The 144,179-nt window shown below is 34.2% G+C and overlaps 7 protein-coding genes and 2 long non-coding RNA genes across 14 annotated transcripts in view; 4 read left to right on the top strand and 5 right to left on the bottom strand.

Moving 5' to 3' along the window:
* Positions 1-619, bottom strand: part of LOC110822924 (uncharacterized) — a 1,484-nt gene extending 865 nt beyond the window's left edge. Inside the window, exon 1 of the mRNA XM_022053147.2 lies at positions 1-619. This exon is cut by the window's left edge and continues 865 nt beyond it. Coding sequence (XP_021908839.2) covers positions 1-350 — 350 coding nt within the window. The 5' untranslated portion in view covers positions 351-619.
* Positions 620-18,027: 17,408 nt separating this feature from the next.
* Positions 18,028-18,877, top strand: LOC148239798 (uncharacterized). The gene is made up of 3 exons (XR_015816408.1): positions 18,028-18,081; positions 18,373-18,442; positions 18,809-18,877. It is a non-coding gene; the product is annotated as an uncharacterized LOC148239798 (long non-coding RNA).
* Positions 18,878-20,801: 1,924 nt separating this feature from the next.
* On the bottom strand, positions 20,802-23,125 carry MLS (malate synthase). The gene is made up of 4 exons (XM_022053331.2): positions 22,484-23,125; positions 22,074-22,399; positions 21,675-22,005; positions 20,802-21,580 (listed from the first exon to the last, which is right to left on the bottom strand). Exons 1-4 carry the CDS (start codon positions 22,946-22,948, stop codon positions 20,924-20,926), a joined length of 1,779 nt encoding a protein of 592 aa, XP_021909023.2. The 5' UTR covers positions 22,949-23,125; the 3' UTR covers positions 20,802-20,923.
* Positions 23,126-40,452: 17,327 nt separating this feature from the next.
* LOC148239797 (uncharacterized) lies at positions 40,453-41,195 on the top strand. Its single transcript, XR_015816553.1, has 2 exons — positions 40,453-40,641; positions 40,851-41,195. It is a non-coding gene; the product is annotated as an uncharacterized LOC148239797 (long non-coding RNA).
* Positions 41,196-45,739: 4,544 nt separating this feature from the next.
* Positions 45,740-51,443, top strand: ARF2 (auxin response factor 2). The gene is made up of 15 exons (XM_088210722.1): positions 45,740-46,545; positions 46,664-46,779; positions 46,971-47,066; positions 47,215-47,271; positions 47,363-47,518; positions 47,616-47,700; positions 47,942-48,032; positions 48,126-48,290; positions 48,531-48,650; positions 48,882-48,957; positions 49,039-49,210; positions 49,324-50,273; positions 50,352-50,542; positions 50,695-50,919; positions 51,033-51,443. The coding sequence occupies exons 1-14, from the start codon at positions 46,401-46,403 to the stop codon at positions 50,873-50,875; spliced, it is 2,601 nt and encodes an 866-aa protein (XP_088066848.1). The 5' UTR covers positions 45,740-46,400; the 3' UTR covers positions 50,876-50,919; positions 51,033-51,443.
* Positions 51,444-54,429: 2,986 nt separating this feature from the next.
* LOC110814115 (transcription factor ICE1-like) lies at positions 54,430-62,510 on the bottom strand. The gene is made up of 4 exons (XM_022041474.2): positions 61,113-62,510; positions 59,286-59,516; positions 58,881-59,051; positions 54,430-54,903 (listed from the first exon to the last, which is right to left on the bottom strand). The coding sequence occupies exons 1-4, from the start codon at positions 62,241-62,243 to the stop codon at positions 54,829-54,831; spliced, it is 1,608 nt and encodes a 535-aa protein (XP_021897166.1). The 5' UTR covers positions 62,244-62,510; the 3' UTR covers positions 54,430-54,828.
* Positions 62,511-70,732: 8,222 nt separating this feature from the next.
* LOC110814123 (chaperone protein ClpC1, chloroplastic) lies at positions 70,733-79,424 on the top strand. Of its 2 annotated transcripts, none has more exons than XM_088211903.1 (10): positions 70,733-71,018; positions 72,010-72,587; positions 72,907-73,022; positions 73,134-73,253; positions 73,346-73,531; positions 75,733-75,948; positions 76,345-76,562; positions 77,225-77,300; positions 77,381-77,470; positions 77,854-79,424. In XM_088211903.1, the coding sequence occupies exons 2-10, from the start codon at positions 72,026-72,028 to the stop codon at positions 79,033-79,035; spliced, it is 2,766 nt and encodes a 921-aa protein (XP_088068029.1). In that variant the 5' UTR covers positions 70,733-71,018; positions 72,010-72,025; the 3' UTR covers positions 79,036-79,424. The 2 variants fall into 2 exon arrangements, with proteins under 2 accessions (XP_088068029.1, XP_088068028.1); XM_088211902.1 differs by having other exon boundaries at positions 70,734-70,905.
* Positions 79,425-79,602: 178 nt separating this feature from the next.
* LOC110822969 (dual specificity protein phosphatase family protein) lies at positions 79,603-86,656 on the bottom strand. 3 transcript variants are annotated; one of them, XM_088211899.1, is made up of 11 exons: positions 86,301-86,653; positions 85,980-86,057; positions 85,754-85,896; positions 85,269-85,473; positions 84,543-84,719; positions 84,242-84,402; positions 82,068-83,160; positions 81,114-81,260; positions 80,762-80,989; positions 80,208-80,365; positions 79,603-80,111 (listed from the first exon to the last, which is right to left on the bottom strand). In XM_088211899.1, exons 1-11 carry the CDS (start codon positions 86,352-86,354, stop codon positions 79,751-79,753), a joined length of 2,805 nt encoding a protein of 934 aa, XP_088068025.1. In that variant the 5' UTR covers positions 86,355-86,653; the 3' UTR covers positions 79,603-79,750. The 3 variants fall into 3 exon arrangements, with proteins under 3 accessions (XP_088068025.1, XP_088068026.1, XP_088068027.1); XM_088211901.1 differs by lacking the exon at positions 79,603-80,111 and having other exon boundaries at positions 80,225-80,365; positions 80,796-80,989; positions 86,301-86,656; XM_088211900.1 differs by lacking the exons at positions 85,980-86,057; positions 86,301-86,653 and having other exon boundaries at positions 85,269-85,468; positions 85,754-85,892.
* A 2,221-nt stretch (positions 86,657-88,877) lies between these two features.
* On the bottom strand, positions 88,878-121,410 carry LOC110822943 (coiled-coil protein). 3 transcript variants are annotated; one of them, XM_088211927.1, is made up of 17 exons: positions 120,794-121,410; positions 120,413-120,588; positions 105,118-105,211; positions 104,772-104,813; positions 104,574-104,636; positions 94,462-94,511; positions 94,360-94,387; positions 94,096-94,170; positions 93,891-94,001; positions 93,752-93,812; positions 93,272-93,388; positions 93,049-93,167; positions 92,158-92,227; positions 91,812-91,853; positions 91,583-91,623; positions 90,235-90,361; positions 88,878-89,289 (listed from the first exon to the last, which is right to left on the bottom strand). In XM_088211927.1, exons 1-17 carry the CDS (start codon positions 121,175-121,177, stop codon positions 89,162-89,164), a joined length of 1,728 nt encoding a protein of 575 aa, XP_088068053.1. In that variant the 5' UTR covers positions 121,178-121,410; the 3' UTR covers positions 88,878-89,161. The 3 variants fall into 3 exon arrangements, with proteins under 3 accessions (XP_088068053.1, XP_088068054.1, XP_088068055.1); XM_088211928.1 differs by having other exon boundaries at positions 105,118-105,193; positions 120,794-121,405; XM_088211929.1 differs by having other exon boundaries at positions 120,413-120,584; positions 120,794-120,933.
* Positions 121,411-144,179: the final 22,769 nt, after the last annotated feature.

The following is a 144,179-nucleotide window of genomic DNA, read 5'->3' as shown; positions in this document are numbered from 1 at the left end:
CGGTCCGGAGTCTCCGGCAACAAGGGCAGTGTCACCACTGTATCTCCGTTGTACCCATTTCGTTTCTCTTCCCGATTCGACACCCTTCTCTTCCTATTGCACCTCTTGCTGTTGTTTGTGTTTTCGTTGCTGCTGACGTTGTTCTTGTTTTCTTTCGAGTACTTTCTCTTGCCTCTTCCACAATTAGAGTACACTTCACTGTTACACTCCAGCGGCGGAACGGATCCGCCGGTTGCCGGTTTCGGGGCAATCGGTCGGAACCGGAGCATTATCTGATCCACTTGGGAAATATGGTAGACCCCACCATCACCAGCATACCTCGCTATGCAGCATCCACCCCTACCGTCCATTGTTCTTCTTAATTTTATTTTCTCTCACCCTCTACAATTCCCTCACTCTCTCTCACTGCAACTCAGTTTTTCTTCACAGTTTCCTGAGTTCACCGGAGTCGGTTGATTTTTTTGCGCAGATTTGGAGGGGAGCAATCTGGACGCATTAAAGAAGATTGCTGGCGTATGAGGAGGAGAAAGTATGGGAGACGTGACTGGTGTTTATAAGAACTCCGCCGCGACACGTGTGGAGGCTGACACGTGTGAAAAGGTAGGTTTAACAGCGCAGAGAGGGGATTGGTTGGGAAGTGCAACGTGGCGTTTTCATGTGGTGGGGTCCACGTGGAGGAAAGAGTTGAGATTGGGCCCCACAAAGGACGAATGATAGATGGATATGTGTCGAGTCTGGCCCCAAGGGAGGGGCACGTAGGTCATCGGGCTGCGCAGCATTGTGGGTGACGGGTGTTCGAGAAGGTGGAAACGTGGGCTAATAGGATTTGGAGAGAGAATGTTAAGGGTCTCTGGTCCACTAGTGGGAAAACATTGCGCCACATGGAAGGTCTGTGAGCGAGACTTGATCTCTCTCTTTGATTTTTTCCGTCATGTCCGTTTTGGCGAGAAATTATTTTCTTTATTTATTTATTTTTATATAAAATTATATATTGAAATTTAATTATATTTTTATATGTATTTTTATTATGACGTTGATTATAAAAAAAATTAATATTTTTATTATTTATGTATAAAAAATTAAGAATATATGTATTTATACCAGAAAAATTATGCAACGTAATCTTCAAAGAAAGGGATAGATATGTTGAAGTGTATGTATCATAGTAACTAAATATAAAATTATGATGGATTAAAGTATAGGTCTGTACTCCTCTACAAATCAATATTGAGTTTATTGTCTGAAATACAATTAGTATTGAAAAATATTTTTTTTATTTATAAAGCTTGTTTTATATATTTAAGAATTGGAATACTTAGTTAAAATATTTAATTTTAATATAATATTTTTATTTTGTATTTTGAGTTTAAGTTCCTTAAGTGCTTATAGTTAATATGAATAATCAAGTTAAATAACTTATTATTTTGTCATGCAAATTAAATGGTATCTCACTTAGAAAATGTTTAGTATAGCATTTCACCATAAGTAAAAAGTTTTCTTCGGATCCAATTAATATAGGATAGAATTTTTTGCACCAACAACATGGAAATTGTAAAATATTAAAATATCTATAATAGTGTTATGAAATTCATATAAATTAGTTAAAAATTAAATTTAAAATATTGATAAATACAATTTTAACTACCTTACTTTCTAAATTCATAGATACATATAGGCTTAAGGATGAACAACATATGACAAGTGCCAACATAGTTTCGATAGTGCAGGCGACTTTGTTAAGATTGTGATAACTATGGTATTTTGAAATGTTGTAGAGATTTAATAAAATTTCATATTCAATAAAGTTTCAAGCGTCAATGTGAACCGTTGTCAAACACTAAAAAAGAAATGTATTATAGAATTTAAGGATAACATCTTGCATTCACCTGCTTAATTAAACTTGTTTAGGACTAATATAAAACAATTGTTTTCTCTAAAGTACAAGTTCAAATCGAATTCGTTTTGTAATTACCAGACCTAAGGGAGAGAAGGGAGCCTAGGCCCAGGCCAAGAAAAAAAAAAGGAAGGGAGACAAGTAGACCCTAACAGAAGAAGAAGGAAGAGGAGCAAAAGAAAGAGGAAGAAAGGGGCATGGTGCGCGGCGCCTACGGCCAGGAAAGAGGATGTCGGGCGCATAGTGTTGGGCGCGTGGCGTGCGCTGCCGAAGAAGAAGAAGAAGAAGATGATGATGATGATGATGATGATGATGATGATGATGATGATGACGATGATGAAAAAAAGAAGAATAAAAGAAGAAAAAAAAAAGAGGAGGGAGAAGGAGAAATAGGAAGGAAGTAGGGCATGCGGTGCGCGCGGCCAGAAAGGAAAAATCGCACAAGGTACTGAGCACACAGCGCGCGGTGCGAAAATCGCGGCACGCGATGCTAGGTGCACGATGTTGGGCGCACAGCGCACGACACGCGGTGCTTAGTGCGTTGTGTCGGGTGCGCGATGCATGCTGCTGAGGAAGAAGAAGCGAAGTGCGTGTTAGGTGGACTTGATCCGCGTGAAGCAGACCACGATGCGACGTTCTAGATCCGTTTAAAGATCTGCGCGATGCCAAAAATTCAGAAACCGAAGAGAGAGATTGAAACCGCACTATTTCGGATAAAAAGCCCGAATTCGACACTAATGTTGGTAAATTTTCTTCCACCTTACATTTAGTTATTACTTTAAATTAGATTCTTAATAATGTGTATGAAAATTTTAGAAAAATTTAGAATATGAAACTAAAAAAGAAGGTGACTATATGGAACTAAAGTCGTGCGAAAGCTTTGCTATTTCTTCTTTCGTTAGAGATCCTGGTAAGAATTAAGTTAGTTTCCATTCGAGGATTTCATGTTTTCGTAAAATGATTTATTGATTTCAAAATGATTAATTTAAAAGTTTGATGGATGATTTAAGTGTTGTCCTAAAAGGTGTTTTGCAAAGTTTCATATGTATGTAAGTGAGTGTGTATTGAGCGTCAGTAACGTATAAGGTATATGTATAACAATATAGATACAGACATGTCGTGCATGAATGAATTGGTAAAGATGTAGTATACATAGGTTGTTGTTTGTTTAACGTATAGGATTCCATGTATAAAAAGTAGATGGATTATAGGGCATGTTTACATATGTAGCTATATATATATATATGAGTATGTAATATGTTGATACATATAAAACTATATGAAAATATAAATAGATATATATATATATATATATATGTATGTTGGTATGAGCGTAAATAATCCTACGCATTAAATCCGTACGTGTGTAGGTGCAAAATAATTTAGTAGTTACATAGGTGTAGAAACTGCTTATATGCATATTTGAAGTGGGAATATAGATGTATGTATTTTGTATGAGTATAAGTGGTTTATGTATGTTAATTCATAATTACATGAAATATGTATATTGTAAGAAAGTATATATATGTACATAATTAGAATAAGTTTATGGTTAAATATAATGGTAACAAGATAAATTTAAGTGAGCAATGTATGTTGATATGGATTGCAGTTGCTTGTTGTTTACGTAGTACGTTGGATATATGTTTAATACGATATAAACTGTATATGTTGGACATACATGTGTGCATGTGATTGCTTGCTCAAAGGAATTTGTGTGAGTAGCTTTTTGTTATGTATACTCGTTATGAGTGGAATGAGTGCGCATTTCAGTTGTGTAAATAGGTGCGTGAGAGTGATGAGATTAGTTGTTGGCTGTGTGAGTGAGAATATAAATTGATACCATTGTTGAATGTGAATTTTTCTTCAAAAATATAAATATAATATTTGGATAGAAAAAGAATAAAATATCAAAAATGTTTGAGTTTTTGAAATTGGAATATGGAATAGAATAATCTTTAAAAAAGAAAAAGCTTACCAGGTATCATAGAAGAGAGTGTACAGACTTGGTACATAGGGTGAACCCTACCATGGATGAGTCCTTAATCGTACGAGCTGAGAAGTCCCATATCGGACGGGGTTGGGAATAAATTTAATTACACTCATACCGAACAGGGTATTGAGACAGTCTATAATTGTGGTACCCATTAGCGGACGGGATATGGGGACGGTCAATGAACTGTAAAAGAAATATTTGTACATCAACGTGTAACGGGGATCATTATGGGCCCCCAGTGATACCGGTAAGGAAAATGATAATATGTAATGGAAATAGAGATGATTTGGATACGTATCTGGTTGGTTGATGGTATTTGTGAACGAAACGAAATTATCTGAATATAAATCCAATACAATATGATGATATTTATAAATGAGAATAATATGTACAGTACCTATATATAAATATGTTGGAATTGGTAATGAAAAAGATATGGTTCTTGATTATTTCTTTTTTTATACTTGTGATAATGATGATGAGTAAGGTTGTCTTGCAAATTGGATTTTTATGAATATGAAATTTTCATTGGTTTTATCAAGTCTGTACGAATATGTATTTGCATATCTCTACTTTGAACATTACTTTATTCTTACTGAGTAGTTAAAGCTCACTCTAATTCACACCTCCCTCCCAGCGCAAATTAATTCAAGTCAGGAGGGAGTTCAAGATCAAAGGAAGACTTCAAAGAATCCTTTAACTACCTTGGATGCTTATTGTAAAGTAGATCTGAATGTATTATTATTATGAAATTTCGAAAGATTGTTATGAGCCTCATGAATTATGATTCTGTATAAGGGATATATTATTGATTTATGAAGATCAACATAATATTGCATAAAAATTTATCAAGTTCACATATGAGGTGATGCTCTTTTCTCTCTAGAGAATTCGAGTCGTTACACATTTCATATTGGCAAAAAAAAAGGAGGGGTAGATCGAGGCAAGTTTGGGTTTAGACTAAAGCCAATTCGAACCTAACCCAATATATATATATATATATATATTAATTTTTTATTGATATAATTATATTTATATTAATAGATAAAAAATTAACTATGTTGTTTTTACTTTGCAACATGTAATTTCTATGTTTTGATATTTATTGTTTTGGGTGTGTTATATAGTTTTCTTTGAAATCTTATCTTGTCAAAGGACTTATTTAAAAAGCCCACTTACCTACGCCCATGGGTAGTGAAATAATGAGTTGTTTGATCAAAATTGAAGGCATGTGTGCCATGTGTATATGTGTGTATATCGGCAAATTAGGTTTTATTTTAGCATTGATTGTGTGTATAAGGGATGTATGTGTACCATACTTTTAGTGGAGGTATAAATATCTAACAGTGACTTTCGAACTCTCGAGAATCATTTTGAAAAAAAGAACCCTATTCAGGTTTCTCTCTAACTGCTCTCACTTTCTTGAAATCTCTATAACGACCATGTATATTCTTGCTTTATTTTCCTCTCTTTTTTATATATATCTTTATATGTAACAACTGATCATATGATTTTAAATAAGATAAGTTGATCATGAGTTGAACCATTTTAGATCCATTTAATTCAAATAGTACGAACTATATTGGTGTGAATGAGAGCTCTGGTGCTCTTCTAGTCATTCAGCCACTAGAAGCAAACAAGTACACACACATAAATATTATTGAACTAAAAAAAGGTGTCACTTGCTAACACATAAATATTTAACTACTAATAGTGTCAACTTTTATTAATGAGATGAACTAAATTGAAAAGTTTTCAAAAAAAATGAAAATTAATTTAATCGAAAATTAAAACATGAGCTAATTTAAACAAAAGTAAACAGTACATAAATTAAATTATTATTTTAGCCTAACAAAATTTGTCATTTTGTTGAATATTGATAAATATTTATCAGGTTTTTCTTGTTGGTTTTCTTGTTTTGGTGAGCTCTAGTTTTTTTCCCCAAACATAATTATATTATGTCTAATTTGGAATATCAAATTAACACCTCCAAATATGGAAATGGGAGAATTTAAATTTAATAAAAAAAATATCAAGTTAAAAACAATACAAGTTATTTTTGCGTGTTTTGACAAATCATATTTCTTCAAACTGATCCAACGGGTTGAGGATTTAGGACACATAAATAGTCAAAATGTAAAAGTCCATACCCCTACTAGGGATTTCAAAAATATAACCCAAAAATAACAGAATAAAACAATACCAAAATTTATAAATTAGCGGAAGTAATTTAGAATATAGGGCTATACTGCTTACACAGTTTGCTTAAAACGCTCAATAAGGCTATGGGAATGCCCTTAAAGAACATAAATGAAAAAGAGTAATAAAGAAAACAAATGTGATCAACCTCTGTTCGGAACTGGAAAAGCTGAGAGGTAATCTTCTAACTAGTTTTCTTACTATTCAGGATCCGAATCTTGGTCGTTTTGATATGAAATTATTAATAATAAAAGAGTGAGGTACACTGACTCAGTAAAAATATCAACGTCTTATCGCTAATACAAAAAATTAAAGGTTTATAGAAAATGTAAAACAACCAATAGAGCTCATTTTTAATAAAATTCGAATGTTATTGTATTCACTATTCGTTTAACTGAAAATATTGATATTTTTCTAACTCACCTATAAAGTGTTAAATATCATTTATGAGGATAAGAATCAGAATAGTAATTTACAATAGGTATTCCAAAAGACATAAAATAATTAAAATTTTATTATTCCCCAAGTCAAGTTCCCATCATTCACCATTATCGTTTTAACTTGTCATCGGTGTCGTTGAGGGTCCATAGGAGTCCCCACTACACGTGGATACGAGCATTCATTCTATCATCAAACGGTCATTCCCAAACTCCGTCTAGTAATGAGCGTCAAAATACACAACTGATTCAATACCACATTTGGTATGAACGTAATCAAAACAATTCCCAACCCTTTCCAGTATAGGACTTTTCAGCCCCGTTCGATTGAGGGTAACGTTCACGGTAGAGTTTACTCTATGCACCAAGCTCATACACTCTTTTCCAACAGATCCAGTAAATCCTTTTATTTGACACAACTAATTCATGCATATGATCTCTTTTATTTACTATTTAGCCTTACGAGGCTCGTATATCCGTATTCCAACTACAGGAGTTCACATTTTAGTGTAAGTACATGAAATAAGCATGCATTACACTGATAGAAATCAATTAAACACACAATTGAATAAAAGGACAAAATATATAAAGATATCTTACCACGTTCGTTGTAGCATTCAGAATAAACACATTAAAGTAAACAGTACAGTGAATAAAATAGCATAATAATAACTGCAGAGGTATTTACTACAATTAAGAACTCAAACAAACGCAAACTAACTAGTTACCCGCTCTATTGGCAACCTATACTTTAATAAATTAGAGAACCACCTATTAACTATTTTTTTTTGTTTATTTATCAGTTTACCTTTAATTTTACCGAATAAGAAAAAAAGGTGATGGATTCTTATTTTGGGTTGGTGTCCAAAACACTGCCTTTTTTACTACGCTTCCCGACGATTCTCAGTTCCTAGAGTTCTTGGGTTTCTCTACTAAAATCAAAATTTACATCAAAATAACGTAAAAATGCGCGAAAAACGGCCAAAAAGGACAAAAAAATGTCACAGGGGGGTCGATTTAGGGTTCTGGCGCAGCACCGCCGCCGTGCTCCACCGGCGATTCCACCTCCTCAAGTGCCTCCTCCTCTCGGTCAGGCCGTTTTGGCCGGTTCTTGATAAAAACCTATTTAAATCATGATTAAGAGGTGTTTATTTATAGAAAAAGAAAACAAATCGAGGCTTACTAGTGTTTTTCGATCTCTGATGCAGTAGCTCACCGAGCTCCACCATTTGCTTCCTTAGTTTACGGCTTTTCCTCAAGCTTTTCTGCATTAAAGAGTGTTTTAGATAGCTTAAAACGGAAAAATAGAACGAATGGGAGAAAATCGCACTTACCGACGCAGTTTTAGGTTTCCAGTGCGGCGGCGCCGGCTTTTCTACGATGACTGGTTCACTTTTCAGTCGCCCTTCTTTTTCTTCTCCGATCGACTTGACAGCTAGGGTTTAGGGAGCCTAGGTAAGAGAGGTTTAAATACCTCTTCATCTTCAATCCGTGCCATTCATGCAGGGACACGTGGAGCAGTGAAGGTCGTTCGTTCGCGCCTAATAGGAGAATGGATCTAGGTTGTTCGTGCGCACGGGAGTGAGCACGGGCCGTTGGATTGCCCAAGCACGTGGATTCCCTACGTGGAGCCTGTGCTAGCATGTTCGTCACGCAGCGCATTCTAACTCGCCGTGCTACTAACGTGATCGTCTTACGCGGCAATTTTTTTTTTTTGGTGATTTGGCCCATATTTTTAAACTTTTCTTTCAAATACATCATTCTTTTATTTACAGTTTCGTTCTGGTTTTTAAAATTGTTTTCAAACTTATCTAAAATCCATATTTTAAAAAAAAAAAATCCATAAAATTAAAATTAATTATTATTATTATTATTATTAAAAATCGAATTATGTCATTTCGAGCTTAAATTCTGGGCTCGGAATATTACACGGAAGCATCATAGTATTACTCTCGACAAGATGGAAGGCCAATCAGCTCAACAATGTATGAGATTAGGGAAAGGAACATGTCGAGCATTTCCTTTAAAATAATTTATAAAATGCTATCATATTCTTTTTCTTTTTAATTATAATCTTTTTATGGAGAATTTTTGGAGAACTGTATTTATAATCACGAGATTAATTGAAAGTATATTTTTTTTATTTTTTCAATATCATTTTTTATAATGATATTATAAGTTTATATTTATATGTACGTGAGGGAAATAAAATAAAGTTGCTCACTTTTTTTCATTTTGGATTTATAAGTTTGATTTTGTTGGAAAAATCAGAAATAAATTCTTATCAAAATTTCTCAAGTGTCATACATATATAAAAAAATTAAATATGTAGTTATTTTTTTAGTATAAAATAAATATATATATATATATATATTGAGGGGAAACTGAAATTTGAAATCTGGATAATCACTGCACCACCAAAAGATATTGGTCATACATAATATATTTATTTCTATCATAGTCAGCCACAACTCAAGAGGAAAAAAAGTAGATTCTTTCCCAATTGGCCCCCGTCCTTGTAGTTATATAATTCAGTCGTTCCTAAAGAATCTAGTACTACATCAGCATGCTCAGATGTCTTGTCTCCCAAATTTTGTTTAACTCTCATAATACACATGTATTTACTTACATATACATTCAAAAAAGTATAAAAGTTTTTGAAATTCAAAAAGAAGAACCGATTTTACCGTATGCGGTGTTGTCATGATCGTGAAAAGTACAGCGACATTATAAATTTTTCTTTCCAGCCAAACAAGAAACCTTAATTCTGTACTGAAGCCACCTTGTCCAATACAATTTCTACGCCTGTCAAACAATTATTATTTCTCACAAAGAAGCCAAACCCATGTGTTATTGATTCAAATTCATAAATTATATGCTTCTTTCACTTTTTCCGAAAGGATATATATATATATGTATATATATACGTATATACTAATAATTAAAATTTAGATTAAAAAGAAATTTAATATATTTTATTAATCCCACTTACACATTAATAATATTATAATAAAAATAACATAATAAATATATATATATATATATAAAAGGACACAATTCGTCTTAAAATCCAATTTGAAAATTGAAGGGTGTATTGCGTTGGCATTTATATCCGGGGGGGGCCCAGCACCTGAGTCAACACAACAGATGGAAGAATCATGGCCATTGGTTTTATGGTAATTGGCCCACCTAAGACGTACAATAATGCTGAATGATCTGATCGATCGTACGGTTTAAATTGATGGGATTCCACATGTTTGGTGGAGAGCGGGTACGTTGATTAGGCCAACCATGTCTTTCATATTTCCATACAGCTTTGATAAAGCATTTAGCTACTTTATATATATATATATATATATATTCACACATACATACATACATACATACATACATATACAGACAACTTACATTAGTACCTTAATGATTCTCTTTTGAGAAAGTATCTCAATGAATTTTGCCTAATACACATATTTGCACAAATGTGATTTGTCCTTTATGAAATGATTCTACATCAACATTAATAAATTTTTCGATTAGGTCTCTTCATCCGTTCAAAATCGTATTAAATCAAATTTATTCAAAACTTTTTTTTTTTTAATTTTTAACTCCATATTGAAATTTATTTGGTTCTTTTTAAAATATATTATATTATATTTTTAATTAATAAATTGTCGCCATTTGTTACTATATGTATACTCTTGTTTATTTTATATATTTCACATTTGTGTTTATTATATATATTTATGCGTGCGCTTGTGTGTGTGTGTGTGCGTGCAAAAAAAAGTAAGCACTAACATTTTTAAATTGGATTCACTTTTGGTTATAAAATATTTGTTAGATATATATATATATATATGATATAAATATATGTAACACACAAAGAAACAAAATTATGTGATCTATAGCACATAATATACAATATCAATATGCAAAAAGATTAAACAGATTACTTTGTACACACACACACACACCAAAAAAAAAAAAAGTCACTATCAAATAATTAAAAAATAGTTATAGATCTAAGAAAAGTCTCCACCTTTAGATTTAAGCCAAATAAAGTATACAATTAGAAATATGATAACAATAATTTATTATTTTAAAAGCTCTCTTCTCTTGCAATCTTAATATGGTACGCGTTACAAATACCTTAGTATTTCTCTAGTTGAATAAAATAATAACTAAAAATAGTATGTATGAGTTTGGTAGATACCTTTTTTAAGTATAAAATAATTTTATGAAAAAAAGTAGGTAGGTGATTAAATGGATAAAGATGAAGAGTGGATTCTAATAAAATAAGATAAACAGTAGTAATCTTAGTCTTCATGCTTGGAACCTCCAATGGAGTTGCGACATCGCTTAGCTATCCAAAATCTTTTATCAACTTTCTAGTTGGCCTACACATTTCTTTAAAAAAAAATTGGGTAACTTACAATGTAAAAGAAAATTTTGCAGTCACTAATGTTTCTTGATTTATTTTTAATTAATTACTTATACAAAACTATTTTTTAAATACTTGACTTTCATTGAAAGTAATATATATTGATTCCTTAAGAGTTTATATGATAGAGTTGGTCCTACAATCCAAGGAAAAGAGCTTAGCTTAAGAAGATTGTGGAATATAACATTTTAACCAGGTTTAATACAACAACTAGACTATATCAAAACAATCAATTTGTATACATAAGTTCAAAAGAGGGCACCAAACTCATAGATGAATTCATGCCTAAGTGAAAGACCTCATCTATAAATGCCTCAACATAGACAAACACCTTGAAAGACCATAATCTCCAAAGTCTATTGAAGACAAAATGAAAACTTTATGTCAAAGCCTGTTACAGCTCACATTCCTTGTGAGGTGGCGAGAAAAACAAAAAATAAGTCCTTGGTTTAAAGTGTAATTCATAGGGTGTAATTCAAGTTGTGTTGTATTTTTTTTTCAAAATCTCACGTCTTATATAAACAAAAGTGATCTTATTGTTGCATGTGTTTATCAAACAAGATGCTACATGTTGATAGCTCCACATGCTTATATATTTCTCTTCCTCTAGTAGTATAAGGATTCCACCATAATCGAGGCATGTAAAAAGAGATCCTCAAATATTTGTGAATACAACATAGATCTACTCTTTTGATGCACGAGTAAGAATTATAATCACACCTCAAAAACGTATTATGGTAAGGATATTAATTCGGTGCCCCAAGGGAAAATGAATTATAATAGTCTTGCAAAGAGGCATTAAAGTAACGTATGTTGAATAAAGTTAGGATTCAAATGTCCATAAAACCTATAAAGTAAAGTAGCCATTAAAATATTAGTTATAAACATATCTAGTAGGCATTTATGTAAGATCTGCCACCATAATATTTTATGTCTAGGAAGGATATTGGAATGTTTATAGGGATTTCTAATATTTAAAGGTACAAAGGCATTTGGTAAAGGAGTAACAACCTGCCTTGTACAGTAAGTTGAATTGGTAATGTAACTCAATCGACATATGCACTTCCAATTTAAGAATCTCAATGTTTGGGGTGTTAAAAAATAAGAATTTGTTTAATCTAAGTAGTAGTATGGAGGACCAATGTTGGCATCATAGAGGAATATCCCAAGTGTTTGTAAAGGGATTAATAAAAGAACTAACTGTTGTGAGCTAGGGATTATAAGGTATAAGAGGGATAAAAATTGGTATTTTTGGGATCCATGAGTCGATCCATAGATGGATAGTATCCATTGCCAATATCTTTATAAGCCCATAACGCTGGGGATTCTCTTCTAAACCAAGAAATATCTTTTGCTTATAACTAATGCCAAAATAAGAGAATAGCCTTAAAATATTCAACTTGAATAAGATGTGTTCATAATTAAGTAAGGGGTTAAAGCAATGACTAGCCCAATTTTCGTAAGAGATTATGTTAAAACTTGATAGATTTTAAAATTAAGGCCTTTTAAGAATTTAGGTAGAGTTAACTTATTCCAATTTATAGAAATATACTCCTAATGTTTTTTATATGATACATCCCATTAGAATTTCCTAGTTACTTGTGTAATTTTTTTTAATGATTAATTGGGAAAGTTTAACAAATGACATCAGATATGTAGGTTATGTCGTGAGCACTATTTATATCATGATTGACATCTATATGTAGGATAAGAAGACACTTTTCCAACTGATGTGAAACTTGATATCAATAATGCAATTCAAAATCTTACATATACATTAGCAACCAGAAACTCAAAACTATAAGTAAATCTCCTTACTTGACTCACACTCAACAGGGGAGTGAAAATTAAGGTAATTAAGAAAGAGTTAAAGAACTACAATTAAAAAGATGTCATGAGACTTGTCTCGATAAGTGATTTCAATTCCTAGTACAACAAGTCGGTCAAATACCTATTCACTCACTTTTGAAAAGATTAGAATCTTAAAATAAGAATACCTTAATTTTATTAATAAGTTGAAAATTTTTCAATGAATTATAACTTTGAATTGAATGTCTACTTATATTGTAGGCAATGTAAATAATAAAGAAGATAATCTCCTAATTAATGGTAGAAATTATATAAGAAATTAAATCTAAACTAAAATTATAAAACTAACAAAATTAAGAGAATTACAACTAAAATATGATATATACGATCTCCCTTTATAGAAATTTTTTTTTAAAATAAGGAAGATCTCAATTAAATGTGATTGATTCATGGGAAGGAATTTAAATATATTTTCCTTTTTCGCAAGATTTGGCATTTAAAGAGTTTTTCTCTTTTCTCAAAGAAGCTGGCGATTTAGGATCAATCTCTTCCCTTGGCTGATTCTCCCTCTTAAAAAGAAAGATTTCCCGTGTAATTAGGAATGAAGTTTTTGTTTTCCTTGCTCACATCATCCCCTCCCTTTTAAAAAATAATTCGTTCTCGAATCAGACACTTCTTATATCGGGCTTTTACCGATTTTGTTTTCTTTAAGAAAATGTCATCAGTTGGGACGTTAAATAAGGTCATTGTAAAAATTTACAAGTAATGGTTAGTAAAAAAATAACACTCTCTTACATGTTTCACTCTTATGTTTCCCTCACTCTTTTTTGTTTAAGCTGAATATCAGACTCACTCTTTTTCGTTTAAGCTAAATATCAGAATTAAATTCTTCCAAATCATGGTAATCAAGTTTTGTTTAGAATACTCCAAGGAATCCTAGGAAAAGACAGTGGTTGGCTACTTAAAGATATAATAGAACAAAAACACAGTGAAAAAAAAAACTTAGAGGACAATAAGGACAATATGGATATGTTTTTTTGTTTTTATTTTTTATGTGTATGAACATATGCAAAGTATGTTTTTTTTTTTACTATAAAGAATAACAAACATTCAATAATAAAATATGTAAGATAATAAGATTTATCTCGAATTTAAGCTCTGATACCAACTAATGTAGAACCTAAGATTAATAGCAAAATCTAAAAATCTCGCATATATATCAGCAACTAGAAACTCAAAATCCTAAATAAACTTTCTCTACTCAACCCATACTCAACAAGAGAGTGAAAATCAAGGTAATTAGGAAAGAGTTAAAGAATTAAAATTAAAAAGATGTCACAAAACTTACCTCAATACATGATTCCAATTCCAATTCCAATTCCAATTCCTAACACAACAAGTCAGTCAAAGACTAACTCACTCACTCACTATTAAAAAGCTTGAAAGTTTAAAATAAGAATACTTGAATTTTATTAATAAAATAATTTTTTTTGAATGAATTATAACTCTAAATTGAAGGCTTATTTATAACGAAAGTCATGTGAATAATAAAAAAATAATCTCCTAATTAATTGTAAAAATTATATAGGATATTAAATCTAGACTAAAATAGAAAAATTAGCAAAATTGATATAATTATAACTAAAATATAATAGATACGATCTCCATTTAATAAACCTTTTTAAATGAGAAAATTTTTAATTAATTGTGGGTGATTTAGGGGAAGGAATTTAAATATGTTTTTCTTTTTGACAAGATTTGGCATTTAAGAAATTTTCCTATTTTCTCATACAAGCTTGTGATTTATGATCAATTTGTTCCCTTGGTTGATTCTCCCTCTTAAAAAGAAAATTTTCTTGCAGGATTAGGAAAGAAAATCGCATGAAAGTTTCTTTTTCCTTGCTCACATCACCAACCTTATAATTTAGCTTTTAATTTCTCCAAAATAAACAAAAGATTAGGTGTTTTGTCTATTTGTGAACATGGGAACTCCTAAAAGAGTATTGGATCCTCCAAGAAAAGTGAGTTTTTAAAGAGCATTGTAGCCTATACTATTGCTTAAGAGGTAGATCAAATACTAAAGTGATACGGGACTTTATTTTATCAATGTTTAATCTTACCAAAGGCAATACAGTTGTAGGACATATAATTATCAGTTCATATTATACTTAGTTACATCTCCACATATGAAAAGATCAGCAAGATACAACAAATGGGTAATATAAGGGGATTGAAGGTTAACTTATAAACTATGTAATAAGCCTTGGGACTCTACCATAATAAGTAATCTAAAGAGTACATTTGTCCATATAATAAATAAATAGGGAGAAAGAGAGTCTTTTTGCCTCAATCCTTTTTTTTTAGGATCACCTTTAACTGCAATCCCACTAATAAGTAGTTGATAGAATACTATGGTGTAATACTGTGGTATATGCTATGGAAGAAGTTGAACTACTTTAGAAGAAAACCCTAATACTTGTAGAACTTGCGTGGGAAAAAGCTATTCAATTATATCATATGCTCAACTCACGTCACATTTAATTGAAAACAAACATCATTTATTTTTTTGCTTCTCATTGAATGAAGAAGTTCTTGAATAATAACAATATTATCTTGAATGTACCTAAATGTAAAAATCATATACTAATAGAAAGTAATGATCTAGTCTATAAGGATTTAAGTTTATTAGCTAAAATTGTTGTTATAATCTTATAACTTGGGTTGCAGAGTGATATAGGCCTAAAATGTTGTATCTTATAAGATGACTAGACTTTAAGGATTTGGGCAATATTTGTCTTATTAAATTTTTTCAAAAGATAATCATAATAAAAGATAGCTTGAACATAAGTAATAAGATCATACCTAATAAATGGCGAATAGGTTTTGTAAAAAGATGAGGATATCTCATATGGTCGAGAGGATTCAATAGAAGCACTAATATAAAGAGTTTTGTATATTTCGATTTCTTGCAAGAAGTTATCATTCTCCCAGGCAATAATTAGATTGAGATATAAAGATGCTACTAAATTACTAAGAGGAAGGGAGGACGTTTGTTAGAGAAAGTATAATTATTTTTAAAATACAACTTAATAAATAGCCTCTAAAATTTTTAAATATTTCTTATGTGAGTGTTGCTATCATTTATTGAATTAACTCAAAGTGAACATTTGCATATTAAACTTTGGTGTTTATTGGATATGAAGCATATAACTCGATCACCTATATATATTATAATTATTTTAAGATTTGTTAGTGCTTAAAAAATAGTTGAGAAAGTTTTCAAATAATTTGCATACAAAGAGATCATAACAAAATATTATATACTCAAAATAATTTATATTTGAAGAAGAAAATAGGCATTCACAGAGACTAATATATATATATATATATATATATATATACTCAAAATTATTTTAAAATTATTTTTATTTATTTAGAAATAAGCATGAATGTACATGTAAGGAATAAATAGAAAAAATCAATTTCAAATGCTAAAACATATATGATGTATATGTATTATAAGAAAATTCACATTCTACATATAAACATGTAATTTAAATGATTGAATAATTTTTTGCAACAAGAGTAACTTCAAGTAATTTCTAAAAAAATATGTCTTTGTAAAGAGCTTCCTATATTTCTTATGTGTGTGTATATATATATATAATATACACACACACTCACACACGTATTTAATTACTAACTCACTATTGTATGATATTGAATATATTTTAATACATATTTACTATTTAGTTGTTAAATATTATTATCTACGATGTGTATATTAACAATCATAAATAAAAACATATGATTTTTATAAATAAAAATGTATCACATAAATTAAAAACATATTAATTCTAATAATTATCTTAATTACTACCAAATATCTCATATTTTAATATACCATAAGTACACATTATCTCGTGTATATATATATATATATATATTATATAATTATAGTGATCTGGCTGAACATAACAACCATTTACATTTAGGTCACAAATTAAATTTGGCCGGACATAATTATAAATAATTAGGTATTTATTAGTATTTAATTAAGAAATTAAAGTGATATCGTGCGTGACAGGCGCGATCTTCATTATTGGCCGACAAACTGCATATGTTAGGAGCTTCTTTCATTTGTTAGTCAAAATAGTTGATCTACGATTTCCTTGTTAATTAAATATGCTTGTTCCTTGAAGAATGAAATTATACATCATAATTTTAATTTTTGAAATTTAAAAAAAAAATTATTAATTAAATTAGAATATTTTTATAAAATTATGCTAATATAGTAGATAAATTAAAAGTGTAATACTCGGACTCTAAATTTGGCCTGAGATTAATTTTAAAAATTAAAATTAATATATAAAAATATAATTTTTAAATTTATAAATTTTTATTTAAGGTAAAAATTAGAAAAAAAAATAGGTGAAGTATGAAATTAAAAATAATTTTAAAAAAAATGGGTAAAAATTTGAGTTCGGTTAGTATTTTTGAAAAAAAAAAATCGAAAATTGAGAATCAAAATACAATTTTAAAAAAATATGTCACGTATAACCGCTCAGTCAGCAGCCCCGATGAATTAGAGCGCGCCGCATGGTAAGGCCCGCTGACTCAATGTCATGCGGGAGGTCACACTAGTAATCCGCGTGCTTGCGATCGGATGGTCCGGATCCGTTGCCTTCTCAGGCGCAATCGGACGGTCGCAATTAAAAACGATAAACGGTCCAGATCCATTATTTCTTTAAACGCGATCGTATTGTTCAGATCAAATCGCGATAAACAGTCCATATTCATTTCTTCTTTAAACGCAATCAGATGATCGAGATCAAACGCAATGAACGGCTCATATTAAAGGGAGACGGGTATAAATATCTCACTTCATACCGAACCCTAACCATCGCCGCAAGCCCCCTATCGGAGAAGAAAAACCAGTTGCCGAAGAATAAGAACAGTCGCCGGAGAATGGAGCCGACTACCACCCACCGCCGCGCTGGAGCAATCTCCGACCATCAAAAAAGGTAAAAAAAAAATTTTATTCGCTCGAAATTTGATTTTGAACACCTTTATAGCCAAATTGGAGCAAAAAGATCAACGAATGAGCCAGAAACTGCGGTTAAAGTCTCGCGCCGCTGCCGCGGAAAAAATAAAAAAACGCCTCCGATGAGCCCCTTTACGATTTCCATTTCGTGCGATTTTTTCACCATTGTAATCACCATTCTGTTTTCTACAGATTGACCGAAGGAAAACACCCAACCGCGAAGGTGAGCCTGCGGAGCCGCCACACCGAAAAATTTTATCACCGGTTAGTTTTTATTTTTCGACTTTTTTTGGCCAACTGATGCCCCTAAACGTGTTTTCTCGCATGGATGAATATAAAATCGATCAAAATCAACCAAAACTGACCGAAATCAATCAAAACTGGCCGAAAACAGCCAGTCCAAGGCAAAATGCTGCCGCGGGCGACGATGTCGTCGCTGGAGCATGACGATGCTGCCATGTCAAAATTTCAAAATTGGCCGAAAAATATTTTTAACAATAATTTTAGATTTTTGGGATATTTTTAGATACTTAAAACGTGTTTTAATCTCTGAAGAAAAATTCAAAAAATTCAGGAATCAGCAATAGGTGCAGCTGAAAGTTTAGTATTTCAAATACCGATTCAGGTAAGATTCTCTCACCTTATTCTCTGTTATCGAATTGAAGTTTAATTATAAATAATACGGTATTTTGCATAATTTAGAAAACTTCGATAATTAATTACAAGTTATAATGGAGATAGAACCCGTTATTTATTACTGTTTGTTTTGTTTTAATTGATTGATTGATTTTACAGTTTTAAATGCATAACAATACACTGGAGTTGGTAAGATGATTCAGTTATTTTTTCTTGATGCATGTATTGCTTGTTTTATGTGATTTACAGTTAAATTGTGAAACTGAAAATTAAATATAAATGAAAAATTGTTTGATTAAGTAAATAAATGAATGGTAGCCTTACTGCATATTCTGGGAGATGGTGGACAGACCAGGTACATAGGAAATCCTACCGTGAATGTTGCATCAACCGGACGAGGTATCGAGGATTGGTATTTTGGCGCTCATACCGGACGAGGTATTGAGGAATGTTATTTTTTGCATTCATACTGGACTAGGTATGGAGATGGCCGATTAGTAAACAATATTGAATAAGAATTCACGCATAATAGAAACATACCTATGGACCCCCATAGATACCGTAAGCAAATAAAAAATAAAAGTTGTTGTTCTGTCCAATTGAAAATGAGATTATGATATTATTTGCGTTGTTGTCTCTATAGGTCGATTTTAAAAATCCAGATACGATAAGTATGTAATAAATGATTTTATTTATGATAAATGAATTTACCTAAATTAAGAGGTTTATTAGTTGTTTTTATGATTTTTACCAACTTTCATTTCTGTATCGGTGAGTAGTGTGACATTCTTACTAGAATAATGTAGCTCACTCTTTCATTAATCATTTCAGATCAAGAAGACTAAGATTCAGATATCGATCTACAAGAAGGTTGCGAATAGAATGTCCAGTTGTTTACTTTCTATTTATTTCTTTAATTTTTCGTTTGTTTTTTTATAATGGTCATTCACGTAGTTCTATTGGGTATTCTAAATTATTGTGCAAGACATGTAAACCCTAATTTATTATTTCGCTTCCGCATTCAACTTATAATTTATTTTTTTTTTTAAGTTGGGGCTGTTACAAAAAGAATAAGAATAACTTTATTGAGAAATGGTAGCCAAACTTCACCATTGAAATGATAGTAATAAATACCCAATATCTAATCTATAAGTTACATAAAAATAAAATTTTTATTGAATTTACACTACTCTTAATTTTTTATGTTTTGTTATGTAACAATTGCTTATGCTGCTAATAATAAAATAAAATTATACATGAGAAAATTTCAAATTTAGGAACTTCAAAATCAGTAAAATTCCATTCTCAAAGATTAAGCATCAAGTGATTTGATGGTATTAATATTCTAATGGTGAAATTAATTTGGGTTTACGTAAACATCATGGAAAAATGTTATGGGTTTCTAATAGAGGAAAACATAATCATTGGTCTTATCCATGCTAATTACTGTTAAACCTTTTTTATAAAAAAAAAAAAAAAAAAAAAAATTTGAAATACGCAGAGGATTAGGTTGCCATATTAAGCTGGACCGGGCCCCACCCTCCATAATTTAAGCACCACCTCCATTATTTAAATGACTTGATATGGTAATGTACTGAAAGAATATCATGCATTGGGTTCGCGACACGTGTCACTGTAACAATACTATAGGCATCTACCTAGGCTACTGTGGCATTGCGTTGGACAGCATTTTGAAGGATAAATACGGAATTAAGTAAAAATTTATCAATAATAGTAATTATAAAATTATTATTAATTAATCGTCTAAAGTAACTAAAATTTTAATTAAGCTGATTCAATGTAAAAGCTTAATTAATACATGATATACGTCTAGTAATTTAGAAAGCAAACAAGGATTATATATGACTTGAGACAGATGGAAGATTTTTTAACAAGGAAGAGAGAGATTGAAGGTTTTAAAAGTAGTAATTAGTAAAATCTGAATAAAATTATGACACTCTTAATTTCATTAAAATAAAATAAAATAAAATAAACAAATAAAGTCAAATTCTACAAATATAGTAATTAGATTTATGTTGTTTTATTCTAACATGCATACTAGAAGGTGGTAGAGAAGAATTTTTAATTAAATTATTTGAATTTGAATAAAATTTTGAATTAAACAACTAATACATAGAAAAAAACATAAGTACTAACTAATTGGATCCTTGTTGACTTAAACTGTCAAGCCCATTTTCTACCTAAATGGGTTGGACATCTGGATTTAGTGGACCCAATTCCTCGTTTTAAACACTTAATGTTGGATCCAAACCATAATAATTTCCAAACTTACAAATCTTTTTTTATGTTAGTGAGAGCCAAGGAAGGAAACATGTGTTGCAATAGAATTAAAGCAACATCATATTTTTTATTCATTCATTCATTCATTATTAGTGCTGGTGACTGAAAAGCCTCGAAAGACTCTTAAACAAGTAAGAAAGGTAAAGAGTAAAAGTGATGATACATGCGATCAGAGCCTAGACAAGTCCTTAGGATGATGTATAACAATATGATTATAAGCATCTAATGTAAGAAAATCATCAAGCACACCACCCGTGCATTGCCTTGTGAAAATCTTGCATGCTTCTCTATACATCCCTTTCTTGAACTTCTCTTTCCCAACTTCTCTTTCAATTCTATTCATCTCTTCTTCCACCACTCTTCCAAACAACTCCATGTTCACTCTCACTCCCAATCCATCTCCATCCAATTCCACTCCATATTTTATCCACTGCCAATTCTGAACCCTGCTAATCTCCGCTGTTGCTGCATCTTCCATCAGATTGTAAAGAGGAACAGACCCTGTTCCTGTTAGCCATGCCGCCAAATACTGAATTCCCACACGGGTATTTAGCCGCAGACCTTCCATTGTACGAACTCCTCTTGGCCTCTGTATAAGATCTTCTTCTGTCAACATTGCTGCATCTTCTCTTTTCATGGTTTTGATCTGGTTTTGAGCATTACCCATGTGGTTATTGAAGGTTTGCAAGCAGGTTGAGATGAGTCCAGGATGAGCTGCCCATGTTCCATCATGCCCTGCTTTCACCTCTCGCAATTTGTCCTTGCTCACTAGCTCTAATGCCGCCTCGTTTGCTACTGGATCGTCTCTGACTGGAATCTGAGCTGCCTGTAATTCAATAACTGTTAAATACTTTTTTTTTCTTGTGTATAAATTACAATGTATATACCTATATATATATATATATATATATATGATATACCATTCCACCCATGGCATGAACACCGCGTCTATGGCAGGTTCTGATGACGAGATCAGAGTAACTTTTCATCAAGTGTTGGTTCATTCCAACCAGGACTCTGTCTGGCAAAATGCGATCTGGGTGAGCCTGAAAAGTTTTCACATAGCTGAAAATATAATCCCATCTTCCACAGTTTAAACCCACTGAGTGATCTCTTAGCTCGTAAAGAATTTCATCCATTTGGAAAACTGCAGGTAATGTTTCGATTAGAACAGTGGCTCTGATGCTTCCTCTTTCTATTCCTGCCATCTTTTCTGCTCTCTCAAACACACAATTCCAGATCTTCGCTTCCCTGCCAAATCAACTAATTCATTATATTGAATTACAACACCATGAAAATTAGCTCCTAATTGTTATTACCTTGAATGCTCCATTTTAGGAAGATAGAAGAAGGGTCCATAGCCAGCACCTTGTGTCTGCCGGAATTTTGCATAGTTGTGGTAAAAGTAAAGGCCAAAATCTACAAGACAACCAGTTGCTGGTTCACCATCAATGAGAATATGATACTCAGGAAGATGCCAACCTCGAGGACGAACAAATAGCTTTGCCGTCTGATCATTCAGCTTGTATATTCTGTTTCTAGCTTTATCGTGGAAGGTTATACTCCCATCAACAGCATCCTTTAAATTAATTTGTCCCCTAATCAAGTTCTCCCAAGTTGGTGAGAGTGCATCCTCGAAATCCGCCTACACAGAATTAACAATAACACATGGATATATACATATACACATATATAGTTCTGGGTGTGAAGAAAATGTATGGTTGCTCACCATGAAAACTTTAGCTCCAGAATTGAGTGCATTGATGACCATTTTCCTTTCGGTAGGGCCTGTAATCTCCACTTTTCGATCAGCAACAGCAGGTGGAACTGGAGCACAAACCCATTCTCGTTCCCTGATATACCTTGTGGCTGGATCAAACCCTGGAACTGCACCTTCGTTGTACTTCTTCTTGGCCTCCCTGCGACACTCCATTGCATACTTGATTTGGTTCCTGAATTCCATCTGTAAATCCGCAACGAATTGCAGAGCATCAATGGTAAGGATCTTGGCAAACTCCGGATCGAATCGACCACGAATATCAACTCCATCTGGAACATCGTACAAGCTGAGATTATTCTTTCTGGACATCATTTTTGTATGCACAGAGCTTCCAACCTCCATTTTTGCTTTCTTTTGAACGACCCAAAACACTTGGCAATGCAGCTGTTTAGATACACACACACACACACACATATATATATATAATATATCTGAGTGCGGTGTAGTTTTTATATATATATAACTTTGGGGTAGATGATAAGTATATAAGATAGGATATGCAGAGAGAGTATTATCGGAACGGGGAATGCGAGTGATAATGTGATTTGTGACGTAGGTAGTACGAATCAGAGGGAGATGGTTTTGAAGTTTGTGCCTTTTTTCTTGGGGCGAGCGTTTTCGTTAGGATATGGTGGCTTCTGGATTAAGTATTTTTTAGAAAAAAAAAAAAAAAAAAAAAAAAAAAGCAATCGTGATTGGGCCGAAAATTGGAGTACTTGAGTTTGGGCCATATTATATTATATGGGCCCGGCCCACTTAGCCTCCCAATTCCAACCCTTGACTTTTTGATGTGCTCATTCTCAACTTCTAATCATATTAAAATTGTAAAAAAGTATAAAATATATATTTTCACTTCATAACTTAAATGAATTATTATTATTATTAGTATGAGGATGTGAAAATGAATTGGGCTTTTCATGATTTTTGAAATGCAATTAAACATTTTTTGTTTACTTATTTAAAATAAAAAATAATAATTCAAAATTGCATACTAATCTAAGAATTGAAGAGGCAAAAAAATGAAATGAAGATGGGAGGTCCCACAAGACATGCATGCATTTTTGTGGGTTTGTTACATACATTGTAATTGTTTCAAGACGATATGAATTGTTGATTTTACAAAAAAAAAAAAAAAAAAAAAAAAAAAAAAATTGACTTATAATATGTTTTATTATCATTTATATGTATATGTCCATGACTCATGAACCAGATTTATCCTATCAAATCTCAAATGCAATGTCACAACTATACTACTCAATTTGATTTTACAAAATATATATGGAGAGAAATGAGGGGAAAAGGCAAGAGGGAGAGATTTGGATTGTGAATGTCACCGTTTTTTCAACATGTAAATCTCAATTTGATCTCCCATTTGGATTTATATATATATATATTTGTGTTTGTGTTTGTGTTTGTGTTTGTGTGTGTGTGTGTATATGTATGTGGGTGTGGGGGTTCACAATTCTTGTACCATCTTCGATGCCGTGTTACATCGACATTCTTGAGTGCTCATATCCAATCACCCACACTCTATATATAACAACCCCCACATTCTTTGAAAACCAAATGAATAATACAACTATATAAAATTAAATCCTATTTTTTTTTTAAGCAAAGGAGATTTTAATTTATACACACTTGGAAATCAAAAAAAACAAAAGTTTATAAAATAATTTATACACTCTTAACAAATTTTTTTTTTTTTTTTTTAAAGAAAATCAATAATTGTTGTTGTAATCATTTTGTATTTGTAGGTTTATAAATTTTTATTTTTAAAAAATATCTTAACTTTTTTATGAGTAATTAAATATTTTAGACTTATTTGTTGAATAAACTATTGACAAGCTTATAATTTTGTTTGATGGTATTATGAGTTTAAAAAAAAAAAAAAGAAAATTGAAGTTTGTCTTTTAAAAATTGGTGTAAATAAAATTAACATGTTATTTTTGTAAAGTATTTTATATAATATTATTAAAATATTTATATTTGATAAAATTATATTTAAAAAATAAAACAATAATATATTTATTTCGATAAATCAATCTTGTTATAAATTTTCCAAAATAATCAAATTGATTTTCTAATTGAAAAAGCAATATATATATCCATTCATTCCATGATTAATACACATTCATGGTAAGGCAATTTTTTTATTGAAAAAGTGTATAAATACAATTTTTTATAGAGAGATTGAAGTGGTATTTGTAAAGATAATAAACAAATGAGTAAAAATATAATTAATTATTTATAATGCTTCATCAAGGGAAGCACGGAACATCTTATTAATTTAATTAATGATAAGATTAAATTTAAGCATGATTACGGATTTAAAGGAGAAGAGATCAGACTAATTCCAAGGTTAATATTTTTAATGAGTTTGGATTTTGATATACCAGAGAATATGATGTCTCAATAATCGTAACATTTTATTGCCTTTGTTGACAGAGACAGATTACTACTAGGCTCTATTAAATATATTAAAACATTATTCATGCCTTTCCGCATATATATATATATATATATATACACATATACATATATGACTCTGTGTATAACGTGTTTGTTGTCTTCATTTGTTTGTACTTATTTGAACATTAGTGCTTTCAAGTCTTGTTTAATAATTACTGGGTTTTTTTTTTTTTTTAACTTCTCCATGATTATATTAAGATTAATTACAGTATATAAATGATTAAGAAATTTCACTATTAAATTTTATATACGAGCTTAAAAATTTATATTAGTGACTTTTATTTCAAGATATAAGTGATTATTGTGGGTAAAAGTAGGTTAGTATGCTTTGATACATAAAGTTAATTAATTAAATTATACCACTAAAAAGAAGGATACGTATGAATTCTTCAAATCTATTTATATTTTTTTTAAGTATTTAATAAATTTTCATGCATTCATTATTATTATAAATAAGTTATTTTATAATTTATGACCTCTTTTTTATGGATTCAATTATTTGTAAAAATTAAAAGAGTAATGCACATACGTAGTTGATAGACATAGTTATTGTACATATATGTGTTATATTTATTTTTATATACTTATCATTGCATTTAAATAATTATTAGTTACTCTATTTTAAATTTATTGATGCTGACAATTCAATTGTTATTTGTTAATATTAACAATTCAATTATTATTTTTTAAGATTTAAGTTGAATTTTTAGAAACAATTATTTACTACTTCTATTTTTGTATACAAAATATAATATCCGGTTCCAGAATTTGGTCCGATATTAATTTCAACAGTAAAAAAATGTATAAAAATTTATTTTTAAAATTAATAAATTTTAATTTAATGTGAAATTATGGAGAAAAAAAATAGGTTAAATATGAAATTGAAAAATAATTTTGAAAAAAAATATGTGAAAATTTGGGTTCGGATAATGTTTTTTTAAAAAAAAAAATCGAAAACAAATGGGTAGAATACAATTAAGAAAAATTTTACCACGTATGACCGCCCAGTCAGCAATCTCAACGAATCGAAGCGCGCCGCGTGGCAAGGCACGCTGACTCGGTGCCACGCAGAAGGCTACGTTGGCGATCTGCGTGCCCCGCGATCGAACGACCCGGAAGTGTTCCTTCGCGCATGGACTATCCAGATCCGTTCCCTCCTCAAGAACGATCAGACGGTCGCGATCAAACGCAATGAACAGTCCATATTTGTTCATTTGTTAAATACGATCGAATAGTTGAGATCAAATTGCGATGAACAGTTCAGATTAACGCAAGACTGGTATAAATATTTCGCATCACACTGAACCAAAACCCTAGCCGCTCGCCTCCCGTCGGAGAAGAAAAATCAGTCGCCAAAGAAAGGAGCCGACTGTCAATAGTCCCTGTGCCAAAGCCACCTCCGACTGTCAAAAAATGTAAAAATTCTCTTATCTGCTCGAAATTTGATTTCGAGTACCCTCATGGCCAAATCAAAGTAAAAGGAACAGCGAGAGAGCCAGTAACTGCGGGCAAACATCAGTGACGCCATCGCGGGCAAAACCGGCAACATCCTCTGATAAGCCCCTTTCCGTTTTTCATTTCGTGTGATTTTTCTATATTGTGTTCACCGTTCTGTTTTCTATAAATTGGCTGAAGAAAAAAGCTCAGCCGCGAAGGTGAGCGAGCAGAGTCGCACCGAAAAATCCCACCACCGGTAGGTTTCTGTTTTTATTTTTTATTTTTTCGACCAACCGAAGCCTCCTAATATATTTTCTTGTAGGGATGGGTATAAAACCAATCAAAACCGTCTAAAACTGATTGAAAACGGTCAGGTCGAGGCAAACCGCCGCCGCGGGCAGCAATGCCGCCGTGTAGGAACCCCAAATTTGGCTTTAAAAAATTTTTAACATCGATTTTAGATTTTTGAGATATTTTTAGGTACGTGAAGCTTGTTTCAATTTACATATAAAAATTCAAGAAAACCCGAGAATCGCCAGTAGGCGCAATAAAAAATTCAGTGTTTCAGACACCGATTCTGGTAAGAATCCTTCACCTTATTATCTGTTATGGAATTGAAGCTTAATAATCGATATTTTGTATAATTTAGAAAACTTTGAGAATAATTATAGGTTACTAATATAGCTGAAACCGATTAGTTATTTATTTGTTTGTCTTGTGTAACTGATTGTTTGCTTTTACAGCTTTAAGTACATGAGAATAAACTGGAATGATTAAATGATTCAGTTGTGCTTCATTGATGTATATTTACTGACTGTCTTGCGTGATTTACGGTTAATTTATAAAATTAAAAATTAATATGTAAACGAAAAATTAATTAGTTATGTGAATTAATGAATGATTGTCTTACTGGATATCTTGAAATATGGTGGATTGACCGGGTACATACGGAACGCTACCAGAAATATTGTTTCGTACTGGATAGGATATTGAGGAATGGTATTTTTGTCACTCATATCGGACGGGGTATGCGGACGGCCCGATTCACCTCATACCGGACGGGATATTGAGGAATTGTATTTTTGGCGCTCGTATCGGACGGAGTATGGGAACGGTCGATTAGTTGACAATGTTGGATATTAATTCACGCGTAGTAAGACATCCTTATAGACCCCCAGGAGAATATCAGTAGGCAGATAAAAAAAAAGTTGTTGTTCTTGCTCACTTAAATATGATATTATAATGTTATTTAAGTTATTATCTCTATAGGTCGATTTTAAAAATCTCGCAACGGTAAATATATGCAATAAATAGTTTTCCTTATGATAAATGAATTTACCTAAATCAAAAGCTCCATTTGTTGTTTTTATGATTGTTACAAACTTCCAGTTTCTGTATTGGTGACTAGTGTGATGTTCTTATTGGGTTAGTGTAGCTCACCATTTCATTAATTATTTCAAATTAAGAAGACCAATACCCATATTCCGATCAACAAGATGATTGTTAATAGTTTACTACCCGAACTCCTTTCAAAAGCTAGTGAAAATCGTTCTAAAATGTTCATTATATTGTTTTTTGTTTTTTTTTTTTTTCGTTTGTTCTTTTAGAATGGAGATTCTCGTAATCCGATTGAGCATTCTAAATTATTGTGTAAGGAATGTAAAATCTAAACTTTATTATTTCACTTCCGCACTTAATTTACGATTTTTTTTTATTTTAAGATTGGGTTCTTTGCAACAAAAAAAAAATGTGTTATAATTAATGCGGAAGCGTCATATAATTAGTAAATATATTTATAATAAGTTTGTAATTAACTATTAATTAATTCAATATATAATAATAATAATAAATTACATATTAAAACCATGAAGTAATTAGGGTATAAATAAAAACTAATTTGCAGGTTATACCTGGGGAGGAAGTATATTCTCCTCCAAAATCCACTCAGCCCCGTCTTGATATATAACTTACAAAGGAAAGATTAAGATTAAGATTAGCTACCTCCCTACATCTCTTCACACCAATTAATTATTATAATATTCATCACTCATGTTATTAGTAAATCTTTTTAATAAGAAATCTTGATGGGATATTCACTGTAGAAATTTTTAATTACACAATTAAGAAACCATGTCCGCAATGCATACTTTTAAGACATGATAATAACTTTTTAGAGTTGGTAGGGGAAAAACGATACAAATCTCATTCAATCATATTTTTTTTATAACTTTCAATTTTCAACTTTCTAAATTATTATTATTATTTTTTTATACATCAACAATTATTATTTAAAAATAATAATTAATTAATTAATTGTAAAATTAAATTAAATTGAGTTCGTTAAAAAAACACAAGTTGAAATAAATAAAGATACGAAAATCCAAACAAGGAAGAGTGTTTACGATAAGCATAAAAACGGAGCAATGACGTCAAACCCCCGTAACGTTCCATCTCCACCTAACAACTTGAACTTGAGACGTAACCGTCCAAACCGATCTGGCGAGGCCCACGTGTCGCTCCAATCGAGCTTAATGACACGTGGCGAACAGCTATTCTTCCCGACCTTACAAGTCCGTAAAAAAAAAAAAAAGAGTCTATAAACTGGATACAATACCGATTTCAAATCCGCCAAATAAAATAATTATAAAAAAATAAGAAAACAATAGGATAATGTGGCTGGGCAGGTGGTGCGGTGAACGGCAGGTGAGGTTAACAATTAAAAAAAATAATATAAGGCATAACAAAATATCGGTCTGCGGGTTAGGGATCAAGAGAGAAGAGATTAAGGGAGAGAGGAGGCACAGAAAGCGTGACACCACCACCCCCCCAGCACCAGGATTAGTGTAAACTAAACAGGGGACAAATTGTGGGACCCACTTCCCGAATATTAAACTTGGCTCTTAATTTTAAAAATAAAAGAATTAGGAAAACCCTTTTAAATTAAAACTATTTCTAATTTCCATCATACCGACGCTGATGTTTGTATCTTCTAATTTACTCTATTTTATATTTATTTATTTTTAAAATATCTTCTTTAACTATTTAAGAAAAAAACCCACTTTCATTATTTTGTATTGCTTTGTTATTTATAATCTTACAAAATTTTATGATAGCATTTTCTACTTAATTTATTGTTATATTATTTAACACAATACTTGATAAAAATTCAAACCTTCATAATATATTTTCGCTAATGGTATAATTTATTTTTAAGTAATGAAGAACATAATCACAAACGTTATCGGCCTACTTAATTTATTTAATTAAACAATGGAAAATTTATGTTAATTAATTCCGTGGAACCACAAAAAAATTATTTTTTTTAAATCTTATTTTTGTTACAAGTTTCAAAGATTATAAGTTATTTGAGATGAATGTCAATAATATACTTCTCATTTTACGCCTCCATTTAAAGTTTTATATATAACTTCTTACTAGTTATGATCACTTTTTCAAAAAAATATGTCATATATGTAAAGTTTTACATAAACTTAAATAAACAACTCGAACATGGTTTATTATCTTTATCGTCAATCTAGTTCATATAAAAATGCATTTATTATCCATTAAACTAGTTAGGTATGGATTCGCTTACACAAGAATAATTTATAAAGCCTCAGTGATGTTAATAAATTTCTTAATCGACAATTTGAGAAAAAAAGAACTTAACATTCTTAGTTATCTTGGATCTTCAGGTTTCATATGGTCAATATATATACAACTATCATAGATCAAGTATGTTAATGACATTATTTTTGTTTATTTTAAGCTAACATTAAATTGATACTTCCACATTCACCTATTACTAGTAGTATTCTTATTAATCATACACTATACAGTTAATTGGTGAGAAGTCTAATATATCTTATAATCATTTGTCACGATATTACTTCACATTGTCAATTAGTTCATGATTGCTCATTATAAGACCATTTTATAACTATTTTTACGCTTTTCTATATGCTATGAGACTTTTATTTCAATGATTTCTCTCATGAAACTCTTTACATCTTGTTTTTGTATCTTATTCTTATGTTGATTAGTATAGTGACTTAACTGGCTACAAATTGATTATTGATTACCATTTTTTTTAAAAAAAATTTCTTTATTTTCTGGTGAAAATAATAAGTAATATAGTTTTTGCTCTCTTATAAAAGTTGAAAATCAAGCATCATTTGATATTATTTCAAAACTTATGTAATTATGTTGGCTACTGTAACACCCCCAAATTTGAGATGTAATAATTTAATTTTGAGTCGACAACACTTTCGTTTCATTTAAATTCGTGAATTTCTACTCATTTATCTCATTTTATTTTATATTATATCGTGGAATGAGTAAATAAAAATTAATTTATCACTAAATTATAAAGAAATAATTAAAGGATTAATTTTGGACATTTTTTAAAATAAATTCAAAGGCCTGGACACAATTATAATATAGTAGCGACCTATTTGAAAAGAAAATCAGAAAACAATGATCAACTCGAAAAAAACGAAAGAAACGGGCCACGTAGATGCCAAGTTAGCAGTTCAACGAATCGCTACAAGCCGCGTGGCAGCTACGTCAACATGGGCTCCACACAAGAAGCCCACGCTGGCAATTTGTGTGCCAGGCTGATCGGGCAACTCGGGGATACTCCCACGCGCACGAACGACCAAGATCAACTTTCTAAACAGACTCGATACGTGCCTTCACGTTCTCCAGATCGAATGGCCCAGATGAATTCCCTAAACAAGCACACTCGGACGGCCCGCGTGCCTCCATATCTCCTAGGTTGAACGACCAAAATCAATCGAAGAGAGATATTTAAACCTATCTTCAGTCGACTCCCAAACCCTAACCAATATCTTGATCGGATAAGAAGAATAAGGGTGGCTGGAGGAGAGGCTCAATCGCTGGAGGGAATATGGCACCACCGCGCCGGAAACCAATAAGCATAATTTTTCTTCCTGTTCTTCTGGTTTTTCCATCCTAAGCTATTTAAACCATTCCCGATGCAGAAAAACCAAGAAAAATCGTAACCCAAGAAAGAGAGACGGTGGAGCTTGGCTCTGTCGCCACCCCAGAGATCGAAAATCGCCCGGTAAGGCAAAAATTTCTCTATTTTCTCCATAAAACACCCTCCTTTATACGATTTACACTAATTTCCATTAGGAACTCACCAGAATCGGTTTGATCGAGAGGGAGAAACATTAGAGAAGGAGAACCAAGCGGTGGAGCTCGGCGGCACCGCCACGACAGAACCTTAACCCGACCCAGGTGAGTTTTTTTCTACCTTTTTCACCATCCCCTACGTATTTTGACGTCGTTTTGATATCTGTTTCCAAATTTTACTAGAAAATCCAAGAAATCCGATAGTCGAGAACCGCCACTAACTGTAGTTAAAAAATGCAGTATTTTAGATTTCGACCTACTATAAGAATCTCTCAACATTTTTCCTGTAACAGTAAATTAAAGCTAAAACGATAAATAACGGTAATTTTAAACAGTTTGTGATTCATTGATGATTAAATATAGGTCGTCAATGGAGCCAGTAATCAATTTGTTTATGTTCGTTACTAGTTTAATTGTGTTACTTATTCGCTATTTTTAATTCTATCATCGTTTTATTTTGTTTATTTATTTACATTCTGTTCTATTTTAATTTACTTTACCTTATTTTACCTTAAGCTATGTCCTTTCAGTTGGTCTAATATGTTCTTTGTTTTTTTTCCTTATATCTATATAGAATCAATATATTAATCATGTTTTTGAATGGTTATGTTTTATCCCATTCCACTTCATTATCACGTTCTACTATACTTAATTGCACATTGATTTGTTTACTTCATTTACTATTTATCATATTGTAACATTTGAAATTCTTATTCTCCTTGTAATACCCGGGCCCAAAAAGCGGCCCGGGATAAATTTTTCTTACGAAATTATTTAATTAAAATAATTTATTTATTTATTTTAGTCTTATTTTATTAAATTTTTGAGGAAAAAAAAAGAATTAGGGACGAGATTGAAAATAATTTTAGAAAAAATGGTGAAAATTTAGTTCGGGGGTCTTTTTGAAAAAAAAATTAGAAACAAGGGGTTAAAGTGTAAAAATAAAAAATTTAGCCATGTTGGACGACCTAGTCAGCAGCCCTGACGAATCAGAGCATGCATTGTGTCGAAACACGCTGATGTCAGAGCAACGCAGGACACCATGCGGGTGATCTATGTGCCCAGCGATCTAACGACCTAAGTTTGATCCCGCGCGCGTGAACGGTTCAGATTCATTCCATCTTTAGATATGATCAAACGGACAAGATCAATCGTGATGAATGGCTCATATCGACGCATGATGGGTATAAATACCTCGCGTTATAAGGGAACCCAAATTCTAGCCGCCAGCCCTCACCAGATAAGAAGGTTGACCGCTGACTGGCGCCGCACCGAAGCCATCGCCAACCGTCAAAAAAGATAAAAAAAATTCATACACACTCGAAATTTGATTATGAGCATCCTTGTTTCCATATCGGAGCAAGAGGGACGGCGGGTAAGTAAAAAATTATGGACAAAGTCCGACGGAGTTGCCATAGCTAAAACAAAAAAATCCTTCCGATGAACCCTTTTTTGCTTCCCGTTTCACGCTATTTCTTGATCATTTTGTTCACCGTCTTTTTCTGTGTAGGTTAGTAAAAGAAGGAGCCCCAGCCGTGAAGGAGAACCGGTGGAGCCACCGCACTTGGAGGCCCCCTGCTGGTAGGTTCGATTTTTTATGATTTTTCGGCTAACCGAAGTCCTCTAACTTATTTTCCTACAAAGATACATTTAAAACCAGCCAAAATCGGGTAAAACTGGCTAAGCCGAGGCAAACTATCACTATCGGCGGCGGCGCTGTATCGGAACTCCAAAATTGCCAAAGAGAGTTTTGGACAATTTTGGATTTTTGAGATATTTTTAGATACATGGCGAGTGTTTTGAATTTCGCAAAAAAAAATTCAGAAAACTCAGCACCTGTTAGGAGGCATAGTAGACAACGTGACGTCTCGAAATACCAATTCAGGTAAGGATCCCTCACTCTATTCTCCGTTACGATAAATTAAGGCTTAATGATGTATAATTTTTGTATTTTTATAAAAAGTTAGAAAATTATAAAAATAATTACAAGTCACTAGTAGAGCCGAAACTACTTAGTTCACAATTGTTCTGATTTCTTATTTATTTTTCTGTACTATCTTACTTGTTTGTTATCTTATTGTGCATGTTCTTAATTTATAGTTTTAATTGTCTTATTGATTTATCTGGTTTATTCGATTATCTGATTACTCAATCCCTTGTTATGATAAACTATATCGTCTACAAAAATGTCGTTTAACTAATATATAAATATAATATAAGATATTGGTATGCGTTTGTTGGTTATTTTGTTGATGTGAATCTTTATATAAAAGACTTACTAGGTACCCAAGAAAAAAGGGCAAATGAGCCCATTACATAGGGAAACCTACCGTGAACGTTACATCAGTCGAACGGGGCTGGAAAGTCCCTTACTATAAAGGTTTAACAGATATGGTTCACCCTCATACCGAACCGGGTATCGAAGCAATAAAGTATTTGGTGCTCATTACCGAATGGGGTATGGGGACGGCCGATTAATTTTGAAAATTAGATATTAGGTTTATGAGTAGGAAGACATCCCTATGGACCCATAAGGGTACCAGAAAGCAAGTAAGAACGAAAAATTATTGTCTCTTATTCTTTTATGTGTGAAAATAAAAAGTAGTATGGATATGAGTGTTTATCAGTTTTTAAAAAAAAACTCGTAACGGTAAGTATCAAATAAGTATCTTTAAGTTAAATGTATTTGATTAAAGCAATGGTTCCATTAATTATTTTTCTAATTTCTACAAATCTTTAATTTTCTGTATCCATAATTAATGTAATATTTTTACTGGACTAATGTAACTCAACATTTCATTAACCATTTCAGATCAAGAAGACAAAGATCAAGATCCTGATCAGTAAAAGGGTTGTGAATAGTTCATAACTCGGACTCCCTTCAAATGCTAGTGAAGATTGTTCTAACATACTTATTTATTCATTTTTTTTTAACTACCGTTTGCCTTTTAGAAAAAAAATTCTCATAGCTCTATTGGACATTCTAAATTATTTTGTAAAGAATGTAAATTCTAACTCTATTATTCGCTTCTGCATTTAAATTATAAATTCATTTCCTTTAGGGTTTCTGATCTTTATACTACTAGTCTATTTTATTCCACTTTTATCTACGAGTTTATCCTCTTACGTATTCCGAAATATAAATTTCGTACTCTTGTGCTGTTTAGGATACGAGTTTATGTGTCATGGGTGGCTATATAATAAACAAAAAAAATATATACGTAAATTAATGTTGTTGAATGAAAAGAGTTATCGAGTATCGTGAGAAATAGTGTACGGACTTGGTACACAGGGTGAACCCTATCGTAGATGTTATCCTCAACTGTACGGGGTTGAGAAGTTCTATACCAAATGGGGTTAGGAGTTAATTAATTTCGCATATACCGAATGGAGTATTAAGACAGTCTTTAGTATGTGGTGCCCATTACTTGAAGGAGTATGGGGACCACCCATGATTTACAAAGGAAGTGTTTATCCACACGTAGCGGGGATCCCTATGGGCCCCTAGTGATACCGGTACAGAAAAAATAAATATGGTAAAACATGAATAAGTATGATAAGAAACCTAATTTTGGGCAAATGGTAAAGAACCCACGTTACATGTTTATTTGAATGTATGTTTGTTGTGATTAAATCGTCATTTTGATTTTATTTAGTGTATTGTGTTGATAGACTACTAGTCAGTAAATGAAATATTAACATTTGCAATAAAACAGACAAGGCTTGCATTAGCATTCGAATTTCATTAAAATTATACTTCAGTTGTCGTTTTATATTTTTTATAATCCTTTGTTTTTTGTGTCAGTGGTACGGTGTTGATATTCTCACTAGTGTAGCTCACTCATTTCTTATTAACCATTTCATATTAGGAAGATAAATACCCGAATACTGAACAACAAGAGACTAGCTAAGCAATTATCTATTTTCACTCCACCAATTTTGAATTGAAGTTAATAATAATTACTTTTTAATGATTTTCTCGTTTTAAGTTTTCAAAACATTCCTTTAGTCCCTATTTAGTCATTTTAAGTAAACATGCAATGAATGTAATTTGCGAACCTGTAATTCTCTTGGTCAATAAAAATTTCAGTATCATTATTATGATGACCAGCTAAACGCTTGAAATCCCTGATAACGATTTGGGCCTTTACAACTACTCCGTGATAAAGGATTACGGATTCTCGTGTCACTCCATTTCAACATGACAACTGAAGTGGCACAAAAATTTGCTCGCAAAACTTTTTATGAACATGCTTAATATATTGAAAATAATTTTTTTTCTCACCATATTATTCAAGTATTATTTATTGTATATTTATTTTCTTTTATGATTGGATTTTAAATATCTTAATTAAAGCTCATTTTTTTGGTCATTTTCATGAACTCAAACTTAAACTCATTTTATTAATATGATATCATCTTATATTTAAGAAAAGATACTACAAATTAATAAATACTACAATGATTGATATCACATAATAACAACGATATAAAGTTGACAAAATCACATTGAATAATCATTATGTCTTTTATTTTTTGGGTTAAAATCTTATTGTATAATAGGTTAGTTTCGAGATGTCTCATTGTCTATTATGCCTCATAACGAGTACTAGATTTCCTAAATTTTTTATGCAAAATTCAAAACATTCGTCACGTACCTAAAAATACTCAAAAAATTCAAAATCAATGTCCAAAACTATTTCTGGCCAATTTTAGAGTTCCGACACGGCGGCGCTGTCATGCTTCGGTGCTAGCTCTGCCGCCCACGCCGGTGATTCGCCTCAACCTAACCGATTTTGGCCAATTTAAGCTTATTTTACACGTATTTCTACAAAAAAAAAAATACATTATGGGGACTCGGTTGGTCGAAAAATTACAAAAAAGCTTAACCTAGGTGGCGGGGTCTTCGGCTGCAGCAACTCTGCCAATCCTCCTTCACGTAAGGTTCCTTCTTTGGCTAACCTGCACAAAAAATGATAGCGAACACAATGATTGAAAAATCGCATGAAACAAGAAGTCGAAAGGAGCTCATCGAAGGAATTTTTGGGTTTTGACCGCAGCGACTCTGTCGGGCTTTACTTGCAGTTTCCAACTTGCCCATCATCTCTCTTACTTCGATTTGGCCATAAGGATGCTCGAAGTCGAATTTTGAGTGGGTAGGAAAATTTTTTACCTTTTTTGGCGATCGGCGGTGGACCTCCTTTAACAATGGCTGACAGCTAGGGTTGGGGTTCTTATGCGATGCGAAGTATTTATACTAATCCTGCATCGATTTAGACCGTTAATTGCTATTGATATCGTCCGTTCGATTACGCATAAGGAGAAAACGAATCTACATCGTTCATCACGATTAATCTCGTCAATCCTATCGCGCATAAGGAGGGAACAGATATGAGTCATTCACGCGAGTGGAGTCGAACCTGGGTCGTCGAATCACTGGACACGCGAATTACTCGCATGGCGCTGACATCAACGTATTTTGACACACGGCGTGCTTCGATTCGTCGGGACTGCTGACTGGGGCATCTTACGTGAATAAATTTTTTTTTTTTTATACTTTGACCCCTTGTTTCTAATTTTTCTTTCAAAAATACCTCCCGAACTCAAATTTTCATATATTTTTCTCAAATATTTTTTAATATCGTCTCTAATTTACTTTTTCTCAAAATTTCAATTAAATAAAAATAAATTAAATTAAATAATTATTTTAATAAAAAAAAAATTATCATGGACCGCTTTTCGGGTCTGGAGATTACAAAAGATATGATTTTTGATGAGTATATAAGAAAAAAAAAATTGTTTTTGTTTAAACTAAAAAAATATATAACATTCAAAAAAATATATATTACTATTTTTTTTTCTCTCACGTTAAGTTAAATTATAAATAAATTTGGATTTTTTGACGTGAAAATTATCTAAAATTCTAGTAGCATCTGATAAGAAAATAAAAAATATCAATAATTATTCTTCACATGCAAAAAAGTAAGTATCTTATTCTATTATTTCTGTATCAAATTTAGTCCTAATAATTTTATAAGAGATTAATTATTGATTAAAGTATTATATCCTAGTCCAAAACTTATGACTAGTTCACAAAAGCAAAGGGAAAAGAGTTGGAAAGCATAACTATAACTATAATATATATATATATGTGTGTGTGTGTAGGAGCATAAAATGGGGGTTGAGGTGTACAAAAAGTATAGGAGATAGGTGGTTAAATGTAAAAAAAAATATAAATGTGGTGAAGGAGGCAAGTTGTGTAGTGGTTAAGATTTATGACAAGTCTAAGCCTAAAGCAAATAAAATAAAAATAAAAAAAAATGTGGCTTTAATATTTCTCCTTTCACCCACGCAACCTACTAAAATGCTTTTCTAAGGTGGCCATGCCATTTTTGGGCTAACATACAAAAAGCCAACTCCTCTTACTTTTGGAAATCAGTAATTATTTTTCATAATAATAATTAATGATATTTGTGAAATTAATTTAATATTTTTTCATTTTGTACACAATGGAATATGACAATACATGTATTGACCAAGGTTTTATTTACACGTATGGATATGTAATTGTTTGTTTTTGTCTCTTATAATTTATGTGGGCCTCCAAAATTATAAATAAATTAATTAAGTTTTATATTTTAATATATATATATGAATCATGTATCTTCTCTCTCGTATTTAATAAACGTGAGCAATGTGGGTTAGAATTTCGTGCTTAATTCATTTTATACGTACTAATTATCAATTCAATGCACCAAAAAAGTGAAGAAAATTCAGATAACTCATATTAGATTAACTTAATCATGTTTTTTTATTTGGTCATGTAAGAAAAATGTCAAACATATCAAATCATGCACTTAGTCTTGAATTCCAAATTTTGCTTATTATGAGATTAATTCTCTAAAATTTAATAACATATTTATCTTGTGTATTTTCATTATCTTTTGTATTTGGCTTGTTGAAAATATGATTTAATTCAAAGTATGTTGACTCTAATTCTAATTTAATTTAAAAATTTATCAACAAAATAATTATGTCATTAGAGACATCCATAGATTTTGATTTTTTAAATATTATATTATACTTCTCGTATAAAAATGCTTCTTTATTTTAAATTTATTTCATGTATAAATAAATTAACATATTTTAATTTAGAAAATGAAACAGAAAATATATGTCGTATTTATTTATTTAAAAATCTTTTGTTATACACAGTTCAAATAATTAATATATATTATGTAACTTTTTTTTTTGTCTGAGTTAGTAAATTATACGTATTTTAATTAAAAAATTAAATATATAATATCTAATTAATTAAAAGATTTCCTTATTTATATTGTGTACTTAGTTTTTTAAAGTTCTTCTATTTTCTTTTGGTAAAAGATAAATATTTTTTACCAAACATGATTTGCACATACTACATACAACAAATATTAATAATCTTAGGATACTTTTTTTAGGAACTATTGCATTATAAGAGATATCTATATGTCAGTATAATTAATATTTTATCTATAACTATAATATCATAAAAAATATTTATGTATTAAGAAGAATAAATATGTTTTAAATACAATTTTTTTTAACTATATAAGAGATAAAAAGCCGATGATATTAATCACAAGATAAAATGATATAATAATTTCAAGTCCAAAACCGAATAGTTTACGATGATAAAATAATTAAAAATTTAATGACATTGTTTTAATTTCACTATAATTGATAGTTGGCATCAATTATCAATTAGTCATTCACTGCACATACAAATTTCTTAATCTAATAATGGAAAGATTGCTATGGACAAAAAAAAAAAAAAGGTATTTTTCCGATGAAATTTTATAATGGGGCAAAAATTTCTTAATTTAATCATATAGAAATTAATATTGGGATTTTTTTTGAACATTTTCTCAATAAAATTTTATTTTACGTATCTTCATGTAATATCTCGATTCAAAACAAATATTTCACAACAAAAAACTCATTTGAGAATAAAAATAATTGATGTAATTGAATTTTGACTTAACCTAAATAAAGTCTTACTTTTTATAGTCCTATTTTGGTTAAAATTATTTATAATAAGTAATATTTTTAATATTATAAGTGTTATAAGTTGATCATAATATTAGTGTCATAACTTAATTGTTAATATTGATTATGTAAACCCACAATTTAAATAATTACATTCATGGGACAAATTTCATCAATTAACATACTATGTTGGTATAAACGATATTTCAATTAAAATTTTTGAACATTTTTTAATTAAAATATTTTATCATACATGTATCATTATGAATAGTTGGCGAGATAGAAGGAATAGATAAAAAATAAAAAATAAAAAAAAAAGATATGGAAAAACTAAAATATCATAATGCTATAATAAGTATAATTAAAAAGTAAGTCATTTCTGTCATAATTAATAAGTAGATTTTTTACTGCTTAATTTTGTTTTTCTTGATTGCTCTATTAGTTGTATGTTACGAGAATATACCTATTTTAAATACTTTTAAGATTTATTTATAAATATAATTTTTTAATTTTTAATTTTAATTTAGAGTAAAAAAATGAAATAAAATTGATGAAGAATGAATTGAAAACAATTTTAGGAAAAATGGGCAAAATTTTAGGTTCTATAAGTATTTTTGAAAGAAAAATCAGAAATCAGGGGTTAAAATGCAATTCTAAAAAATTACCACGTAAGATGTCCGGTCAGTAGCCCCGACGAACCAAGACGCGCCACGTGACAAGGGGCGCGGACGCAGTGCCATGCGGGTGATCCGCGTGCCCGCGATCAAACGGCCCAGCTCCGTTCCCGTGTGTACGGACGGTCTGGATGCGCTCCCTCCCAAATGTGATCAAATAGTCCAAATTAGATCGCGATAAACAGCTCAGATCAAAAGCGGACGGATATAAATAACTCTCATTCGCACCAAACCCTAACCTTAGCCACCAGAACCCCTCGCCGGAGAAGAAGACCTAGCCGCTGGAAAGGAGATCAGCGCCACCCGCCGCCGCACCGGAACCCTTTCCGACCGCCAAAAAAGGTAAAAAATTTTCTTTTTACTCGAAATTCAATTTTAAGCTCACTCATGAACAAATCGGAACAAAAAAACCAGCCAATTGGACAGAAAACACCGGCGAAGTCTAACGGCGGCATCATAGGAAATTTCACAAAATGCCTCCGATGAGACCCTTCTTGATTCTCTTATGTGTAATTTTTCCACCGTTGTGATCACCATATCCTTATCTATAGGTTGATCGGAACAAAACACTTAACCGCAACGTGAGCCCGAGGAGCCGCCGCATCGAAGAGCCCCACTGCTGGTGAGTTTCAGTTTTTTATGCTTTTTCGAACAATCTAGGTCTTTTAACATGTTTTCTCATAGGGATCGATGTAAAATTGGCTGAATTCGGCCGAAAACAGTCGACCCGAGGTAGACCACCGCCGCGGGCAGAGGCGCCATCGTCGAAGCATGGCAGAGCCGCCGTGTCGAAATTCTAAAATTGGCCAAGTGGGCTCCGAAACTGATTTTGGATTTGTTTGGAACATTTGTAGGTACTATTAGCGTATTTTAATTCCTAAAGAAAATTCAGGGAACATGAGAATCGCCCGTAGGCGCAGTCGAATAATTTAGCTTTTCGAGCATCAAATCGAGTAAAGATCCCTCACCCCATTCCCTATCATAGAATTGAAGTTTAAATAAATAATAAAATAGTATTTTATGCGAATTTAATAAATGTGCATAATTAATTACAGATTGCTAATGAAGTCAAAATCGAAAATTATTTTCTGTTGATTCCTTTTGATTTATTTTACAATTTAAATGTATTATAGTATTTGATTTATGAATTTTATGGTTTGAATGCATATATTGCTACCTTACATGATCACCGTTTAATTGAAAAATTGAGATATGATTGTACTCCTTAATGCATGTTTGTTTATTTATGTGATTATGGTTGATTTGAAAAATGGAGAGTAACGGTAAACGGAAAAGTTGTGTGGGAAAGTGAATAGATGAAGACGACAGCTTTATTAGATATTCTAAGATATGGTGAACGGAACGGGTACATAGGAAACCCTACCGTGAACGTTGTCTCATGCCGAACGGGGTATGGAGACATGATAATTTGACGCTCATACCGGATGGGGTATTGAGGTTCAATAGTTTGACGCTCATACCGGACGGGGTATGAGGATAATCCGTAATTGAGATTGTTAAAGAAAATGGTTCGTGTGTAATGAGAATATTCCTATGAACCCCAATTGATACTAATAGGCTGGTGAAAAAGTGACAGTTATTGTTTGATTTATTGACGATGTATATAGACTTGTGATATGTGCTATGTTGCTGATTTTACATGAAATTATGATTTATATGGTATTAATTGTCTACATAGATTATTTTATGAATCCCATTACGGTAAGTGAACAGTAAATGATTTTATTTATGATAAACGAATTTATTTAAATTAAGTGCTCTATTAGTGTGTTGATTTTATACTAATATTTACTTACGTGTCGGTGGTATAGTGTGATATCATTACTGGGTTAGTGTAGCTCATCCTTTATTTAACCATTTCAAATCAAGAGGACTAGATTGCAGATCCCGACCTGCAGGATGATTGCGAGTAGATGTTAGATTTCTTTATTTCTCGTTTATTTCCATATTCTTATGTTTCTTTCAAAATAGTAAATTCTGTAACGTTGTTTTGTGCTTTAAGCTATTTGTGTAAGGAATGTAAACTCTGAACATTTATTACACTTCTGCACTTTAATTATATTTTATTTCATTTGGATATTTCCGGGGTTGTTACATTTATAACAATAAAAAAAGAATTATATTTTTAGGACGTAACTAATATATCTAATTTTATGTTTGACAATATTAATTTAAAAATAATATTTAATTTTAATGAGGTTGAGTTTTGACAAAATACTATCTAGTTAGATGAGACGTTAATATATAATAAATGAAGTTTTTTGTTGACATGTAGTATTCATTTATTTGGTTAATGTCCAATGACATTACTTGCTTGCTGATAACCTATTAAATGATTTCGCTAGAAAGAGTTACATGTTAGACAATCTTCTTGTTAATTGAAAATTTCAAATGTTAGTACACGAATTGACCATATATGTTATCAAAATACATTATTCGTATGTCCAAGTCTATAAAAAATATATTAGTAACGAAAGAGAGTACAAGTAAATCTAAGTTTTTTTTTTTTTTTTTTTTTTTTAATTTATGAGTATATAGTATCTACACAACGTATAACTATTAATATTATATAATTACTCAATAGTTAACTATAATTGACGAAAGTAGAGTCTCCATAATGACTAATATTGAGTCAATATAATTATTAAAAATATATAAATTTTTAATTATCGTGCATACTTTTAGATATTTATATATGCAAACATCGTACAGTAATCACGGTAAATGCGTATTTTTATTAGTAATGTATCATCATGTTTGATTATATGAGTACTATTGCTATTTAATAATTGTTATAGGTCTTCTTCGGTTAACATTGAAGGTATTCATTTCATATTTTTTTGAAGTAATTTTATTTTATTATTTAAAAAAATAATTTAATTATTTGGATAATTAAATAATTAAAAAAAAAGATCCAAAACTCTACAAATATATAATAATAATACGATGGTTGTTGTAGATTTCATATATAAGCACTTTAAGAAATTTTAATTTTGTTAAAATGGCTAATTTAGTATATGTATTAACTTTGCAACTAGATAACTAATTTAGCAGTGTCAAAAATAATCTCTCTCTCTCTATATGTAAGTAATACAGAAAAATGGTACATGACATTTTTTTTTTTTTTTTGAAGTAAAAAATAATATATTAATATTAATTACAAACATATGAAAATAAAAAGTAATGTAATAATATATATAATAATTATCAATTTTAATTTTTAAAATATAAAAATAAATTTAATAGTATTATAATAATTAATTAATTTAAAATTTTAAAAATAAAAATAAAAATTAAATTTTATATAGTATAATAGTTATTATTATTATTTTTCTAAAAAAAAAAAAAACGAAATACATTTTATTTGCATAAAATAAAAAAAAAACATTAAATGGGGGAGTTGGAAAAGTCAATTGCAATAAAATCAGTTATATTGTAAATTGCAAACCCAAAGGTCTTTGTCTTGAAATTCATACCGTGAAGGGCAACCAGAAAAGTGAGTCAAAAATGAAATTAGCATCCCCATTGATTGATACAGGGGCTTAATTCTAAGAATATTCACTGCACGAACCAAACATGTATAGATGTTATATACACCTACACGCAAACATATGTATATATGTATTTTGCGTGTCCATGCATTACATTCTAATAATTCAATGTTCTTAAAATTTCACTCTTTTAAATATTTGAGTTTTATTATTATTTGAAAAGAAAATAAAATTGCAAGAGGGGAGTGTTGGGCCCATTTAAATTAGATGTAGTGAATTTATCAACATTACGTGGGACGTAGCATCCCTACTTCAATTATATCTACATATACAAAAGGTAGTATAAATTCCAGTTTCCAATTTATTTACAATTTATATTAATTCCTCATTCGCCACTTTTTTTTTAAATTAATAATAATTGTAATCAATTTTTTCTCATGAAATTAAGGGAACCTATTTGAAGTTTTCACCCACACTTAGAATTTTTTACTTATTTTTTTAATTAAATAAAAGTAGTTAATACGTGGAGTGATTGTTAAATTTATTGGAAAGAGAATTGAAAATAAAATAATACTGAATGATTTTTTAAAAAAAGAAAAAAAATTAAAAGATTATGACACATTTTTTATTATTTTTTGTCTAAAAAATAATAAATTATTTAAATTATCTAACAGTAATTGAGTTAAGATTTTAATTTTATTAAATTTAATATTATATATTTATAAAATATATATATTTTTTAATAAAATTTGAATAAGTAACATTTAAATTATCTAGATTTATAGTTAGGTTGAATATAATAGAATGAATTGATGCCAAAAATGACATAAGGTGTATAAAAATGTTTTAACCACAAAGAGGGGCCATGCCCATTCCCAAAGAAACCTAACATGACTTGAAAAATTCCACCTCTTCTTTTATATATATATATATATATGTATATGTATATACCTAGGGCTTCATTTTCTTAATAAGTAAAAAAAAAAAATAAATAAATTAAAACTAAATAAAATTCATTTTAAGGCTAATGAGACTTTTCCGGACAAAGATTCCTCCATTTGTTGCTTTAGACCATACACAACTGCTATTAGACAATGCACCTGGGTCCCACCTTCTTACTTCCCCACTGACACCTTCCGCCAACACGTGACCTGCCCTTCCCCCTTCCAATTTCTTCTCTTTTTCTCTCCCAATTTCTCGCCTAACCTCCCCCATTTACTTTTTTTTTTTTTTTTTTTTTTTTATTTCAGTTCATTCGTATTTCTCTTCGCAGACGACGGAATATACATTAAAATATATTTTGTTATTAATTAATAACAATAATCTTACATGAAATTATTAAAAAATCAAACAAAATATGCTTAATTTTGTACTTAATTACAAATAATCGAATTTATTAACCAGTTAAATTCGCTTTTAAATTTATGGAATAAAATTTTTCTAAAAAAATTAATGGATTTTACCTTTTTGCTCAACACAAATTTACGATCGCGTAATAAATTGTTAATTATGCGCCGCGACAAATAAGCGATATGATACATTAAGGAGACGGAGGACTGTTCGAGGGGGTTGAGGCACCTTACCATCCAGGCGCACGCTAGAAGTATGTTAAAGGGGAACCCCATAACCAATGGAAAAATAAAAGACTGCTAAAGTGCGCCAGGAATGTGTAATGTACGCGCTCCCAACCTCTTCGCTTCCATCCGGACCTGCCCGTTGATAGCACGACAAAGCCACTTCCCCATAAAAACAGAACAACTTTCCCACTAACGCCAGGACAAACGACGTTAGCTGCTGCACCAATAGAGCGTGGACAACTGTTAAACGGCAAGCCTAACGTCGCTTGCATCTCTCTCTAAAGCCGCCTTTATTAATCAACCTCTCCCTGATCGTGTCGCTTTATCTGGTCCCCTTAATGGTCGCGCCGGGTGTAGCCAGTCTTTAAAGATCTTCACCGGCAAATGCCGGTTGCCCCCAAATGAACTGGTTAGAAATTGACCGCGGTTGAAATGATTGCACCAGTTTTGACCACTCTGGTTAAGCCTCGTCTCCTCAGACCGAGATAGAGAGAGAATCAGAGAATCAGAAAGGTGGAAGAGAGAGGAGAGAGAGAGAGCGCGGGGCTGTATTTTGTGTACGAGCTCTGGCACCTGCAATTGATTGCTGAGGGGAGAAACAGAGATAAGAGCCCGAGGTGGCTTTGCAGAGGAGAGATAGAAAGCGACTAGAGAGGGAAAGTGGAGAGAGAGAGAGAGAGAGAGAGAGAGGGAAGGGAGCTGATAGATACTTCAATCGAGGAACTGGTGTAATTCAGAGGCAATTATAGATTCTTTTGCGGTCTAGATTTTGATCGAGGTTTGATCAAGGAGGTTGAACGAAGTTGTTGAATAAAAAGAAGAATTTGTTGTGGGTTTACTTAGTTTCCACGAATAGAGCTACGGCCTTGTTTTGTTGCAAGGTAGATTCTTAGAAGATAGTTTCAGTAAGGTGTTGAATTTGGGGGTTTTTTTAGTGCTCTGAGGGTGCTTAGATACTTTGAAGGTGTATCGAGAGTTCCAGATGAGAGATCTGAGTTGATATATTAAAGAAATGGGTTCTTCAGAGGTGTCAATAAAGGAAAATTCCGTTCACGGGAGAGGAGAGAGCTTTTCTTCGGGTTACAGTGAGCCTAACCATGGTAGGAACACTATGGAGGGGCAGAACGGTCATTCTACGACTTCCAATGCTTCTAGAGGTAAACTCCGGTCGTTTTGGTTTAACTTTCGGTTGGAATTAGCCCAGATTTCGGCGAACTTACGGTGATCTGGCTTTTCATACTCGGTTTCTTGTGTGTTGGCTTTGTGTATTTCTAGTGGACCCAGAAGCGGCGCTTTACACGGAGCTATGGCATGCTTGTGCCGGTCCTCTGGTTACTGTCCCTCGAGAAAGAGAGCGTGTCTTTTACTTCCCTCAGGGACACATCGAGCAGGTTTGAATCTGCTTACTTTTTCACCCCTGTATATAGGTTATGATTCTACGGTATAAAAAGTTAACGATAAATTTTGGATTGTTGTGATTCGTTTCGTGTTTCTTCTGGCTGGATACGGCCTTAGTTCATCTTCTTTGTTACCTTCTTCTCCATGTTTCTTCTGGTTTAATATATGAAATTTAATGGATTAGGTCGAGGCGTCTACCAATCAGGTTGCAGACCAAAAGATGCCAGTCTATAATCTTCCTTCGAAGATCCTTTGTCGTGTGATTAATGTCCAATTGAAGGTAAGTTGTTTGCCCTTCATTTGACAAAATCAGGTTTTTAGGGTTTTACAATAAATTGGTTATAGCGGGCTTTTAGTTCATTGAGGGTTTCTGGGATCAGAAATTTTAATTTGTTTTATGTAACAATAATTATCATTGTGATTTGCAGGCTGAACCGGATACTGATGAGGTGTTTGCGCAAGTTACTCTACTTCCAGAGCCGAACGTACTTACCGAAGTCACTAATTTTCATTACATTTTTGGATCTAATTCATGTTCGGAATTTTTTTAAAAGTTCGTTGTTCATTAAATGCCAGCAAGATGAGAATGCGGTGGATAAGGAGCCATCCCCACCTCAGCCGCCGCGGTTTCATGTACATTCGTTTTGTAAGACGCTGACTGCTTCCGACACAAGTACTCACGGTGGATTTTCTGTTCTTAGGCGACATGCCGATGAGTGTCTGCCGCCTCTGGTGAGTTTCATACCAGCTCGATAGCCCATCATTGTTTCTCAGTCTCTTTATGGGAAATAGTTTTTGACTCTGCTCTCGTCTTTTTTTTTTCCGATAGGATATGTCACGGCAGCCTCCCACCCAGGAGCTGGCGGCAAAGGATTTACATGGAAATGTGTGGCACTTCAGGCATATTTTCCGAGGTAATGGTTGACGAACACATACAGGACCAGTTCTTGTAGGCAACATCTTTTGCCTCCCCTCACCTTCGAAAACGTTATTAATGCTATTTTTGGTGGTCGGCGTTAAGGGGCTGAAATTGTATGCCTAATTTGATCTGATTATCCAAGTTTGCGTTAACTTTAACAAGAAATATACAGTCGTCTCTTGTTGGTGCTATTGCAGCTTTCAGATCACTTAATTTTTCCGTAATTTGAATGCCAGGTCAGCCGCGCAGGCACTTGCTTCAGAGCGGTTGGAGTGTGTTCGTTAGCTCCAAGAGGCTTGTTGCAGGAGATGCATTTATATTCTTAAGGTCAGCAATTTTCTTCACATAAAATATTTCTTGGATTGGCTTTGATGCCTTCTTTACCTTGACGTTTAACTGGGAGTATATTGTAAACTACAGGGGTGAGAATGGGGAACTTCGTGTTGGTGTAAGGCGTGCAATGAGACAGCAAGGCAATGTTCCGTCCTCCGTAATATCTAGTCATAGTATGCATCTTGGCGTTCTTGCTACGGCATGGCATGCAATCTCGACGGGAACTATGTTCACGGTTTACTATAAGCCTAGGTGTGTTCTTAGAAATTAATATAATAGACGTTTTAAATGTAGGTTCGTAAAGATGTTATACATCTCATAAGTTACGGACTTGAGTTTCTCGGTACTGACTCAACCAAAATTATTTTTTTCCACTTATTTGTTTTCTTTTCTTTTGGTATGATTTGAATGATTCTTGGAGAATCTTACTTGAAAGAACTGGTTGCTTTTGGCCAATTCCTCACCTGTGCTACTGTTGATATCCTGAAACAGAACTAGTCCTGCCGAGTTTATTGTTCCATATGATCAATATATGGAGTCCGTTAAGAACAGCTATGCAATCGGGATGAGATTCAAAATGAGATTTGAAGGTGAAGAAGCTCCAGAACAGAGGTATATATTGTGTCAATCAGTTGTGCTATGCTCTCTCTAGATTATCAGTGGATTGTTTTTTTGATATTAAGCTGGGTGGGATTTGTTCTTTTATCAAAGTAGCACTCTTTAGTTTGTTTTTACCATTTCTCCTTTTTACTGTTACCTTTTGGAACAGGAAATGCCATTGACTTTGTGGGGTAGTTTCATTCGTGATGGTGTCTGGGACTGACTGATTCCTTTCTTCTGTAGGTTTACTGGCACTATTGTTGGAATTGAAGATGCTGACCCCCAAAGATGGCGAGAATCCAAATGGAGATGCCTTAAGGTAGTATTTAAGTCTTTGCAAATAATTCATGGTACTGTTAGTGAGAAGAATGCTAAAAGAATGTCTTAATCTTACACTCAGGTAAGGTGGGATGAAACATCAACTATACCTCGACCAGAAAGAGTTTCCCCTTGGAAAATAGAGCCTGCCCTGGCTCCTCCGGCATTGAATCCCCTTCCCATGCCCAGGTCCAAAAGGCCTAGACCAAACATGCTGCCTTCATCACCTGACTCATCTGTGCTCACTCGGGAAGGTACTTTTGCATCATGGCTCAAAATTAGTTTAGCATGTAATTTTAATGTTATAATGATTTGGATAAGCCAAAGGATATTAAGAATTTTCTTTATTTCTTTCCCTGTAATTTAGGTTCATCTAAGGTAACTGTAGACCCTTCGCCAGCAAGTGGTTATTCGAGGGTCTTGCAAGGTCAAGAATTCTCGACCTTGAAGGGCAATTTTGCAGAGAGTAATGAATCTGATACTGCTGAGAAGTCTGTTGTATGGCAACCTTCAATAGATGATGACAAGGTTGACGTAGTTTCTGCTTCAAGACGATATGGTTCAGAGAGTTGGATGCCTACAGGAAGGCATGAACCAACTTATACAGATTTACTATCTGGATTTGGAGCCAATGCTGACCTCACCCACGGTCACTGCTCATCATTCGCTGATCAAGCTGTGGCAACTATGAATCCAATTAAGAAACATTTACTTGATCAGGAGGGAAAGTTTAACTTGCTTCCAAGTCCGTGGTCCCTAATGTCTTCTGGTCTCTCTCTTAAGTTGGCTGAATCAAGTTCTAATGTTCCCAAGCAAGGTGTTGATGCATCTTACCCATCACGAGGAAACATTAGACATGGAGGATATGGTGAATATCCCATGCTTCATGGTCACAGAGTGGAGCATTCCCATGGAAGCTGGATGATGCCACCTCCACCACCGTCTCGTTTTGAGAACATAACTCATTCAAGGGAGCCAGTGGCAAAGTCAGTGATGGCACAAGAACTAGAGACTGGAAAACCCAAAGATGGTAACTGCAAGCTCTTTGGGATTCCCCTTGTTCGCAACTCAGCAAGGGCAGAGCCATTGGTGTCCCATAGAAGCATTATGAATGAGCCAATGGGTCATCCGCGGATCTCATCACTGCAAGCTCACGCATTTGAGCTTGATCAAAAGTCAGAGCATTCAAAGGGCCCTAAGTTGGCCTATGATCGCCACACTGTAAGTGAGCAGGAGAAACCATCCCAAATTTTTCAGCCTCATACACGGGATGTTCAAAACAAAGCTCATAGTGGATCAACAAGGAGTTGTACCAAGGTTAATATCTTACCTATTTATGTTGAGGCTATATTAGAAATTTAGAAGGGCTTGTTGATCAAAAGATATTTATTTCAGGTTCACAAGCAGGGGATAGCCCTTGGACGATCTGTTGATCTAACCAAGTTCAGCAACTATGATGCGTTAATTGCTGAATTAGATCAGTTGTTTGAATTTGGTGGCGAGTTGATGGCTCCAAAGAAGAATTGGTTGATTGTATACACTGATGATGAGGGTGATATGATGCTTGTTGGCGATGATCCTTGGCAGTAAGGATTAGTCCTGTTTTGATTTAGTTGTAGCTATTTGCCTAGTTGTTTAAGACTTCTGAAGACAAGAATTTTGAGTAACAATTTTCTTTTCTTTTTCCATTAAAAAAAGAAATGTTCAGTAACAGTTAGGCTCTTGTTTTACAACCCAGGGAATTTTGTGGCATGGTTCGCAAAATCTTTATCTACACCCGAGAAGAGGTGCAGAAGATGAACCCAGGAACTTTGAGTCTAAAAAGTGAGGAGAACATGGTGGTGGCTGCGGAAGGATCAGAGATGAAAGAGGCAAAATGTGTTTCACATCCATCAGCATCCTCTGCTGAGAACAGCTAAACTATTGCATTGCTATCACGTTCCAACTTCCAAGTAGTGTAGGGGTATCTCTATTTGTTCTTTATATTATCTTTTTACTTTTAATCTTGTTTTATGTATGATGATTGACTAGTGGCAGATGATAATGGAATTTGGTTTTCTTCTGTTGTAATGTCAGGTTTTTTTATTTTGTGCTGGCGACAGAGGGACAGTGCCTGTACAGCCAATTGCATTTGGTGAAATGTCAACTGATTGTGAGGGATGAGTCACCTCTCGCAGATGGCGAGTTTGTTCTAGGAAATCTAAAGTAGATGTGGCAAACAATAGTATTATCCAATTTTGGACGTGTAGCGGAGTTGATGATATTTTTTATGGTTCGAATTTCGGTTATATATATATATAATTATATATGTATACCCTTATTGTAAGCAACGCAATGGCAGCCTTGCTATTTTTCTTTTTAATTTTTTCTTTTTTCCGTCTTTAAAGCCTCCCCCACCACCCTCTTTGTACAGAGCTGCTTTTTACCTTGGTCTCAACCCTTTTAATGTAAGTAAGTTTATTATTAATACACGTCTCTTGTAGTTAATTTTGGACAGCGTGGTGATATTCATTTTGTAGGTTTTCTAATTGCATATCTCCACTTATTGAGGGAGTTCATTTCCATTTGTAAGTCTTATTTAGAAACTGGCTCTTTTTCTTCTTGATGTCTTTAATTATCAGTCATTAAATACATAGATGTGGGATGATGAGAAGTGAGAAAAGGAGACATAATATTGAAAAAGGAGTTGAAAACTGAAGGAAGCTGAAAAACAATGGCTGGCAGGTAAGTGAGTCGGTGTTAGATCTGAAAATGTTGGGTGAAAGTTGGGATGACTTGTAAAATAGCGTTCAAATGTCATGAAGTTTAGAATGTTGTGTTTATGGGAGGTTTTAGGAGTGAGGAGTTGAGTGTTGGATGTTAAAAATGAAGATTGAGGTGAGAGAGAGAGAGAGAGTTAATGATTGAAAATTGAAAGAGAAGGTGACCCATTCGTGTGGGTTCAATAGAAAAGAAAGATGGGCATGTGGGTTGCAGGGATATTTTGGGAGACAAGCAGCTGTATCCAGTTGAAAAAAGGGTACTGTAAGAGGGAACTGGGTGGGCTAATTGACTTTTGCCCATTACCTCGGTCAATAATTGGTTGATTAATGATCATCCCTTCTTTGTCTCCTCATACATTTTATTTATTTATTTTTTGACTGCAACTGCTACTAGTGGTAAATAAATGAATGCAAGAATTTTAAACACACACATGAAATCACAAATCACAACTGTGTCTGCAGAGAGCACTATGAGTTATCTTCATACTTCCCCCATCTCCCCTATTTTCAATCAACTCCACTTCTTCTACTAAAGTCTTGTTCAAATATGATGACCATCATCATCCTCTATCAGTCAAATAATATTTAATTTTTCTTACCATTTCAACTTTCACAGTTCCATTGCCTCTCTCCATACGTGGCCTGCCACTTCCAAACCCACCATTTGCATTATTGCCCTTTTACCAAACTTCCACATAAAACCCAACTTTCAACTTCCATCCTTTTTTCTTTTCACTACTCATTTTAAATATGCACGTCATCTCATTTACTACTGTGTAGATATATTCTCATTTTATCATGATATATCATGCAACATGTAATTGCTATATGCGAAAAAAGAAAAAAGAAATCCATCCAAATGACTCTTTAATTCTGCTGGCTTATTCCCCAAGGAGTCCGGATTCACTGTCTTCATGGATTTCATAGAGCAACCGGGAAGATTGGAAGCGAACAGAGTACTAGCGGACAAGTTCAATAAATATTTACATTTTATGGGCGTCGCCAACACCTTTAAGAATGGCCAACGTTTTTCTGGCTCCTAATCAATGATGTACAGAAGTTGCATAAAATGCCTCAAAACATATATAATATTACCCATAAAAAAACAAGATTCTTAGCAAATTACTTTTGGTAGGAACTTACGGAAACGCCACTTCAATTCAATTTAGCTTACCATTCTAGAATTGAAGTCTGTATTAAAAGATTTAGTTAACATTTAAAGGGTTATCTTTTTGAAAATTAAAAAGATGAAATCAGAATTTTGAATCCAATTTTTGCTTTAGTTGCTTAGTTTGAATGGATGGTAATATTACTCGGAAAAAAAAAAAAAAAAAGATTTTTGTTAAGCACCAAATGCATTATTTTGAAGCTCCACATGTGCAATTTTACCATCTCATTTCTTCATAAAGATTAAAATTATAACCCCCAACAACCAATTTCAGAGAAATTTCTAGTGGAAATAGATATCTGCAAGCACCATGCAAATGTCACAAAACTAAAAGGAAATTCAAGGTGGGAATAACTGCAATAATAATTGTTACATTGATATTTAAACTACAAATCAAAATTTTAATTTTTTTAAATTAAGAATTGAATTAGATGCGGAAATTTGAAAGATGGTTTATGATAAAAATGCATTGTTACATCGTATATTTTATATAAATAAAAAAAATTTTAAAAATCGTTTATGAATTTTATACTGAAATTATAGGCAGCTGAGAAAACATATATATATATATATTTCCCCAAAAACAATTGTTTAAATATGTATGATCTTCTTACACGAACATAATTTATTTTCTAAAACAACAAAAGACAATTACTTGTATAAATCATCATCAATATTCTCTTGATAGTATATATTGTGTTGAACATAATCAAGTGGTTGCAAAAAATTTAATCAAATTGTGCAATTTACGATCAATTATTAAGATTCATTTACGAGTCATAGTAAACTATTATTCGTTAAAATAATTTGAATCGTTTTGGTATTGAATCAAATCACACGGTTCGAATAGTGAATTGTAAAATTTTGATAAAAATTGGATATAAGAAGAAATCTTAAGCTAAGACCTAACTTATATGGGCCCTGGAAAGTGCTTCAGAAAATCAGCCTATAACTTAAACTAGCAGAAATGACCTTTACACCTTCCATGTTTCCCTGCTCATAAGATATGGGTCAGTGGAAAAAGCAGTGGGTTGATTTGGGGCCTGATGAGACTCCATGGGAGGACAAGGTTCTTTACTCTTATGCTTTCTTTAATTGTTTGTTTTAAAGTAGTTGTTAACAAAATTTTTCTCTTATGACCCTTACAATCTTTTTGCTGTTAGATTCTATTTTGGTAATCAGTCTAAATTTATTTGAAAGACGAGTAAAAATCTTTCCAATTTTTCTGATAGAAAATTCTCTCCATTCTTTTTCTCTTTCTTTTGTATTTCTCTCTCTATTCTTTTCTTATCTTTCTCTTATTCATCTCTAAATTTTAGATCATAATATCTTTTGAAAACAATTGTAACGTGATGTTTTATTGTTCCAAAGGATCAACTTTTTGTATAATACAGCTATTGGAAAGGATACAGTCATAAAAATCCTGGATTCTCTTCTCTTTCCTTCCCTGCTATATTTACTCCTTATCTTCCCTCTTTACCTTCAATTTCTTACTTAACAAACAGATACAAGCATTTACTTTTATCATTAATTAGATCAAAACTATGAAAAATAATCTCTCTGTATAACAGGCGAGTCAAGTTAATTCTAGCATCTGCCTCTACCATAGTTCAAGAAATACAAGCCAGAAAACCTTCAAATAATTCTCAAAAGAAGTGCCTTACCCCACTCCTAAAAAATGCTCAGTAATCTAAATGAGATATTCTATTGGAAATGTTGAGAGAAGATGAAAATATGAAAACTTACAGATAATCAGTTCTTCAAAAAGTTTAAGTCGATGGTGATTTTATCACTAACGAAAGCTAAATTAGGAACATCAAAGAACTGCTACCTAATCTGATTGGAGGCATGCGAAAGAGAATACAATTCCTCAGCTTTTGCATCTGAAGAAAAAATAAATCTGCTTTTTGCATTCCAATCCTCAGTCTTGGTGGAACTCACATCACACATGGAATCCTGCTGCATCCAAGAGTACTGCTTTGATTTGCTCCGGATGAACATCTTGGTCTTTGCATTGCTGAAGAATAAAAATACATGTTAAAGAAACTCTTTAAGAAACCCAGCAGTGGCTACAAATTTTTACTCACAACTGGTTCTCTCCTTCCTTTACTAACGCGGCAACATTCCATTTCTTGATCGACCATACAAAGAAATGAGAAAGGAAATGTTCAATTGGAGCTTTATTCCTCCATAATTTTTTTTGACATTCCTTCACAAGTTAGAAAATGGCCATGGACACCACATTATGGATGTTCTTCTTGCAATATAAAAGACGCATCTCAGTTCATGCAAATTCAAACAAGGAAAAGAACCATTTATTTCGAACCATATTAAAAGATGAGCCATGAGTATATCATTGTTATACCACATATTTCATGATAACCGACATAGAAAAGCTCATAGCAGATTGTTTAATTTCACCGAACGAGAAATGTCCTCGTTTCTACACTATCTTCCATTTTCACTTAGAGTTATAGATTCTTTTTAATTGGAACTTTCAGACATTTGAAGCTAAAGAAACAGACAAACAAATAAAACAAAAAAGAAATGGAAATTTGAGACATGGCACTGCCCCTTAAACACCTCTTAACTAATTTCACATAAAATTTGTTAGGTGGGTCTAACCCATATTATACGAAAAAGACTATGTATACAAGTATAGGTATATATATGAGTTGATTTCTTTTTGGGATTTGGTACTTAATTTATATAGGATTAGAAATCATAAAACAAGTAGAAAAGGAAAAAAAAATTATAAAAGGAGAGGTTTGAGTTGATGAGATATATAACCAAAGACACCAAACAAAGAAAGACGAGGGCTACGGCACTTGGAAAAATGAGAGGAAAAAAAATCCTTTTCAGCGCGTGAAAATTAATGAATATTTATTATTCAAGAATGTTTGAATAAGTACTTTTCTATTATTTATCAACTATTGGTTCAGTTGTTCCGATCAATTCAGTTAAAATATTTCAAAAACAAAAAAAAAAATCGACTAAAATACCATAACTGATCGAATCAACCAACCTACATATAATAACCAAAATTGAATAACTGAAAATAAATTAATAAAATCTGATTTTCTAAAATTTTACAAACATACTAATTAAATATATAAATCAATTTGTACAATTATTAATTTAAAAAATTAGATATATAATTTAATATCAAATTGTTTAACTAGAAAAAATTAAAAACTTCAATAGTTTGTAGTGTCAGATCATTAACTTTTGGAACCAGAACCAAAACTGAACCAATTAAGATATTGGTTTTTTGGTTTTTAATTTTATTTAACTAAAAAAACCAAATATATCAAATTGATCTCTTAATCAGTTCGTTTTGTTTCCTTTTTTTTTTTGTTTTCGGTTGGCTCTTGTTCACCCTATTATCTACAAACACTGAGATCTTTATGGTGTTAGCTAGAGATATAATTTGGGTACTTTTTGGTTGTAGAATCTAAGTTTGTAATTAATTTAAGATTGTTTATATCCATTAATTTTTTGATGGAAGATCAATGTAATGCTATCACAAATATTTATGTTAAGTGGATTATTTTTTCTGAGTACAACTGACGGGAATGTGGTAGGTTGAAGATGGATAATGTCAATCACGTAGATATAGTAAACATTAGTACAATTCGTTTAGGGTGCTTATACACACTGAAAGATGTGCAACATGTACCTAGTATACACTTGAATTTGTTGTCTACTTATTCACTGGATTTGGGTAGTTACTACAGCTGCATTGATGATCAGGAATAGAAGTTGATTAAGGCTTTTATGGTGGTAGCTAGAGATAAGGTTCATAAAAACTCAGACGAGCCTGCTTGACAGTAAACTGAACATTGTTGAAGATGATGCTTTGTCTGACACATGTACATAATGTTATCTTATAATGGTGATAAAAGGTTTCAGAATTTAATAAAAAAGTCTCTCATTTAATTTGTCAAAAGTATGACTTTAAACTCTTGTAACATTTGACTGCTAGACAAACAGGATTAAGTTTCTCTTTTTTTTTGAAAGAAAACAATATTAAGTTTCTTTTACTAATACTTTTAAAAGAAAAAATAATGTGTTTGATTTAGTTTACTTTTATGTATGTGGTTTCATCGAAACTGAAAATTTAGACCGTAATAGATTTTTTATTATTTTTATTGATGACGCTTCATAAAAGATTTGAATCTTTGTTTTAAAAAGAAATGACCAGGTTTTGGAGTACTTCAAAATGTTTAATGTCATGGTAGAAAGAGAGAAATGTGTTCCCATGAAGTGCATGCAGTGGACAATAGAGATGGATACATTAAAGGAATTGGAAATCTACTGTTTAGAATATGACATTAAGCGTGAGAAGACAGTTCTCGAACGTAATGGTGCACTAACAGAATGAGTTGAACCATTATTGAGAATATCATATGTATACTTAAGTTGGCCAACCTACCTAAGCCATTTCGGATGAAGTTTTATTTACTGCATGTTACCTGTTGAATTGATTTCCAATAGTTCTTTGGATTATAATGTCTTTGAGAGTTTGGACAGGGAAAAATGTTTCATATTCTCACTTGAAGGTGTTTGGTTGTAAAACCTTCGTGCATATATCTAAGGAGCAGAGATAGAAACTTGATGACAAGACCACTATATGTGTTTTTTTGAGTTATAGAAATGTAGAGTTTGGGTATAAGTTATGAGATCCACTAAAAAAAAAAATTGTTAGATCTATATGCGTAGTATTTCCATAGTATAAAACCATATTTGAATCAGAGACAACTAAAAAGTCAGGCACCAATATTCGAACTGATTCTTCACCCACAATGGAGCACGCCACAGGTGAAGAGTTAAATAAAGAACATAGCATTGAAACTGCACCAATAGTAGGTGATGTAGATGATGCACATGAAGAGGGTATTGAGTAGGGAGAGCAGTCCCCTCCACCTTAGGTTACAGGACCTCGGTTTATAAGATCTTTTAAAGAGCCAATACTATCAACTAGATACCTTAACCCTGAGTATGTTACCCTTGCATAAGAGAGGGGACCGAAAAAGGTTCTAAGAAATTCAAACTCACGCAGAAAGAGATGAATTCCTTGAAGAAGATTTAAACTGATAAAAAAAAACCAGCCAACATATTAACAAAGGTGGAGGGGAAACAAGAAAGCTTCCAAGAATTCAACTCACGAGGAAAAAATTTAGTGGATGAAAGCCATGTAGAAAGATATAAATTTCTTGAAGAAGATTCAAACTGATAAAAATTAAGCTGATATGTTAATAAAAGTGGTGACTCGAGACAAGTACCAGTTTTTTAGCAAGGCACCAGGACTGAACTCCAAGTGATTGGTGAAGAACAGATATTCTCCCAATAGATTGGAGCTGTTAAGTGGGTCCAGCCCATGTTCCACAGAAAGACAATATATATATATATATATATATATATGATGTATATATAGGAGTTAGTTTCTTTTAGGGGTTTGGTGTTTTTATTTGTGTAGGAGTAATCCTAAGCCGAATAGAAAAAGAAAAAAATATTATAGGACATACTTGGGTTTATGAGATATATAATAAATAAAACACAAGAAAAAAAAAAGAAATAAAGGGCTGGAGCACTTGGAAAAAAGAGAGTATAAAATTCCTTTTGGATGCATAAAAATCAAAGAAAAGTCTGGATTTTTTTATTTTTTGATTAGATCTTTGAACATTGTTAGGAATTAGGGGGAATTTATTGTAAGGTGTTAGTGAGATAATATGAGTATTCCTTGATTGTAGAATCCAAGTTCGTAATTAATTTGGGATTGTTTGTACTCATTTATTTCTTAATTGTGGATTAATTCGAAGTTTGACTTCTAGTTTTTTTCTTCTGTATTATAGAATTTTTCATATAAAATTATATTTTTATTGTTCTGCAATTCATTATTTTTTAGAGCGTGATTATATTTTTCTATAACTGAATCTAATTAAATTTACACAATTAATATTATTCAAGCAACATTTAACGTAAAAACTATACCTCTGCTCGAAAGATATCCATCGCAAAACCATTGAAACAGCTGATGACGGCTTGCTGGATATCTAGGCCGAGGTTGTCCAAAGCTCTCATGGTGGAGAGTAGAAGGCCAGGTCTGCGGCCACAAAACATGTGGATGTTCACAGCTCTTCCTTCTCTAATCCTTACTTCAACCTACACATTGAGAAAAAAACCATATCAACATTATCAATGTTGACCAAATACAGTAGTAAGTCATCTCATCTGCTTGCTGCCTAAAAGAAAATCTATAAGTAAAAGAAAAAAATTATTCTCCTCAAACAGGTTTCTACTTACCAAGACCAGGGAAATGGTCATTTTCAGTAACCAGAGAAGTTGAAACTTTGACTTAGAAAATTAAAAGGAACTCAGCACAAGAGAGAATTTTACCTTTGCAGGCTGGCCATTTGGGCTTGGCAGTGAGCTAGGGCAAATTTCATCCTTGATGCGGCTAGTCAAGGCAGTAGCAGTGGGTGTCAGAGGATGGAAACTAGAGGTAGGTGTGGGTGCCAACGAAGAGCCAGGAAGGGTCGACTCCAATTCCTTATTGATGTCTCTGATTTTTTGTTGAAGCTCCTTCAAGTATTCAATTGCATCTCCGAGAATTGAAGCCCTATCCATCTGTCACCAAGAGAAACAAAATATTAACTACGTGATGTTGTATCCAGAGAACAAGACTAACAATTTTAAAGATTCCAGCACCCCTTTTAAATAGCTCTGCCTTAGCAGGATATAATGTACTTTCTAATCAAGTAGGTTCAGCATCTGAACAGGTAACAAGAAGATATTAGACACCTAAAAAAGCCAAAGAAAAGTTTGATTTACAGTGCAACTTCTCCTACTAATTTCAGAGCTTCGAATTTTTGGTTAACATCAAATGTTGAGCAGGTATTCAGAAGCCACTTGACCTCTTTATTAGGGAAAACCAGCCACTTCTGAACTTAAATAAAATGTCCAAACAGCTTTCTTCAGCCAACCTCAAAACCTTTTACTGAAATTTAAAAAATATTGCTGATTGCAGATTCTTAATCAGAATACATATGCCATTTTGAAATTGCTACTTTTGGAGCAGCTTCTTGAGTTAACATTTCATCTCTTTGAATAAATGCAGAACCAATTACAGAATTGGGTTCTCCCATTCTTGATTTATAACTCCCTTAATAATATAATTCTACATAAATTAGTAAGTTTATTAACTTCAATCGTGGGTTGAAGGGGTCTCATGAATTCAAAAGTACTAAATTTAAGATAACATCCTAGATTGCATGTCCTTGTCTTTATAAGACAATATAGGCTATCTAGTGCATGTTCTATCTGGCTCAAGTTGTCAATTGCCATCCCTCTGTAAAATTCAAACCTTAACTTAAAAACAAACAGCTCAAGGCTATGTTCAGGAAAAAAGTAAGAATTTTTGTAGAATTCGTTAAAAACCTACACTTATTTCAACTAGTAGGAAAGAACACCCTATTAGGAAATAATAAAGGATGATCTTGTAATGAATTTCAATTGGAAAATGAAATAATGCATTTCAAACATGAAAGTCCCTATGAGCATTATTTTTTTATTTATTTTTAGATGGACACTTTCCTTTTTTGTAGTCAAACTATGCATTTATTTGTAAACGAATTCCAAAAAGAAAAAAAAAAAACAATTCCTAAAAATCATTAGGAAAAGCTTTCTCACGTCCAATCATCAAATTGAATTCCAAAATCTTATTCAAAGTTAAAATGGACGAGCAGGAAATAAACCATTAAGGTCTCATTTGGATAAATTCCCATCAAATTCATAGCTTATTCCTTGGCCTAACACACATCATAGTTTCAAGGTTCTCCACCCTTGCTTTAAATATTTAGGAGGATTTCCAATTTATACTGGAAAATTAAGATTTGGAAATCCGTTCCAAAGAATTCAAGACAGGAGTGGATATGTTTCAAATATAAAATGAGATTAAGAATTGAACAATAATTGGAGTGCACGAGCTGTAGAAGGAATATAGAAAACTAGAGGGCAACATCTGCTTTTATACTAACAAAGAAAGGAGAGAACCATAAAAAAGTAAAGAAAAGATTTGATGACCGCCAATTTTGCATGCTAGGTTGTTTCGAATGAGTTATATAAGAGTTAACTCTCCACCAGTCTCCCTGTGAAAGACATTAATGCAACTTTCTTAAAATATCAACTAAAATCACGAGAAAATTATTGAAGGAAGATTCTTACTTTGCTAATCTTTGGAACAACAGAGCGCAGCATGTACAGCCTATCATTCAGCTTCTTCCTACGGCGCCTCTCTGCCATCAAATTCTTAGCAGGCATACCCTTCCTCTTCCCCTTTTGATCTCCGCCAGTAACTGTACTATTTGCATTCGAGCTGTTCCCACCATTTTTACCGGTTTCCTCCACCTTACTGTGATCTACAAGCTCATCAGAATCGTAATTTAAACCAGACCCATCAACGCTGGCATCGTCCAGAACATAACCATTCCCCATGTTCATCGTTTTCTCCCCCATTTCCGTCTTCCCTTCATCTCTGTCTTTTCCATTCAAAAGCTGATCACTCCCCGCACCCAAAATTCCAAAATTATACCCGCTATCCGATAAACTTTTCCTCAAGGCAGCTCTTTTTTGAAAAATAGTAGGTTGTGCTCCTGTTGAAGGGAACTCTTCAAGCGGCCTTAACAGTTTAGACCTATTCGTAAACAGAGTATTCCCAGAATTCTCATCGAAACCCCGAAAACCCGTGAAACCAGCGCTGGCTTCAGGCAATTGAAGCATACGGGTGGTTGAGAATTGAGGTTCAGAGCACATATTGGGAGCAGTAATCTGACTGCTGGAGATTAAATCAGTGAAGTTAGACAAAGCCCCACTTCCCCTGTTGAACAGAGTAGAAGAAGCATTTGTTGCTTGGCTCTCAAGGAAGGCAATTTCAGCTAGATCGATCCCATTCTCTAGAGGGTTGTTAGGAGCAACATTAAGGAATGAAGGCAAGGTGGGTTTAGGAGACAAGAAGTAGTGTAGCTGAAATGGGTCAAGGTTGTTGAACATGGAGGAAGATGGTGAGCAGGAAGCGGAAGAATCCACTGGTTGTAGCAATAGATTATCTGGGTCACCCAGATTTGATGAGAAATCGACGTCTCTCATATCCCGGTGGTTGTGCATAGAATTGTTGGCAGCATACCAGTCATCTCCTACATCAAACATGGATTTGAATGTAACCACAGAAGTAATCTCGTCTTTGCTTTCTGCCATACCACAGTTTGTGTTAGTGACTTCGTTGTTTCTCCTCCATGAAGAAGAGTGTCCTTCTTCTCTATCTTCCATCCAAACAACACCGGTCACTCTAGGAAGCATGTTCTGTGTGCCTGATACTCTGCAGTTGCCTTTCTGGGTCTTTCTCTCTTTTTACCGGAAAATGAGAGAAACAGACAAGTTGGGCTGATGAAATAGCTAGTTGCTAATGGCGGTGAGGAGGAAAAAGGAAGTTAAAACAGAAAGGGAGAGATAGAAGCAGCAGAAGGCGTTACAGAGGAAAAAGGGCAGTAGCTTTTTATTGAATTAAGCAGCCAGCAAAAGATGGCCAAATTGGAAGAAGACTGTGACACGCTACCCTTACAACGTTACAGTAATTAGTACTTGTCTCTTGGCTTTATTTGAATTTTTGAGTTGTATTATCTACTCTCACCGACTAAACCATACTCATTCTGTGCCCCTTCTTTCAGATTCCTACACGTGTAATTTATTTTCTGTTTTTTTTTTTTTTGTGGGGTGGGGGGGAGGGTATATTTTTTCAACTTGGTTGCATCACACTCAAATACAAACAAATAATGTGTCTTTGGGTGTTTTTATATGTTGGTTTATATTTAGAAAAGCATGATGACAATTTTTTTTTAAATTATCGTATAAATTCTAAAAAATAGTTTTTTTTTTTAATCTTTAACAATTATACATTTTTTGTTTTTACTATAAAACATGCATAAATTTCAATATGTCTTCACATGTTAATAAAATAATTAAAACATATAACTTGAATTATAAATAAATTATATCTTAGAATTAGAATACTTCTTTTCTACAAATTTTGATCTAATTCTTATGTTATTCCTATTTATATTTTATTAAATAAAATTTTAAATTAAACTCAACATAAATTCTAAGAGAAATCTAAAGAACTAACAAATTTTATCAATATCCAACTTTTAGAACTTATTAGGAGATAATTTTGTACTTTTAACTTTAAATAAGTCTTGAAAATAAAATAAAAAATTAACTAAAAAGAAAAAAATATATATAAGCAGAACAAATTTTTGTAACCCAATTTTATTTCTTTTGCCAAATAATTGTAATCTCTTTAACCATGCCCAAAACCCATTTTGGTATATATATATATATATATATATAAAGAGTAACAATTAAAACCAAAATATTATTCAAACCCATCCATTCCGCTCACCCCCACCAACACAAAACTTTCAAAAGTCCAAACCTTTGAATAAGTAGCCCGGCCCACCAACGTAGAACATTTTTCGGCAAAACGGCGTAGTTTCACGACGTTCCTCTCTGGTTCCCTGCATTTCTCCATCAGAAGGTCTGCTAATTTTGCTCTGTTCATTTTTTTTTTATTTCAATAATTTTAATAAATAAACTCCGACGATCCAATTACTCTTTGGTTAAATACTTTTTTTTTGTTTTTTTTGTTTTTTTTTTGGGGGTTGTAAATGTGTGAATATGAACATTAGGCTTTGTGTTGTTTAACACACATCACAACGGATGGGATTATATATATATATATATATATATATATATATATTACATAATAATTAATTTACATGTATGAAAGTTTCAGCCTTTATTATTTATTGTGTAACCCCGTGAGTTTTGAGACATAATAAATTATATTTGCCCTTCATTTTAGGTTATATCCCACTTCTATTTGTAATCATATACATGGCCCTAAAAATAAATATAAAATTAACTGAAATTCTCATATGACATTTTTTAATTTATATTTTTACTCACAAATAAATATCTTATCATAATTCATGCATCAAAATAATTTTTATCAGAATTACTCTGTATTTCTATATTTATTTACGTTGTTTATGAACAAACTTAATTATTTGATTAAAAATAAATTTCATATTAAAATTAGTCTTAAAAGCGTGGTTTCATTTATTAATATTTTAACAAAGTATATTAGAATGATTAACACTCTTACAAAAAGTTTCTACAACTTTTTTTTCTAAAAAACGCAAGTACTATTGATTTTGAGTTGTGTTTGTCATTTTATATGAGAAATGCAATTTGAAATTGTAATACTCAGGTACAATCTGAAATAATTTTTTATTATTTAATTATTAATAATTAATTATTTTATTTAAGTAAAATTTTAAAAAAAAATTAAATTAGAGACGAAATTGAAAATAATTTTGAAAAAAAAAAGTAAAAATTAAGATTCGGATGATGTTTTTTTTAAAAATTAAAAACAATAGTTAAATTGTAAATAAAAAAATTTTGACTATGTAGGATTGCGCACTTAGCAACCCCGACGAACTAAAGCATGCCGCATGACAAGATGCATTGATGTCGGTTCCATGCGGGAGGCCACACGGGCGATCCGCATGCCCTGCGATCGGACAGCCCAAGATCGATCTCGCGCGCGCGGACGACCTGGATTTGTTTTCCCTTAGACGCGATCAGACGACTGATATTAGTCGTCATGGATGGTCCAGATTTATTTTCTCCTTAGACGCGATCGAATGGACGAGATCAATCGTGATAGACGGCCTAAATCAATGTAAGATGGGTATAAATACTTCGCGTCGCATGTGAACTCAAATTCTAGTCGTCAGGCCCGCCGGAGAAGAAGAACTAGGAGATGGAGAAGGAGGCCGACTGCCGCTGCACTAGAGCAACTGCTGACCGCCAAAAAATGTAAAAATTTTCCCTACTCGCTCGGAATTTGATTCTGAGCACCCTTGTGGCCAAATCAGAGCAAGAGAGATGACAAGTGAGTCAAAAACTGCGGGTAAATCCCGACAAAATCGCCGCGACCAAAATTCTAAATACCTCCGATGAGCCCCTTCCTGCTTCATGTTTCACATGATTTTTCGGTCATTGTATTTACCGTCTTTTTTGTATAAGTTAATTGAAGAAAGAATCTCAGCCGCGAAAGTGGAGCGGCAGAGTCGCTGCACCCGGAGGTCCCTCCCCACCGGTAAGTTCGATTTTTGTGATTTCCTGGCCAACTGAGACCCCTAACATATTTTTCTACAGGAATACGTGTAAAACCAGCCAAGCCGAGGTGAATGTCGTCGTGGGCGATAAAGTCAACGTCGGAGCACAGCGGCGGTGCCGTGCAGAAACCCCAAAATTGGCCGAAAAGGGTTTTGGACACCGAATTTAGATTTTTGAAATATTTTTAGGTACGTGACAAATATTTTAAATTTCGTAGAAAAAATTCAGGGAACTTGGTACTCGTTAGGAGACGTACTAGACAGCTCGATATCTCAAAATACCGATCCGGGTAAGGATCCCTCACCCTATTTTCCGTTACGGTAAATTGAGGATTAACGATGTATAATTTTATATTTTTAAAAAAAAAATTCTAAAAATAATTATAGGTTACTAGTGGAGTCAGAACCGGTTAGTTTATAATTGTCTTGATTTTCTGTTTATTTTCTTGTACTGTCATACTTACTTGATTTTCGTATAGTAAATGTTCTTAATTTATAGTTCAATGGTCTTATCAACTTATCTGGTTATTTTAGTTATATATCATCAGTATGAATGTAATTTAATTGATTTATGAATGTGATATGAGATATTGATATGCATTTGTTGGTTGTCTGTTGATAAAAATTTGTATGTGAAAAACTTACTGATTACCAAGAGAAAGGGCGGACGAGCCCGATATATAAGAAATCCTACTATAAACGTTACCTCAGTCCATATGAGTTTCAAAGTTCCTTACTAGAAAAGTTTTGGAGATATAGTTTACATTCATACCGGATGGGGTATCGAGACGATGAAATATTTAGCACTCATTACCGGATGGGGGTATGAGGACAGCTGGTCAATTGTAAAATTGGATATTGGGTTCACGAGTAGGGGGAACATCCGTATGAACTCCTAATGGTACCAGTAAGCAGGTAAGAAAAGAAAATTATTGTCTCCTGTTCTCCTATGTGTGAAAGTGAAAAGTGATATGTATATGAATTTTTGTAAATTATTTTCGGAAAACTTATTACGGTTAGTATCAAACAAACGTCTTCAAGTTTAAAGGTATTTAAATAAAGTAAGAGTTCCACTAGTTATTTTTTTTTATTTTTACCAATATTTAATTTTTCGTATCTATGATTAGTGTGATATTCTTACTGGGGTAGTGTAGCTCACCATTTCATTAACCATTTCAGATCAAGAGGACCAAATCCAGATCCTAATCAGTAAGAGGGTTGTGAGTAATTCACCACCGAGACTTCTTTTAAGTGCTAGTGAAGGTTGTCTTAAAGTATTTTTGTATTCACTCTTCTTTTCATTTCTTTAATTACTTGTTTTTTAGAAGAGACATTACCATAATCTTATTGGACATTCTAAATTATTGTATAATAAATGTAAACTCTAACCATATTAATCACTTCCGCATTTAATTTTATGAATTCATTTCCATTTAAGGTCCGAGCCTTTACAGAAATGTCATAATTGATGTGCAATTAGTATATTGGTTTTCATGTAATTCATGAAAGAGTTAAACTAATAACTTTAGAGGTATGATGAATAAGATTAGTAAGATGCTTGCTAGTTTATAAACTAAATAAGTGAAATTATTTGATAAGATAACTTTTACTAACTCAATATTGGCTATTATTCCTACTTATTATACGCAACTCACTAGATTTTAATGACAGATTTATGATAATACATTAATTGAAGCTTCCTATAAGATAAATTTTGTGGTGTTAAAGCCATATATATTAAATTAAAACATAATCTATAAAGGAGATCGAGATGTGGATTAAGTATCATATGTATCAATTAAATCAATCAAGGACTTAATTACTAAATTAGTTAAGAAAATCCTTAGACAAATAAGTCTACTTGGGTTCCCATTTTCTAGTAGAAATATACAAAAAATGAGACACTCTTTTATTTCCTTCTTATAAAAAGGTTGACCACTTAGAAACCATAATCAATACCATTTATCTCATCCATTTAGACGCTAGATGGAGCATTTATAATTAGCAAAGTGCTTCTCTTTGGTACCACAAGTGGCTAGCCCTTGAGAACTTAAGTAATAACATACAAGACATCATTGTAAAAATGGATGACAGCTTGAAGATGTTTGACATAATTAATAATAGAATTCAGACCTAACTCGTATCTTGTTTGATATTCTCTTAGCATTAAATTTAATATATATATTGTGTGAATTCCTTCATCAAGAAATAAGCCATAAAATGTTCTCCAACATTTAAATCAGGATTACAAAATTTTTTATATTTTTTTCTATAACTTTATTGTACAAAAATTACCATTAAAACCGAGAATATCAACTAGAAAAGTAACTAGTGTGTACTCTTCATTTATATTTTTTAATAGTTTTATTGGTTAATAATAAAGTTTCATTTTTTAAGAAATTGTATTTTCTATTTATTTGCACTATTTCTACAATATGTTTAACGATATAATTTATGTTGTTAAAGATAAGGTACACAATATCATTCACTAGTTATGGTGTTAATTTTGTAAAATTTTATTAGATTAGTTGTTGAAATTTTAGGATATCGACATTAGTATTGGTAACAAGAATATCAATATTAGTCACATGATTTTTGAATTTTAATTTTAAGGATTTATTTTATAGATTTCCTATAGTGGGCTTACTCAAGTAGAGATTAAGGAAATGTTACTAATTGTCATTACCAAAAGGATCCATCATGTCATCATTTAAATAGAATCTTTGAACTGAGTGAATATCTTACATGGTAATTCAACTTCCTCATTATTGAATAATATTATTATAAAGTATCAGTAATCATTAAATCTTATTATTGATTGTAAAATTTAGTTTATTATAATAAAATCAAACATCATTCTAATTTCTTAATTAAATGAGATGTTAATATTTATTACTATAGTTCGTCATTGATTCATCTACCAAAAGATAGTAAAATGATGAGGAAGAGGGAGTGTGACATCCTAAATACTAATTAAGACATAAAAATGCCAAATACAGAAACAGATTACGAGTGCAGAGTAGTTAATTATATACAGCGGAACAATTTATTATAAATTTCTTACAAAATATATGAGTTCTTAATTACATAGATGCTGAGGTCAGAAGTGTCAACAAAATACAAAATATGAAAATACAAAAATGGTCACTTCTATCATTATGTAAAAGGATTCATCAGAGTGCGAGACAAGTCATGCACTAAAAAAGGTTTATGGATCCATGAGATCCTCAAAGACTTCAAATGGTAGGTCAACGATCGGTTCCTCACTATTTTTCTCATCTTGAGAGGAACATGGAAATGAATGAGTTTCGTATATTTAGTAAGAAAAATAATATTTAAATAATATCATAAGATTTTTGAAGTAATCAATTATGTCATTAATACTTACTATCAAGAGTCATACGAGAGTCATTTATTAAATTATGAAAATAATTTATTTATTAAAGAAAACATCAAATCCATCATGTCATAGTCATATTAATCAAATTAATTATACCGATAATAGAGAAAATCAAATAAATCATGATATGTACAGTTTTTTGTGTTGTTGTTCGTGAAGTCATTCTGACTTTTATCTACTGAGAGCAATACGGATTTTCGGCTATCCATGTGAAATGACCAGTTCATTTATAACAACAATTTGCGCGTTATCAAACCAACAACATATTTACGACTTGCCAAATCATGACACAATCTATGACCACGGCCGTACCAACTACAATGGTCCTACATGTTAACTATGGTCACGATCGTACTTCACCAATGGTGATCTCTATAGTCATATCGCATCACCACTTTTGTCAGAGGGTATGCCATCATCTACAAAGAGCGGTCCTCTCACATCTTGTCAGACCAGATGGGAGAAGAAACAGAAAGCTCTCAAAGATAAAAAATCTAATAAAATACTTTATGAATTATGCATGTCAATATCGATACATGTTTCTCATGTCTATACGCCATTTCATGCTTAATCACTTTTCCATCGTCAATTGCATCACATATCAATATCAATATCAATTTCAAGAATTAAATCATTTAAATCACATGCAATTTAATAAGTTCATAGATGATCATGAAACATGCATTATAACGTAAAATTTATTTTGTTTAAACTTGAAATTTAACCGTGCAATCATAAATTTAAACTTCATTAATTTTATTTTAAAAATGCTCATTAGAATATGTAAAAATAAATATTAAATTTTTTACCAAAACTTCGAAGTTTTCTACACTTTTTCTTCATCTCATCTCTCTCTCTCTTTAAGTTCTTAGATGATAGAAGAATGAAATGAAAGTGATGAGGAAATAGTGAAGTGAGGGTCTCTATTTATAGAAAATGGAGACAGTTGGATTTACGCCAAGTGGTGAAATTTAGTGAGGAGAGAGAAAATCAATAGAAAAAAAGTGATGTGACAACTGACGGATGTGACCGACGGACGACGTGACGTGACAACAACACAAAAAATGGAGGCATGCCACCCAATCGACAATGGCACGTCGCCCAAGTCGGTGGTAGCTTGTTGCCCAAGGGGGCAGAGCGCACTACTTAAGGCAGCTGCACGCTGCCCCAGTTGGTCACGCGCCTCAAGCCTAGTTTGCGCGAGCAGGACTTACAGCGTGTAGGCCTATCGCATGCATGCCTATTGCATGGATGACGTGTGCATAGGGCGAATGGAGTTGCGCCCGTCTGTGCAGGAGGGATGCGCGCGCAGACCGGGCCTTTCACCTCGTGTGGATAGGACGTGCCCACAGTGAGTCCAAAATTTAAAATTACAAAATAAAAATACGAAATACGATATTTGTTTGAAATTTAAAATTACGAAATATTTAAAGAGTTTAAGTGGTTTTAGGGCTCGAATAAATAGGAGTTCACACATATCAAATTAAACGAAAAGATTTTCGAGGTGTTACAGGGAATCTATGCAAGGGCATTCACCTCGAGGGGAGGTAGAGAGAGGAAATTGCGAAAGATAAAAAAAAAATTTGATATTATTTAATAAAATTGACAAATATAATTCTTTTAGCTTCATAATTTTTTAATGATTAACTTTTATTACTTGTTTTATGATATAATTAATAAAGTGTAATATTAAAAAAAGACTAAAGAAGAAGTGAATTAACAAGGAGAGGACGAGGCCCAAAACGACGCCGACCCAATTTCTTTTGATATTTTATATGTCATTTTTCTTCAAATTGATATTTTCCCACAAATGAGCGGCCCAACTTTTTCCAAGTTTCTCTTTCCAACCCCCTGAAACCAATTTTCCAATTTCTTTTTCCTAAATATTAATTTATATTTTAGGCTTATACTATTCAAACCGCCTACCCAAACAAAACAAGAACTGGTAAGGTGCGTTCGCGTACACGGCGACGCTACTTGGAGCTCGATATTTTTCGCTTCTCTCAGGTTCGTGCATTTACGTAAAACCACCAATAGGACCACGCCACGTTGGGGGGCGAAATGATCATTGTCAAAAACGACGCCGTTTAGGTATCACGGGGTGTACGGTTGATGTCGTTTAGATCAGACGGGTTAAACAATCAAACGATTTTAATGGAGTGGTAGATAGGTGACAGTCTATGAGCGTTGATGGAGACTACCGCATAGGATAGAGAGGGAGATTAAATGGGTGAGAACGGGATATGAAGGGAGATTGGAGAAGAAGGGTAACACAACACACCATCTTCCCCTATCTTTTTGCTTTGGCCGACCATTAAAGAGGGAGTTTCATCCTTTCTCTTACTCCCTCTCTCTCCTTTTGCTATACAAACAACCACAGGTCCTTCTTGGATTTTCTCTTCACTCTGTTTTCTTTCTTTTTTTTTTCTTTTCCATTTCAATAAAATTTCCCATTTTCAATTCAATTTAACTCGGGGTTTTATATTGATTAAGGTCAGGGTTTTTTTTTTTTTTGGAATGATAATTGTTCCTTCAATTTTCTTCGAGTATTTGTTTCATTTCCGGGAGTTTCTCAGCTTGAAATTCTGGTGTTGAAATTAGGGTTCTTCACTGATTTCTCCACTGTTTGTGTTCGGTCAATACTATAAATTAGAACCCCTTTCAATCAGGGCTTCGAAACGGGATTGTCAACGTGCTCTCTTTTTATTTCAGTTTATGTTGGTTCTTACCATTTGATCGTTTTCTCTAAATTGATTTGAATGCTTTTGCTTTTACGTTGTTGAATACTTGGTGTCATCTTAGTGGATGAATGATAGATAGTGATTGAGCTATCTCTTCAATGAGATATATATCGCATTAATTTTAACATTTTCCGAGTAGCGATCTTCCTTCCATCTCTCAGTTACTGGATTTATACGTTCTATCATTTCATCATTTTTCTAGCTGCCCACGTATTAGTGGTTCGTATATGCTTATAGAAAGCATTTTTGATGTGTACGGAGATAATTCTGATCATAAATGCTTCTTGTTACTTAAGATTGATTCTATTAAGTGAAAGCATTTAGCACGCATGAATTCCTGCTAGTCGTTTTTACAAGGAATAAAGCTTAAAAGATATTTTTAAGCATGTCAACTTTGAAGAATGTCGACTTTTTAAGTGTCTGCTTCCTAATAACCCATTGGGGTTGTGACTTTCTTGATGATAGAGTCTTCACAAACATTATAGTTACTTACACCTGTGGCAGAAAACAGCTTCTGTAAGAGAAGAACTTATATTTCTAGTTGAATAATGATATCTTGTTCACTTCACGATAATTATACATCTTCATTTGCTATGAAGTTTGCACTAGTAGTTGTTTTGTCTTGACATTTATGCGGAACCAGTTCTCTATTGAGGATGCTTTGCTTTTGATTTTCAAACTGAAGTGTCCATTCTCTTTAACTGCTTCCTTTGTCTTTTAACTAGTTCTGTTACAAACTGCAGATTGTGCTGTTGCATCATGGCTCGGGTCTTAGTTCAATCCACTGTGCCTTCCTTAATTGGTGCTCGGAAAAATGGCTCATCTCAAGGAGCTGGCAAATCGAAAAGGTCAATAAAGATGATGTGCAGCTTACAAGCACCTGGATTGAGAATGAGAAGCTTCTCAGGGTTGCGAGGCTCTAATTGTTTAGACTCTATGGTTAGATCTGGTCAAGATTTCCACTCCAAGGTGGCACTAACAATATCTTCATGGCGAGGAAAGGCCAGCCGATGTGTCCCGAAAGCAATGTTTGAGCGCTTCACAGAAAAAGCAATTAAAGTCATTATGCTTGCTCAAGAGGAAGCTAGACGCCTAGGCCACAATTTTGTGGGCACTGAGCAGATTCTCTTGGGCCTTATTGGTGAAGGCACTGGTATTGCTGCAAAGGTTCTTAAATCCATGGGAATCAATCTTAAAGATGCGCGAGTGGAAGTAGAGAAGATAATTGGAAGGGGCAGTGGATTTGTAGCTGTGGAGATTCCATTCACTCCTCGTGCAAAGCGTGTTCTAGAGCTCTCTCTGGAGGAAGCTCGTCAACTTGGTAGGATTGGTTTAATTTTACTCCTCAAGTGTCTCCTATGCTACCATTTTTTATCTAGATTTTTTTTTGGAGATGGGGTTGTCAAGGAACTAGTGTTTGTACTGTATCTGGCTTTTTTCTCAAACCGAATTTAAACTTTTGAGTCAGTGAAATAGGGCAGTGAACTGGAAACAAAGTGGATCTAACTGCTATCTCATGAATTAGCCATTTTGATGCTTAAATGTCATGGCATACTCTGATATTCTTGATCAAAGTTATGCTAAATGCATTTTATGCTAAGAGGATGCCTAATGAATTCCTCATTTTGTGCAAATTTCAGGCCATAACTACATTGGATCTGAGCACCTACTACTTGGGCTGCTTCGGGAAGGTGAAGGTGTAGCAGCCCGTGTTCTTGAGAATTTGGGTGCTGATCCAAGTAATATCCGGACACAGGTAATGGACTCATCCTTGGTTTCTGTATCCGCTAGATTTTACTTGCTTCTAAAATTCCCTACCTTCTGTACTCTTAATTAGTAATACTTAATTCTCAACTGAATGCTGTAGGTTATACGTATGGTTGGTGAAAACAATGAAGTTCCTGCTAATATTGGAGGAGGATCTAGTAGCAACAAGATGCCAACACTGGAGGAGTATGGAACCAACTTGACAAAGCTTGCGGAGGAGGTAATAATTTTTTAACTTTGTTTAAGAGATATTTAATATGTAAATTTAGATATATTGAAGATTTTTTGGAAGCTGATTTCCTCCTCTTTCAGGGCAAATTGGATCCAGTAGTTGGAAGGCAGCAACAAATAGAAAGAGTCGTCCAAATTTTAGGTCGGAGAACTAAGAACAATCCATGTCTTATTGGGGAACCTGGTGTTGGAAAAACAGCAATTGCAGAAGGTCTTGCTCAACGTATTGCTAGTGGTGATGTTCCTGAGACAATTGAGGGGAAGAAGGTAGTTTGATGTTTCTTCTACTTGTTGAATATAGAAGCTTTCAAAACATATCTATCATTTTTTTTTCGAAATAAAAGTAGTATCGTATGATTCATTCACATGCACCAAGCGGGTGCAAACTCATGTAAAATGTTATTTATATATCAAGCAAAATGTTAATAAGGTTCCCAAACTCCTCAAATGAATGGAGAGGATGACCCATAATAAAAAAACCTAGGGTCTGGAACTATTTATCTTTTACCCTCAAAATCATCTTTCACGCCCTCGAAAGCTCGTTTGTTTCTTTCTTTCCACACTGCCCAAAAAAGCAGCAAGGCAAATGAAACTGACATGTTTTTTCGCACCACTAATGCCTTTCCACGCTCAAATTTCTTCCCTCATGAAGCCAGCTATCACCCAATTGATACCCAAGAGTCCATAAGTAAAGATCCATAATTCATATACAAAAGGACATCATAGTTGGATATGATTAGACGACTCAACCTCCCTTTTGTATAAGAACACCCATTCACCAAAATTCTGCTGCTCTTAATCGTCTTGTCCAGAGTTAGAATACAACCTCTACCAGCCTTCCAAGCAAAACCAGCAACTTCTGGTGGAGCATTAACATTCTAGATTTTCCAAAATGGAAAATTAGTACCCGTGGCTTCTTTCTAGTCAAATGATTATTGAAAGATCTGATAGAGAAAGTCCCTCCAACATTAAGCCTCCAAACTTGTTGGTCTCTATGTCCATTAACTATGACCCTAGCAAGGGCTAGAAGAAGAGCTTCATATTCTCTAACTTCCCAATTATTGAGATTTCTCATGACTTTCACGTTCCACTCTCCCTTCTCCACAATGCCACTATAAAACTCATGAATTGAGATACACGTTCCTAGCAATAACATAGATTCGGAGGAATTGATATCTGAGTGTTCCACCCTCCAACTAGGCATCATGCCATAAGCTGATTCTATCCCCATTACCAACCCTCCAGCTGATAAATCATGGAAGTACTCCTGCTCATACAAATTTTTTAGCACATGCTATTCCTGTGGGGTCTAGATGAGAGCTTGGTGTACCATCCTCTGTCCATCGGCTCAAACTTCGCCTCAATTACCCTCTATTAGATACTACAATTTTCATTCATAAATCTCCAAAGCCATTTTCCCTAAGGAGCCATATTAACCTCTGCCAAAATCTCAAACCCAAACTGCCTTGATGTATAGGCTTTTTGACCTCATCCCACGCCCAAGATGATATCTTTTTCTGCCTTCTGTGTCTCCCCATAGAAATAGAAATTTACACTAGATTGATTCCAATGTCTTGGCTGCACTCGTGGAGACTGTCAATAGGAACATGAAATAAATAAGAATATTCACCATAGTGCTCTTGAATAAATGTGAGTCTTCCCCTTTTAGATAAAAGGTTCCTCTTCCATCTAGCTAACATCTTTTCAAACATCACCCCCACTGGGTCTCAAGTCACCACATCTTTATATTTAACACCTAATAGGAGCCCCTGGTATTTGATTCATCGGTCCACACTCCTGCATCCGAGATTCCTAGCCAACCTATTAGCATCCCTTCATTCTCCAATGTCACCAATTTAGACTTGGTTAGGTTTATGCTGATGCCAGAAACTGCTTGAAAACTCTGCAAATGAAGTTAAGAAGAGCCCTTTCATTTGGTTCACATATCTGCCCTTATTATAAGTATTGATTTTTTCCTATTAAGTATTGGTATTATTTTATGGAAACTGCCCTGTTGCCATGTTAGTTTTTCTAATCAGTGGTTCTAAGTTTCTAATAATCTGATTGCTAGGTTGGACTTTTGGTATACATGATTTCTCCACATGCATTCTGCTGTGTACTAAAGGCATGAAATATAATTTTTTTCAGCGGAGAATATATTGTGTTATTACTGAAAGGGTGGCTATTCGGTGTCCTGTTTACCTAAGGGATGGGTTTGCTGTTTTAGAAACACACGAACTCACACCCACATATGCACACATATACTAGTATTTACCTGTTTTGGTTGGTCATGTACTATCTTTAGGCTTATGGTAGTCTAACCATAGTGATATAGTGAATCATCTCTCATGGGGATATGTTCACTTACTGGATTAAATTATCCTTATGATGCATAATTTTCTATGCAAAAAAAAGTATTTTTCATATGTCGGAGGTTATATGTTTTTTCCTCTTCTATGTGATGTCAGGTTATAACCCTTGATATGGGTCTTCTCGTTGCTGGAACAAAATATCGTGGAGAGTTTGAGGAAAGATTGAAAAAGCTAATGGAGGAAATCAAGCAGAGTGATGAGATAATTTTATTCATTGATGAGGTACACACCTTAATTGGAGCAGGAGCGGCAGAAGGAGCAATTGATGCTGCCAACATCTTGAAGCCCGCACTTGCAAGAGGTGAATTGCAGGTAAATTATACTAGCTCATGCGTATAAGGCCTCTGGTACTTATTTCTGTTTGAGATGGCCTACAGGATAAAGGAAGGAGGAAGAAGGTTCTTGTGTTTCTGTCTCATGTTTGCTGGTGATGAATTGATTGGGAGATACTGTTAGATTTTTCAGTGATGTATTTTTTAGGCTGTTTAAAGGTCAATTACCTGGTTGTAGTTCCTGAGTCCCCAGGAATAGATGTTTAGCCACTGATCAGGTCTCCTACTTATGCCTGTTAGTTCTGTTTCTACCAAAGCTTATTTTACTGTACATGATCAGAGGATTTCTTGCACCAATTATTGTTTTGGTGATTGAAGTGCTACCCTTATTATGAATAATGTACAAGAAGTTTCAGAATTCGTTTAATCATTGCAGTGTATCGGGGCTACTACACTAGATGAGTACAGAAAGCACATTGAGAAAGATCCGGCCTTAGAGAGAAGATTCCAGCCAGTGAAAGTGCCTGAACCATCTGTAGATGAAACTATACAGATTCTTAAGGGGCTCCGAGAACGATATGAGATCCACCACAAGCTCCGGTACACGGATGATGCCTTGGTGGCTGCTGCACAGTTGTCCTACCAGTATATCAGGTGTGCGATGATAGTTTTCTTTTCTTTTTCATGTAAATTTGTGATATTGTTTGAGACATCATAGTTCTTTTAGATACCAGGGGAAATAAAACCTGTTATTTAGAGGGCTTTAGATGTTCATGGGCTTGCTTTCTTGTGTTTGAGTATTTTTTATTGAGTCTTCATGGTGGATGGTTCCATTTGGTATGGTATTTCCTACACTATGGCCGGTTTCTTAGTGCCATGGTTTGTTGCCGGGCCATGGGCAGGGGGAGAGAGCTTGGACTTGTATTTCGTTCTGTTATTGCCAATACATGTCCTGGGTTTTAGTTGTGCAAAGTCTTTACTTAGATGATAGTTGTTGGCTTGCATAGACGGCTGTAATTGATATTCGTGTTTTATCAGATTATGGGCTGACATTTTATGTTGTTACTAGTGGAAGTTTCCATGGGAACCAAGTGTCACGAATATATCATGATAGGATCTTGTAAAAGCTTCAGTGGCTTTCTTAGAAGCTCGATTTCTTTATGGTTTGACTTCAAAATGGAATTTGAATTTTTAATTAAGTGATGAAGTCTCTTTCAGTTCCTATCCTCCCCCTTAACAGGATGCTTTTTTTTTTGTATTAATATTTATCCTTCCTCTTGTGTAATCTTGTTGACTACCATTTCTATGTGCTCCAGTGACCGCTTTCTGCCTGATAAAGCAATTGACTTGATTGATGAAGCTGGTTCTCGAGTTCGGCTTCGCCATGCACAGGTGTGAACCCATGTACTGGTTTGGCTACGGTACATGCTGATGTCTTTCGAGATGATTGGACTAACATGGTTGTTCTTCAGGTTCCTGAGGAAGCCAGAGAGCTTGAGAAAGAGCTTAGGCAAATCACAAAGGAGAAGAATGAAGCTGTTCGAAGCCAGGACTTTGAAAAGGTATGAAGGTTCTTTTTATGTTAATAATTTATAGCACATATTGACTTTCAGGTACCTTTGCTTTATGGTTTTCCCATTTCAAGTAACAGCACTTGTTGGTGCTAACTCTTGTTTCCATTAACAGTGTCTTGCATACTTGACTTTGAGGGACCACTGCTCTAGAGAGCAGGTTATAGACGGTATTTCTGTTGCAAGTAACAAAATTATTTGTAAATATCGTGTGAGGGAGCTAAGTGATGGTCAAGAGATTTATAATCCCGTAGTTTTATTTTACATACTGCATGATAAACTAGCCAGAAAGGTCGCCAATGGTAGCGTTGGTTTATCTTTTCTGGGTTTACCAATCATTACATTTATCTTGCTGACAAGACAATTTTCAACAGGCTGGTACATTGCGTGATCGAGAAATTGAGCTAAGGGCTGAGATCTCGGCTATTCAGACTAAAGGCAAGGAGATGAGTAAGGCAGAGAGTGAGACAGGGGATGGAGGTCCTGTTGTCACTGAAGTGGACATTCAGCACATTGTCTCTTCATGGACTGGAATTCCTGTTGAGAAGGTATCAACTGATGAGTCTGATCGGCTTCTCAAGATGGAAGAGACCCTTCATAAGCGAGTCATTGGTCAGGATGAGGCTGTTAAAGCCATTAGTCGTGCTATTCGGCGTGCCCGGGTTGGCCTCAAGAACCCCAACCGGCCTATTGCTAGCTTCATATTTTCTGGTCCAACTGGTGTAGGGAAGTCAGAATTAGCAAAAGCTTTGGCTGCCTATTACTTTGGATCGGAAGAAGCAATGATTCGACTGGATATGAGTGAGTTCATGGAAAGACATACTGTCTCCAAGCTCATTGGTTCACCTCCTGGTTATGTTGGTTACACTGAGGGTGGTCAGCTAACAGAGGCTGTTCGACGCCGTCCATATACTGTTGTGTTATTTGATGAAATTGAGAAGGCTCATCCCGATGTATTCAACATGATGCTTCAGATTCTAGAAGATGGAAGATTGACAGACAGCAAGGGAAGGACAGTGGACTTCAAAAATACTCTTTTGATAATGACCTCTAATGTTGGAAGTAGTGTGATCGAGAAGGGAGGACGGCGTATAGGATTTGATCTTGATTATGATGAGAAGGATAGCAGTTACAATAGGATTAAGAGCCTGGTCACAGAAGAATTGAAGCAATACTTCAGGCCAGAATTTTTGAATAGGTTGGATGAGATGATTGTTTTCAGGCAGCTGACCAAGCTGGAGGTGAAGGACATAGCTGATATCATGCTCAAGGAAGTGTTTGAGAGATTGAAGTCCAAAGACATAGAGCTTCAGGTGACAGAGAGGTTTAGAGAAAGGGTAGTTGAGGAAGGATATAATCCCAGCTATGGTGCAAGACCTTTAAGAAGAGCCATTATGAGACTTCTGGAGGACAGCATGGCTGAGAAGATGCTGGCCAGGGAGATCAAAGAGGGTGATTCAGTTATCGTAGATGTTGATTCTGATGGGAATGTTACTGTGCTCAATGGTAGTAGTGGTGCTCCTGAATCGTTGGAGGAACCAATTCCTGTTGTCTAATCCGGACCCTGTTTTCTTTATTGATGTTGTTTGTACCTTTTTCACTGTAACTGGCTATTTATGATGGTAGTCTCTTTCTTGAAAGCACTGCTGGGCATTAGAGTGGGAAGCTTAGGCAGCCATTATTTGATTGATTTTGGGCTTTAAAGCTGTATTTGTTACTCATTAGTTTGGTTTTCATGCTTCAGTTGCAGGGGCAGATAGGAGGAAGTCGGGGTGGGTTAGGCTTTGCAGATTATATTTAAGGATGTACTGACTGATAGGGTTAGGCTTTACATGGTTTTTACACTGCCACGGGCTGCAGAACTCAATTACCATTGCATATTCATGCATGCAAGTGTCTTTCATCCTTCTTGGTATTGGTATGTAAGTTGTATATCTTGTATTCACCTTAAGTTTCTATAGATCTAAATAGACTATAACCTCTCTAACTGGCAGCTGTTTCAATTCAATGCGTCATCCAAGTACAAGACACTAACAGACTAATATGATTTTGGTTGGATTCATCTTATATTTTTTAAACTAATATGGTTTAGGAAGCCTAACAGATAATGTTCTAGATGAGAATACGATATTCAAGGCGTTTTCATAATCAACATATACATATATGAACAAGATGTTTGAGTTCTTATGACCCAGAAAAGCAGCAGGAAATTTTTTTTTTTACTCAGTGGGTGCTCACTGAGCACTACAAAGAGCGAAGTATCGGGTATTGCTAGCCATTATAAGCTGCATGAGATTGTCGGTTTGTAGGACTGACACTTGAACCCCGACTCAACTTGAGTGCCTCCAAAGCCTTCTGTATCTCCATATTCATGGCACTATCCACACTCCCTGATGATAGTTTCTTGTGTGATTTCTGCAAATGAAGCTTAAGTGAGCTACTACTCAGACCAGCATTCTTTCCACAGATAGGACACACTTTCATCATTGGTCTTCTATGCTGCCATTCCATAGACATCCTCCCATATAGTTTGTGATCAAGATTCAGTAGGATCCTTGCAAATCCATCATTCGGCTGGGCTCTGCGGTGAACTCGCTTTAAGGCATTCCATGCTTCTAGCAGACTAAAGTTCCTGCATGCATGCAGAGCAACATGTTTAGATGTGGCTTTTTCCCATCCACAGCTTATTTACATGTTAGATTACAAGCAATGTAAAATTATCACTTACTTCTTGAGCATCAAGTATGCTATCACTAATGTTGCACTTCTACTTCTGCCTTCAAAGCAATGAACTAGAACCTTCCCACCTATTTGTTCCACATGGTCAATAAACTCTGAAGCTTCTTCAAAGATGCTGCTGATATTCGTATCTTCATTGTCACTTATCTGTTTGGATCGGATAAGTAGTTTGTTAATAAAAAACAAATTGAATACAGAGAAAAATGCACAAAAAGCATTACGAAAGTTATCAAATGTAGTTATAGCATTAAATTAAAACCATTTGTAAAAGCTGCCTCGGAGTACCACCAGACAGAAGAAAATTCTGTTCATCACAAGGATTGAGGATAAAACTCCTATTATTGTTGGCTGGCTTTTTTGTTAGGAAAAAGAGTTTTTTTGTGTATTATGCTTATTGTTACTTGAGAAAAAAAAGGAAGAAAAGAAAAATATGCGGAAACTATGATGTGGTTCTAATCAACTACATAAAGAAACTAGAATTAGTTACTCATGCAAATGCCTTGCTGACACAAAAAGAAAAATGAAAGGTAATAAAATGCTTACAGAAAAATTTTTATATTCAAAGAGATCAGGATACTGAGAATCTGATTGCCCAATTTCGTTGGAGCACAAACACAATATATGAGTAATTCCCAAATATTGAAGTGTATAAACAGATCTTGCAGCTAGGGCTCCACCAATAAATAGGCTACTTGAGATTGCAGATGGCTTCTCTGTATTAGCTGCTTCAGATATCAATGCTATCCTTTCAAGAATGTGCTCAAGCCTGACCTGTAAATTATATAGAAATTGAAGATAGATTATAGAGAAAAGAAGACAGTTAATAGCTGTGTAAGGTTATTTCAAAAAGAAGATAATAGCTCTGTAAGGGCCTGGATGTTGAGTTTCCCATTACCTTCAACTCATAAGCATCGACGCAAATGTTATTATCACTCCCCTCAAAAAATCCTGTATTGAAATTATTCTCTTGGCAGAGCTTCACTGCTTCATTCCTTAGCATTTCCGTCCATTGTTCCAGTTCTTTATTTGATTCAGCATCAACCTGAATACACCAATATTAATATCAATAAAAGAATTTACAGAGCACCAATATGCCATTTTGCATAGCACTGACGATATGAAAACTTTCTAGATAAAGATCTAACAGACAGGCGATGTATTGCAAGAAGTGAATGAAGTGAAATAGGAAAAAAGCTGAATAAGAAATCAAGAAAACGAAGATATATATCAATAATCAACTCTGAATTGTTAAAAAAATCAATAATTTTTATAGCAGATGTGGCTAAAACCATAGTAATTACGTACATGACCAACCATACAACTAAAACATGAAATTTTTGTCAGTAACATAATATCTCAAGTGACTGAATAGAATTTTTAACTACTTAATATTTTCTAAATAAACAAAATATTATTAATGGTAAATACAGTATCATAATAATTAGGAAACTTAACATGAGATTTGAAAAATGAATGGACAGAAAGAATTCTTGAACTACTTAATAATTTATAGTAAGTTAAATATTCACTAATAAAATGTAAATAGTTGGAGAATGTCTTGAAATTAAAATTTTTCCTTTTTAATGTATTCCTAAATTGCATTAGCAACTCTTAATTTTTACTTTTCTGTTTTCCTGTCACAAAAGCCTTCATTTATCGGAAGTTAAAGCACAGTCCAGATAATAGTTGCTCTGTATCTTCAATAATTGTGCATGAAGTATTGCCCACAAGAATTGGAACACTTTCTTGTGCAACAAGGAATTTTCAGCAATGTGGTAGCCAAGGGGCACATGAAAAGTGCTTTCTAACTCGCAAATTTCACCAAGAACAACGATATGCAGCGACTAACCTTGGCAACTTTGTGGAAATCTCTGAGCTTTGTTGTTAAACGCAGACTGCGAAGGGGCTCCCCACTCCCTTTATGGAACTTTCCATGCCAGCTTTCCCTTGACATGGGAGAACTAAAGTCCGAGCTTTCTTTATTTTCTGAAGATGACGACGACCTAACTGTTGTTCTCTGCAAATCTAAATCACTGTAATCTGGATGGTTATCGCCGAGGACCCGTTCCTTGCTCGGGGGAGATGGACAATGTCCACAAGAAGTTGCAGCTTGTGATGGTGACTCAAGAACTGAAAATTCCTCCTTGTCAAAGTCCCCCGACAATGTCTTATTTATAATATTCAAAAACACTCGTAATAAGCCATCTAATTTTTGGTGAAGGGTAAGTAGGAATATATGGAATCCTTGTAGATCTCTTAGAGCTGCACGGAAACCAGTGCGAAATTCTCGAATATCTGAGGTTATTTCAGTTGCTCGTGTAGAATTCATGTCAGCATCTTCTGATAGAGGAGATCCTAATTTTCCTCCTGTTATTTCATGTAGCAAATTAGAGGAGTATTTACTACTGTTGAGAAGTAACTGAACCAATTTTGGATAATTCGTTTGGTCATTTGCACGTTTTCCAGCTGGAGGCCTACGAGGAACACCAGAGTCTATAGCTACAATTTGTGACTGACAAAGCATGAAATCATCAGATGATGGACTTCTAATGCCCATGTCACTAGATTTTGGTGATTCAATAATATCAGAAAGGTCAGAAAGCTGCGATACCAATCCTTGATTATGAGAGTTAAATCTACTATCCACAGAAGTGGCCCTTCTTTCCTTTTGAATAGCTCTGAAAACCCCTGGTTGATAGCGTTTAATTGAAGAATCAAAGGCTTCCTCCACGGTATCCGTATTTGCAGAAGCCAGTTTGTCAGTCAGCAGTAGATTTGCTGGGTTTCCACGCCATCTTAGTTGACGGCAAGGGAGTCTATCTTCATTTCTGATCACAAGGTCCAACATCAAAACCCTTCCAAGAGCTGCTGCAACTTTTTCTGCACTTTCACGTGTCTCAAAGGCACTTGCACTTTCCAATAAAGGAGATCCATGAACATAACTGCAAAAATGGAAGCTTAGAGCTTTAGAACAGTGCATAGAAGAACTTTTTATTTCTTTTTCTTGTCTTTTCCTCGGAGCATTCTCCAGTGCTTCTTACTGCAGTGTATAGTGTTATTAGCATAGATGGCGCTAGGTATGCAAGCAGCAAAGTAGAATCATGGTCTGTATATACAGCATACTTCTATGGTGTATCAGTTACCCCTGTTGTAGGGTTAACATACATGAGTATGATTGTATAAAAGCCAGGAAATCTTTGTTAGACCCACATGATTATGAATTTATGAATCTGTAAAAGCTATGAAAAAGATGCTCCAATGCTCCCAGCTTTGCTCCAACTTCAAAGCAATGGATCATGCTGCATTCTGAACTGTATTATCTCCTATTTCACAATGAGCACTTTTTTTCCTCGATTTTATTCAAGTGGAAAACGGATGGGAAAACAAAAACGAAAAGGAGCCTTTCTATTCAGAAGAAAGTAGATTGCATTCAGAACATTGATCTTCCTTCACAATTAAGAATCTCTAGAAAAGGAGATCAGATCTCTAAATAGATCCAATATGCAGTGATCCTGGAATTTGTAAACTTGCAGGAAGGCACCAAAGGGCAAGACCATCTTTTACATAAGTCAAACTGGTCATTTAAAAGCCCTCAAGGATAGTCTACGCCTTCCAAGCTTCATTTGATACATAATCATTTCCAAAGCAATAAGATCAAGAAAACCGTTCTGAAAGTCTCCATAATAACAGGGATAATATTGAAATCTTCATCTACACTTAACCAAAAAAAGAAGAAAGAAATCTTAACCTATTCAGCTTTTTCTCTACTTTCTGAGTAATGTAAAAGAAACAATAGAGGATAGCCAAGAGCAAACCAGAAAACCCTAGCTTATAAATACCATGTAACAAGCTCAATAAAAAGTATGAGCAAAGTTATGATCTAGAATGGACTATATGTCAATTTTAAGTAGAAGATTGATGACAGAGCAGACAGAGACATGATCTGCTGTCACATTATAGTGCACCTAATTCACAAAAGAAAAGAGGCCAAGAAATTAAACAGAGAAAATTACTGTTTTTCACCTCATCAAGAGAAGGCAACGACTGAGTTCAAGAGCCTCTGAAAGTTCTGAACATGTCATTTCGCCAACCTCATCTCCTTCTGAAGCTGCTGTAGCTCTTGCGTTGTCTGCAGCTTCCTTAATCTGGAGCCATTCTGGGCTGGAATTATGGATTACTCTAGCCTGTTCTGACAGACTAACTCATGAGCAAAAGAGGAAAATGTAAGGAGAAAATAGAAGGTTCCAACAGAATATTAACAAAAAGGCTGAAACTACAAGCCAAGGGTGTAGAAATTACAAATTTCTGAAGAATAAAGAACAACCTGAGGAGTTCGCACTCCTAGCCACTTTGCAAATTCGTAACCAAGGCGTTCTGATTGTGTGGCCATCCTTGATGATGAAAATTTTATAACAGCTGCTGCCTCTTTTGGAGAAGCATCACCGCTGCCATGTTGGGTGAATAACGCAAAGAAAACAATACCCCCGGAATTCACAGTTACCTATATAAGCAATTAAAAAGAATATGACGAGCCCGAAAAATGGAAAAGATTCTTCAAGAGTCTCAGGTCCCAGAAGTGCAGGTCCCAGAAGTGCATGATAAATACTGCCAAAACCCAAAACTGCGGAGGAAATTAAATGAAGTACTCCAGATACAAAGTATGGAAAGGTGTCTATAACTTCTCCCCCAGGACCTATCTCCAGGTAAACTTTTATTTTTGGGTCTATAAAACTGGAGCTAGTATTGCTTTTCTACTATGCGGCCGCAATAAACATATATAAGCTAGAAACAAAATCTAGCAGTTTAATTTTGCCAGTCAAGAGGTAAGAGGTGGCCTCTTAGCAATAAAAATCATCCAAAACCATTGAACAAATTTTATTATGGCAAAAAAGAAAACTTTGATTTTGAGTATCCATTTTTGGAAACAAAGTAACTGTTGGCTGTTAAGATATATCACTGTAAAAATAATGCCAAAAATCACTTCCTTGGTTATGTATCTAATTCCAAAACTCAAAAACCCCTCAAGAATACATACGAGTGGATCACATACCTCAAGTGCCTTATTCAATTCATCCTCAGAATGTTCAGCGCTGCTACTGTGCTCAGTATGGTGAAGTGAAGAAAGCATGTCCCAGGAAAAGGAGCTCGATTCGATATCCAGTGCCGCAGCAGTACCCAGTCTTTCCCACAAACTGATGCCAGGAGCTTGCTCAGCAGGCAGAGGACCTCTGGAATCAACAAGTGATTCTTCTGCACTGAAGGACAAAAGTGTTCAGAATCATGTACCGTCATGAACATGCGTCTTTGCATGAACATGAAGTAATACACAATAATTCGGTGTCCAACATTATATGAATTGGCACTAAGTGACCAAAACAAGATATGACAACTATAGTTATAATTATGAAGAAAGCAATAAATAAATTTGCCTAGTCATATTTGTTTCCAATTATGTTGTAATTAATGAGTTGGAAACCATTATTAGAAATGTGGTAAATGAGTAAAAGGAAAAGTGAAATCAAGGTGCTAGATTACCTATATGGCATACTGTCGACCCTGTGAGGGCGGTGTGGGAAACCAGAGGATCCGTATCTGGCGCTTCGTTTACGAACCAATTCCAACCATTGGGTGAATCTAAAAGCAGGACCTGCAGCTATGTCTCCCAACATGTACAACACCTGCATTTTCCAACTTCTATTAAGTTTTTCACTGAAAACCAAACAAAGCATGACCCAGATGCAGGAAACAAGTGGACTCTTACCCGGGAAGTGACGGTGAGGGGAAGAGGGAGGTCAGCCTCGTCAGATCCGAGATCGAGCTCTTTCTCTTCCTCTTTCTCCTGCAACTCTCGCATATATACAGAGAAAGATTAGCTAATAAGCAAGAGCGTTGATGATCCTGCGATCTTAATAATAATAATAATGATAATAAAAAACCCAGATCCAACACAATGAAAATTTGAAAAAGATAGAGAGAGATCTATGCATATGCAATTATACATAAAGATAGATAGAATTAAATCGGAACAAGAGGGAAATAAAAAAAAAAGGAAAAGAAAAGAAAAGTAAAGGTTAAGGTGTACCTGGAGAGGGGAGATGATTGCAGCAGCATGGTTTTCCTTTTGCTCCTTGGCCATAACTTTATGATTTTCTTTATGTTTAGTGGGGAACGTTTGGTTTATAATTTTGGGAAGGCTGCAACTCTAAGTGGAAGTCAACAAGGAGGGAGCGATAATTAGATGGGTGTATGAAAAAGCAAGAGAAAAGTTTCGCGCTTTTTCAGGTGGGTTGTCATTAATCAGAATCAGAGATATATGAAGAAGAAGAAAGAAGAAGATGCTTCGGCCTTATTAGCATTTGCCGCTCCTAACATGCAATTCTGTGATTCCAACGATAACAACTTCACTATCTCCATTTACAGGGAAGGGGGAACTGATCTCTCATTGGCCATTGGGTTAGTTATAATCTATACCGCTGCTTTTTTTTTTTTTTTTTTTTTTTTTTTCTTTTTTTTTTTTTCCCGAATGAATCTAACAGTTATTCCATCAAGAAGAAAGATTTAGAGATTTTTTATTTGAAGTATTTTTGTTTTAATTCATGTGTTTTTGAAATTAATTTCTATTTGTTATCTCTTAAATGGTTGTCTAATAAGCAAATCAATGAACCAAATTTTCTTTTAAAATATTGTGTTTTTTTTCTTCTAAATTATGTTTTTATAAAATTTTAAAAAATATTACCTTAATTTAACTTAAAAAATTGTTTGAAATTTTATTTAAACTAGACATAAAATTTCAAAATAATTCTAAGAGATAGTTAATTTCATGTTTCCATATGCTGTGTGTATGTATATATTATATATGTATGATCATATAGCCACACACATAGAAGAAGAATGACAAAAAAAAAAAGTCTTACAACCTTAATACAAATAATATTTTCATTCTTTTTCTAGTAGAGCAAATAAACAAAAACATCCCTTAATTTTACATATAATGCGAATAAAAACCATATTTATAGTTTTTTTTTAATAAAATTTTTATATTAATCATAATTAAAATATCAAAATTTTTATATTAATCACAGTCATATTTTTTGAAATTTACATATAATATTTGTTGCAATAATTGTAATACCATTGATAATTATTATTATTATTATTTTTTTTGGCAATTTCAATAAATAAATGAAAAGCTAACCCTTTCTTGCATAACTTCAAAACTTCGTTAGAGAAGCATAAATGTCTTGTATTGTTAATTTAGTTTTATAGTAAGGAAAATTTTATTCTAATAAGATATTATTTTTATATCAACATTCTAATATAAAAAGTTACTGATACAATATTGTTCTAATAGAGTATTGATAATTATAATCTGTCTGTAGCTTTATATTTTTTTTGTAACAACAAAATCCCAATGGGTGTAGGAAAAAATTATAAGAATCAAATGCGTAAACTTGCTCCAAAAGATGAAAATTTGGTAATGAATGCAAGCAAAATATATTATAAAAATTAAAGTTCTTGCATAGAGGGCTGCTAATTAAATGAGAAATGAAATTAATTACTTTAAGATTTTTCATTATCAAGATAATTGAGCCTAATGCTACAAAATATTCTTGTATTATGTTAAAATCTTACAAAAACTATTGGAATCAAATTGCAATATTATCTGTAGTTCAAAGACAGAATAATAACATAGCTAGATGGATAATTTATTTTAATCTTTTAAAGAAATTTTCAGGCGCCTAAATTTCTAAATGCAAATATATAAAAATTCAAACTTTAAACACATGGAAATTAAGAGAAAACCCAAAAACTAGTTATACGATAGCTTGCTTAAAAACTAATGTTTTTACATAAAATAACGAATATAAACTAGAATTGAATTGACATAAAAGGAGAATTAATAAAATGCAATAAGCTTAAACCACATGAGACAAAATTACAGTTTGACAAAATTTTAGTTTTAAATAAATTCTAAACTAAACTTAAAAAGCTTATAAAAATTAATAGTTTAAAAGAAAAGTTAATTCATTCATTTTAGTGTTCTATCAATAGAAAGCCAAATGATATGTTACAAAGATAAAAATAATATCACAACTAGAGTTTCTAAATAAATTCTTAAAAGAATACCCCATCGCAACTGAATTATAGCCATCAATGAGGGTTTGTTCTGCTTCTTTCATATTAAAGACTAATTTCAAATTTCTCTTCCTGCTCACGTTTTCTTTCTTTTTGGAACTTTGAAACATACCCGAGGAGATTGATTCACTGAACAGCACAAAGTGTGTTTGAAAAGATTAGCAAATTTGCTTTTCTGCATCTGGATTTATCAATGAAACTAGAATTCCAGGCTTGTCACTAAGCTGGAAAGGCTAAAAATGAAAACTTCGGCTTTGTATTTGGATTTATGGAAGACAAAAAAGGGCTCTGTGGTCTGGCAATGTCAGCTTGAAGGGTCAAGACAGCCAAACAACTTTCGTTTGGAATTGCAAATGAGATTTCTTTAAAAACACTGGCAACATATTTTCCAAGCAATACCAGCTATGCTTGTAAACTCCCGCATTCAGCTCACCAATTCTGTCATCAGCGTTCATCACTCTACATATTTTATGCTAGTCCTCAAACAACACAGATTTTTTTTTTTAAATTTCTGATTTCAAAATTGCAAAAACACACTTATATGATAATTACAGCCCTACCATCATCCTCAGAATTCAATAGTACCTCTCTCAATCAGGTACCAGCTACAACACCAGATGCGAAGTAGCTTAGTTCCATGAAGAAAGCAAAGTGATACTATCAAAATGGAGCAACATATATGTGAATACAAAAAAAATTGGAAAGCCGAAATATACATATAGAAAAAATTTGACATCAGATATTTCAAAAAGAATGAAAAAGGAAAAAGAAAGAACTAACTTTAAACAAGTATGCCATGATGATGGTCTATGAATCTGCAGCTGGCTCGTGATTACCAATGAAAGTAAAAGAGGGCTGGTCAATTTCTTTTCTAGATGCTTCCCAAAGTTGCTGTTCTATCCCCAGTTTCCTCAGCTCCACTAACCCTCGCTCCACTGGCATTAAAGCACAAAAATTTTGCAGTTAACACCTATAGCAAGGTTATTTTATACTAATATTATGTGGTAATCATATAATATTCCATAGATTCTTCTCTCATTTCCTTCTATTTTGGACTGAAGTCTATGTCAACTCAGACTTCAGCAGAGAGAAATCAAGTGTACCCAGCCAAAAAGAGAAATGAATTGTCAACCATTCATTCTTGGTAAGCAAAATTTCATAGATTTGTTTCTAAATTTCAGCAGAACATTCTTAATTTACTTTATCTCTCTTAACAATCATATAACTCAGATGAAATCAGAAACAAACAAATGCACAACCGATAACCGAGATAGAAACATAACATAAACATGGGATAACAACAATGTAAAACTGACGAAAATTAAATTCAGCAATAAATGATAAAAAATTTACCGTGGATTATGAAACTTGAATTTTTACTAAACACTGTAGATTATGAAACTTGAATTTTAACTATACACTGCTTCAGAAAATGATGCACGTCAGTTTGCCCCAAAATAACTGTCTTGTAAATCATATGCCTATAGGTGCTGATTTAATTATTACAACCAAGCAGGAAGAATAAAATCAAAAGAAATGGTAGCTCAAGTGCAAAGGGCTCCATTCTCCCAGAGGAAGATCACGAACTTGAACCTGTGTGCGGTACTAGTTCATGCTTCCATTTGTTAAAAGGAAGGAGCCCTTGCTTGTCTCTCAATGGGACTGCAATTACATTGTTGTTCTAAAAAGATAGTTATATCTCAAACCGAATATTGCACAGCAGGTAGGGACTTCGATCAGATGGTCACATTCAAGGAGATTTGGCCCTTTTTTTTTTGAGAATTGGCCATATTGATTATCCTTTCCTGCTCATTTTTTTCTCTACTAAATTTTATAAAAAGAGAACACAGATTGGTTAGCCATGGAAAAGGCAACTTTACCATCAACAGCATCGTGTGAAGTTGGTGACTGCCCACTACGACTGATCCAAAACTGAAGACATTCTTCTGCAATATCCTCTTCCACACCGTGTACTTTGGCTCTTCTCCAAAAATAGGTTAGCCAAGCCTGAAGATGTACAAAAGCAAGAAAGCGAAACATAAAATATGACTTCTTATAAGATATGTGCATTCTCTATTTAACCAGAAAAAACAAGGTACAAACCCATTCCCTACAATACCCAAGATAATCCCACAGGCAATCCAGTAACAGTGTGAAACCTGCACGGGGCATCTACTTTGGGGTTTGCTTAAGTGTATGTTTGGAAGTTGCAAGGGAAGAGAAAAAATAAAAAAGATACAGGGGGTTAGAAAGGAGAAGGAAAAGATAAATTTTCCTTCCCTTCATTAGATGTACGAAAAATGGGAGAAGAAAGGTAGAAAAAAGTTAAGGTTATTTGCTTGTTGAGTGGAGAAGGAAAATCTGGGTTTCCTATTCACTTTTTATTTCTTTTGCTTTTATATATTAAGTGCTCTAAATAATAATAGTTTACAGTAGAGATTTATAATTATCATTTGCATACATTTAAGTACGACAAATACTCAAATTCTACAATAAATTAAAATAAATTATGTATCATGAAGTAAAATTTAAAATTAATGAATAAGCAATAAATAATTAGTTACTAATTCTCTTGTCAATCCATTATGATATTAAGTGAAAGACCTAGGCATGATTTTAGGACCAGGCACAGCTGTGCTCCTGACCAAAGCGAGGTCCCAAAACTGAGCATAGTCCCTGAACCCCAACACATCCCACGACCCCAGTGCATTTCCAAAATATTGACCAGTCTCGTACTCTCGGTACAGGCCTGAGCCGTGGTCCACTCCTCAGATCCAGACGTGTTCCAAGCACACAGCCAGGGTCACGACTCTGGCGCAATCTAGAACACCAGGTGCACTTCTAGGACAACAAATGGTCGTATAAAGATTCCGTGGGAGTTTACCAAATATCTAGAGTAAATTTGTTCTTGATTTTCTTTTCTCTCATTTAAATCCCAAATTATAGCATTGGAGGGTTAAAATTCAAAATCACTTTCTTTTCTCTCCAAATTATACTCCTAAACAAGGGAAAAATAAAATAATTTTATTTTCCTTTCCCCCATTCTCCATCCAACATACCCTAAATGATCGACATTTAATTCATCAAACTAATTTAGTTTCCAAGAAACATAAAAAAGACAGACCATTTCGCATCTGTTGACGCAGGCCAATAATACATAAATTAGAAAGAAAGTCGCAATATAATTAGAATTCCGTGGCCTTGTGTTAACACGAGAAAGTAACTGACCTCTTTAAAAAGAACATCTTCTGCCTCTCCTTCACTTAGTTCTGCAATTAAACAGGAAAGCAATTAATATTAGTGAATCAAATTCAGATATGCAGCCTCTGTCAAGGTTAACTTATCAGTACTTTATTCTGGTAAACAGTTTATTATAGCTTTTTTTCTTGAAACAACCCCATATTATAGATAATCAGACTTAAAAGCATAAAATGACGAATAAGAGTATCTTTCTTACCAAATGCCTCCATGAACTTGGGATCACTTGATGTTTTGTTGTCTGGAAATCATAAAAATAATAACCAAAATCATTGATGCACAATATCTTCCCTATGGTCTTACTAGACTGTCAATCTTCTCAAAGTGCTAATTGTAGAAATAGAAAGCAAAATGGAAACAAAAGACTTAAGTATGATTTTTGGCCATTAAATAATTTATATCTCATGCTTTGAATTATGGATAGCTAAAAGAATGATATGAAGATTATTTGCAAAACAATGAGAATCAATCAGATGCCAATGATTGCAGCACGATGCTGAAGAACAGTTATTTGCCTAAGTAGAGAATGCAAATAAAAACATCACCTGAGAAGGTTTGTCGAACCAAACTTGGTCGTCTGTGTTGTGCCAAGCCAAGCACGACAGCATCCTCAACCTTAATTCAACAATGAGATAAACAAGCAATCAATAGCTTTCACTGTATGGTAAAACAAAAAACAGAAAATGAAACTTCACATGAGCTAAAAAAAAAGCCAACAGTCTTCAAATCCTTGTTTTTCTTCCCTGAAAGTTAACAATGTTCACTATCCCTGAATCCATCCCAATGGATGGAATCACTTGTAGCACATATTGACAACCAATATTTAGGATGGATTATAATAAATAAGATAGTGGTATTATTATGCACCAAGGTGGCAAAACCTTAACGAGTTTACTGGTCAAGTGTACTGAAGAGGGTCACAGAAGATTCAAAAGATAGTTGCAGCCTCCAAGAGTCCTGTTAACACCAGCATCTGCTTCTGTTTAGTATTTCTTGGCTCCTTTGGATTATGTCACTAGGCTGTCAGGATGCACTAAGGAATTTCATATTAGAACTTCCTACAGCATAGCATTTGTTTGTCCTTAATTTCTATACTAGGAGTTGGCCAGGTCTCTTACTTATTTCCTATGTTGTAGGAGCAATGCTCCCAATAGATCCCAAGACTAATAATAAATAAAGCATCTGCCAGTTATCCTGAAGAACTCGAGAGTTCTCTGAGAGATCTTGAGTTCTCTTCAACAAGCCTAACATGCTCTGCCAAGGCTACTAATATAATAAGCAAGCTTCAAGCTTACTGGAAGACTTTTCCCTCAACCACTTTGTGACCCAATCACAAGTAAGAGAACATAACAGGCACACCCCTTAAACTTACAATAAAACTGCAAAGAAGAGCTTTACAAAACTAGTCTAATGAAAGAAAAGCAAAGATAAAAAACCTTCAATGATGCTAGTTCTCTCAAACCCATTTCAACTGAAAGCATACTCTCGATATTTCCTTCTCCAGTTAGATCACTCAAATCCCGAACAAGCTTGCTCCTATCAGGATCATCACCACCTAATCCATTCAGGATATAATGACTTAACATACAGCACAAAATGGTTTTTAAATAGGCAGGAAGAAAATGTTAAACAAATTTAGGGTCCATAAGTAAAACTAGCCTCTATCCCATGACTCCTCCTTAGCCTTTTGTCCAGCAGAGACAACAACTTCAAAAGGAAGAGGCGCCAAAGCTGACCAATGCTCATGCCTTGATGCAGCTATGTCCGCACAAATGCCTATAAAATGCCACAGTGAAAAGCAATTTAGAAATAGATAGACAATTAACAGTCTACCAAGTCAGTCAAGCCAGCATGAGGTCACGTGCATCACATAAAGAAATAGACAAGCATGGGGAACATGGCTACCAAATAAATCTGTAACTTGCTATCAGTAATTCATAGTTATTACTTCTATATTCATCAAAGGATTTGTGTGAAATTTAACCAGAATAAAAAAAATGAAAATTCCCAAAGATTCATTATCTTTATCAGATTTACAGGAAGAATGACATAAGCAAGCTCCATGTCCCTAACTAAAACTAGTAAAGATGCATTGAATAAAGAATAAATTCATACTGCTTATAAGGCAACAATCATTACCATGACGCACAGCTAATCCCCAATAGCGAGCAAGCCAACATCTCTTTAGGACAACTTCTTCCTGGAAGTAAGATGCAGTTTACAGTTAGGAGCTGAAAACTATTGGTAATAAATCTCTTTCCAGCTTCAGCATACATACCATTTCCTCCTGGGTCAAAATCATTCTTTGTGTCATTGAACGAAGGGACTTTACTTCAGACTCTGCTTCTTGGAGCTGTTCCATAGCTGTTGCTGCTTCGTCTTTCAAGTTCTAATAATTGTATGCAAAGAATGATATAAATATTAGTGTAAATAAAAGCACATTCTATCGAAAACAATGTTGTCAATCACTAAATGCTCAATACCTGAAGTTCAGAACGAAGGGAGGCAGTCTCCTCACCTCTTCCATCTTTTGTTTGTTTAGCTGCCTTCAGAGCAGCCTGCAATAACCAGCATTTTGCAGATTATTTAAACATCAAACAATCTGAATCTAATACTTCTTTTTTTTTTTTTAAAAAAAATAAACAATCTGAATCTAATACTTCCATGAGAAAGATAAAAAATAAATGATGTAAAAATCTTAAAAACTATATTTATACAGCACAAAGAACAATGATGGAAAAGCTGACCTCTCTTTGACGTAAGGCTGCTTCCTTCCTGTAAAAGACAATGCAGAAGTTCACATTCAGAATAATAAATGAAAGAATTGCATGCAAACTAATAACCCTTACCTACTCAATAATTTGGCCTCCAGTGATATACCTTCTCCAAGAGATGCAACCTGAGAGCGTAAATATTAAAATAAGTAGTCAGGTAATAAGGCTACAAACAAATCCGCCTGGGAATATGCAGGGCATATTCACCATCCAATTGCTTGATGACTCAAAGTCTTAAACACCTACAGATTTGGAGCAAATTACATTCAGGCATAAATATGAAATTTTAACCAACAAAAAAAATTGCAACACTTACTAATAAGGGATTTGTCTTAGTTTGTTTTTTCTTTTTTTGGGTTCAAGGAGAGCTGTTTGGCATAGGATGAAGAACTATAAGCTTTTGCAATAGCTTATTTTATAAGCCTGTAGGGGTAGCTAATTTTAAGAGCTATAAGCCACCTAAAGTAGATTACTATTGACCAAGTATAATGACAAAACTACCCTAAACTTGAATATTCAAGCCCCAAAATGTTTCTAATTTTCTATCATATGTAAGCATATTTTTATCCCAACAAGTTAACAATCAATTTTGTTGAGTAAGCTTACTTAGGACTAGTGAATAGCTTGTAAATTCCTCTATTTTTAGAATAAGAATACATCTTCTAAATAGATACCTGGTGAAAATTGCATAGTATCCAATATTCACCAATGTTTTAGAAGTCCTATTTGAGGCACTTTGATTTTGATCGGAAAAGGGAGAAGGTGGTGTTCATCTAAGCGTAAAGACGTTTATACTAAGGGTGAGTAAACTATCCAGTTCTATGTTGAACCAAGTGAAACCAAACATGGTGGTTGAATTTTTAAACCAAACTGATTGAGATTGGTTCTAGCTCTAGTTCCAATTTTTCTAGAGTGAATTTGTTTTCAGGTTTCTTATTCCACCCTCAAAACAGACCATGAACAGAGGCAATATGCTTAGTTCCATGAAACTAATCATAACATGCTAATCAACTTTAGGTAATAACTTTCATTAGTTTAAGGTAGTGATAATAATTTAGAGTTTTGGCTTTATATTTTCTTTGCATAACCAAGCAAATAATTAAAAATTAAAATATTTAAATAACAATTATTTTTTTTTAAAAAAGAATAGACTCACTGCAGAACTGGAAACTCTCCCCTAAAACTTCCAACAATATCCCCATAAATCAGTTTTTTTTTTTCTGAAATAAAAAGTGTAGAAGTATATTAAAAGGAACCAAAGGAGTGTCATCCATGTACATCATATTTATAAAAAAGTAATAGTATCTAGGACATTCGTAAAATCTTCCCACCTATACATGTCATGACCTAAAATTACCGAACCAAAAAAATGTAACCACCTACCCCTAATTCTTTTCATCTCACCCTCAATACCATTAAAAGTCCTACTATTCTGCTCTTTCCAAACCACCTAAAAATTAGTTGAAGAGATAAGCTTTAAATGATTTTTCTTTTGACAAATCCCCTTCCAAGCCCATAATTTCTCTCTCACTGACCCAGCAATCACCCACTTAATGCCAAACAGATTGTACACCATGGTCCACAACTCATAGACCATCAGGCACCAAAGGAGAATATGGCTACAGGTTTCTCCATAAATCAGTTATTAGTTCTAAATTAAACTGGAAGGGCCCGTATAATGTTGGATCCAATTCTAATTTGATAATTCGAAAATAAAGGAACCAGTCATGATTGGCTATCTTATGAACGGAAAAAGATTAAGCAGCCAGGTAACATAACAGGTACATTTGATTTATTTTTAATAATTTTCAATATAATACTTGTGATTTGTCTGTTAATCAGGTATTGTAATACTTTTAGTTCACATATGGACGATCAGAATTTGAAAACGTTTAATATGTAGACAGTTTAGATCAGATTGAAAATAAAAAATCTAAAAGTTTTATTAGTTTTAATATAACTGCCCCAATATTTCTTCAGTCTATTGTTTTAAAATTTTCTGTATCTGAAGTTCTATTGCTTAGTTTATTCTAGTTTCAATTTTTAAAATCTTTTTAAATTTTAGCTTTTTCATTCGTAGATAGTCTAATTTGAGTCACGTGTCAAACTCTTTAAAATTTAGATTGTTCCTGTGTTCAAAGTAACAATATTATATAGTTTGACTAACATTCAAGCCATGAATATTTAAATTACTAAAAATAAAATTGTTTTGAATCTGAAAACCTCCTATTGCAGGATATTAAAATCTTAATGTGCCTTAAAATTAATCAAATTGTAAACTAATAGTTTTATATTGTTTGACCAGCGTTTAAATCATGAGTACTAAAATCACTAAAAATAAAATATAGTTTGAATCTGAAAAACCCCCAAATCAGAGGGTATTAGACTGTAATTTGCATTAAGATTTAATCCAAGTACAATTTAGCATAGGATCAACTTTTTAACAATTTTAAATCACCAACTGTAACAATTAAAATGAGTTTTAATACATAATTCATAAATCTAATTCAATTTATTTGTTTTTATGGTTCTTACCTCATTAATTAATTTTATTTTATTTTATTTTGAATTCAAATGTCTCTCAGAGGTTGAATGTAGATGGTTTGGAGTCTACTTCTTTGAACAATGCAAATGGGAATTTATTTAAGTATGAGTTCTCTGAGGAAACGATTTGGCCAACCATATTAAGCTGTAACAGGGATAATGTACCAGCAGTCTTCCCATAGCTTTCCTCTACAACAATTCGGTGACTTCTAGAGATTATTATGATCTTTGGGGATTTATACATCTACTGAAAAATTTGTGGAGACTATTAATTCTACATTTATTGTTTAGGAAGTAAAGATTTTTTTTGTGTCAAGATTGTCAGGGAGAGTTCTTTCAATTGGATTATTCATAAATTCGATTAAGTTTATTTGTTATTTTTTTTTTGAAATAAAAAGTAAGGTATATATATATATATAAACAAGGTATCAGGTGAGGGGGTACCGTCCATTTACAAAGAGGATTTACAACCGTATTAGTATATTAATGATATTTCCAAAATCCACATCACTAATGATGTCATGACCTAACAATATTGATATAAAATAATGTAACCACTTATCTTTTAGTCTGTTAATACTACTCTCAATATTGTCAAAAACTCTACCATTGCTCTTCTTCCATATGACCCAAAAAACTGTCAATGGAATCAAGTTTACGATTTTATTTTTTACAGATAGCCCATCCCATCCCAAGCCCAAAATTCAGTTTATTTGTTATTTTTTTTAATTATATATTAATTTTGGTTTTAATTCAGATATCTCTCATAGGAAAAAAAAATCAGAGATTAAATTGGATAGCCTAGGGTTTGCTTCTTTGAATAAAATGGATATTAGAGCATGAATCTCTCAAAAAGCGATTTTGGCAGCATGAATATGGTTTTTTCATAGCACTATGAGCCTTTTGGTGGTTTTTTCTCCACATGGTGAGTTTGTGGAAACCATTATTTTTACATTCACTATTTGGGAAGGTTGTTTGTTATCTTGTGGAGGTTATTAGTGAGATAATCTCTTTTCGCTGGATTATTGTAGCAGGCCAAGTATGCTAACTGCTTCTCACTTGAGTTCTCGAGGTTTGGGGCATGTAATTGATGGCAACCTGAATGATTTTTTTTTGAAATATAAGAGAAATAATATTATTCACAAAGGTATCAAGGGAGTACCGCCCATGTACAAAACATAGTTACAAGTCAATTAAGTGGTCCATGACTCATCCAAAATCATCCTAATTTTTGATGTCATGACCTAACAAAATAAAATCAAAAGTATAGATCCATTTATCTTTAATGTTTATAATGTTAGTCTCAATGCTCTTAAAAACTTTCGCATTTCTTTTCTTCCACACAACCCAAAAAATAATTAGTGGAATAACGAACAAATGTTTTAATAAGGAACAAATGTTTTTTCTTCTTACAAACCTGTCCAAGCCCACAACTCTTTACTCACATTTTCAGCCATTACCCACAACTTAAACCCAGCAAACCCAAGACAAAATTTCAGATGCTGTAGGTTGTCGGACACCACAAAAGTAGATGGTTGCATGTCTCCTCAACCGATTTGCAAAGGTAGCATCTGTTAACCATGGTATTACCTCTTTTTTTCAGCATATCAATAGTCAAAATGCATTCCTTAGCAGCTTCCCAAGTAAAAAAAACCATCCCAGGAGGGGCCTCAGTTTTCCAAATCTGTTTAAAGGGTGCTGAAATGATATTATTTCTATCATTTGTGCATAGAAAATTGTACACCAATTTCACAGAAAAACCATTTTTCTCATCAGGCTTCCAAACTCTTTTGTTCCTTGTTTCCTTCTCCTTCATGCTGCCCAAAACCACAAGCAGGTTGCAATAGTCATTGATTTCCCAATCCTGCAAGTTTCTTGTAACTTTCACATTCCATGCCTTCCCTTCACCCACATTTTCATACATGTCCTTCACCCTCGCCTCCTTATCGCTAGCAATATAAAAATTTTTGGTAAAACGTTCTTTAAGTTTAAAACTTCCCATTCATTCATCCTCCCAAAACCTAATATCCTCACCATTACCAAGCTGCCACTCCACACAGCCCTTGAATACATGGCTGTCATCCTTAATTTTCTTCCAAAAACTCCTCCCATGCGGTTTGAATCTACCCCTCCGAGCCCTCTCCTTTTCCCAATCTCCCCACCTCGCTTGCACAACCTTCCTCCACAGCCTCCCCTCCTCCATGAGATATCTCCATAACCACTTCCTATGAAGAGCGTCATTGAGTGCTCTAATGGACCTTAAACCAAGACCCCCCTCCCTCATTGGTTTCTTCACCTACTCCCACCTAATTAAATGATATTTTCTATTCCCCTCCTCATCACCCCAAAAAAATCTGCATTGAATGTTTTCAAACTTCTTTGCAATGCTAGCCGGAATGATTAAAATAGAGAGGTAATATATCGGTAAATTGGTCAACATACTTTTAATCAAGGTAAGTCTACCATCTTTATAGAGAAAATTCCTCTTCCACCCCACTAACCTTTTTTCGAAACACTCCACAATAGGCTCCCAAGTTTCCCTATCTTTAAATTTTGCCCCAAGAGGAACACTAAGATATTTAATAGGAAGTGTCGTTGTCTTACAACCCAACGCCAAAGCCAATCTCTCCTCATCCTTCCCATCACCGATTCTAACCATTTCCGTCTTTCTCATATTTATTTTGAGACCGGACAGCATTTGAAGATAAAGAAGAATGCATATCAAGTGAAGTATAGCATTGATAGTAGGTTCACAAAAAATAAGGGCATCATCCGCAAAAAAAAAAAAGAGAGATCTTGACACTTTCCTTCCCCTTTCCCACAACCACACCATTCAATAATTTCAACTCCCCCGCTTTCTCCATAAGTCTACTAAAAGCCTCCATAACAGTGAGGAAAAGTAATGGCGACAATGGATCCCCTTAGCCATCTAGATGCTTTAAAGAAATTTGAAGGGCCTTAGTTAACCATGACTGCAAATGAAGTAGTGGAAATAATTTCATGAACCAAGTCCGCCATTTACACCCAAAACCCATTCTTCTAAGCATATAATCTACAAAATCCGAACAAACATGATCATACATCTTTTCCATATCAATTTTACACAAAATGCCCTCTTTTTTTTGCCCCACCAACTCATTCACCAATTCACTAGCAATCATCACAGCATCAAGGATTTGTCTACCCTCCACAAACGCATTTTAGTTCTTGCCAATCACCTCATCCAACACCTTAGAGAGTCTCTTTGCTAGAACTTTTGAAATCAATTTGTAGATACTCCCCACTAAGCTAATCGGTATAAATTCTTTAATATCTTTCGCACCCACCACCTTTGGAATAAGAACCAAAAAAGTCGAATTTATAGAGTTGACAAAAGACTTTGCTCTACGAAAATCATTTAAAAAAGCAAGCACATCTTTCTTTGTTACATCCCAAAAGACTTGGTAGAATTTCATGTTGAAACCATCCGGGCTGAGCGCCTTATCCCTATTACAATCATCAAGACACCCTTTTATTTCCTCTTCAGCAAATGACTCTTCTAACCCATCTCTACTTTTATCACACAACATCTTAAATTGCAGATTATCAAGATTGGGTCTTCTCTGCTCATCTTCCGTACATAGTTGCTGAAAAAACAGACTTGCCATCTTCTTCATATCTTCATTTCCTCTAAACACCTCCCCGTTACAACGTACTTCTTCCACATAATTATTATTTCATACTTCTTCCACATAATTATTATTTCTATGAGAATTTGCCATGCAGTGAAAGTACCTAGTTTTCCTATCCCCCTCTTTAAGCCATCGCTCCCTAACCTTTTGTTTCCACGAGATAGCCTCCAAATGCATAACCTCAGCAATTTGGTTCCTCACAAACTCCCTCCTCACCCAAAATACCCCCCACCTCCATATTGTCACAATCAGCCAACTCAATTAGATTATCATTCAAGATCCTTTCAAGCCTACACTCCTCCACCCTCACCTACCTCTTAATTTCATTTTTTAGAGCCTTCAATTTAGAAACAAACACAGAGCTACTCGTGCCGATCACCATCGTTTCCTGCCAAAATGTTTTCACCAACTCCCTAAAATTCTCAATTCTTAACCACTTGTTATCCAGTCTGAACGGAGTAATCCCCCAAATAATGCCTTCAGGGACAAGGCAAATCGGGAAATGATAAGAAATTAGCTGACTTAGTAGTTTTTGACTCAACCCTATAAACTGCAATAACAAACTATTAGAAGTTAAAAATCGGTCAATTCTTTACCATGAAGGGTTCTCCCTCCCGTTAGACCAAGTTCACTTCCTTCCCCCAAGTGGAAGATCCACAAACTCCAATCTATCCACCATCTCTCTAAACTCCTCAATCTCCCCCAAGTTTGTGCCCATACTCGACCTTTCACTCATATGTAACACCATATTAAAGTCCTTCGCAATCACCCATCTTCCACCCCACTTTATTTTACAACTCAGCAACTCCCCCCAAAGACAATCCCTCCCCTCCCTACTCCCTCTACAATAAATGCTAGAAAATACCCAACTCTCACTGTCCCTTATGTTTTCTGACACACAAGACAAGGACACCCCCTTCCCTTCTCCACCCATCTGCATAGAAATTTCCTATTATCCCACATAATCAGAATACCACCAGCAGTTCCCCTCGCTGGCACATACTCCCACTCAACATTTTTGTCCTTCCACAAAGAATTAATCAACTTTTTGTTAATCTCCTCCATTTTAGTCTTTTGAAAATACACTAATTCAGGTTTCCACCGCTTCAGGCAACCTTTAATAACCCCTCTCTTTCTATCTTCATTTATACCCCTCACATTCCAAGAAATGGTTTTTCTAATCATAAATTCAGTTTCTCAGAAAACTCCCCTTCCCCTCTCTTCCTGCTTTTTTTCTTTCATAATTCAAAGACCATTCCAATCTCTTTAATTCTCTATTGCCTCCCTCTCCCTTTTTAATGCCACTCATTTTTCCTTTTTTCTTTTCCTTTTCAGCTTCCACAAATCTTATTTCAAGTTCAGCCAGTAAACTCAACACCCTATCTTCCAACCCATCAAAACTCATCCCAAACATCTTACTCACCTTGATAAAGTTCTGCCAAAACCCAGTCCGAGTAATGTTCTACCAAGTCTCCATCTCCCATGGCTAGCAATCCCTCATTCTGGTTGTCAATCTGGATGGGGGTCACCACCAGAGCCTCACCCTCATCGTCCGCCATTAACCCAACCTCCGTTAATGCAAGGTTGATTCCCACATCCTCCGCACCCGATGATGCAATGTAACCTTCAACCCCCCCGCTCCTCCTTCATCACCGCCAACCTGTCGATCTCCCCACAGAAACCTCAGACACAACGGATCCCTCAATCCCTCACAGAACATCCTTCTCTTCATCCTCCATTTACCTCGCTTCTGAATCGTAGTCTAGCTCCACCCCTTCTGTTACAGTGGACTCCCTTTCCTTGTCCTTCAAACACTCTTCTGTCGGGCAACAAGGATATTTTGTTGCAGCACCCTCATTGCCAATTATACCCTTAGCAAATCCGGGTTTTCTTTTTTTGAGCTGCAGATTTTCTTCACTCTTCTCTTACCTATCCTCTAGCTAGGCCCAGGGTTATCAACCCATTTTCCTTTCTCAGCCCAAGAAAATTTCCTTTTTGAAACCTCAGCTGGCCCAATACGGACTCCATCACTTTTACCTTCCCGCTCACCCACACGCACGTGACCTGTACTATCCCTACTTTTGAAATTTGAAATGCCTCAACCCATTTTATTCTATCCCGGAAGTCATCTGCCCTACCCGACACAAATTCGAACTATGATTTCTCACTATTTCAGCAAAAGATTTACTCTTCATTCCCCTTCGAAGCTCCTACTCGATGTAACAACTAGGACACTTGAAGAACCCAACCACCGGGAAGAGCACCACAGTTGGTTCATTCACCAGCAACCATCTTTTTCTTTCAACTACTCCGACAGAATCAACTCAAAATCGGTCACCTCATGAATAGCTTCCATTACCTGCCACCAACCCACAATTTTTTCCCCTTCTGTAATAAACAATCTATTAGTTTTCCCATTTGGGCCTTCCTTACCTTCTGATAACACCAGGAATTTTCCACGATTATTACCATTCAACGCCATCCATAACGACCTTCAACTACTCCTCCGATATCTGCTCCACGCCCCTTCCAGTGTTTCCCATCTGAACTCCCTAAAACACTTGAGAAGCCAAGACCCTTCTTCCATTTGGTAGAAAATAGATTTACGATAGCCCTTTCCATTTTTGTAAATACGAACCCCTCGTCCCTCTTCCACCACGTTGAACGATTTCTGTTCTATAACAAGAAACTTACGTTGATCCACTAGTATGGTCAGCTAGGGGTCTGTCGTCTCGGGATGACCTTCTGGGTATGGGAGGCAAAAACAAAAACACACCCACAGAGAGAGAGAGAGAGAGAGAGAGAGAGAGAGAGAGAGAGAGAGAGAGAGAGAGAGAGAGAGAGAGAGAGAGAGAGAGAGAGAGAGAGAACCTGAATGATTGGGAAACGGAAGATCTAATACATGTGAACTTGCAGTTGAAGTTTTGCTTTATTTCAACAAGGATGGTCATCGTTGGAAGATATTGTGGAAAGATGGTCTATTAAAAAGTTCCTGTTATAAATCCCTGCTCTCAGAATCTGATTTTGGAAAAAATTCCATTTGAAGTTGATTGGAAAAGGAATGTCCCTCCTCATATTTCTTTCTTTTTCTTGGGAGGCTTCTAGAAAGAAGAAACCCTTAACATGAAGAATCCAAGAAAGCTGTAGTATTATGGATAACTGCTGCACTTCATCTTTTCTATTGTGTCCATGGCCATACTACTCCAGAACACTGCCTCCAGGTTTCTTGGCATCAGTTGGGTGATGATGGATTTAGTGGCCTTCAAACTTTGGGTTTGGAATGTTTTTTTGCTCATGAAAGGTGGAAGAGGGTTACATCTCTCATTCCTCTTAACTATTTTTTGGGTATTTGAGGATTTTTATAGGAATATGGAATGTTGGTTCCAGAACTTATGCAGCTCATGAATGAATCATCCCTTTTACAGTGGGATTTTAGATATTTTTACTTCTCTTCTAGTAAATTCAACTTTGAAAGGGGATGATGCACGTTCAACACCTCATAAATGTATTAACTTCTACTTTTCTTTAAAAAATTATTGTTTGAATTGAATATTTTTTCTTCAAAATTCAATAACTGAAAGACCTCACACCCCAACAATTCAGGACTTGTGCCTCACCCTTCAAAAACATTGTAACTTGAACTAATTGACACACTAAGTTCCTCAAGACTTATATCTATGCTTTATGGATCAAAAGAGTTAGGAAGCCTGCTTTGAACAGCCAATTATTTATCAATGACAATAAGGCTGTGCTTACATTAGGATTACCTATCTACACCCAATCAAACTAAGACATTAGTAGTTGTTTCAACTATATGTAAGACCCTTACAATTGCTTAGTCAATAACAAATTTCTTCTTGTTATGTGGAGTTTTATATGAAATTTTTTTGAAGAGAATTTATTTGGAACTTAGTTTCCCAAGAAGAGAACATGCAAATATTCTAAAGACTAGAAGAAAATGATATTAATAACCTGCTTTTCAAGCTCTCTAGCCCTGGCTTCGGCTTCCTCACGTCTTTCTTCTGCTTGGCGAAGCTACACCAAAATTTAAGGAAGAAATGTTATACATCGCATGTACAAAGAGCACAGTCACAGTTTATTTGGAAAGAAAAAATTACATATAAAAAGGATGTGCTAGTTGAGAACAGTTTCAAGTCAGAAATAGTGCACCTTATCCAATATAACCTCATTCTCCTCTTGCAGCATGTCCAGCTGCAATTAGTCAATGGTAAACTCCAATAAATTTTTTTTAAAAAAAATAAGTAAACTCCAGTCAATATAACTTTCAAGTTCAGTAAATACAACTTTTAAGCTGCACTAACAGAAGTAATTCCACAATTTTAATAATTACTATAGTTTAATCCACCGTAGCTTAAAAGTTTTTTATTAAATTATTTTTTAGAAGAAAATTGTACTAGAGTTTAGAATTTGAACTGTAACACACAAATTCCAGTGTAGCTTAACAGTAATACAGCTTCTTTATGAAAGCGGAGATTTATGAGTGGAAACAACATACTTCATCACGAAGTGCAGAAGTTTCATGCTGATCACCAGTCCCTTTTGAGTACACTGGTCCTACATCTGGTGTAAACCTGTTTTTTAAAACATAACTGCAATTGTAATAATGAAATTAAAGAACCAAATCCATAACACCAAATATATACACATAAGCCTCTGACTTCTAATTGCATAAAGATATAATAAATCTATGCAGAGGATCAATAGAACTGAATTTACGAACATTCTGAGTAGGTTTCCAAGTGTGTCCAGAACCAAGTTTGAAGAAATAGCTTTATTTCTTAAATTCACTGACTATCACCAATTGTTATGGTTTTTTCTAGTAGGTAGGGTCACTCTTGCTTGGTTATGTTGATTTATCCACAATCAACTATGTTGGGTTCATGTTGCTGGATTTTAGCATCTTTATTTAGTTAGATTAAGTAGTATTGGAAAGATATTAGGGATTTAAGGAGGAGTTTACTGTGGAAAGGAAATCCTTCTCAGTTAGCAGGGAAGACAGTAGCAAAGGGGCCAAGGTTGTTTGGATTCAGGAAAAGCGGAAAAGTAGTAACTACGTGCGCAAAACGAGTCTCTGCAGATCCGTGTGGTAAACCAATTGCCTCACTATCTCGCTGAAAGAAAACCTCCTGTATAGTCTGGTTTACAGAGAAGATGACGGGTATCTGATGATAGTGCTGAACAAGAATGACAAAGGAAGATTTTTACGAGTCATAAAGTCCAGGGGGCACCAAACTATCAAACAGGATCTGGATACCAGAAGGGTCGGATGGAAAGGGATGGAAAAAGATGGCTGAGACCCTCTCCTCCTTCGAGATCACGGAAAAAGGAAAAGAAGAGGAGAACCTAACAATGAAAGCCATCAAACTTAAGCTACCAGCGACACCGTCAACAGTCAAAAGCACACTGAAGAGATGCCTTTTTCTATTTTTAAATCCATCAAAGTCATGCCTCATAACCTGCTGCAGCAATAGAATCAGAGAGTACGATTCAAGAAGGATTTTATGGAAATTTGCGGGCAGGTAAAACACCATCTGTTACGCATAATGACTGATGGTTATGGTGGTCGTACAGTGAGGAGGGCCCTGATTATAAATCAAAGTCAATATTGGCCTTTGACCTGTGGGGAAGTTCTTGAGGATGGGTCAGGTTTTTCACAAGGAAAACAGAACCCAACCCTGGTGTCCAAATCGAGAAAAACAGGAAGCCTGAGGCCACCAACCTGCGACCAGGTCTGAAGCAGGTTTTTGAACTCTGAAAGGGACCCCTGCTGCATTGACCGAAGCAGAGAGAATAGATGATCGGGCAAGGGAAAAATTGGGTGCGGGATTCAAAGAAAAAGTTGAAATCTATTGTGGTTGGTAGGGCCTGCAACCCCCAGACAGCTGCAGCTCCAGTAGTGACGACAATTGAGGAAAACCAGAAGGATTTGACAGGCCTACTGCTTGGCCTTAATCTGTTTCAGGAAGGAAAACGAAAAATGGGCTGTAAAAACAGATTCAAGAATTGAAAAGGCTATGCGACCAGGGTTTGCTAGACAGACCTAAAGAGGACAGAGGTACTGACACTAATGAAGATGAATAAAATAGTGATGGTCCTCCTTCGGTTCATTCAGTGTAGAGGAAGATGAAATGCTTGAAGAAGAAGAAATCAGTGTAGAAGAGGTAATCAATGCTAGAAAAGGTACCCAAGATAGCGTCCATGAAGTGTGGGAAGGCCCGCATTTCCTGTTCTCTAACAATAGGAAGGATGAGCTAAGTAAGGAGGTCACTAAGGGGCTCCCTTTATGCAAGAAGCTTGAAAAGGACATCAGAACAAGCAAAGGGCAAACATTAGCTGTAGGCAAGGAGCATTTCCAGAGTACCACTGTCAAGCCTGAAGGTCTCTCAGTGGCAACCCCACCCCTCGATCTTTTTCTAACCAACATCTTTATTTGCATGGTCTAAGGATATGTACAGACAACATACCCTTATGTAGAGGCATCCTATGACTTCTCACTCATAAATTGGATCTTAGACACCAAACCGAGCTATCGGGAAACAGGAATTTCGAGAGACATGTTATCGCCATTAAGCCAATAGAGATAAATTGCAATTAGGAGTCTCCATCCACTCTCATGGACAAACTGGACTTGAAGGGTACTTGGGGATCGAGGGGAGGATGTTAAAGTTGTCATGTCCTCACAAACATTTGCTTGCAGAAAGAAGAAAGTGGTAGAGTTAGGGAGTAGAAGAGTGACATATATAATGTCTAAGAGGGAGGAAGAAAATAATCAGGCAAGGGAGAGGGTATCATGAGGGTTGCGTCCTGGAATGTCACCCAGCTAGGGAGTGACGCTCAAAAGGAAAAAAATTAAAGAGGTTTTGGTGACAGCTAACCTCAACGTGGTCATGATCCAGGAGACAAAAAAAGAGTGATTGATAGGGTGTTTGTTCGGAGTATTTGGGATAGTCTTTTCAGGGCATGAATAGCTATCCCCCGTTTTGTGGTAATCAATCTGACCACATTGAGCATACCCCATAAATGTAATAGAAATGATACTTTGAGATGGATGTAAAACTAAGCAGATTGCTTTCGCTCCAAGAAGAGAGGACTGTATTAGGTGTAAGAGACGTAAATCCGCATGTCCAACAGATTTCTTGAATGTTCGAGTTTATTTAGGGACTGAGTCTTTTTATTGATACGTTCGAGAAAATCTCATTAGAATACATTTGATTTTTTTAACTAACAAAAACCCATATTAAAAAAAATTCATTTTTTTACTACCTATTTTTTAGTCCAAGTATATTTTGTCTTCACCACGAATTATTTTCCTTGATTAACAATAATTTTTTTCTTGGAAAAAAATTAAAGAGGTTTTGGTGACAGCTAACCTCAATGTGGTCATAATCCAGGAGACAAAAAAAGAAGTGATTGATAAAGTGTTTGTTCGGAGTATTTGGGATAGTCGTTTAAAGGAATGGATAGCTATCCCCCCGTTTTGTGCCTCAAGGGGGATCATTATCATTTGGAACACTAGATTCACCAAGAAAATTGACTTGATTGAGCCAACCTCCTCGCTTCAGTGTATTGGACATTAAAGGCAAAGGCTTTTGGTGGCTTACGAGTGTACACGAAGCCACTAGATATAGAGCTAGGGCCTCTTTCTGGCAGAAACTGCAGTACTTAACGAGTCTACGTAACCCTCTTTGGTGTGTTGGGGGTGAATTTAATGCATGTTGATTTCCTTAGGAGAAAGTTGGGGAAGTAGGATGACCACATCTATGGAAAACTTTAACACTTCTATCAAGGAGAGTGGGTTAAGGGAATGCTCAATTCACTTGGTTATTGACAAACAGGGTGTTCCTCGCGCTTGGACTGTTTCTTGATTCTCCATAGTGGGTAGACAATTGTCCCAATTTGTTCCAGCAAGTGCTCTCACAGCCCATCTTTGATCATTTTCCTATCCTTCTTGAATCACAACGAATCCAACCTCTTTTTGGTTCGAAAATATGTGGTTTCAACACCCAGACTTCAAAGAGGTGGTGAGAGAAGAGTGGAAGGATGAGAACAAACTAAGGTGGGAAGGGTTCTGCTTCATGCATAAATGGAAAAACTTTAAGGAACAAATTAAAGTTTGGAAGAAGGAAGACTTTGGGAACATAACTTCAAAGAAGGCTGGTATATTAGAGGACATGAAAGCCTTCAACGAATTTACAACAGAGGAGACCATCTCTGAGGAACAAAAAAAAAATTATCAGACCTTAAGAACGAGCTTGACATGGTGCTTATCTATGAGGACCGAAGTTGGAGAAAGAAAAAATCCAAGCTGAAATAGGTTAAGGAAAGTGATGCTAACACTCACCTTTCATGGAGTGGTTAATGGCAAGAAGGAAGAGCACCATTAAGGAATTAAAACTCAATAATGAAATTGTGAACAGGTTAGGGGTGGTAGATTTGCCGCTATCTAAAGGGTAATGGACCTGGTCCAATAAAAAGAGTAAGTCTAGAATTGATAGATTTTTTGTTTCTCTAATCTCTAACTGGACTTGATTAATGTCAACCAAAAAACTTTACATCGTCCCACATCTGATCACTATCCAATATGTTTGGAGGCTGAGGGGATCCAATGGGGACCTATACCACCATTTCGGTTGGATAACAAATGGTTGAGGAAGAATAAACTCCAAAGGTTGGTGGAAAACTCTTGGAAGAACTGCGAGATTTAGGAATGTTTTCAAACTTGCATACAAACTCAAGAATTTGAAAAGTGTTATTAAAGCTTGGGCTAAATAGGAGATGATGAACAAGAAGAGCAGGTTTGAGGATATTTTGGCTGAAATCAGTTCTCTAGATTCCAAAGAGGAAGTTAATGGTTTGAATGAATAAGAGGGGTAATTTAAAGATACAACTTGCCTCTTATTCGAAGAGGAAATGATTTGGAGACAGAAGTCAAGGGAAAAGTGGTTGAAGGAAGGTGACCGAAGCACGAAATACTTCCATGCCTTGGCCTCTTATCGCCGCAGAATTAACTACATTGAGGAGATTGTTATTGATAATAAGAAAATTGGGGGGAACACCGCACTGTGTGAGGCTGCTAAAGGACACTTTGCAAATCTGTATTTGGAGACCCATGATTGTCGACCAAAATTGGATGGTATGTCGTTTCACAGTATATCTGTAGAGAGCAGACAATCTTTGGAAGATGAGTTTACTACCGAAGAGATCCTAGAGGGGTTAAAATCATGTGATGACAACAAAGCTTCGGGTCCTAATGGTTTTAGCATGAACTTTCTTTAGAGTTCTGTCTATTACTGAAAGAAGATATTTTGGCTATTTTCAAATATCTGCATACTAAGGGTTAGTTTGTTAAATCTTTAAATACTATTTTTATCACTCTCATTCCCAATAAAAGTGGTGCAAAAATGAATTTAAAGATTTTAAACCTATTGGCTTTGGTTGGGTGTATCTACAACCTTATTACTAAGGTGTTGGTTAGAAAATTAGTCAAAATGTAGTGGGAAATAATTGGAGATTGTCAGCATGCTTTTGTGGGCAGTAGACAGATTCTTAATGCCGTCATGGCTGCTAATGAAACGGTTGATGATTTGATGATTAATAAAAATGGATGGTTTAGTGTATAAACTAGATTATGGAAAAAGCTTATGACTACGTGAATTGGAATTTTGTATATTATATGCTCTTAAGAATGAGTTTCAGTTAGAAATGGAGAAAATGGATGAAAGCTTGTGTCACTACTACTTCTTTTGTTATTTTAATAAATGGAGGCCATTCAAATTTTTCAATGCATCAAGAGGATCCACTATTCCCTCTTTTGTTTATAATGATGATGGAGGCTTTCAACGGGTCACTTAACAGGGCACATGACCTGCTACTGATTAGAGATGTTTTGGTCGGAAAAAGAGGGAATATCACTAAAGTTTCTCATTTATTCTTTGCTGATGATACTCTAATTTTCTGTCAATCGGATTTGAGGAGCATATTACATTTGAAGTGTGTACTTATGTGCTTCCAAGCTATTTCAGAACTCAAGATTAACTTGCACAAGTCTGAATTGGCAAGAATTGGTGGCAGTGGGGACGCTGGGTCTTTTGCTTTGATCATGAGGTGTAAAGAGGTAAAATTCCCTTTTAAATACCTTGGCCTTCCACTTGGTGCTAAGTATAAATATCAAATGTCTTGGGAACCGGTAATTGGATTGTTTGAAAAAAAATTTGCGGGTTGGATGAGAAATTTCCTTTCAAAGGGGAAGAAATACACTTTGATAAAAAGTACATTAGTTAATCTCTCAATATATTTCTTATGGACGATTACTATCCCCGTCAAGGTGGCTAAAAGATTGGAAGCAATACAATGTAGATTCCCTTAGGGCGATACTGATGAAGAGAGAAAATACCACCTAGTGAAGTGGGAGGATATCAAAGAACCTATCATCTATTGGGGGCCTTGAAATTAGATCCATGGTTAACATGAATATCACTCTCCAAGGGAAACGGCTTTGGAGATATATGAAGGAAGAAAATAGTTTATGAAGAAAGATTGTTCACTCTCGGTGGGGCATGCATATGGATAGAAAGGATGACAGTAGGATTTCAGCTACATATGGAAGAGGCTTGTGGAGAAAATATTGATGCAATGGTGCAATTTTCAGCAATGTGTCACTTGGAAACTAGGGAGAGGAAACAAGATTATTTTTTGGGAAGATGACTAGATTGGGGATGATTGTCTCAACAGGAGATTTTCTAGAATTTTCAGCATTGCGTATTCTAAGAAGATGGCTGTTGAGTATGCATACCGGGATGCAAGTGACAGAACTGTATGAGTTATCAACGTCAATAGGAACTTGAATGATTGGGAAGTTTATGAATTTGAGGAATTGGTGAAGCTGCTGGCTGAACAGATGACTGGATTGGGGATGGCTGTCTCAGCAGGAGATTTTCTAGAATTTTCAACATTGCTTATTCTAAGAAGATGGTTGTTGAGGATGCATATCGGGATGCAAGTGACAGAACTGTATGAGTTATCAACATCAGTAGGAACTTGAATAATTGGGAAGTTTATGAATTTGAGGAATTGATGAAGCTGCTGGCTGCACAGATTGTGTCAAAAAATGATGACCAGGTAATGTGGAAGATAGAAATGTTGATAAAAATTAAGTAAAATATTATATTGGTTAAAATTCTAATAGTATAATTATATCTTATAATTAGAGTCCAACTAAAATAAGGATACCACTATATATATCTTTTAAATGTAACTATAAGAAATAAGAAATAAAATTATAAGTTTATTTTCTCTAAAAACTTCATAGTATCAGAACCAAAGGAAAATTATTTTACAATTTTCAAAAAACTCTAAAATAAACAAAATGGGCCAAAGTTTGTACTCAACTATCAAAGAAACCAAACCCAACATCACCCAGACAGAATCTTCGCTCAACCTCGGCCAAAACAACCAAAGTTTTCACGCGCATCTGCCACACGTGCTACCGAATTCATCCCATTCGGCCCGAAAAACAGTGAAATACCGCCAGAAAAGCCCGATTGAGACAAATCTAGTTCATTTCCGTACAAAATCCGGCTTGATCACGATTACCTGGCCTTTTTTCACACAGCTGCGCGCGTTCGGAAGATCCGTAGTTTTGCGCCCTCCGCCACTCCGATCCGGTCGATCTGTGTCTGGAGACGGGTCGACTGATCCTCCTGCACACAACGTTGCTCTGGTCACACGCTGCATCGCATTGCATTGACCGTACAGAGCCCCTCCCTCACACCAGTCCACTTTTCCGCGCACGGGATGTCTGGTATGGCCATTCTGTGCGCCAGACCACTCCGACCTGGTCCGTCTGCGTCCGAGCCGATGCCAAGCTGAGCCGAGCCGAGCCAAATCTGGTTTCGGTTTTTTTTTAAAATTCCGTTTTGACTCCTTGGCGCAGATAGGAGGTCTGTTTTTCATTACTAAGTATTTTTTCTTCTTATTTTTAGCATTTTAAGATGACAGAAACAAAAAATGTGAGTGTTACTAGTTTTGATAACCCTTCATTACAAATCAATCTCATAAAACTTGATAAAACTAATTATCTTACTTGGTCGAGATTTTATTTATTATTTATCAAATCTACAAGATTGCAGGGTTACATTACTGGTGAGGTGAATAAACCAAATGTTGGTAGTTTAAAATATAATAGATGGGACTCTGAGAGCTCATTGGTAATGTCATGACTCATAAATTTCATGCAACCCAATATTATCAGAACATATCTGCTACTTAACACTGTAAAAAAAAATATGAATACGGCATCTCTTACATATTCACAGATGGGTAATGGCGCTAGATTTATGAACTTCATAATAAAGTTCATGGCACAAAACAAGAATAGATTAATATTTCTCAATATTTTTTTCCGAACTGAATAAATTATGACAATAGTTAGATTACTATCAAGATTTTCAAGCATAATATCCTACAAATGAAGTCATATTTCAAAAATTGTTAGAAAAAGAGCGAATTTATAATTTTTTACCTGGTTTAAACACCGAATATGATCAAATATGGGTCCAAATGCTTGGTAAGGATCCCTTTCCTTTATTAGAACAAATTTATGCTCATGTTCAGCAAGAAGAGAGTAGAAGAAATGTCATGTTTCACATTGCACTGATTGAGAAGACTGTATTAGTGGCTCAATCTGATCAATCCAGAGATATATGGAAGTGTTACTATTGTGGCAAGTCAAGACACACTAGGAAAACTTGTTGAAAGTTGCATGGAAGACCAATTAGAGGCCGGGAAGGAAGAAAAAGTGGAACCACAAGAGCTCAAGCAAATTTTATTGAAATTAGGGAAATACCTGGTTCACCATCCATTGGAGCTTTTTTCACAGAAGAAATTTAAAATATGAAACGACTTCTGAGTCAACTTAACTCTCAATCAATTGTTGGCACATCACATATAGTAAAAGTAGGTATTGCTCATCCTATTTTCACTCATGATAATTGTATTATACATTCTGAAGGTAACAGACACATGACAAGTTCTTCTAAAGAATTCTTAACCTATTCTTCTTATACTGAAAGGGATAATATCCGTATAGCAGATGGGTTATACACCCCCCGTGTCGGGAACAAATTTCATTAATTATACTCTTATTATTACATTGTCTTCAGTTTTACATGTGTGTAGTTTTTCTAACAATCTTTTATCTATTAATGTCATAACTAGAGGTCTCAACTGTAAAATTGAATTTTTTCCTGATCATTGCATCTTTCAGGATCTTCAAACTGGGAAAAGGATTGACACTGGTAAACTGCCAAATGACTTATATGTCTTAAATAAACATCTAAACTTAATTGGAAATCAAGCAACCATTAGGAATAAAGAAGTCAATATGGAGATACTACAATGACACCGACGATTGGGACATCCGTCCTTTCTTATTTTAGAAAAATTATATCTTAACTTATTTAAAAGAACTTTTATGGAGTGTTTGTTTTGTGATGCGTGCAAATTTGCTAAACATAAGAGAATCTCTTATCATTTAAGTAATAATAGAAGTACTGATCCTTTTATAACTATTCACTCTGATGTGTGGGGACCTACTCAGAATACCTTTCTTTCTGCTCATATATGGTTTGTTACTTTTATTGACTGTTGTACTAGATTAACATGAATTTATCTGTTAAAAGCAAAAAGTGATGTATTTTCATGTTTTCAATCTTTGCACAAAATAATATGTACACAGTTTGATACTAAAGTTAAGATTCTGCGAATTAACAATGGTACACAATATGTGAATTATGGGTTCTGTGCTTACTTGGAGTCAAATGAGATAATTCATCAAACAAGTTGTGCCTATACCAGTGAACAAAATGGGGTTTCTAAAAGAAAAAACAGACACATAGTAGAGGTAACTCGGTCACTAATGTTTACCATGAATTTACCAAAGAGTTACTGAGGAGATGTAATTCTCTCAGCTGTCTATCTTATTAATAAAATGTCTTTACGAGTTCTAAATTTTAAAAGTCCTATGTAGGTTTTGTAAGAAAAAAATTCCAACATTGTTCCTCCAAAAGCGTTTGGATGTGTGTGTTTTGTTCATACTAGAAATATGGGTAAATTAGAATCTAAAGCTCTTAAGTGTGTATTTGTTAGATATTTTTCTACTAAAAAAGTTACAAGTATTATCATCCACCATCTAAAAAATATTTTATAATTATGGATGTTACCTTTAGGAAAAATAAGTCTTACTTCAACTCAAACCCAACACCTCTTCAGTGGGAGAGTGAGAAGGAAGAAATGATACCTAATTGGGTAATAATTGAGAGTCATATCCAGGGGAAGAATTCTATTGTAAAAAGTCTTAATTAAGAAAATAATGTTGGATATTTAGATAAACCAGACCTGAAAAGGTATCCAAGAAGAGAGAAGTCTGAAAAAGCTCTCATACAGTCTGTTTTAGGTCAAGAATCTTCTTTAATTACAGAAGATACTGGTGAGTTATTTTCTCTTGTGATTTATCAAACAAACCTATTGCTGTTAGAAAAGAAACGAGAACTTGCACGAAACATCCTATATCTATTTGTTTCCTATGACTCTCTATCTCCCTGCTATAAAGCCTTTATCTTGTCTATTTCCTCTGTGTCTATTTCACAGGATTGGAGAGAAGCTCTAGAATATTCTAACTGGAAGAAAGCCATGATTAAAAAAATAAAAGCATTGACAAAGAATGAAACATGAGAACTTGTTTCACCTCCACAGGGAAAGAAGATAGTTGGTTGCAAATGGGTGTTCACCGTCAAACATAAAGCAGACGGATCGATCGAAAGGTACAAAACTACATTGGTGGCTAAAGGATTTACTCAGACCTATGAGATTGACTATCAAGAGACATTTGCACATGTTGCGAAGATGAATACAATTGGGATACTTTTTTGTTGCGCAGCTAATCTTGATTGGGATCTACAGCAATTTGATGTAAAAAATGCATTCCTCCATTGAGATTACAGGAAGAGATGTACATGAAAATTTCACATGGATTTGAAGATGAGAGAATGCAAGGAAAAATTTATCAATTAAAAAAGGCCTTATGCGGATTGAAATAGTCTCCAAGAACATGGTTTGAACGGTTTAAAAATATTATGATCTCTTTTGGATATCAACAAACCAATGCGGATCATACTTTATTTATGAAACATCATGAGGGTAATGTCACTCTTTTCGTTGTTTATGTGGATGATATTGTGGTAAATGGAGATGACAAAAAGAAGATGACTTGGTTAAAAGAACTTTTTACTCAAGAATTTGAAATAAAAGATTTAAGAAAATTGCAATACTTCTTGGGGATTGAAGTTGTCAGATCAAATAAAGGGATCTTCATTTCTCAAAGGAAGTATACTCTGAACTTACTAAAAGAGACTAGTATGATGGCTTGCAAGTTGGCAGAATCACCTATTGAGAGCAACTACAAATTGCAAGCAGATAGTGGTACATCAATTGACTTGCGAAGATACCAAAAACTAGTTGAAAGACTCATTTATCTCTCACATATCAGACCTGATATAGCATATGCAGTTAGTCTTGTGAGCCAGTACATGCATGATCCTCGTGAGACTCATTTACATGCTGTTTTCCACATATTACGATACCTGAAGTCTGCATCAGGAAAAAGTCTGCTCTTTTCTAAGAATGGTCACCTTAACATAGAATCATTTACAGATACCGATTGAGTTGGGTCCCTAAATGATAGAAAATCAACTATAGGTTACTGCACACTTGTAGGAGGCAACTTAGTCACATGACAAAGTAATAAACAAAGTGTGGTTGCTCGCTCCAGTGCTGAGGCAGAATATAGAGCAACGGCTCAAAAAGTATGTGAATCACTATGGTTGCAAAAGCTAATGAAGGAGTTAAAACTGCTTAAAACCAAAAAACTATCCCTTTTTTATGACAATAAAACAGCAATTAACATTACTCATAATCGAGTTCAACATGATATAACAAAATACACTGACATTGATCGACACTTCATAAAAGAGAAGGTGGTTGGTGGCTCTCTATTCTTATATCATGTATTTTCTAACGACTAGGTGACTGACATTTTCAATAAAGGACTATGCAACAAATCGTTTCAGAACCTGATTTGCAAGTTGAACATGTGTGATATCTTTACACCAAGTTAAGGGGGGGTGTTGATAAGAATTTCATGCTAAGTAGAATACTATATTATTTAGAATTCTAATAGTATAATTATATCCTATAATTAGAGCCCAAATAGAATAAAAATAATTACTATATATATATCTTCTAAGTGTAAATGCAATAAATAAGAAATAAAATTAAAAGTTTATTTTCTCTAAAAATTTCAGAAAAAAATGACAATTTTTCTGTCAAGTCATATTATAATTATTTATGCAGAAAATAGAATGTGGTTAGACGTACTTTTCCAGTAAGGCAAATTTGGAAACTAGGGCTACTCCACACATTGCTTTTTTGCTTGGGATGCTTGCTGGGAGAGAATATTAACTATCGATAAGCTGAGAATTAGAGGAAGGGTGCTGGTAAACGGTTGCTATTGCTGCCTGAAAGCAGAGGAAACATGTAACCACATTTTATTATGGTGTCTGACAACATATAGTTTATGGTGCGTGATCTATGCCCTTCTGGGGATTGGTTAGGTTATTGTAGGGTCTATTGAGGGAGAAATTTGGGCTTAGGATGGTTTATATGTAAAAAATAAGATTGTTAACTTGATTCATTTGACTGTTTTCTGCATCATTTGGAATGAGAGAAATAGTAGGGTTTTTGATCATGTTGAGAGTAGTACTAATAGTTTAAAAGATAAGTAAATTTATTATTTTGTATCTATTTTATTATGTTATGACATTATTAGTGATGTAGATTTTTAGAATGTTATTGATACGCTAACACGATTATAAATCTTTTGTAAATGGGCAGTACCCCTTTTTTGGTACCTTATTAATATATACTACAGATTTTTATCTCAAAAAAAAAAATCAGAAGGGAGATCACTCGATATTTCCAGGAGCTCTACACAAAAGAAAATAAGCATAGACTTCTTATTAAAGGAATTGATTGGAAATCTATTGTAATACAACAGCCTGAGGGACTTCAAACTAAAGGACAGATTCCCGAGAATTTTTTCCATTGCACAGAATATAGACATGTTGGTGGAGGAGGCATACCTGGTTAGTTGGGAGGACAGGGTGTAAAATGTGTAGGTTAGCAGAAATTTGAATGATTCGGAAGTGGATGGCTACTAACAATTAATGCTTATTGTGTCCCAAGTCAATCTGGGCAACCAACCAGATCTAAGGTCGTGGATGCTCGAAACAAATAGAATGTTCTCTGTTAAATCCTATTACGGGCAGCTGCGTAATGGGGAGGATAGAACTCTTTCTGTTTTTCCATTTAAATAGATTTGGAAGATAAAAATTCCTCCAAGAATGACATTTTTATATGGAAAGCCTGCAAAGGAAGTATTTTGACAATTGATACATTGATGAGAAGGGGTAGATGCATGGTTAATTGTTGTTTCATGTGTAAATCGGGTGCAGAAACGTGTAATCATTTATTATTGTGGTGCTCGATGGTGTATAGTTCATGGACTATGATCTAGTGACTTTTGGGGATAAAAAAGGTTATGGTGGGCTTTGTGAGAGACAAAGTGTGGGCGTGGGCAGGGCTTTGCAAAAAGAAAACTCACCTACTCCTTATTCTGATATCTATCTTTTGGGTGGTACGGAAGGAGAGAAGTGCTAGAGCATTTGAAGGGATTGAGGAGAATTTTGCTAACATTAGAGATAAATAGTTTTGTACTTTTAGAGGGAGGGGAAACTCATACCCACTTATTTCTCAATTGTGGCATTGCCTAGAAATGTGGAAGAATATTTTTAATTAATCAGTTCTTATTAGGTGTCAACCCCAATGATGGAAACTTTCCTTACCATTTCTAATAATGAGAGAGGAGTGAGGAAAGACACTCTACCACTGTGGCAAGGAATCCTCTTCACAAATTTTTGTTGCATTTGGCTCAATCCCGACTCTACAATCTTTAACAGCAGACACACTTCATACACTGAACTTTGGGAAAGGGTTATTATTTTAGCCACTATTTGAGCCAAAGCACATGGTCATTTCCATGACATTAGCATCTCCATTCTCCACAGAAGTTGGGATATCTTTATAAAAAGCAAGTAGAGTTGTTGTTTGTCTGTCTTTCTTTCTCCTTCCCTCTCTCTCCTCGGGTTTTGGTTTTCACCGTATCTTTTGGAAGATATCTATTTTCTTTTGTTTTAATTTTCTTTCTTTCTTTCTCAATAAAATCTCTTTTACCTAAAAAATAAAATAAATTATATGAAGATAGCCTACTAAATCATGAAGTGAACTCAAGTATATTACTCGCGTATAGGGAAGCCATTTAGCCTCTGGAAGAAAGCTTGCAATGACTTATCTTTGTGGCAAAAATAGCAGACTCTAAGATATTGCCAAATGTCAAGCATGTCATGTCTCCATGAACAAATGTTATTGGAGAGAAGTTATAAATTCTGAATGAAACCAGCCAGTCCAACCGTAAACTAAGCACCAAAAGGATCTGGTTTAAAAATCTAGCACAGAATCATGAAAACCATTGAAAACTAGTTAAAACTGGTAAAGTCAAACAAGACCTTCCAGTTCAATTAAAACTAACTGATGCAGATGGTGAGATTTTATCAGCTTAGCTTTTTCTGCTGTTTATATTAATATATTTTCACATTCAACATAACATTTCATAGATACAGTAATATATACCTCACTTATGTAAAGTATTTGTCCATGGATGGTATTCCCTATTTTTGGTACTACGTTAATATATACCTCACTTGTTTATTTAAAAAAAAAAACATAACATTTCATGTTTTTATATATTTTAAATGCAAAAAATTATCAATCATATAATTGAGTAATATGGTTATTAAAAATTTTGATTTTATTGTTTTGTACATAAATTCTTTAACCAACGATTCCTTTAATTAGCTATTGATCAATCTAAAAAACCAATAAACCAATACCTTGACTTGTTTGATGATTAGTCCAATTTTAATAACTTTTCATCAGAGAGCCATTAATCAGGAGCAATATTAGATGTGGCATTTGGCTGTTGTCCCAGGAGGAACTAAATGTTTGGTGATAATCACCTTAAAACCAGATAAATATCAGAAATTAGCACATGGTCTAAACTCAAGAGGCCAATGTGAGTGAATTGCTCTTCAGTCTGTTGTTTTCTCTTCTGATAAAAATAGAACTTTTTGGTTCAACATTTTTAAAAATCATTCTCTTACTTCTGCTGAGGATTTGCAGATTTTATGGACATCGACTAACTCGTAGATTTCTCCCCTTATGGGTTGCACCCCTTTGGTGCATAATATATTTCTTTTTTTCTCTCAAAAGAAACGTGGGTATATTGCAAAATTCCAAGAGCTGTCTGATATAACATCTGTAAATGCTGTCTGATAACCATTCTCAAAACAAAATTAACAGGAATCTGTCTAAGGCCAAATGAGAAGCAACAATGTCCAGCAACAAAACGTTTTTGTCCATAAGAACCAAAATAAACGTTCTTAGTTCATTCAGTACTACAATGTTTAAAGCATCCTCAAATTATCTTTTTTAAAAATACTCTATGCATGAAATTTAAATCGAACCTATAGCAGATTATAAGCTTCACGTATTTTCACGAACTTCATTGAACGGTTCAGAAGCAAAAATTGAAAAAGGAAGAGAAAACAACTTGGTTTTACCTTTTATCTCTGTTCCTAGTAGGATGCTCGATCGCAGGTATAGCGACTGGAGTTCTAAGCTGCGCTCTGCTCGGTGGCATCAACGGAGCCGGAGTCGTCGATCGCACAGACATGGATGGCCTCCCAGCCGATGTGGACCGTACACATGGCACATGCTCCACAAAGTTGCGACCTAACTAATTCAAACACCAAAGCTCCGATTAGCATTTTAACGCCAAATCAAAACCACTACACCTCAGAAATAAATCTGCAAATAGACTCTCAATGATATTGAACATGAAAAATACGCATATATATTTCTATAAGTATTACTGAATTAGCACAGCATCGTCAACTGAAGTGAAAAAACAGATAACAAGACGATGAGATGATCGAATTTACCGCAGGAGAGGGAGATCTATTAGGTCTTGAAATCGAAATCGCGGGTAAGTTATTGTTACTGACACTGTTGTTAGCAGTGGTGGAGAAGGGTGAAGGAGTACGATGAGTGCGAGGCGGCGGAGGAGCACTGAATCGGAAATCCAGATCGTCTTCCTCGTCTTCTTCTTCGTTGTTCTGGGAAGCCATAACCTGCGCGAGACGCTGAGCCGCAGCTTTTGCGGCGACGTTCTGGGTGCGCTTGATGGTGGATAAGCCCCCGACGGCTCCCGCCTGCAGCCGCGAGTGGGGGTGTGCCGGAGACATTGCCGGGGACGAAGAACCCGTGCTGCTAGATCCCCCGCTCCACTGACGCCCGTACACGGGACTACCAGTCCTCCTTTCCATCTCTGTTATGCAAATGTATAATTGTGAATATAGACGTGTACTAGTATATGTGTATATGTATAGAGAGAGGCTAACACTATGGCGAGGATTTTCTTGGAGCTAGATTTCCTAGAGAAAAATCGACGGAAATTCGGGAATGGGTCCAGAGAAATGAAAATTGGTTACGCCTACGGGGTCAAACTTCAAAAGGAAAAGTTGACTGCAGATGGAAATCAGTAAGAAGAAGAAGAATACGACGCCGTTTGGTTTCCGGGGATGATCTAGCCAACATCGGCTAAAGGACCTTGTTCTTACAAATGTCTAGTCATTGGTCTCGCTTTAGTTAACACAGTTATATTCAATAATTAAAACTATTTACTAATTCAACACTTAGCATCAGTTAATTTTTTATCACGAAGCTTGTTATATTACTAAAAAGACTAACGTAATGATTTGTTTATACTAGTAATTTTTATTTAAATTAGTTTTTATTTAAATTTATTATCAAATTAATTATTTTATTTAATTTTTTTAATTTAATCTATATTTATCACTAACTTTTATTACTTTTAAATTTGATATTATGTATTAAATTTAATAATATGTGATACATTCTTATTGGTTCACGTATTAAGTAATTTTTTATCAAATATCATGATATATCACATTTTAAAAAATTAAATGCGAACTGATTACATGACATTTGAGATAATATTTTAAAAAAATTTAATATGCATCGATCAAACCAATCCACAATTTTTTTTAAAGAAATAGCCAGCAATTTCAATAAAAGTCCTAAAATTTCTCTCTTTATCATCCTATAGTACTCATAGTTTCTCATCCATCTTATTCTATAAGCTACTCAACCAACTCCACTAGAGAAGAAAAGTGATGGTCGAATAACTTTATTAAGTAGCTCACTAATGGTCGAATAGTTTCTTATCCATCTTATTCTCCTTTCTTTGTCCTGGAATCTCTCCTACTATTTTCTCTCTAAAAGCTTCTCTCATACCATACGTTACTTTCTTTTTATATTTATGTGAATATCATGTTTTAAAATAGTATTTTTATAACAGACTGTAACGGTCCCGAAAATAAAAATGAAATCTATGTATTAAAAAGTTCTAAGTGCAGAAGCGAAATAAAAATTCTGATAAACATCCCTTACACAATAACAAAAAACGTATTCAACGTGTGAAAGAATAAACTAACTAAGGTAAATACTAGTAATGAATGTTATAAATAAAACTGTGAATTTCTTAGACGTCTACTCGCCGTCATCCTACAGGATGGGCTCGGGAACCAAATCCTCATGATCTGAAATGGTTAAATAAGGAATGAGCTACACTAGCCCAGTAAAGACATCACACTATCTCACTTTCACAGAAGTAAAGGTTTGTAGAAAAACAAAAACAACCAATGGAGCATAATTCATGATAAATTCATTTATTAATAATAAAAACTTTTACTGTCCACTTACCTCGGTGAGATTCGTGAAAATAACATATGAAAACAATAACATTATAACCATCATAAAATCATATACACTTTGTAACGTAACACATGTTATACTTTTGTATCTCAATAATCAGACAACAAATTTCTTCTTTTATCAGCTTACTAGTATCCATGGGGATCCATAGGGGGTCCCCGCTACACGTGAACCATTAACATTAATAACTTAATTACAGGACTGTCCCCATACCTCGTCCGGTATGGGGTGCCTAAAAACTATGAACCTCAATACCCCGTCCGGTATGAGGGTGAAATGGGTCATCCCCATACCCCGTCCGGTATGGGCGCCAAAATACATAAAGTCTTCATACCTCGTTCGATATGAGAGACCACGTTCTTGGTAGGGTTCCCTATGGACCCGGTCCGTCCACTATCTCCCAAGATATCTAGTAAGGTTGTAGCCATTATCCATTTATGAATTCACATACTTTTTTCTATTTTTCTTGGTCTCAATTATCCAATTATACACAAACTCATAAACTAGTAATGAACACCAAATAAAACAACACAACATCGGGTTCCCAATAATTCAAACCATAATAGATGAAACCGTGATTCATACATACGAACCATAAAATAAATACATCAGATATCATGCTTCATTTAGACTATAAAATAGATCAAATAATAATTGATCGAAAAATACATCAGATTCGAGCTCCATTAGTAACCTTAATTAATTATACATATATATTAATTCATGAAATACCGTTTTATTATTTATTGAGTTTTTATACCGTGATAGGAAATAGGGTAAGAAATCCTTACTTATTTTGAGGTCTGAAATTGGCTCTACAATGTGCCTACGGGTTGTCCCTAAATTTCCTGAATTTTCTCCAGAAAACTGAAACGCACTACCGGTACCTGCACGTGTCCCAAAAAATCCCAAATCAGACCCAAGGTCCCTTTTCGGCCAATATCAGAATTTCGGCCGCCGTGCTTCGACGACGGCACCACCACCCGCGGCGGCGATCCGCATCAGGTTGGCCGTTTTCGGTCGAATTCGGCCAAACTTGCATTGGTTCATGTGATAAAACAATCCTAGGGCCCTCGGTGGGCCAAAAAATCACAAAAAACCGAGACTTACCGGCGGTGGAGCTCTCGGGTGAGGCGGTTTCTCCAGCGCGAGTCGGATTTGATGTTTTGCTCCGGTCAACTTGTAGAGAAAAGGACGGTGATCACAGTGGTATAAAAATTGCATCAAACGGGAACTGAAAAGGGCCTCATCGGAGGCAAAAACCGAGGAAAGCCGCGGCAGCGCTGCTGGACTTCGGCAGTGTTTTTCGGCTGATTGGCCGGTGGTTTGGCTCCGATTTGGCCATAGGCGGATTCAACATCGAAAAACGAGCCAAATGGAGAAAATTTACCTCGTTTGACGGTTGAAAAATCCTCCGATGCGGCGGGGGGTGGCGGCGGCCGGCTCCTCCGGTGACTGGTTCTTCTTCTCCGGCGAGGGTACTGGCAGTTAGGGTTTGGAGTCGGGTGTGGTTGAGGTTATTTATAGCCTTCTCCTTTTAATCTCAGCCGTCCATTACAATTTAATCTGGTTCGTCCGATCGTGATTAAAATAAAAATAAATATGGGTCGTCCATCGTGATGCGATTTGGACTGTCCGTGCGTGATTCAATCTGGGCTGTCCGCATGCGTGAGATCTGAGCCGTCTGTGCACGTGAGATCTGGGCCATCCGCACGCGTGAGATATAGACCATTCGATCGCGTGCACGCGGATCGCCCACGTGACTTCGTCCCGCGTAGCCTCCCGCATCAGCTTCCTTGCCACGCGATGTGTTCTGGTTGACCGGAGCTGCTGACTGGGCTGCTGACGTGGCACAACTTTTCTAAATTGTGTTTTGACCCCCTAGTTTCTGATTTTCTTTTCAAAAATACTCCCAGAATCTAAATTTTCACCAATTCTTCCCAAAATCAATTTTAATTAAATTTCAATAATAATTTTACCCTATTTTATCATTATTATTATTTTTATTTTTATTAAATTAAATTAAATTAAATTAAAACTTTATAAATTAAATATTGAAAAATTAAACTAAAATTCTAATAAATTAAAAAATTAAAAAATTAAAAAAATAAAATTTGGGTGCTACACGGAATCTCCATATTTCTTTCGGTTTTAGTCCCATACTATGTGGCTCATCTTCTTTGTATGTGTTCCTCATCATCATCACACAATCACATTCTACACAACTTTCTCTCTTTCTCTCTCTCTCTCTCTCTTCAACATAAACTTTTAAAGTTAACTGAACACTTCTTTTCTCTGTTATCTTCAAAATTATAAGAAGAAATCGTAGGACTAGAGAGAGAAAACTAACTTTAAGATGGATGAAGTTAGCCAACTAATTATAATGTATTTTTTCTTTTTTGCGACCGGTCTAAATAAGTCTATATTAGTTTTATTGCTATTAGGTTAGGTGATACATGATATCTGATACGACACTCAACTTATAGTTGAACCAATTAAAATGTATCAAATATTAATAAACTTAACATGTGACATTCAAATTAATAGTGTTAATAGTTACTAATAGAAAGACACTAAATTGAAATTTTTTCAAAAATACATAAACTAATTTGGACAAAAATCAATACAGAGACTAATTTAAACAAAAATAAATAATATAGGAACTAAATTATTATTTTAACTTTATTAAAAAATTATATTAACAAGTGACATGTATATTTTATATCACTTTTAACTATATAAATAACTATAAAATAATTATATTTTTTAAATTTAATCTCTAAAATAATAACAACTTATAAATTTTCTAATAACCTACATTTTAGAGTAACTTTTATTTAAATAAATTATTAAAATATTTGGTTAAAATAATTCTATAACTTACCCTAATTAATTAATGTATTTTGTAAATGTGTAATTTATAAGTTGTTAATTTTATGAAAATAATAAGAAATTTTTTTTAATTATTTATATAATAAAATTTTCTTAATTATGTATACACTGTAATTTTAATTTAAAAGTTATATTGATTTTATTTATCTACATTTCTACCCTAACTGTAATAAAATGTGAAGTAAGCTTTTTATTTTAATTATTATATTTATTTTCATATTTAATTATCAGCACAATTTAATAACAAATATATTAGTTAATAATAATTTAATTCAATTTTAAAGTAAAATTGTGGTACATAGATAATTTATTTTTTTAGTTTAAAAAATAAAATTAATCAAACACGCGTGTTGTACATACTCAATTAAAATGATGTGAAAGAACATGAATCATGAGAAAAGAAAATTGTGATTTGTATATTAGCAATATATCTTAGAATTTTTAAAATTATTAAAGGGTGGCATAAACTTTAGCTTAGTCAACAACAGAAATAACATTTTTTAAACTCCTAAAAAAACTTAATATTCAAAGAAACTATAAAATTGTATGATATATAAACTAAAAAGTTTTAAAATACTAGTAAAAGATTTATAAAAAATAAAATTAAAGTGGACAAAACAAAAAAAAATTGCAATAACTCCAAATGATCAAACCATCTTAGGTCCCTAAAGGGTTGGGTGAAATTCTCACACGTGGTTGAGTAGTGTCCTTACTAAGAGGGTTATATAGTTACGGTTTATTTATCAATTTTTTTTTTAGCTTTTCTTATAATAAAATATTTCTTTCGCATCTTAATTATAGATTTTCCTCGATTTTTTTTTTTTCTAGTTTTTCTTAGTGTTATTGTGCACTTTACTTGTGTGGCTTTTTTCCTTAATTTGCAAGGGCTTTTAAGAACGTCTATGATGTGATGAGAATTGTTTTTTCTCCTGTTTTAGCAAATTAGGTTTTTGTTCTCGTCATGCCTATTTCTTCCCAACCCAATAATTTAGCTACATCTAATTGAAAAGCCTTAAATATAAAAGTCCAAAACTTGAAGGAAATAAATATATATTGTAAATATACCCCGTCCGGTATAAGGATGAACTATACCTCACAACCTCTTTCGGTATGAAACTTCTCAACCCCGTTTGACTGAGATAATGTTTACAGTATGATTTTTCTTATGCACCGGGTCCGTATACCCTTCCCTAGGATACCCGATAAACCTTTCATACATATATCAACATCATCAACTAATTATCAATTTCATACCAATATTTCGTATTTACAGATTAAGAGTAAGTCATACAAATAGGCAATACAAAAATAAAAAAAAAACGTGATTATCACATTTGCTTCGAATCAGTCGATAGGTGAGAATAATCATCCAAGCAATTAATGAATGGGAAAGTATAAAAATAAATAAACAATAATAATTTAGACAGTATAGGAGAACATAAACAACACAGTCAGTACAATTATACACTAACCAGTTCTAACTCCACTGGTGACTTATAATTAATTTAGGAATTTTTAATTTTTTATAAAACACATCGTTATTAGTTATTAGACTTTAATTTATCATAACAGGAGAAAAGGGTGATGAATTATTACCTCAAATCGGTGTTCGAAATACTATCTTTTTCACTGTACCTACTAGTGGTTCTTGGGTTTCTTGAGTTTTTCCAGCAAAAATAAAAAACACACATTACGTATTCCAAAATACCATAAAAAGACCAAAATGAGCATTCTTGAATTTTTCTGACCGGTTAAGGGTTCCGGCACGACGCCACCATTGTACTACAGCGTTAGTTTTGTCACCCACGGCGGTGCTTCCTCTCAGCCTGGCTGTTTTGGACCGGTTTTGGCCAGTTTTGCGTGGAAACATGCAAAAAACAAGGTTAGGGGGGCCTCTGTCGGTTGGAAAAGGGGAAAACTGAGACTTTACAAATGGAGTAATTTTTTCGATACGGTAGCTCTATCGTTCTTCTCTTACGGTTGGAGTTTTTCTTTGGCTAACCTGCACCAGATAGAGATGAAGAACACATTGATCAGAGAATCGAAAGAAACAGGAACCAGGAAGGGCTCATCATATGAGTTTTTGAGTTACGGCTGCGACGGCTTGATTGAGCTCTGCTCGCGATTTCCAGCTCATCCTGGCCTTTTAGCTCCGATATGGGTAAAAGGAGGTGCGAAATCTAATTACGAACGGAAGGGGAGAAAATTTTACCTTTACCCTTAGGAGCCATTATAACTGTGAATGGAAGATGAGAGTAGGTCATTTTTAAATATAAACACTTACCTTCCTAATACTTTGTTTTATGGAAGGATGGGGCACGATATGAGATTCTATCGCAAGAGAGAATGGTGGAAGTTGGAATACGACTAAGGTGAGATACTTTAATGATTTAAGAATACTGGTATATAAAGTGAATCAGATATGAAAATGAAGGAAATATAAAAAAAGGTAGTCGAAACAGTGCCAATTAAAGTTATGGCTGCGAAAAGTGAGTTTGGTAGGGAGAAACTAGTGAGTGTGGAGGAGGCAAATACCGTTATGATAAAAATTATGGAGAATCTAGAACAAGCTAAGAACTAGGAGCAAATCATGGGCTTGGCTTGCAATTTAATAGTTTCCACCATTTCAAATTCGAAGCTAAGAGAGGGGGCCAAGACCCAAAACCCAATATCTAACATGGATGATCTTTTTCTGAAGCCCAATCGAAAGCCCACTCATGAAACATGGCAAGTATTCCCTTTCTTAACTCTCTTTAAGGCCTAATGTGTATAATGTTTGGTAGTGACAAGGTGCCACAAACGTAAGAAAATAAAAAAAAAATTCCCCAAAGCCCATCATTATTTTGACTTAGGAGATCCCATATAGATTATACAAGTACCAAACCATGGGGACAATGACTAGCACTGTGTTTTTGTGTTTTGGAAAAATGAAGAACTTGTTGGTTCATATGAACACGAAAAAGGTAGAGAAGACTTTAGAGCCTTGGACTGGAACCGCATGAAGATGAAATACGAGACTCAATGATTGAAAAACATAAGTGTGATGAGGAAAAATAAATGTGTTATGAGAACTAGAGAGTATCGAAAATAGAAATTACAAATAGAGGAAGGTATTGTTAACTCTTAATTCTGGTTATGAAATAAAACTTCTATTCTTGACTGCAAAATCAAGAGAGGTCGAGCAACAAATCAAGAAATTCACTTAACACTTTTATCAAATAGGTATTAGGTAAAAAACAAAAATGCTAAAACTGATGCAATTTTATTATTTCCAGCCAATAAATTTATACACAAGAGCTGCAACCATAATCTCAAAAATGAACAATTAGATAACTATGATAAATAAATATCTTGAAATATCTAACACTTAGCCACTAATTATGAGACTAGGATAACTATTTTATTGATCCAGATAATTAAAAATATAAAAAATATGACTAATTTATGCATTATTTTTAACACTTCCCATAATTCAAAAATTTACAAAACCAATCATTTATCTAAAATATTTAAATTTTTCTAAAAAGAAGAGATTTTGTAAACATGTCAACTAGCTGGTCATTTGTACTGTAATATGAAATTTGAATGCTTTTCTTAGCCACCAATTTTATAATAAAATGGTGTTGAGTCTAAATATGTCTTATGCGACTATGATAAATGAGATTCTTCGTCATGACAATGGTAGACTAATTATCACAATAGATTACAATTGCCTCTTGTTTTTGTTTTATGTCTTATAAGATTCTTTGCAACCATATTGCTTAATAATATGCTTAAATTACAACCATGTATTCAACCTTAGATGATGATAAAATTGTAGATGCTTGCTTCTTTAAGATCTAAGATATGACATTTGATACCCAAATTTAAAACATATCTCATGGTGTTTTTATGATTATCAGCATAACCTGCCAATCACTATTTGAATATTCAAACGTTAAATTACCAGTGCTATAAAACAAACCATATAAAGTCATTTTGTTCAAGTATCTTAACACATTTTATACTTCCCCATAGTGTATCTTGATTGATTTTTGCATAAACTTGGACAAAAGACTATTAGCTTGTAAGATGGTCGACCAAGTTAATGAGATTGAGTAGGCTATCTGCCAAGCTTTGATAAACATGAGCATCCTCTATCTTTAGCATTAAACTTTTGATTAGTTGCTATGAGAGTCCTTATTGGATTACAATCTTACGACGTAAACTTACTAAGAAGATCCTTTGCATACTTTTATTGACAAATAAAAAATCCTACATCACTTTAGTGTATTGCTATTCTTAAAAATAGCTCATCAAACCTATCAAACTCTTCAATCATAAACTTTTCACAATTAGCTACCAATGAAATACTATTGATTGTATAGATTATATAATCGACATAAAGGCAAACAATAAGTACCTCACTAACTCCTTTTACTTTTACATATATGGTAGGCTTATTAACATTTCTTTGAAACCATTATTGCTGAAATGTCTATCAATTCTCGCATTTTAGGTCCTTGGAGCTTATTTAAAGCTATACAAAGCCCTTCTCAATTTTCACACCTTTTTTTCTTACTCTTTCACTTCATAACCTAATGACTACTTCACATAAACGTCTTTATCTAGAAAATCATTTAAGAAAGCTAATTTGACATCAAATTGATAAATACTCTACCTGTAATGTGCAGTTATACCCTTATGGTGTCAAATCTTGCCACTGGTGCAAACATCTCTTCAAAATCAATACCTTCACATTGTATGTAACCATGAGCCACTAGTTGTGCTTTATACTTTAAAATGAGCCATCAAGTTTTTATTTTAATTTGTAAACACATGTACAAAGATAAAAGGAAGAATTTTTCAATAAGCTGTCATGTTTTCTTTCATTCCAAGGCCTTTATTTCTTCATCCATAGCATCACACAATTTTTTTGAGCTTGTAACATTTTTAAAGTAGCTAGGTTCTTGAATTTGTGCAATTTGGCAATTTTCTGTTCTTTAATAGATCTCTTTCAAAGATTCCCACTTCATTGGAGGCGTATCACTTGATCTTGAACTTAAAGATATAGTTATTGACAAGCTGGTTGGATTAGATGGATTAGAAGGGTTTAAATCATCACCCTTCTCATTTTCCATTTCACGTGATTTTTTGATCACCATGTTCACCGTCTTTTTTTTGGTGCAGGTTAGCCGAAGAGGAACCCCAACCATGAGGAGGACCGGTTGAGTCGCCGTACCTGGAGATCCCCCCAGTAGGTTTCGGTTTTTTGCCTTTTTCGACTAACCGAGGCTCTCTAACTTTTTTTTTGTAGGGTTACGTGTAAAATTAGTATAAACCGGTTGAACTCGGCCAGACCGAGGTGAACCATCGCCGACGTCGCCATGCCAGAACCCTAAAATTTTCCAGAAAGGTTTTAAAACACCTATTTTGGCATTTTGGGGTATTTTCATATATGTGACAGGCGTTTTAATTTCTAGAGGAAAAATTCAAGAAATTCCGAGACCGCCAGGACGCAGTAGATAGTACGGTATTTTGAACACCGATCCAGATAAGAATCTCTCACCCTATTTCTTGTTACGTAAATTAAACTTTAGTAATCGATAATACTGTATTTTGTCAAAATTAGAAAATCTTAAGAATATTTACAACTCACTAATAGAGTCAAAATCAGTTAGTTCATATTTGCCATGGTTTACTATTTATTTTGTTTGTACTGCTTAAAATGCTTACTATTATATTGTGTGAATTAAATTGATAGACTTAGTTGCTCTCTCGGTTATTTGGTTTATCTCACTGCATATCCCCCATTTGTTGGTTCATTTTGTAATAAACATTTCAATTATGTTTTCTGATGTACGTATCGTCTATTTACATGACCTACTATTGATATGTAAATATAAGTTATTGGTATATAACTAGTAATCGGTTTATGCTTTGAATCTATGTAAGAAAGATTTACTAGATACCCTGAGAAAGGGTGGACGGACCCAGTACATAGGGAATCATACTACGGATATTGCGTCAGTCGGATGGGGCTAAGAAATCTCATATCGAAAAGGTTTGAAAAATCTGGTTCACCCTTATACCGGACGGGGTATTGAGGCGATGGTGTATTTAGTGCCTATTATCGGACTAGGTATGGGGACGACCAAGTTAATTGACAAATCTGGATATTGAGTTCGCGAGTAGAAGAATATCTCTATGGATCCCCAGAGGTTCTAGTAAGCAGGTAAAAAAGAAAATTATCATTTTTGCTCACTTGTAAATGAAATCATAATGTTATCTGAATACTTGTCCTTATAGGTTGATTTTGAAAAACTCATAACAGTAAGTATGGAGTAAATGGTTTTCTTTATGTTAAATGAATTTACTAAATTAAGAGTTTTATTAGTTATTTTATGATTTTTTATCAACCTTCGGTTTCCGTATAAGTGATTAGTGTGATATTCTTACTGGGTTAGTGTAGCTCACCATTCTATTAATCATTTCAGATTAAGAAGATCATAATCTAAATCTTGATCAGTAGGAGGGTTGTGAATAGATCACCTCCCAGACTCCATCAAGTGCTAGTGGAGGTTAACCCTCTAGGACATTTATTTACTTGTTGTTAATCATTTACTCGTTTCTTTTTATGAACTACCATAAAAAGGGACATCCTCATATCCCTATTAGGCATTTTAATTTACTGTATAAGGAATGTAAGCCGTAACATTATTGTTTTCTTTCGTATTTAAAGTATGAATTCATTTTCTTTAAGTTTCGATCCTTTACAGTTGGTATTAGAGTCGCGTTTTTTGGTATCATTCATTACATAGAGATTTAAAAATACTAGAATACAACTCGACACTCAGCCCTCTCTTGTGAAGACCCCCACTAAACCGAGCAGCTCGGGAGGGATTATTTCGAGAGGATGTCGATTGACTCTTTGAGATGCTAGAGGGACTTATCTATACCCAAAAAGCCCAAAAAGATAGGAATGAGCTGTCTGACCTCCATCCTTACCACAGTTTGAGCCACCACTACAACAAGAAAATTCGGTGCCACTCCGATACAGCCCTGCTCCTCCATTATATCACCAGGCACCGCCACAATACAATCTAGTGCCCCCACCATACAACTAGGTGCCGCCACAGGGTCACCTAGCCCCTTCCCAACATAATCCAGTTTCTCTTCCATGGGACCCAATTCCACCTATGATAGACCTGTGCTACATTGAGAGGTACAAGAGACTAATCTCATCTACTTCTATAAGGGTATCCTCCTTCGAAGAGGCCGAGTATTGGTTAGCAGAGACGGAGAAAGCCTTCGCAATAATTGGGGTAGTTTTCGAACAGAATGTTGTACTTGTCACCTACATGCTCATGGGTGTGGCAGGTCACTGGTGGCAGTTGAAGCAGGCCACCTTGCCCGTTTCAGTCATTTGGGAATAATTCTTGGTAGACTTTAATGCAGAGTACCTTCCAGAGCATCTTCAATATTTAAAGTAAATGGAGTTTGCACACCTAGTCTATGGCGATATGACAATGTCAGAGTATGCCCGAAGGTTCTTAAAGTTGGGCCAGTATTTTTCTGAGAGCATGATGGATGAAGGCAGAAAGACAAATAAGTTTGAGTGGGACCTCTGTCCTGAGATCAGGCAACAATTGTATGTGTTCGATCTTAGCACTTACTCAGCAATTTTGGCCAAGGCACAGATAATTGAAATAAACATTCGTATCTACCCTCCAGTAGTAGGTAATTCTCCTCAGTTCTACACCGCAAACCAGCACCTACTGCACCAATTCAGCATAACCAGAGAGCTAGGCCTGTAACTTAAGCCCCTTTTTAGGCCCCAGCAGTAGGACATGGTAGGACCTGCCAGCACTATGGCAAAGATTATGGAGACCGACCGTACTATCATCTCAAAAATACATGCCATATATGTGAAAGTGCCCAACACTACGCGAGAGAATGCTTATAAAATCAAAGTCAGAACAGACATCCCATCTAGGGCAGAGCTTACACCCTTACCCAATAAGATGCTAAAGCCAATTTGGACGTGATACAGAATATGTAAATTATCTATAACTACCTTGTACATGTTTTGATTGATACTGGTGCTTCATATTCTTTTGTCTCACATATTTTTGCAAAAATATTGAATGTGTTACTTGAAATCTTGATTCTGTGTTGTTTATGTCTACTCCTAGGTATGAGACACTACTAGGGAAGGTCATATACAAAACTTGTATCATAGAGATAGCTGAAAGGGAATTGAGTGTAAACCTGATAGAAATAGACACGAAAAATTTTAATGCAATTCTGGGAATGCACTAGTTAGCAGTATATCACGCTACCGTAAATTGTTTTCATAAGAGACTTGTATTCAATCTTCCCAATGAAGAGCCATTCACAAGTTACTAAAAGTGTTCGATATTTTTTCCCTCATAGTAATTGCATTGTTTATGACACTTAACTCGGTTGTCTTTTCTACATTATGCAAAACTAAGAAAGAAATTTATATTTAAGAGATTCTTGTGGTTTGAGAATTTTTGGATGTGTTTTCTAATGAACTACTCAGACTGTCAGTAGATAGAGAAGTTGAATTTACCATAAATCTCTAGCCTAGCACCCATCCCATCTCAGTTGCCTGTTACCGCATGAGTCAGGTAAAGATGGAAGAGTTGAGAAAATCGATCGAAGAATTGCAGAAAAATGGGTTCATCCAACACAATATATCTCATTGGGGTGCTGGAGTAACATTTGCAAGGAAGGGGGATAGATCTTTTAGGTTGTATATTGACTATAGGGAATTGAACAGAGTCAAAATCAAGACTAAATTTGGTAATCTTTTCGATCAATTACAAGGTGTCTAAATTGTTTACAAGATAGACTTGCATTTAGGTTACAATCAGGTAAATATTATGACAGAAGACATTCCTAAGACTGTATTCAGAACCAGGTATCGATACTATGAGTTCCTGGTCATACCATTTGGGCTAACCAATGCGTCAACCATTTTTATGGACTTGATGAACAGAGTTTTTAGGCAATTCCTGGATCAGTTTGTCATTGTGTTTATTGATCATATTCTGGTCTATTCAAGGAGCAGAGAGGAACACGTTCATCACTTGACTCAAGTTTTACAAGTTCTCAGGGAAAAGAAACTGTATGCAAAATTGAGCAATTGTAGGTTTTAGCTTGAGTAGACTACCTTTATGGGGTATATAATATCAAAGGATGGGGTGTCACTGAATCTTGATAAGGTTGAGGTAGTACTCGGTTGAAAAAAATAACTTCGATTAAGAAGATCCGTAGCTTTCTAAGAATGACAAGATATTACTGCAGGTTTATGGAAGGGTTTTCTAACCTAGCCGCTCAATTGACCCAACTTACAAAGAAGAACGTCAAGTTTAAGTGGAACGAGAATTATAAAAGAGCTTTACAGAACTCAAGAAGTGGTTGACTACCATACCCGTGTTGGCTCTACCGAGTACAACAAGTAGATACATAGTGTATAGTGATGCCTCCTACCTGGGGTTGAATTGTTTTCTAATGCAGCATGAGAAAATTATAGTCTATGTGTTCAGGAAATTGAAGAGTCATAAGAAGAATTACCTCACCAACGACTTGAAATTTATCGCTATTATCCACATACTAAAGACCTAACACCACTACTTGTGTGGATAAACTTTTGAGATTTATACGGATAATAAGAATTTGAAGTATATATTCACTCATAATGATCTCAACATGCGTAAGAAGCATTGGATAGCGTTCCTCAAGAACTATGATTGTAAGATTTTGTTTCACCCGAGTAAGAGCAACATGGTGGCTAACGCATTCAACAAAAAAAGTGTAGATATGTTGGCTCACCTAATGGTTTCTGAATGCATAATAATAGGGGCTGCACAACAAATATGGCTTTAGAACTTAAAGAAGGTTACATGTCTGACCCATCTAACAATCTAACTCGAACTGATTCAGAGAATAAAGGAAGCCCAATGATCGATTCTACCCTAAAAGCTCATAGGAAGGATACAGAATAGGGAGTAAATCTAGAAGTCTGAGTCTCTACCGATTCAGGACAAGGTGTGTGTTCTAGATGACAGTGAACTGAAAAGAGATATTATGACAGAGGCTCATAACTTAAAGTTCACCATGCGTCCCGAAAATACTAAGATGTATCAAAGTATGCGACCCCATTTTTGGTGGAGCAGAATGGAAAGAGAGATCGCCGATTTCATCTCCAAGTGCCTTATATGTCAATAGGTTAAGGTAAAACATCAACGCTCAGGTGAACTACTTCAGCCATTGCCAATCCCAAAGTAGAAATTGAAATATATCACCATAAATATTGTGACAAAGTTGCCAAAGGGACGTTCGGGATATGATGCTATATGAGTAATGGTTAACTGACTCACCAAGTCTTCTCACTTATTGGCTATCAAAATGACTAACCCCTTAGACAAGCTAGTAAGAATTTATATCCAGGAGATAGTCAAGCTATATAGAGTTCCGGTGACAGTGGTATCCAACAGAGACCCCAGGTTTACCTCTCGATTTTGGTCTAGTTTTTAACAAGCAATGAGAACAAAACTGTCCTTCAGTACCGCATTCCATCCTCAAACCAATGGATAATCAGAATGGACAATTCACATACTGGAGGATATGCTCCGAGCTTGCATTCTAGATTTCGAAGGCGATTGGAATGATCACTTACCTTTGATAGAGTTCACCTATAATAATAGCTACCAAGCAAGGATTGTCATGACTCTATATAAGACATTGTATGACTACCTCTATAGGTCACTGATCTGTTAGGAAGAGGTGAGTGATACAAAATTGTTTGGCCCGGATCTTGTAGAGGACACTACAGCCAAGATAGTTAAAATTAGGAAGAACATCCAGATAGCTCAGAGTAAGCAGAAGAGTTATGCAGACACCTATATGAGAGATTTGGAATTTGAGAAAGGTTATCGGATGTTTCTTAAGATCACCCATTTCAAGGGAATCAGCAAGTTTGGTAGGAGGAAAAAATTAAATCCTCGGTTCATTTGACCGTTTGAATCTTGAACAGGATTTATACGTTCACCTCTAGACTAGCACTACCTCCAGAGCTATCTAGAGTCCATAATACGTTTCATGTGTCTATGCTACACTACAACCTGAACCCCTTGTATATCCTATCTCACGAGCCTCTCTCACTCCAGGAGAATTTATCCTATGAGGGGTACCGGTAGACATTGTGGATCGAAAAAAACGAAGTACTTCGCAATAGAAAAATTTCTTTCATCAAGGTCCTATAACGAAATCACATATAGCAAGAGGCCACTTAAGAGTTAGAATCGGACTTCAGAGCCTAGTACTATCAACTGTTTGACTAAGTGAGAGGGTGACAAAGTTGATGCACTAAATTTTTTCTTAAGAGTGGGAGAGTTGTAATACCTGAGCCCAGAATTTGACTTAAAATAATTTTTCTCATTTACAAAAAATATATAAATAATTAAAAATTTATTTTAATTTGAATTTATTAAATTTTTGAGAAAACCAGAACACGTCGCATGGCAAACATGCTGACATCAGCACCACACGAGAGGCCATGCGGGCGATTTGCATGTTTGGCAATCTGACTGTCCAAATCACATCCCACGTACATAGACGGTCCAGATGCATTTTCTCTTCAGGCACGATCGAACGGATGGGGTTGATCGCAATGGATGGCCATGATTCGTCTACGCAATCAGCCTCAATAGAAAATCATTAAATAGTCCTCCTCGTTCCATGCCAACTCAAAAGAGCGACTAAGATCAAATGGAGAGGAGTATTTAAACTCCTATTCGTAGGGAATTAAAACCCTAGCCGACAGAGGGGTGAATAGAGAAGAATAAGAAGAACAGTCGAGGAAAGAACCAGACACCAGAGAAAGAGGCTGACCACCATCGCTGCTACACTAAAGCCACCATTGATGTCAAAATAAGTATTTTTTTCCCATTTAGAATTCGATCCCGAGTCCAAATCAGAGCCAAATGGTCGATGGGTGAATCAGAAACTGCGGGTAAAGCTTGGCCGAGCCGTGGCAGTTGAAACCCAAACCCTCTTTGATGACCCCCTTCTCGTTTTTCATTTCATGTAATTTTTTAACCACTGTGTTCACCGTCCTTTCTAGTGCAGGTTAGCCAAAGAGGAACCCCAACCGCAAAGGAGGACTAGCAGAGCCGCGGTACCCGAAGACCCTCCCCGTCGATAGGTTTCAATTTTTTACATTTTCAAGTCAACCTAACTTATTTTTTAACAGAGTTACGTGTAAAATCGACCAAAATCGGCTGGAACCGACCAGACCGAGGTGAACTACCATAGTAAGTGGTGGAGCCGATGTCGAAGCACGGCGACGCCGCAATGCCAGAATCCTAAAATTTCTTGAAAAGGTTTTAAAACATTTATTTTGGCCTTTTAGAGTATTTTTGAATACGTAACGGGTGTTTTAATTTTCACATAAAAAATTCAAAAAATCCAAAGACCGCCAAGAGACGTAGTAGATAATACGGTATTTCGAATACTAATTCGAGTAAGAATTTATCACCCTATTCTCTATTATATAAATTGAAGGTTAATAATCGATAATATTGTATTTTGTAAAAATTAAAAAATTCTAAGAATAATTACAGGTCATTAATGAAGACAGAACTGATCAGTTCATATTTGTCCTAGTTTATTGTTTATTTTACCTGTACTACTTAAAATGCTTACTATTATATTGTGTGAATTAAATTAATAGACTTAATTGCTCTCTTAATTATTTAGTTTATCTCACTGCATATCCCCCATTTGTTTGTTCATTTTGCAATAAATATTTCAATTATGTTTCCTGATGTACGTATCACCTATTTGAATTATCTACTATTGATCTGTAAATATAAGTTATTGGTATATAACTGGTAATCAGTTTATACTTTGAATTTATGTAAGAAAGATTTATTGGGTACCGTGAAAAATGATAGACGAACCCAGTACATAGGGAACCCTATTGGGATATTGCCTCAGTCGGACGGGGCTAAGAAGTCCCGTACCAGAAGGGTTTAGATAATCTGGTTCACCCTTATACCAGACGGAGTATCGAAGCGATGGTGTGTTTGGTGCCCATTACTAGATGGGATATGGTAATAGTTGGGTTAATTAATAAATATGGATATTGGGTTCATGTGTAGAGGAATATCCGTATGGACCCCCAGGGGTTCCAGTAAACAGGTAAAAAGAAAAATTGTCATTCTTGCTCACTTGTAAATGAAATCATAATGTTATCTTAGTAATTATCCTTATAGGTTGATTTTGAACAACTCATAACGGTAAGTATAGATTAAATGGTTTTCTTTATGTTAAATGAATTTACTTAAATTAAGGGTTTCATTAGTTGTTTTATGATTTTTTTACTAACATTCAATTTTCATATTAGTGATTAGTGTGATATTCTTACTGGGATAGTATAGTTCACAATTCTATTAACTATTTCATATCAAGAAGACCAAAATCTAGATTCTGATCAGCAGAAAAGTTGTAAGTAGATTAGCTCCCGTACCCCATCAAGTGCTAGGAGAGGTTAACCTCCTAGGACATTTATTTACTTATTTTTAATCATTTACTCATTTTTTTATGAATCACTGTAGAAGGAATATTCCTGTAACCTTATTGGGCATTCTAATTTACTGTGTAAGAAATGTAAATACTAACATTATTATTCGCTTTCACATTTAAAGTATGAATTCATGTCTTTTAAGTTTTGGGCCTTTACATTTAGTACCATAACTAGCCATTATCATCTAAAGAGAAGGTCTGTGCTTGATCTTTGCACTCTAAAGAGAGAGGAAACATGTTTTTATCAGCCATAGACATCTTAAACAACATGTACTTCTTAGTTTTATAAGAAAAAATAACACATGATATATCTTTAAAAATAAGTGCATACCGTTCTTTAAAACATTATCCCACACTCAATAAACTTCAATTCAAGTCAGATATATAAAAAACAAATGATTGGAATTTACCTTAACGGTCCTTTTTCCACATGCTTCTCGGACCATACCATCTCCAATCTTCATCTGTTTCTTGATTATCTCATCTAGATTGATGAAAGCATTCAAATATGTTATCATATGATTATCGTAGCCACTATCCATATGTCATATATTTGATAAACATCCATTTTCTGTAACAAACCAAAAACGAACTTTCACTCTCATCTTCTTTTTCTTACTTTTTGGTAAATTTTATATGTTCAACTTTGAGTTAACAAAACTTTGCAATGTGACCAAGTTCTTATAATAAAAACATTGTAACTTTTGATTTTGAGCTTCACTATTATTCTTAGTAACTTCGTTATAATTATAGATGCTATGTCCACCACCTCGATAGTATTTACCTCACCTTTGTCCATCGCAAGAATAACCTCCTCGCCTTTACTTGGTACTTGACTCATTAGGATTTGTTTTAGAAAAATGCATCTTTGTGTGAAATGCATTTTTAGCACCACATTCTTCACGCTTGTTTAAATTCTCTTCATAAGATTGAAATGAGCTAAGCAATTCATGCGTTGTTAGTTGACTCAGGTCTTTAAATGCTTCTATGACAATACTAGGTGATTTTATTTCTTTGGAAGACTTCAGTACATTTTTTTGAAGAATTTTTTACTTTAATAGTTGATCATCATATTTGCGTATCTGGTTAACAACATCTAGTATTTTACAAAAATAGGTCTCCATAGTCTCACCATCCTTGATGGAGAATGCTTCAAATTGTCTTCTAACTGCTTGCAATTTAATGGATTGAACTTTGATTGTCTCCATATAGGCCATTTGTAGTGCATTCTATGCGTCTCATGACTTTGTTGCACCTGCAATTCATGAAAAGATGTTGTCATCAATAGCTTATTAAATGAAAAATAGAGATTTAACATCTATCATCTTAGATTCTTTAAGAGCTTTAGCTGAAACACTTACTTCATTATAGTCATTCTCAACTAGGTCCCACAAGTCCTGGGAAATGAAGAAAGTCTTCATTTTTATGCTCTACACTTTGTAGTCACTTCCTTTGAGTAATGGCAGTGAGGGAAGAGTCGAATTCACACCTATTCAGTTATTTGTCATCTCCTGTATAACCTTACACTAATACCAGATGTTAACTCTTAATTCTGGTTATGAAATAAAAAGAACTTCTCTTATTGACTATAAAATTAAGTGAGGTAGAATAACAAATTATAAAATTCACTCAAGAATTTTATTAAATAAGTTCTAAGTAGAAGACAAAAATGTTGAAAAACTTATGCAATTTTTTTATTCCCAATTAGCAAATTTATACACGAGCTACAACCATAATCCTACAAAATCATAAACTAGTTAACTGTGATAAATAAATCTCTTAAAATATCTAAAACTTACCCAATAATCATAAGATTAGGACTACTAATTAAAATCTCACACTTTGTCTTTGTTGAACTTGTTGCAACATATTAATGCATGACCATGGGTGGCTTGCGGAGATTTTAGTAATATCTTATTTACATATGAAAAAGTGGGTGGAAGAAAATCAAATATGAATCATGTGGCTATCTTTTGAGATTGCTTAATGAATTATAACTTACAGGACCTTGGATATTCTGGTTACCAGCTCACATGGAGTATTTAAGAATAGAAAATATTCAAGAACATATCCATTGATATATTGATTCTCCATCCTAGAAATCTTTATTCTTACATTATTATGTTCAACATTTTATCTGACGTGGTTCAAATCATGATCCTATCCTTTTGACCCTATAAGGAAGAAGTGTTAAGAGAAGGCATGAACAAAAATAACCATTAAGCTTTGGTGAAAAATGCATGGCTACGAAGAGAATAAATCTACCTGGTAAGTTACAAAATTGTCTAGAAGATCTAAAATAGTGGGGAAAAGAAACTGTGAACAATATAAAGTCCAAGATAAATCATATTAGAGCTGAATTGGGACATCTACAAACATGGGGTCAATTTGAAGATGTGATAACATTGGTAAACATAAAGAAAAAAAGAATTAAATGAATTATACTACAAAGAGGAATACAAGATCATAAGTACATTAATTATTTTGTGAGGATAAAAATACAAGATTATTTCATGGTAGAGCATCCACAAGGAAATGCAGAAATATAACATACAAAATAAATTTTTTTAATAGGGAACGACTATATGATACTAGAAAATTGGAGGATGTTTTTCTAAAAACATATTATTTGTGTTTAGTTTAAGTATGACGTGTAAAATGAACACTCTCTTATATTTTCTAGAACCCAAAGCCACTCTAGGGATGACAATAAACTTTTATCACTGTATACATAATCAGAGGGCTACATTACCCTTCAACATATGTACCCTACAAAAGTACCAGGACCAGATGATATGTCTTCTACTTTCTTTCAAAAATTCTAGACTATTGTAGAACTTGATGTATTGCATTTTTTAAGGAATTTTAAATAATAATGAAGAGTTTAAGGACATGAACCACATTTTCATCATTTTAATCCCAAAATTTATAAATTATTATATTTCTTCTGATTTATAGGTCTATTAGCTTACATAGTATTGTTATGAAATTAATCACATAATGTGATTAACACTTTTCTTAATGATATTTGGCTTTTATTTTAAGGAGGCAAATAATAAATAATGCTTATCTTGCTTATGTGCAAAGGCATTTTTTGCTATGTTGAGTATAACAGAGGTAGAGGGAAGAATCCATTGTGTCCAAATTTGTAGAAATGCACCCTTTTTATCCCAGTTCTTATTTGTAGATAATAGTATTATCTTTGGAAGTGCAACATTAAAGAATTACATGAAATTCAACATATCTTTACTAGTTATACAAAAGTATCAGTCCAAGTAATACATTCCTAGAAACTAGCCATAACTTTCTCTAAAGGCATTAATTAATCTCTGGAGAGAACATTAATTGTCTAGAATCTTGAGTATTCGAGAAATATAATACCACAACAAATATATGGGCCTCCCTACACCTATTGGTAGATTTTTTTCTTCTCATTTTAATTTCTTGGTGAATAGATTGACTAAAAGAATATAGAACTGTCACTCAAATTATTGTTAAAAAATAGGATAGAAGGTTCTGTTAGAGGAAAAGGCACAAACAATCCCATCCTAGGCTATGAGTCCATTTCTAATCCCAAAACCAATATGTGCTCAGCTGGAGAAACTTATTTCCAAGTTTTTGTGGGGTAAAACTGATGATGATAAAGCTTTGCACTGGATTCGATGGTCAAAATTATGGTCTTGTAAATGGGTAGGTGGCCTTCAGTTTAGAGATTTTGAATGCTTTAACAAGACATTGTTGGCTAAGCAATCTTGGAGATTATTGTTAGAACCTCACTACTATATAAATGTTGCAAGCAAGATACTATAGGAACATAGATCATAGATCAACTACCATTAGATACAGGCCTAGTCATGCATGAGGTAGTTTAATTGCTACTAGAGAGTTGCTTGAAGATGGGTTAAAATGGAGAAATGAGAATGGTTAAAATGTTTTAATATGATAAGATAGATGAATAACAAGTTAATTGGGTATAGTGCCCACACACCTTAGATCGTTGGTTTCTCAAGTGATTTTGAATTCTGATTTGAATGGTCCACAAGGCCCAACATAGAGAACATATACTATTAAAACCATTTTTAATCCTCAGGATCTAATTTGACTGGTCTACATACATGAGGAAAAAATGAAGCTGTATGGTGAAATCGAGGTATAATCATGCATGGTATACATGAGGGATTGAAGCTCTTAGCACTTCAAAATAAGATGATAATATGCCTTGGAAAAAGTTATGGGCAACCCCAGTTCTACCTTCTGTCAAGCACATAATGTGACACTTCTTGTAACGGCCCTGGAAATTAAAAGGAAATATATATATTTATTTTAAGTGCGGAAGCGAAATAAAATAGATTATGATTAACATCCCTTACACAATAATTAAAACGTATAAATGTATGAAAGAATAAACTAACTAAAGAAAATACTATGAATGAATGCTATAAGGAAAACTAATAAATTCTTAGGCTTCTACTCGCTGTCTTCCTGCAGAACGGGCTCGGGAACCAAGTTCTCATGATCTGAAATGGTTAAGTAAGGAATGAGCTACATTAGCCCAGTAAAGACATCACACTATTTCACTGTTACAGAAGTAAAGGTTGGTAGAAAACAAAAATGACCAATAGAGCATAATTTATAACAAACTCATTTATTAATAATAAAAACCGTTACTGTCCACTTACTTCAGTGAGATTCATGAAAACAACTTATGAGAAACGATAACATCATAAACATCAAAAGATCATGCACACTCTGTAACATAACACATATCATGCTTTTGTATTTCAATTATCAGACAATAAATTTCTTCTTTTATCAGCCTACTAGTATCCATGGGGATCCATAGGGGGTCCCCGCTACACGTGAACCATTCACATTAATAACTTAATTCCAGGGTTGTCCCCATACCCCATCCGGTATGGGCGCTAAAACCATAAACCTCAATACCCCGTCCGGTATGAGGGTGAAACGGGTCGTCCCCATACCCCGTCCGGTATGAGCGCCAAAATACATAAGGTCTCCATACCCCGTCCGATATGAGAGACC

Source organism: Carica papaya, chromosome 9, assembly GCF_054855325.1.
Source record: "Carica papaya isolate Zhongbai chromosome 9, ASM5485532v1, whole genome shotgun sequence".
Classification (NCBI taxonomy): Eukaryota; Viridiplantae; Streptophyta; class Magnoliopsida; order Brassicales; family Caricaceae; genus Carica; species Carica papaya.
Note: the sequence above shows the minus strand (reverse complement) of the source record. Positions and strands in the feature narration are given on the sequence as shown.

Coding starts and splice junctions, on each gene's coding strand:
- MLS (XM_022053331.2), bottom strand. CDS start 22,948: ATGTGTGTGTGTGTGTGTGTATCTAAACAGCTGCATTGCCAAGTGTTT. Junction 22,400..22,483: donor CTGGAGCTAAAGTTTTCATG/GTGAGCAACCAT, acceptor AATTCTGTGTAG/GCGGATTTCGAGGATGCACT. Junction 22,006..22,073: donor CCTAAAATGGAGCATTCAAG/GTAATAACAATT, acceptor TTGATTTGGCAG/GGAAGCGAAGATCTGGAATT.
- ARF2 (XM_088210722.1), top strand. CDS start 46,401: ATGGGTTCTTCAGAGGTGTCAATAAAGGAAAATTCCGTTCACGGGAGA. Junction 47,701..47,941: donor CTTCAGGCATATTTTCCGAG/GTAATGGTTGAC, acceptor TTTGAATGCCAG/GTCAGCCGCGCAGGCACTTG. Junction 50,543..50,694: donor GTTGGCGATGATCCTTGGCA/GTAAGGATTAGT, acceptor TTTACAACCCAG/GGAATTTTGTGGCATGGTTC.
- LOC110814115 (XM_022041474.2), bottom strand. CDS start 62,243: ATGCTTCCTAGAGTGACCGGTGTTGTTTGGATGGAAGATAGAGAAGAA. Junction 59,517..61,112: donor TTGTTCCAAAGATTAGCAAA/GTAAGAATCTTC, acceptor TCTTGGTGACAG/ATGGATAGGGCTTCAATTCT. Junction 54,904..58,880: donor TGGATATCTTTCGAGCAGAG/GTATAGTTTTTA, acceptor TTTATTCTTCAG/CAATGCAAAGACCAAGATGT.
- LOC110814123 (XM_088211903.1), top strand. CDS start 72,026: ATGGCTCGGGTCTTAGTTCAATCCACTGTGCCTTCCTTAATTGGTGCT. Junction 75,949..76,344: donor TTGCAAGAGGTGAATTGCAG/GTAAATTATACT, acceptor TAATCATTGCAG/TGTATCGGGGCTACTACACT. Junction 77,471..77,853: donor GAAGCCAGGACTTTGAAAAG/GTATGAAGGTTC, acceptor AATTTTCAACAG/GCTGGTACATTGCGTGATCG.
- LOC110822969 (XM_088211899.1), bottom strand. CDS start 86,354: ATGGCCAAGGAGCAAAAGGAAAACCATGCTGCTGCAATCATCTCCCCT. Junction 85,897..85,979: donor CCCTCACCGTCACTTCCCGG/GTAAGAGTCCAC, acceptor TGGAAAATGCAG/GTGTTGTACATGTTGGGAGA. Junction 80,112..80,207: donor GCATACTTGATGCTCAAGAA/GTAAGTGATAAT, acceptor GCATGCATGCAG/GAACTTTAGTCTGCTAGAAG.
- LOC110822943 (XM_088211927.1), bottom strand. CDS start 121,177: ATGGAAAGGAGGACTGGTAGTCCCGTGTACGGGCGTCAGTGGAGCGGG. Junction 94,388..94,461: donor GAGGCCAAATTATTGAGTAG/GTAAGGGTTATT, acceptor TGTCTTTTACAG/GAAGGAAGCAGCCTTACGTC. Junction 94,171..94,359: donor CAGCCTTACGTCAAAGAGAG/GTCAGCTTTTCC, acceptor TGGTTATTGCAG/GCTGCTCTGAAGGCAGCTAA.